Raw genomic sequence first — 144,179 nt, forward strand, 5'->3', positions numbered from 1 at the left:
AGATACCGACGTTTTATACCATGAACATGAGATCTCAATCAGGCACAGAGATCCTGGGATAGGATGCAGAGCTGTCCTGGTTCTGTGTCCATGATATACTGCCACCACATGTAAAACTGATGGCAGAGGTCCAGGGGAAAATGCCAAAATGGCTTAATTCTTTCCTGGGATGCTCCCAGAGTAGTGGAGAAGCTGCACCTCCATCACTAGACTCCCTCACTTGTGGAGTCCCACCAGAATCAATTATTTTCTTGTCCTATTCAATATCTACACGCAGCCACTAGATGAATAGATTAGATGACATGATCTCAAGTGCCAGCAATGTGCAGATGATACACAGCTCTACCTATTCTTCACCATATATGACCATGTCACCACCACCAAGATGGCTCAGTGCTTGTACGAGACTGGCTCGTGGATAAAGAGCAGTTGGTCAAAGCTGAACCTGAGAAAAACTGAAGTGATGCTGGTGGGGAGAGGAAACCATTTTGAAGTTTGCAGTCTTGGCGCAGTCTCTTTTTGGTTAAAGGCACACACCCGTAATTGGTCAATTCGGTCTGTAGTTTAAGAATGTTTCTGGATCCCTCACTAGTGTCAAACTCTCAAACAGCAGCATTTATGAGTAATGCTTTCTACTATCTCTGGCTGGCTAGGAGATTCCATCCCATCCTGGTGAATGATGACCTGACCTCAGTTATATATCCCTTCTTCAACTCCCATCAGAACCACAGTAATGCAATATACCTGGGCATAAAACCTTCTGCAGTTAGAAAAAATCTGGCTAGTATGGTACACAGCAGCACATCTCAGCAACTTTGGATACTGGAGCACATCAGCTCTGTCCTTCGGAAGGACTGATACCTGCCAGAGTTTTGGTTGGAGTTGGAGGGGAGGTGGGGATCTCAGATAAGCTTATTAGCATGCATGTAGGTTCTACTCTTGTTTTTCATATGTTTTCTCTGTAACATTTTCACCTTAAGAATAAATGTGCTTGCTTAGAAAGAGCTGTGTGGTAACTTATAACCGGGGGCAATTAATCTGGTCATAGCCTTCGGAAAGAAGCAAAGCATAGACACAGTCTGGCTTGGTGGGGAATTCAGGCAGAGAACTGTGCAGCCTGAGAATATCCCGGTCAGGAGGGAGAGAGATGTGTGTCTCAACCCATGAGAGGTGACAGCTGGGGAGCTGGAAGCCTGACAGTGGGTGCCCTCGGTGGACCACGGAGGTGAGGACTGCCAGTTATATCCACTTAGAATGCACTGTCCATGAAGCCTGCTTCACAGGGAGACATGCCATGGGAATAACAAATGTTGCTGAAATGAAACACATTGAAGTCATTAATGTCCTTGATAGCTGAGCTGTATTGCTTCCAGCAGGTTTATTAATTATTATTACATTTATTTATTTATTAAATAGTTCTTTACATTGATAGACACATTGCCAGTCACCAAGGGTTTAGTATCTAAATTAATCAAGACAAACGCAAGACAAAACAACATTTATAGCAGAGATTGTATGAGAGGATTATTAATGAGGAGAAAAAATCATTTGAAGAGGTGGGTTTTAAGTCAGTATTTGAAGGAGAATGCATAGATTTTGAGGCCAGAGGGACCATTATAACCCACACAGACCAAACTATAATAATGTGCTCACCAGACAGTCACAGAAATAGCTCAAAGACAGGATTTGAGAACAGGATTTGTGAACCCACAGCCTTCGGATGGTACTCAGGTTCAGTGTCTATCTGTTACCCTGAGGTTCCAGCTGAGTGTTGGATGAAGAGGATGCTCAGAAAATGAGGACAGGGAGACTTTCTCAGGCACAAGGGCAGCATGACAGGAGACAAGAAGCCAAAGGAAAGAGTAAGGCAAGAGGAAGACCTTAGAGAGCGGGAGGGCGAGTAAGGGGAATTAAGAGTGTGTAGGTGAGGGCACGATTATGTAGGTTGCTTTATGAGGAGTTTGATGTTGAAGTAGTAAGAGATAGGTAGCCAGTGCTGTGATTCAAAGAGGGCTGATGTGGGATCAGAACAGTAGAAAAAAAGAATAATTTTATCAACAAAGTATTTTGTAAAGATAGAAGGAGCTAGAGGGGAGAGGCAGTGAGGCCAATGAGGTCTATAACATAATTCCTCCACCATGAAGGAAGCCTTTCATCTGAGACACGTGTAGCAGAGTTTTTTATATTTCCTTTGTCTGGATGGGACAGGCTTGAACTTTTAATACTTTATTAGAGAGACAAAGTGTGTGAGGTAATATCTTTTGTTGGACCAACTGCTGTTGGCTAAAGAGACAAGCTTTCAAGCTACACAGAGCTCTTCTTCAGGTCTGGGAAAGGTTCTCAGAATGTCACAGTTAAATGCAAGGTGGAGCAGATTGTTAAGGATAAGGAGTTAACACAAGATGAAGTGGGTAATTAACACCTCTGCAATCATAGAATAAAGGAGACTAGTAGGTTACAGATTGTTGTAATGAGACATAAAACCACTGTCTCTATTGACTGAGCTATCCCTCCCCCCTCTCACAGCCTCGCCGCCCAGAGCATTGCGTTTGTCTCTATTGAGTTCATGATTTTCAGTGTTTAGCAAAGTTATGAATCTAAGCTCCAGGCTTGTCTTTTACAGGTGTTGTGCAGGTTTCCTTTGAGGACAAGGACTGAGAGGTCAGATATGGAGCAATCATTTCCTGAAAAGTGAAAAATTCCTCTTGTGGCCTTCAAACAAACCCCCGACCTCACCAAACTCAACATCAGAAACAAACTCCCTACAGACCATGACACACCAACGCAAAGCAGCAACAGATCCTGCTATGACAACACCCCCTACAACACACCTTTTAAGATTGAAGGGTCCTACACATGCCTATCACAACATGTGGTGTACCTCATCCAGTGCATCAAATGCCCTAACAACAATGAAGTGGATGAAACCAGACAATCACTACGCTTTCAAATGAATTCACACAGAAAAATGATAAAAGAAAAAAATGCCATATCACCTGTGGAAAACACTTTTCACAAAATGATCACTCCATATCTGACCCCTCAGTCCTCAAAGGAAACCTACACAGCACTGTCAAAAGATGAATCTGGGAGCTTAAATTCTTAACTTTGCTAGACACCAAAAATCATGGACTCAATACAGACACTAGTTTTATGTCTCATTACAACAATCTGTAACCCACTAACTCTCCTTCCTCTTATAACTGCAGAGGTGTTAATTGCCCACTTCATCTTGATTGGTCTTTTGCAACATGTGCTAACTCCTTATGCTTAACCAACAAAGAGTCTGGTGGCACCTTAAAGACTAACAGATTTATTTGGGCATAAGCTTTCGTGAGTAAAAACCTCACTTCTTCGGATGCATCCGAAGAAGTGAGGTTTTTACTCATGAAAGCTTATGCCCAAATAAATCTGTTAGTCTTTAAGGTGCCACCAGACTCTTTGTTGTTTTTGTAGATACAGACTAACACGGCTACCCCCTGATCCTTATGCTTAACAATCCCTTACACCTTGTGTTTATCTGTGATACGCTGATTACCTTTCCCAAACCTGAAGAAGAGCTCTGTGTAGCTTGAAAGCTTGTCTCTTTAACCAACAGAAGTTGATCCAATAAAAGCTATTACCTCACCCATCTTGTCTTTCTCATATCCTGGGACTACAATAACACTGCAAACAGTCATTTATTAGCAAGCCTAGTATCTCTATTTTTCAGCTGGTGATTTGATCTTACATTTGGACTCTTCAAGGATGATCAACCAATCATCTCAAGAGGAAAACATATGCACTCCCAATCTGTGCACATGTAACCCTTCTTCACCCTTCAGCACTGTGTAAACATGTGCGGCATCAACACCTGTCAAAGAGAATAAGTGAGAATAAGAGATCATTCCTAAGAGAATTGTTCCTGATACTTTATCTCTCAAGTACATTCTAGAATTAAGAAATGTGTAACATTTTTCCTAAAGTTGGTCTTGCAGTCCCTTGAGATCAGGGGTAGGCAAACTTTTTGGCCTGAGGGCCACATCGGGGTTGTAAAACTAAATGGAGGGCTGGGTAGAGAAGGCTGTGCCTCCCCAAACAGCCTGCCCTGCCCCCATCCACCCCTTCCCACTTCCTGTCCCCTGACTGCCCCCCTCAGAACCTCCAACCCATCCAACGCCCCCTTCTCCCTGTCCCCTGACTGCCCGGACCCCTATCCACACCCCGCCTCCTGACAGGCCCCCTGGGACTTCCACGCCTATCCAGCCCCCCCGTTCTCCATTCCATGACTGCCCCCCCCCCCCAGAACCTCTGCCCCATCCAACCATCCCCTGCTCCCTGTCCCCTGACTGCCTTCCTGGGATCCCCCGCTCCCTGCCCCCATACCATGCCGGAGCCAGCCATGCTGCCGCACTGCCCGGCAGGAGTGGCAGGTCAGAGCGCTCGTGGTGCAGTGAGCTGAAGCTGTGGGGGAGATGGGACTGCAGGGGTTAGCTTCCCCAACTGGGAGCTCAGGGGCCAGGCAGGACAGGTCCGCAGGGCGGATGTGGCTCGCGGGCCATAGTTTGCCCACCTCTGCTTTAGATGGCCATCTCAGATAGAAGGCCTCTAACCTTTTTATGGTATCAAAGGTGTGGAAGAGTAATAGAAGAGATTCCACAAAACCCAAAATAACTTACAGACCATTGAAGCCTCTAGTCACATAAAGTTGGAATCTGTGGGTGTTTCAAATAATGTTAGTGGTTCAATCAGGTTTGTGAGGTGACAAGACTATCTTAGCTGCCTTCTTATGCTTCGTGAGAGGCAGTGCTTAGACGTGAATTAAAGTTGAAATGCACAGAACAGATGTTTCAAATGTCCATTAAGCTCATTGATGCTTCACTGCTCTGCATTCCAAAGTGAGATAATTTGATCCCCAAACCTTTTGAAGGGTCTTCCACTCCCACTGTGAAGTATGTTCTTGAGAAGACACAGGCACAGTCAGGGAAAAACCCCAAAACATTCTACCCAAGATCTGTTGCCTTGAACTAGGATTCTTAATTTTGTTTTATTTTATAGTTTGCACCACATTTTAATAAAGACATTGTTTTGTGGAATACTTCCTCTCCCACCAGTGGTGCAAGTAGAATTAATTTCTTACTGGTACACTGCACCAGCTAAAGGAGGGGAGGGGCATGTGACACCCCCCCCCCCCGTATGTAACCCCTCATGTGACCCCTGTGACAATAGCCAGTTCACAGTCACACCTGCTTTGGGAATTGCTAGCAGAAGAGCTTCAAACCAGCTCTCTCTGACAGCAGAGAATATTTTTTTCAGATATGCTGGCAACCGAGTCCCACGCTGGCAGCTCCTCTGCCACGGCTGTACTACCCCCAGCCCTTCCACACAGCTGCGTCTCCTGAGTCCTGTCTGGGGAGTCTGTACAGCAGCCCCGTTGGAGGACAGGACTGGCGGCACGAGGCTGGGGATGGTATAGCTTCCAGTGTGGGGTTCTACTCCTTTTGCTGCTGCAGTTCCTGGGAGAGCCCTGGACCGCAGGGACAGCCCTGGACCACAGGGCTCTCCTGGGAACCTCAGTGGCAAAAGGAGCAGAATGTGGGACCGCCTAGCGGCCCCATGCTGGCAGCTCCTCCGGCGTGGCTGTACCGCCCCCAACCCCGTCCCCAGCCCTGTCCTCTGGCAGGGCTGCTGTACAGACCCCAGACAGGAGATGCAGGCACGCAACTGTGTGGAAGGGCTGGGAGTGTTACAGCTGCACTGGAGGAGCTGCCAGTGTGGGATCATCCAGCGGCCCCATGTTCTGCTCCTCTTGTGTCTTTCCGGTATGCTGTACCAGCTATAAATAGCTTACTGGTACGGCGTACCAGATCGGACCGCCCTACTTGTGCCACTGTCTCCCATTCACAACTGTGCAGACCACCTTCCTTCCCATTCTTGATAACATAGCGTCCCTGTGGCAACTACAGCAATTTCTTACATGAAAAGACAATGTTAGAAAATTATTAGATGTGTTTTTAGCCACTTTTAATAAGATACAAGTGCTCTTTGTGGTCTACTGGTAGGCCACAGATCACAATTTGAGAACTATGCCCTTTAATATATATCTTCTATCTGGCAATGCCATGATTCTTCTTAAGATAGCTGCTTGTTGTTTTGTCAGAGACTTCTTCCAAACACAACTTAAGGCTTATTGTACTGGGACACCTATCCAGGGCACTAGTCATATTTTCCTCTGAAGAAGAAAACAATCTTAACTGCCCAAGGAAAGAAATACTGAAAACCTGAGAGGGCTTGGAAGAGGTGATATTACTGGCATGGACAGTTATAAGAAAACTTTCTAAAATGTAAACAAATATACTGAGAGCTTTAAAGGAATTCAGTGTAAAGGTGGGAGGGAAATAAGAAAAATCTTTATTAACAACAATCTGATGATGCTGATCATCCAAGAATAGAACCAAGGCTAGTGTGTGCATGTTACTATTATGGCTCCCCAATAGGTGTGTATGCGCCATCTACTGGTGAGACAGTTTCTTTTGCCACATCCATTAATATCTGTGAACCTCATCCTGCAATTGGCTCTGGGAGCAAAGGGGACCTCTTTGCCTGCCTGGCTCTAGTTGCAGTATCATGACCTAACACTGAGCATTACTTCCAAAAGTGGTATACCATTTTATAGAAATTTCAAAAATATAATAGCCATATTTAGCCCTCAGATATGTTCCTTGGAAATGTGTATATCTAAATCATATTTATAGAAAAGACTAGTGAAAAACACTAGACTAGTGCAGAGGTCACTATTTCCTAAAAATGTTTTCAAAAATAGCAACTAAATTTAAATCTGAATTTCTGTAAGTGGAGTCACTTTGATCCTTTGTCCCTGCTTTCTAATAAGGGCCACACCTGGTCCATATCATGTCTTGTAAAATCAGGCCCTTTAAATTGCCACCAGAGCCCCACTGCTGGAGTCCTGGGGTAGCGGCAGCGAGGCTCTGGGGGCAATTTTAAAAGTCCAGGGTTCCCGCTGTTTCTACTGCCCCGGCCCTTTAAATAGCTACCGGAGCCCCACCACCACTATTCCAGGGCTCCAGTGGTTATTTAAAGGGCCGGGGTGGTAGAAGCAGGGGAGCCCAGACCCTTTAAATAGCCCCTAGAGCCCTGGGGTAGCAGGGGGCTCCAGGGGCTATTTAAAGGGCTGGGGCTCCAGCTGCCTCTGCCGCCCCGGTCCTTTAAATAACCACTGGAGCCCGCCACTTCCCCCAGGACTCCGGCGGTTCTGCGAGGGGGGGGAGGGAAGCGGAGGAGGGGCCGGGGGAGCCTTGGCCTCCCCAGCTGGGAGCTCAGGCGGGCCAGACAGGATGGTCCCGCGGGCCAGATGTGGCCTGCGGACCGGAGTTTGCCCACCTGCTGGCCCGTTTAGGAACAGTTCTACACCAGCTTCTAAATTTAGCAACCGGTTCTTGCGAACCGGCTCCAGCTCACCACTGTATATAGGTCAATAGAAGGACTCCTATTGATTTCCATGGGGTTTGGATCAGGCCAATAGTGTTTTTGATATCATAATTGATAGGGGATCTGTTGTGGAGAGAGAAGTTTGTTTTCTGCTGGCTGTTTAATTTGATTTAATTTTTTGTTGTTTGTTTTTGGAATTAATGGCAGGTGCCCCTTTTTACTTTTGTACAAATCTAAAGCCAATGAGTTAGAGATCAGTTTCTAACTAAACTTACAGTAAATATTGTTCATGTGCATAGTTTGGAGGGGGAAACACTTTTAAATGGTCTGACTGGACAAATAAAATGACTACCCATAAAAGGTTAAGAAATTAAAACCAATATTGGGAAACCGTTCCAACAATTCTATCTTGTAATAAAATTATTTATTTTTCTAAAGTAAAATCAAGGAGAAGCGAGCACACTGAAAAGAGACTCAATAGAGACTCAGCAGAACTTTTGAATAAGAAAGTTTGTCTTGCAACTACCTTCTTTGTTTTTAAGTGATTGAGTCTTCTATCCTAGATCGAAACCTATCCTAAAAACACTTGCAGAAGCTTTACAGAAAAAAATTTAACAGTGCAACAATGAGATTTCTATAACAGAAGTACCACAGTACCACCTTGTGGGGAAATAAAAATGTATTTATCTTTAATGCTGATTTTCTTCCCTGAACAGTTAGTTACAGAAAAGGGAGAAATAAATAAAAAATCCCAACTTAGGAAAAAAATATTTAGGCAGCAGGAACACATTAAAAGTATTATTTCTGCCAAAATCAAATGACTTTTTTTAAAAAAGCATGTTTTCATCAAAATCTTTGGTTGGTCTTCAGTAAAAGCTTTCAAAAAATAAAATATCTCCTTTTATATATGCTTGGATTCTTTTCTTAACTTCCATTCTTTGTACATTTATTTCACTTGGAATATGGAATAAAAAGAAATATTGATTAGGTAGTACAAATACATCACCACAACCAAAAATAGTTTTAAAATACTGAGGTCATGACATAAACCAACTAAGTCCAGGATTTTGAGACTGATTTTTCTTATTGTTCCTCTGGAATTGATGTAGAGATTGGAGCCAGTGGTATTTCTGAGCCCCTTTGAAGTAATATAAACATTTGTCTAGCCCCATTGGCAGAATGATAACTACATCGAATTCTGCCCATCCCTAATATAATACATTTATTCAGTGAAAGAGATTTGTATGGTTAACTGATATCTGATTGTCAAAAGGAACTGCTGTCCACTACCCAGAATTTAAGGGCTTTGTAGGGCATATTTTTTCTTAATTTGTTTTTTCTTAAATTATTGAGTGGGTTCAATGCTTCTAATCATGAGAGATAAATAGCACTGACTTATGTAAGTATAATTCATGCTGGGCAAATACCGTGCAGGCTTCTTCACAAAGCTTTATCAATGTACATGATTACTGACATAAAATACGTCTGCTTTTTCATTTCTGGGCATTTCTTTAGTGGGTACTGACCAGTGTATTAAAATGTGAAAAACTGCTGTGGATTTTTTTAATATGTGCAGAAAAGGCTTGATTCTGTTCCCATTCAAGCCAATGGGAAAACTCCCATTGATTTGTATGGTCAAGATCAAGCCCATTGGAAGTAGAATGAGACTAAAATCATTCTCACTTTTCACTGAACTACAGTTTGAACTCAGATATCTAGAGCTTAAAAACTGTATTAATAAGAGGTTGCTCCAACTCCCATTAAATTCTGTGGAAAGATTGCCAATGATTTTAGGATGACGCCCTAAATGTACTACCTATTATAGGCTTTATCCCTATCTTTGAAAACTGATAAAACAATATATAACGGAGAAATGGTCTGAAGTAAGTAGGATGACAATCAATAAGTACAAATGCAAAGTATTCCACTTAGTCCTTACTCTTGCCCCCTTCAAGTAGCCTTTTAAAAGTTATTGCCTCAGCACCTATCTTGCTAGGTTTATGTTAAAATGTAGGCCTCTGTGAAGACATTGGCTTAATACTTCTATCTTGCTGGGTTATTTGAAGACCCAGAATTCTGTAAGAGCTCTAATTTCAACACCTCGAGCTTGCTGGCCTGGTACCCCCAGAGCTAGATTGTTTTATGTCATGGGACTAGATAGTATGATGCCAAGGGGCAGTCCCTTGACATCACTGGCTCTGCACCTGAAGCTTGGTGGTCTGATGTCAAGAGGAAGTACTGTGTGATGTCATTGGCTTAACATCTCTGGCTTGCTAGTCCAATATCAATCTTCGTGCTCAATATGAGTTTACTGGTTCAAAAGCCACAACTTGCTGAGGTGATACCAACGGTCAGGCTCTGTCACCTCTATCATATTGGGTTATGTTGAAGAGCCAAAGTAATGTCAAAAGAACAACTGTTCCTGTGAAGAGTTTCTCCACTGATTGGTCAGGAAGCATTTGACTAGGTTTCAAGAACAATGGTTAAATTTCAGAGGGTGATTTTTCAGTTCCTGTAGTGTTGTGCTCTGTGATCCTATCTGCTACCACTGCCTTGGGAGCCAAAAATTCTAGAGCTTTGGTAGTGTCATGAATCTTATGCTTGGGAGCGGAGACCCAAGAATGAGAATCCCACAATATCATATTTTCAAACAAGTAGAATTGCGATGTAAGCATGATCATATTAGCTTTATTCTTAGTTAATGAGAGTAAGAAATATAATTGTTTTTGGGGTTCATTTCCTTTCAGATATTGTTCAGAAAGATATACCATATGAATAATGAATTCTCTGTTAGCAAAATAAAAATTATAGTAATTATCACAGCATGCTACAATATGTTTATTTTCACCACTTTTGTTTGGTAAAATATGTAGATCAAATATTAACTAGAAACGGCTCAAAGAGGCACTATTCAGTTAGGGGTAAAATTTAAGTTTAGGTTAAGGGTCAGTGTCCAGGTTCAAAATAGAATCAGGGTTAGGATTTGGATTCAAGTTTAGGTTTGACATCTACAAAATCTCACAAGCTATTCTTGTGAAATTTTAGCACAAAATTGAACACAAGAACAGTTGATTATGTAAGATTCCCACTATGTTGAATGGCAGAAATCTTGCAAGATTATCTGATCTCATGATTTGTTGGCTGCATCTAAATTGGAATCAGAAACACTCTTCTTTCAATTCCGGATCCCAACTGGAGCTAAAACCATTGGCATGGATTTGAATGCAGGGATCTGAATCACACCTGACTCCCCATAATCTGAAAGGACCTGGTTTCAAAGTTCCAGTTTTGGCTCAATCTAATATTCACAATCAACAAGAGAAAACAAAATTAGTCTTGTGGTCTTCCAGGACTGTTCACATTCTTAAAATTAGAACCTTATTATCATAGAATCATAGAAATGTAGGGCTGGAAGGGACCTCAAGAGGTCATCTAGTCTAGCCCCCGGTGCTGAGGCAGGAAGAAGCAAAGTTCGACTATCCCTGAAAAGTGTTTGTCTAACCCAGGGGTCGGCAACCTTTCAGAAGTTGTGTGCCGAGTTTTCATTTATTCACTCTAATTTAAGGTTTCATGCGCCAGTAATACATTTTACCATTTTTAGAAGGTCTCTTTCTATAAGTCTATAATATATAGCTAAACTATTGTTGTATGTAAAGTAAATAAGGTTTTTAAAATGTTTAAGAAGCTTCATTTAAAATTAAATTAAAATGCAGAGCCCTCCGGACTCGTGGGCAGGAGCTGGGCAGTGAGTGCCACTGAAAATCAGCTTGCGTGCTGCCTTTGGCATGCGTGCCATAGATTGCCTACCCCTGGCCTAACTTGTTCTTAAAAATCTCCAATAACACGGATTCCAGAACCTCCCTTGGAAGCCTATTTCAGTGCTTAACTATCCTTATAGTTAGAACGTTTTTCTTAATACATAACCTAAATCTCCACTCCTGCAGATTAAGTCCATTACTTCTTTTTCTACCTACAGCGGACATGGAGAACAATTGATCACCACACTCTTTATAACACCTCTTAACATATTTGAATACTGTTATCAGTCATCTTTTCTCAAGACTAAACATGTCCAGTTGCTTTAACCTTTCTTCATAGATCAGGTTTTCTAAACATGTTCTCATTTTTGTTGCTCTTCTCTGGACTCTCTTCACTGTGTCGACATTTTTCTTAATGTGTGATGCCCAGAACTGGAAACTGTATTCCAGCTGAGGCCTCACCTATGCCAAGTAGAGCAGAACAATTACCTTTCATGTCTTACATACGATGTTTCTGTTAATACTCTCCAGAATTATAGTAGCCTTATTCTCAACTTCATGATATTGTTGACTCATAATTGATTTATGATTCACTATAACCCCCAGATCTATTTCAGCAGTATTACAGCCTAGCCAGTTCTTCCCAATTTTGAAATTGTACATTTGATTTTTTCCTTCTGTCATGGAGTCACAGGCCCGATGCTCTGGAACTGCTCTGTATGAAGCCAGACAGGATTCTGGGCTAGCATGACTCCACTCAGGGCACAATGTCCAGAGCAAGAAGCCTTCTCGACTATGACCTTCCTGGGTCTGACCTTGGAGCATTCAGCACCCCTGTTCTCACCATGCACTTCTCACAGCAGGTCCACCTGATGGGACCCCTGGGGAAGCCAGAAGGGCCCTGGACCCCAACTTCACAGTCAGCAGTGACTCTCAGCCAGCGTGTAAAATAGAAGGTTTATTAGTCAACAGGAACACAGTGTAGAACAGAGATTGCTAGCACAGAAATTAGGAACTTTCAGTAAAGTTCATCTTGGGGGGACCCAGGGCCTGGGGCCTCGGGACTCTCCCCTCCGAGTCCCAAACAGGAGACTGACTTGCTTCCAGCGGCCTGACCTCGGAAATGCCCATTGCCCCTCCTCCAGTCTTTGTCTTGCTTCCTGGGTGTGTCACCTGGTCGCATCTCCCTCCTGGTTCTCAGGTTACGAAGGGATTCAGCCATCGCTTACGTGCAGGCAGCTGGAGCAGCCTCACCTGCCCCCGAGGGTCACAGCAAAAGTCACACACTCTTATTTCCACCACCTAGGCATTGATGTAATACACAGGGAAACTGAGGTACACACAATATTCATGCAAAACAGTAAGACTCACATAGGCTAACATACAACATAAAAAGGGGGGAAACCCACTTTATCACACCTTCCAAAGTGATGTACTTTGCACTTGTCTTTATTGAATTTCATCCAATTGATTTCAGACCAATTCTCCAATTTGTCAAGGTTGTTTTGAATTCTAATCGTGTCCTCCAAATTGCTCGCAACCTTTACCAGCTTTATAAAATTTGTGTATGACACAAACATACTCTCCACTCCATTATCCATGTCATTATTGAAAATATTGACTAGTACCGGACCCAGGACAGACCCCTAAGGGTCCTCACTTCCACTTTATAGTCATTTCATCTAGATCACATTTCCCTAATTTTCTTATGAGACAGTCATGTACGACTACATCAAAAGCACTGGTGTTGAAACCACAGGAGCTAGCGGGCCACGCTCCCCCACTTTTTAATAAACGAAACATAAACACAGAATTAATGTCCCCCACAGATTTTTTTTCCCCACCACAGAATAATAGATTCTGATGGGGAAGCACTGCAATTACAACTTTTGCCCACCAGGGACTGCTGTGGCACCAGAGGAGAGGGCAGCTTGCTTACCACCAGAGCAGCCAGCCGAGGAGAGGGAGGGGGCACTTTTGCCTTGTCCCCACTACCTCCCCCCCCACTTCTACAAAGGTTCCAGCACCCTTGATCAACAGCCTTACTAAAATCAAGATATATCACATCTACTGCTTTCCTGAATCTACTAGACTAGTAACCTTGTCAAAGAAGGTAATTAGGTTTGTTTGGCACAATTTGTTCTAGACAAATCCATGTTAGCTATTACTTATAACCCCATCATCCTCTAGGTGCTTACAAATTAATAATTTATTTCAGTATCTTTCCAGGTATCAAAGTTAGACAGACTGGTCTATAATTGTCTGGGTCCTCTGTTCCCTTCTCCAGTCCTCTGAGACCTCACCCATCCTCCATGAGGTCTCAAAGATAATCACTAATGGTTCACAGAGTGTTTCAGCTAGTTCCTTAAGAACCCTGAAATGGGACCTTAAACTGGTTTACCTAGGGTGACCATATTTTCCCAAAGGCAAAACAGGATACCCCCGGTTCCAAATGGAAAACAGCACACCCCGGACCAGCCTGCCCTCTCCCCTGCACACGGGGCCATCCCAAGCCCTCCCTGAGGTCCCCCAGCTTCTCCATGCGCAGGGCTGCCAAAGGTCACCCAAAGCCCCCCAGCGCTTGGGCCAGCCCGAGCCCTCCCTGCCTCCTGCCCAGGGCTGGCCTTACCATGAGGTGAACTGAGGCGGCTGCCTCAGGTGCCAGACTGTGGGGGGAGGCCACTAGGACCCAGAGTGTAGAAAATTGTGTCTGCTGGTGGTGCATATGTATTCTCTCTGCTCTAGATGCACAGAGATGGTGGAGTGCTGTGGTGGAGGAAGGAGGGCACGAGAGACATAATAGGCAGGCAGGAGAAAAGGTGAGAGGGAATAACGGAAAGCAGCAGGAGCTGCAGGGAGAGAGAGGAGGAGGAGCCTCTTATGTATCTCTCTAGCACCCCCAGGAGCCTGGACTGATTAACACCAGCTTCTCAGGGAGCTTCCTGTTTCCTGCTGCTTCCCTGAACTCACTTGAAGAGAACAGGCAGTCAACTGAAGTAGTAAGAGCTACTTAGGCCCTTAAGATGCTGATATTTCCCTCACTCAGGCCCTGCTACCAGCCTGCTTATTTGTCCCTTTAAATTGAGAGCCACTATAGCTGGCACAGAACAGCAGTCATGAGTGAAAGAAGAAAACGCCCCTCTGGGGCAGCATTCAGAAAAAGAAAGCAAGCAAAGGAAGCTTTTCTATCTAAGCAGGAAGGAGCTCTCCTGAGATACATAGACACAAATGTTCATCGTGAGCCTTCTGAAGGGTTAAAATACTTGTGCATTTTATATAACAACCTGGTATATGGATTGTGCCAGCTCTTTTCCAGACCCAAAGTCCAGAGTATGGTCAAGAGACCAGAGGCCCAGCAAACAGTGATCAGCTAAGCGAAAGCTGGAGTAAACAGAAAGCCTTGCTTGCTAAGATAGGCCCGGTCAGCAAATTGCCAGGTGTTGAAGCTAAGAACTAAATAACTGTGTCTTATTCAGAGTTACAGATTGAACAAAGAATCCCTGTTCCTATTGTGTTTGTTTCTTCTGTAGGGAAACATTCTTCCCACAGATCCAACCTTGAGTTTATGAAAAGTTGGCACATGTCAGTATAAGATATGGCATTCTTCTACCTCCCTTCCAAGGGACCAATGCCTGCCTTAAGACACACAGAAGACAATCTTTATTGCCATATACTTTCACTGTTTCTTTGCTATAACCCCTAGGAATGTACCTGTTGGACAATCAAAGAAGTTGCTCCATTCCTATGGATTCCAAATCATAATTCAACATATATATTTTATACTAATAAAATGTTATCAAAGTGTTAATTAAATGTTAACTTGCTAACTTGAGACCATGGGCGGAGACATTATGTAACCTGTTAACCATTGGCTATTGTGCTATCTTGTCCTGCTGCAAAACCTATCCTGGGGTGTGGAACTGCCTACCCCGTCACTTCCCCCGCCCATTGAAAATCTATATATTCTATTGTAATCAATTGATTAACAGTGTTTCTGAGCCTAATAAGCAAGGTGACACTCCGCCAGCGCTGTGTGTAATAAACTCCTATGCTTGACCTCTTCACGGTGTGGATTTATTTCCTTCACCTTCCATCCCCAGTGAGGATGTGAGTGGCGAAGAGATGCCTGATCTTCCAGTTAGTCAAAGTGCAGGTGACCTGGCAGACACTGCAGCATCCATATCTCCATCTCAAATGGATGTAACCATGCACATTCCTGAAGAAAAGTGTAGATCAGAGAAGAGTGTGGAGGAGGCACAAGAAACAGCTGCTGCTGAGTTTAGTTCCTTACGTCTAGATGATCCAGGACTGTGGACCCACTTGAGCAGTAGCCTGAGGGACTTCCTTGTACTGCTTGGGCCACTGCAAGTGAAATACTTCATGTTCCCCAAGGACAATGAAAATAGAAGTTTCCATCCAACACATTACTGGCGTGAAATCCCCAATGGTGACAAAGTGGAGAGGCCATGGCTTATGTACTCAAAAACCCAGAATGCGGCATACTGTTTTTGTTGCAAACTCTTCCAGTCTAATGTTCCAGCGACATTGCGTTCTACAGGAACAAAGGACCGGAAAAATCTGGCTAGAAATCTGGCATGCCTTGAGAAGGCTGCAAATCACTAGAGAGCATTTCATAGGTGGAAAGAGCTTGAGATGAAACTAAGGTTAAAGGCCACCATAGATGATTAACATCAAGAGAAGATTGCATTAGAGTCTTTTTACTGGCAAAATGTTCTGAAAAGGCTCATTGCCATTGTGAGAATGTTTGCTACCCAAAATCTAGCACTGCGTGGCACTTCAGATCATCTGTATGTGCCTGTGGCGGGGCCAGACTACCCCGCCTTAACCCGGAAGGAGTTAAGCCCCAGGGACTGGCAGCGGAAGTCCCGCCTCCCTGGGCAGACTGGGCATGCTCCAAGTGCTACAGGAGTATAAAGGGAGGGAGGCCAGCTCATTCTGGGTTGGAGCCTGTAGGAGAAGGACCTGCCGAGGGAGCTCCTGCAGCGGACCAGCCACAGCCACTGACTGCACCGGGAAGAGACGCCGTCCGTGGCCTGCCTTCACCCCGGCGATTGGAGGAGACCTAGGAGATGACTGAATCTGACGAGTACCAAGGACCCGATGACTCCTGGGAGACCCCAACAGAGAGCCTGGTAGGAAGGGACCCCGGGAGGGTGACAGAGTGGTACCTTCCCCCACCTCGGGAAACTCAGCGTGTTTCGGTCGGAACCCCCCGCTGAGTTGGTGGCAAACCACTACGCTTCTGTTAGGGCCCCGGGTCGGGGCCCCCCTATGGGGGCTGTCGCACCCCAATGATAAAGACTCTGGCTGCTAGGCCACGCTACCCTCCACCCAAGGGTTGCTTTATGGACTCTGGCCGATAGGCCCTACTGCTCTGTAGCCAAGGGCTGTGTTATAGACTCCGGCCGTCAGGCGTCTCCTTGAAGTAAAGGGGACGTCATAGACTCTGGCTGCTAGGCCACACTGCCCTGTACTGAAGGGCTATTTGACGGATGGTGACGGATAGTCCACGCCACGCGCAACCTTAGGGGCATGGACCGTCACACTGCCAAACAATGGAAACTTCCTTAAAATTGTGGAGCTGATGGTTGAGTTTGATGCTGTACTCCAGGAGCATCTAAGAAGAGTCACCACCCAAGAAATGTACACACACCACTACCTGGGAAAAACAATTCAAAATGAGATCATACAGTTACTGGCAACAAAAGTCAAACCGACGATTGTGGCAGATCTGAAGTCAGCAAGATATTACTCTGTTATTCTGGACTGCACACCTGACATCAGACATACGGCACAAATGACTTTAATGGTGTGTTTTGTAACAACAACAGAACCTAGTGAAAATATCCCTGCAATGGTGACTGTCAGAGAGCATTTTCTAGAACTTATTACATTGATGATACTACAGGAGCTGGTATGACAAATGTGCTTTTTAAAAAGCTGGAAGATACAGGAATTGCGATAGCTGACATGAGAGGTCAGGGCTACAATAATGGTGCCAACATGAGAGGAAAGAACAGAGGAGTGCAGACACGGATCTGAGAGTTAAACCCTCAAGCTTTTTTTGCCCCATGCATTCATTGAACTTGGTGGTCAGTGATGCAGCATCAGCTCCTAGTGAGGCTGCTGAATTTGTTAATGTAATTCAAAGCATCTATGTATTTTCCTCTGCATCAACTCATCAATGGCAAATTTTGAAGCAACATCTGGGAACATCCTCTCTGACACTGAAACCACTGAGTGCCACACGATGGGAAAGTCGAGTGGAGGCGATAAAGCCTATCAAACACCAAATTGGGAAGATAGATGATGCCATCATTGCCATTATGGAGGATAATGCTATGACAGGAACTGTTCGTGGGAGAACAGTGGCAGAGGGAAATGGAATCACCAGAAACATACATAACTTCAAATTTCTGTGTGGTTTAGTGTTGTGGCATGACATACTATTTGAAATAAATGTTGTAAGCAAGAGACTCCAAGGTGTTGACCTCGATATATGTGGAGCAATGGAACAACTGGACAAAGCAAAGTCATACCTACAGTCTTACCGGTCAAATGAGGCATTTCAAAACGTTCTGAAGAGCGCACAGAAGTTGGCAGAGGAACTTCACACTGAAGCTATTTTCCCACCCATTCAAGAATACAAGAATCACCAAAGAAGAAGACATTTTCATTATGAGGCACGGGATAACCCCATGAGAGACCCCAAACAACAATTCAAAGTTGAATTCTTTAACCAGGTGCTAGATTGTGCAATAGAGTCAGTTGAAGAATGTTTCATGCAGCTCAAGGAACAAAGCAGTATATTTGGGATGTTGTGTGATATTCCAAAACTCCTCAATATACCTGAAGAAGACCTACACCAGCAATGCAGTGCACTAGAGACAGTGTTGACACATGATGACATGTACAATATTGATGCAAGTGATTTCAGGTGATGAACTGAAAGCCCTTTCAAGATACATTTCAGCAGGATCAACTCCAAAGGCTGTTCTGGAATATATGTGCACAAATAAGATGACCACCCTCTTTCCAAATGCTTTTGTTGCTCTGCACATGCGTCTAACACTTCCTGTAACAGTTGCCAGTGGAGAATGCAGCTTCTCCAAGCTGAAGTTAATAAAAACATATCTATGCTCCACAATGACACAGGAGATGGCTTGCAACCATCTCAATAGAGCATGAGCTGGCCCAGACTGTGGACCCTCAGGAAGCAGTTCAAATCTTCACAACCAAGAAGGCACGGAAATCACACTATGATTATTCAAACAGATAAAAATGCCAGTGTTTACTATGCAGACAAGAAAAGTTACATTTGCTGTTCAGGCGTTTGAAAGTTAAGTGTTACTTAATTTTTGAACAAGGCATTTTAAGTTGTTAGTTCTTCTTTACTGGGGTAGGTAGCAGAGCAATACCATGAGAGGAGTAGAACAGGAAGGCAGAATTGAGACCTTTCAAAGTTTTGGCCCAAGCAAGGTGGCGTCATTTGAGCTCCCCGCCTCAGGTGCCAAAATGTTGTGGGCCGGCCCTACTCCCGCCCATGCAGGGACAGCCTGAGGTCTTTCTCCCCACTGGCACCCGGGGTTGGCCCAAGCTACCCTGCCGCCTGCCCGTGTGCTGGGCTGGTCCTCTGAGCCCCCCCGCCACTCCTGCCCATCTGCGATCCCCCCCGCGGTCCCCTTTCCCCCAGGTGCAGAGCTGGTCTGAAGCCCCCCCCCACTGCACAAACACCAGCAGGGCTGGTGGTCCGAGCCCAAGCCACCCCCCACCACATGCCCACACGTGGGGCTGCTTGAGCCCTCCTCTATAACCCTCCCTCCAGCATGGGGCTGGCATTGCCACTTCCCCACCACAACATTCTTCCTTGCCCCACTAGGGGTCCCACATGCAGGGGGGTTGGCAGTGAGGTGAAATGCTGCTTTCAGCCTGCTCCCCCCGACAGAGGGCCAGCGGAGCCCCTCTGCCCGGGGGAGCAGGGGCCCCCATCCCCGCGGGCTGCCCCAAGCACCAGGCAGGGTGCACGGGCAGGTGCTCTGAGGAAGTGGGGGCACGCTCTGCCCCAGCTACTCACCCATGCAAGGTGGAAGCTAAATTATTTCCCACATGGTGAGACTTCCTGAGAATGCTACAGACAGCCTATGAGTGATGACTGCTATGACTCTACAAGGACAGTTGATCAGGCCACATGATGCTAGACTCCATCTTGGGATGTCAGTATTTTTCCACAGATTGGTCTGAGAACCAAGCTTTGGAACAAAGGGTTCCCACCATATACAAAAGCTATGTAAGGGAGGGAGTGACATCATCTGTGGTTCTTCACTTCCCACACAAGAAGACTCCTGGAAACACCTGAGGAACAAAGACTGAACTGGGGAACTGCTGGACCCAGGCTGAAAGGATTTCTAGCCTGTGTATGAAACACCTGGGGAATCTAAGCTGTAAAGCAAGTGTAGCTTGCCCCTTAAGAATCTGCAGCCTACTTGTATCATCTTTTAGGGTGAGAATCTGCTAATTCATATCCAATCTATCTAGTATATTAAGCTTAGTTTGCATTTTTTGTTTATTTTCTGGCTAATATGCTTTGATCTGTTTGCTATCCCTTATAATCACTTAATCTATCTTTTGTAGTTAATAAACTTGTTTTTGTTTTAATCTAAACCAGTGAGCTTTGACTGAAGTGCTTGGGGGAAAATCTCAGCTTAGTTACCACAAGTGTGCATTGCTCTCTTCACATTGAGGGAGAGGCGGACCGGGTATTAAAGCCATATACTGGCCAGATTTGACCAGGGCAGGACGGTACTGCTCTGGGGTCCCAGGCTGGGAAGCTGGTGGTTAGAGAGCCTGTGTATAACTGAAGTTGGGTGTGTCCTTACCTGTATGAATGCTGGTCAAAGTGCAGGCTGGAGGGCTTTGCAACTTATCACAGCAGTACAGTGTGAGAGGGAGCCCAGGCTAGTGGGTCAGGGGGCTCAGTGGTACCCTAGTTCCAGGTGGCACCGCGGGAGAAACCCATCACAGTATGAACCTCTGAAAATCTCAATTTGCACATGCATGGTAGAAATGTTTTAGAATGGCTGAATTTGCCAAAGATTCCATTGGCATGGAGCCCCTGTCCAGGGCTTCAGGGACTAACCAGTACTTACCTTGAAGTAATCAGGGACCACTGTGCTGCCAGGCACTTGAACTGACAGCAGGAAGTCTGTCTCTCCAGCACTCTCAATGCTTCCACTGCTGGTACCCAGGCAGTGAGTAGTAGCAGGAAACAGCCTGACTAAAATGGAGAGGGGTGAGGAGCTAGGCCTGGGGGTGGGAACAAAGGACTGCGAGATAATGGGATAAAGAACCAAGGTGGGAAAACTGGGCCAAGGAGGGGAGGCTGGACCAAGGAGATGATGGAGGAGAGGGAGCCATTGGGGTAGGACACTCTGATTTAGAGCTGAGTGAGAGGCAATGCAGGAGCCAAGAAGGGGCAGGAGGAGAATAGAATTCCAATAAGGAGCCAAAGAGGTCTGGTGGGAGACTGGAATAAAGGAAAGCTGGAGAGGCCAGGAACCAAAGGGGCCAGACTTGAGGGAAACTGGATCAGAAGGGTCTGTAACCACTACTGTATACTCCACTCAGAACTTGGAATAGAACCCAGGATTCCTGAATGTCTATATTTCCTGCTGTAACCAAATATCTGTGTAATCCACTAACAAAATGTGTGCCCCATCTCCCTTTAGGAGACAATGACAATCTACTACTGCTTTCAGTTACTCTAAGGGTTCCAACCCTGCTGGTGAACCATGAGGGTGTCAATGGTTCCACATGATGGAATTTCTGTTTTTCTAGTTTCTTTTTTTTAAAACCTAAGAAATTTCATACAAAATGACATTAAGGGAGCAAAGTCAAGCACTCAAAAGTTAGGAAAATCCAGAATTAAGGTTGTGTGTGCTACCTTAATTAGGCCTTATTGTGCATATATCTTATGAGACAGTCCTTAATTACATGATCGCATACTACGTTTTTGCAGGATCTACTGGCTACTTGTGGATTTCCAAAGTGTGAGAACAACAAAATCATAGAACTGGCCCCAGGATGAAGGAGCTACTAATTTGGTGTGATGCTTCCTGGGGGTGCCCAAGGTTGTGAGGCACCTTGCTACCACCTGCCCTCAAAGTGTTTCCCTGGAGTGCCCAGACCCTGTTCTAATGGACATTCACAGTATTTACAGATACAATATTCCCAAAGGAACAATACACATCAGCTTACCAGTTTCACTTTAGAATCACCGCGCCACTTAACTCATGGCACTTATACTAGTTTTCTCTATAAACAAATCTAAGTGTATTTAACAAATAACAGAGCTCAAGTAATAGCAAGGAGGTAGAAGTATTGGAAACAATTGGTTACATCTAAAAAAAAATCATGATACGTCTTCTAGAGCCTAGACTTAAATAACAAGACTTTCTCTTGTCTCATAAAAGTTAACTCACCCACAGTCTTTCTCCCAGCCAGGACAGATGTGACCCTTTATTCATATGGCAATCACACGGGCAGCTTGTCCACCAGATGAAGGATACTGTGTGTCTCCTTGCATTCTCCTGCTACACCAGACTAATTCTTTAATCTTCATCAAAAACACCCGCCTTTTCTGTAGTTTGTGTAATCTCTTGCAAACTTCACAATTTTCATTAGTATGCAAATAGAGATACATTGCAAGATATACAATACACAATGACCAGCCAGGGAGATAAGTGTCTACTGCCCCTGCCTGACCAGAACTTATCACCTTCTGGTGACCTGTTAACTTACATACCATAAGAATATGGTTTTCAGTATAGATACATATTTTTTTAAATAATATCCTTGCATACATTTTGCACAGTGGTGTTGGAACAATGTTTATAGTAGGGGTGCGGTCGGTGTTCAATAAATATTTTAAATGTCCTTTTTCAGTGCTGTACAAGCAATATTTAGTCCCTGGCAAAAGCACTCCAAACTCATCATACTTTTGCCAGTCAACATTTTTTTAAAAAGAGTAACTTAAACATTATAATATCCTGTCTGATCTTCACTACAGTGACATTCTCTGATAATGATTATGATTTTGCTTTTGCAAACAGAGAACTCATTATTAGTGTGATACATTCTACATCAATTTCTTACTTTACAAACAACTATAATTGGAATTCATTCCTCTGTATTCTTGCTCTCATCAACAAAAATAAAGATAGCATGATCACAGAAGAAAAGCACAGCTAAAATATGAAAAGTAATAACTGTTACTTCCTTGATAAGTATCCTCAAAAGAGGCCTTTGGAACCTGACAATAAGTCTAGTCTGCAATTAATGTGACGAGTGCCTCAGTTTTTTTAGAATACCTGGTTTTATATTTTCTGGAAAGAAATCCATACTCTAAATCTTATATAAATGGATTACCTATCCTGGTTTACTAAATCACCTGGACAGAATTCATGGGGCACCACACGCAGAAAGACTCACTTCTCAGACTCAGTGTTATATATTAAAATAATGCAAATAGCTATGCCACAGTCTGCCAGAGATGTGAAGGGGATGTGTTTTTATAAATTTTGTTTTTGAAATGAAAGAAGGGGACTTAGGTGAGCAGCTTGACAGATGCTGGAATGGAGAATATTCTAACATAGACATTTAAATAAACAAGATATTGCAATTTATTGATAAGATCACTTTTGTCATGTGGCTGGGAGCTGTTAATCTAGGGACGCATTATTTAGATTCATAGATTCATAGTTTCTAGGACTGGAAGGGACCTCGAGAGGTCATCGAGTCCAGTCCCCTGCCCTCATGGCAGGACCAAATACTGTCTAGACCACCCCGGATAGACATTTATCTAACCTACTCTTAAATATCTCCAGATATGGAGATTCCACAACCTCCCTAGGCAATTTATTCCAGTGTTTAACCACCCTGACAGTTAGGAACTTTTTCCTAATGTCCAACCTAAACCTCCCTTGCTGCAGTTTAAGCCCATTGCTTCTTGTTCTGTCCTTAGAGGCTAAGATGAACAAGTTTTCTCCCTCCTCCTTTTAGATACCTGAAAACTGCTATCATGTCCCCTCTCAGTCTTCTCTTTTCAAAACTAAACAAACCCAATTCTTTCAGCCTTCCTTCATAGGTCATGTTCTCAAGACCTTTAATCATTCTTGTTGCTCTTCTCTGGACCCTCTCCAATTTCTCCACATTTTTCTTGAAATGCGGTGCCCAGAACTTGACACAATGCTCCAGTTGAGGCCTAACCAGCGCAGAGTAGAGCGGAAGAATGACTTCTCGTGTCTTGCTCACAACACACCTGTTAGTGCATCCCAGAATCATGTTTGCTTTTTTTGCAACAGCATCACACTGTTGACTCATATTTAGCTTGTGGTCCACTATAACCCCAGATCCCTTTTTGCCGTACTCCTTTGTAGACAGTCTCTTCCCATTCTGTATGTGTGAAACTGACTGTTCCTGCCTAAGTGGTGCACTTTGCATTTGTCTTTATTAAACTTCATCCTGTTTACCTCAGACCATTTCTCCAATTTGTCCAGATCACTTTGAATTACGACCCTATCTTCCAAAGCAGTTGCAATCCCTCCCAGTTTGGTATCATCTGCAAACTTAATAAGTGTACTTTCTATGCCAATATCTAAGTCGTTGATGAAGATATTGAACTGAGCCGGTCCCAAAATAGACCCCTGCAGAACGCCACTTGTTATACCTTTCCAGCAGGATTGGGAACCATTAATAACTACTCTCTGAGTACTGTTATCCAGCCAGTTATGCACCCACCTTATAGTAGCCCCATCTAAGTTGTATTTGCCTAGTTTATTGATAAAAATATCATGCGTATCAAATGCCTTACTAAAGTCTAGGTATACCACATCCACCGCTTCTCCCTTATCCACAAGACTTGTTATCCTATCAAAGAAAGCTATCAGATTGGTTTGACATGATTTGTTCTTTACAAATCCATGCTGGCTATTCCCTATCACCTTACCACCTTCCAATGGTTTGCAGATGATTTCCTTAATTACTTGCTCCATTATCTTCCCTAACACAGAAGTTAAACTAACTGGTCTGTAGTTTCCTGGGTTGTTTTTATTTCCCTTTTTATAGATGGGCACTATATTTGCCCTTTTCCAGTCTTCTGGAATCTCTCCTGTCTCCCATGATTTTCCAAATAGCTAGAGACTCAGATACCTCCTCTTTAGAGTGAATGTTGAAGAGTAATCTGTATCTGCCATTTTGTAATAACTTTGAAGAATGGAAAATATTGCCCATGTTTTTTCTATTTTGACTAAATTTCAAACTCTTCAAAATATTAAAAATCTTTATTTGTTATAAAATACAAGAGTTATTCCAATGCCATCTGTGCCAACTCAGAACAACTGGTGGATGGCACTGGGTCAAAAAAATGTGGAACCATACCGTTGGACAGTGCAAGAAAACAGCTCAAAATCTCTGGCCGGAATTTAAAAAGAGCTCAGAACCTGCTGTTGGGGCCAGATTCTCAAAAGAAGTCAACTTCCATTTAGGCACCAAAATAAGTGGCCAGATTTCCAAAAAGAACTCATCATGTTGGCTCTTTCGATAAGTGTCGCAATGAGAACTGCTAGGTGCTGAGCACTTGAAAGTTTGGTCTTCATTGACCTAATGGCATTGGAAATGGCACCGAGACTTGAAAGATTGGATGGGAAAATCAACAAACTGCCTCACACTGAAGGAAAAAAAACTGCTGTAGAAAATAATACATATTTTGTATATATTTCAAAGCACCGTGACACATTTAAAGGGATCTGACAGAAAGTACTTTTTTCTTTTCTTTGTGACTTTTCATGAGGAGAAGTCTTTTATTAATAATTATTATCCTATTAGCTGTGGTAGCACCCACTACTAGTTAGATGCTTTCCAAACATTCAAAAAGAATGGTCTCTCCCTGCTCCAAACTGTCTTTCTCTTCTCTTCCCCCCCCCCCCCCCCCCGACATCACACCATAAACTAAGGACAGACAGACAAGCAGGCAGAGAATAGGGGAAGGGGAACACGTGAAAGTGTCTAGCCCTTAACATGCCAGTCCAGAGTGCAGGGTGGGAATCTAAGTGTAGGGCCCCACACTTTGTGATGACACAAAGACAGGCAGCCAGTCACGGTCCTCCTTTGTTAGGGGGACTGACTGATTGATTCCCAATGTTTCTTATAAGTTATGGGCTTGGCTGTCAGGGTCTGAGAACAGACAATAGAAGGGAGATGCAGGAGGGCATCTCCACTCCAACCTCACTTTCTTCTACCCTAACAACAGTGAAAAAGGATATAAGAAGTGTTGCTAAAAAGGCAGAGGGCCTGATTTATTGCTGTATTATGCTAGTGTTATGCTGGTGTATGTCCATTGATTTTGCTGGCATTAATCTGGAGTAATGTAATGATGGATCAGGCCCAAAAGAAGAGTGCCTGCGGGAAGGCAAAGCTCCCTATCCCAGCACCAACTAGAGCTGGGCAACATTTTTTAGTCAAACCTTTTTTTCACTGAAAAATGTTGATTAGGATCAACTGAAACATTTCACTACTTTGTGCCGACTTCAATATAGCTTCAGTCTAAATAAAAATGAAAAGTGTCTGCTAAAATGAAACATTTTGATTTTTTTGTGTTAGATTCACAAGGGGATTTAGGTGCTATTCACAAATTTTGAAAAGGAGGTCCCCTTATATCAACAGCCAATGCACTCATTTGGGAAACCTAGCTTTGAATTCCTGTTCTGGAGCAGAAAGTTAAATCCAGGTTTTCCCATGCTAGGGAGTATCTTAACCATCTGTTTCCTTTAATGCTCCTGGTACTTCTTAGGCCAAGGAGTATGACAAGGACTCTAGCCGACTGGTTAGGGCACTTATGTAGAGAGATGCAGGTTGCCGATCCCTGATCTAGCCTGAAAAATTGAAACATTTCATTCTGACATTTCAGAATTTTTTTTTTTTCATTTTGATTGAAACTATTTGTCAAAATTGACATGCTTTAGTGCCCTAATCTGTGTGCTATTAGGTATAAAGGCAGCACCATCACCTCCTCCTCAATTTTGTGACTCTAGACCTTCATTTCCTTTACTTTTATTTAAAAAATATCTTTAAAATGCCTAAAGTGAAAAAGTAATTTTCATAATCATGGAATCCTGGAATACAAAGGGCCCTTCAAATGGTGTTAATGTGTCCATGAGACATATGTGCTAGGAAAGTGGCTAGCACTACGTCTGGGACAGGAAGAGCCAAGATTTGTTTTTCAGGAGTCTAGGAAGGGCAGAAGCATTGCTTCTGTGTGGCATCCTGTACTTAGGAGACACACACTTTCCCTGCTGCTATACATGAGGGATATGTAATTCCCATTATAATTAATGGGGTTGAGACTAAACATGTATAAAGATGCAGTCAGTGGCCTCTGACACATACCATCATCCCGCCACATTCAGTAACAGTCCACACCATGGGTTGTCAGCAGGATGGAAGTCTAAGCACTACTTGAAATAAAAGGATACATATACATCAGGGATCAGCAACCTTTGGCATGCGGCCCGTCAGGGAAATCTGCTGGTGGGCCAGGACGGTTTGTTTACCTGCAGCGTCTGCAGGCTTGGCTGATCACAGCTCCCACTGGCTGCAGTTTGCCGTTCCAGGCCAATGGGGGTTGCGGGAAGCAGCGCAGGCCGAGGGATGTGCTGGCCGCTGCTTCCCGCAGCTCCCATTGGCCTGGAACGGCGAACCGCAGCCAGTGGGAGCTGCGATCGGCAGTTCTTGGGGTGGGGGCAGCTCCGTGGTCCCCATGCCTAGGAGCCGGACCTGCTGGCCAGGGTGCAGCATGGAGCCAGGATAGGTAGGGACTAGCCTGCCTTAGCTCCACAGCCCCGCCGACCAGACTTTTAACGGCCTGGTCAGCAGTGCTGACCGGAGCCACCAGAGTTCTTTTTCAACTTGGTGTTCCAGTCGAAAACCGAACACCTGGTCACCCTAGCCTTCAGCCAAAACTTGATAGATTAGATGCATATTTTCACTTTTATTTGCTTGTAACTATTTCTAACATTATTGCCTATACTTGAGTTCACTTAGAAGCCTGTCTTCTTTTATTAATAAACTTGTTATTTTTTAATCTAAACCAATCCAGTGTTCTGTTTAAACCGACCTGTTTGGTAACTGCAATTAAAGTAGCAAACTGTTGAATATTAACTCTATACAAGAGCAACAAACCTTCAATATCTGACCTGTCCAGGAGAGGGCTGAACAGTGCAAAACACACATTTCAGGGAAAATCCAGGACTGGGAGTGTGTTGTGATAACTCTGTAAGTAGTAACCAAGACTGGTGGAAGCCAATGTGTGACTGCAGTGTTACTGACAGGCTACTGAGGTCAGAGCTGCTGGACCAGGATTGTAGCCAGACACTCAGGGTGTGACTTGCACGGCTAGTAGGTTCACTAGGCTGGTTGTGAAGCAAAGCATTGTGAGACACCCATAGTCACAGGGCAAGCAGTGATGCAACCCCTCACTGGCTGAACTGCACCCTGGAATGTGACACCCTCTCTCTGTGGGGTGGATGACTGAGGTAGTGTGCGGGGGTATGGGTATAGACTGTGTGTCAGGAGATGATACTATGTTATAATCGCTTTTCTGTCTGCTGGGGTGGGTGGGGTGGGACGGTTGCTGTGTGTGTTGCAGTCCCTCCCGAGGAAGGTTGGGATGCTACTTGTAAATCAGTCCCCGGGTGTATGTTGGCGGAGGGGTGTTACCACGTCTTCCCCCTGCCGTTGCTGTGCTCATTACACCCCTCCCCTCCCTTACAGCCTCTCCCCCCTCTCGGGGGAGGCGGGGTGCGCTCTGCGGAGTGTGTCCCAGCCGCCTAAGAGTCTGGTGGCACCTTAAAGACTAACAGATTTATTTGGGCATAAGCTTTCGTGAGTAAAAACCTCACTTCTTCGGATGCATAGAGTGAAAGCTACAGATGCAGGCGCATCCGAAGAAGTGAGGTTTTTACTCACGAAAGCTTATGCCCAAATAAATCTGTTAGTCTTTAAGGTGCCACCAGACTCTTTGTCGTTTTTGTAGATACAGACTAACACGGCTACCCCCTGATACTTCCCAGCCGCCTGTACGGCTCGGGGGGCGGCTCCCCCTGGCGGGCGGCCTCCGGCGGAGCGGGAAGGGAGGCGGGGCCGGAGCTGGGACGCCGCCGGCCGCGCGCGGGGGGAGGAGGAGCAGCCGCAGCCGCCAGGCCATGGCCCCGCTTCGGCGGCCTTAGCAGCAGCCGGAGACTTCCCCCCTCGCCCGCCCTCCCTCCGCCCGGGCAGCAGGAAGCGGCTCCTCTGTCCGTAGCGGCGGCTGGAGCTCGGGTCTGAGCGGCTCCTTCCCGTCTCGTCCTCTCTCCGCCGGGGCTGGCGGAGCCGGCGGGCCCCCGTCCCCGGGGCCGTCCCGTCTCCTCTGCTGGGGACGCGCAGCCCAGGCGAGGCCGCGGCCTAGGGCGGGCGGAGCGCGTGAGGCGCAGGATGCGGAGCGAGGCCCCCCCGGCCGGGGGCTGCGCGCGGCCCCAGTAGCCCGGGATCGCCGCGGATGCGGCCTCGCCCCGCGCGGCGGCCCAGGAGGCGCCTCCGCCAGGCCCTCGCTCCCCAGAGCCTGTGCAGCTGGGGGCCGCTGCGGCGGCCCGCCTGAGCCGCTCCTCTGCCCCGGCCCGCCTGGCCCTGCCCTCTCCTGCCGCGGTTGACAGTGAAGGGATGTCTGCTGCCACCTCCGCTGAAATGATCGAAACTCCCCCGGTCCTCAACTTCGAAGAAATTGACTACAAGGAGATTGAGGTGGAAGAGGTGAGCGAGCCCCGTGCGGAGCCGGGGATGTTCGGAGACTCCCCACCACCACTTTCCTGCACCCGGCCCATGGGGCGAGCCACTAGGTGTACAGCTCCCTAGAGCTTTAGGGCAGCGTTTACTCTTTCGGACCCCAAAGCACTTTACAAACTACATAAGTATTGCAGCCCTGGCACTGGTAGGCCGGGAGGGAGGAGAGTGGCAGACAGCTGCCACAAAGGTGCCTGGGTGGGAGGAAAGATTCTGCTCATAGAGACTGAGGCAAAACCCTAATCTTATGAGAGAGGCTGTGAGACCACTAACAGGCAAGTAGAGCTGGCCCTCTCTGCTCTATATAGTAAATTCTGTGCTATTCTCCCTCTGAGAAATGCCTAAATAGTGCAATAATGGGCACAGTAAACATGTATATATAGAGGAAGGGCTGTGAACCTGAGCTGCCAGGGAGCTTAGGTATTCCAAACCTGAGGAACAGATCAGCATTTGTAAAGTGAATTTTAGGTTAGTCTAAATTTAATCCAGACTTTGGTGGCAGTTGATAAATTTGAATTAATTTATCACAGGCAAATGGAGATTTTTTTTTAAACTATATTGTAATGCTTCCATTTAATGTGTATTTTTGTAGGTCTCTGTTTTCTCCTCCATCCATCCTATTTAATACACTTATAATACATCTATAAGTATGGTATCTAGTTGCTGATCATTATTAGCCAAATTTCTTACGCATACATTATCGTGTTTAGGCATAAAAGACCCTTTTTAAAATTTATTAAACTAATTTAAGTGATGCTACAATCCAGTGGCTGTTACATTAACATCAGTACTGCATTTGTGACCGATTCTACATCTTTGGTATTGATTATACATGAAGTAAATTCAATTGTCCATTTATGTTTTACTTTGTTTGAAGAAAAATGTTTCCCACTTGAGTATTACACTGAAAGGTTGGCTATAGAAGAATTGCCTTAAATTCTTTGCAGTTGGTATGTAATTGATTAAGAAGGAGTACCTAAGAGTATTTGTGGATAAGTTTGGTTTTTCTGTGGAGGCAGAGTGGATTTTCTCAAGAGCAATCTGTGTTTTCCAAAAAGGTTCAATGGAGATCAGGGCCTTGATGAGCAAGTTAACATATCTTGCAAGTTGTTGTTCCATACAGCTGTATCTCTCTGCTCTTGTGAAGTCCCTGTTTAAGACAAGGTGTTGTGTGCATGGGCAGACCCCCATTTAACTCAGTAGAATTTACACACGCAGAACGACTTGCAGACTCTAGACTTAACAAACATTGGCATCATTATTACAATCTTTGTGCTTTTAACTCCTTAGCAGATTAATTACTGCTGAAAGAACAAGATCTCTTCTTCTGAACACAGTAACTGTACAGAAGTGAACATAGCCTTGTATAGCACCTTTCATATATAAGATAACCAGTAGCTCAGAGCTTTACAGAGTCATTTGCTAAATACTGATAGTTAGCCTGTATCCTACTGAATTTTGGTCCACACACAGTCTTGGTGACTATAAATTGATTTATTGAGAAGGAATGTTTTCCAAGAACACTGTGTTCAAAAGGCATCATGGTATCTTTGACTTCCACCTTGAGAGTCACCAGAAATCTGTAGAAGGTACTTTGGCTTTAATCTCTCTTCAAAAGGATTTCCTTTTCTATAAACAAGATAAGAGGCTCTCAAACTAGAGGAGGGCCCCCTCTGGGGGGGATGGCCGTGGAATGTATTCGGGGGGGGGCATGAGACGCTTTAGGGCAGGGATTGGCAACCTTTGGCACGCGGCCTGCCAGGGTAAGCACCCTGGTGGGCCGGGCCAGTTTGTTTACCTGCCGCGTCCTCAGGTTCAGCCGATCACGGCTCCCACTGGCTGCGGTTCGCTGCTCCAGGCCAATGGAGGCCGCGGGAAGCGGCGTGGGCCGAGGGATGTGCTGGCCGCCACTTCCCACAGCCTAAAAGTCTAGCTAGCAAGTCCCTCCTCCCCCCCCAAAAAAACAAAACAAAAAACCCCAAAAGGCAAAAGAGAATAACAACATGCAAAGCACCTTATTTTTGTTTCTATTCTGTCTTAGTCAAGTAAAGAATAGAGGAAACTGTACGTTGTTTTTGAGTTTACAAATAAAACCCTACATAAATAAATTACAATGATTTGGACTTATATATGGGCATATTTATTTTTTTCCTAAAGTTAAGTATTTTAGGAAAAATTGTCAGAGTGGCCACTAGCAAGAGTTGGTGGCCACGCTCTGAGGCCACCAAAAAAATTATTGAGAGAACCCCCGGGACTAGATAGTCCTGCCTCAGTGCAGGGGACTGGACTAGATGACTTATTGAGGTCCCTTCCGGTTCTGTTTCTATAACTCTGTGAAATGTCGTGTGTCAGAATTACACATACCTCTTCCTTTTAAACATTTAATTCCATCATTTCCAAACAATGTTTCTGTATTAAGGAATTGGAAGTACTTTTGTATTTGAAGAAGACTCTGAAATTTGTATGTTTGCCTATGTTCAGTAATCAAACAATTAAGTGTCTTTTGAGATATTGCTTGTAGCTAGCCCTTACACCCATGGAAAAAGTTAAGGTTGTGGTAATTTTAGAGATCATAAACAGGTGCCCACTGATGACCCATAAAAGTGAGTATCACATAGCAAATATAATATGTTGTACTTAGCACTTTGAACAAGTAAAATACTGTACAAATGTTTAATCCTCACAACACCTGAGGACAGTAAGGATTGCCACCTCATTTTACAGATGGGGAAATTCAGGGCCACACAATGTCTAACTGGGAGGTAGAACTCTGAGGCTTGATATACAAATCTTGGGGTCCTCTTACAGATGTACCTCTGTATGCATGCTGACACCTGCACAGGCAGGATTTGGTGCACCAAAAATGTGTGCCTAGATTGAGGCCTCAGCAAGAATTAAACTGTAGGAGTCTTGAGTCCTAATTAGTTTACTATATCACACTGTCATCCTGAGACTTGCCTCTCAATCTGAGGAAAAAATGAAGATGATCCATTTGTTTTTAGACCAAGGGAAGGGGACTTTTGTCAAAGGGTAGGGAGAAATTTTTGTAACAGTTATTTTAGCATTTTGAGTTAAGTGTATGTGACCTACCAGCAGTTCTTGATAGGCCACTGGATACCACAGTTCTGAGAGTAGTAAAAATGCTTAGAGGATAAACTCGTATTACAGTGGAAGCAACAAAAACTGCTTTGCAATGGAACAGGTGAATTAGAAACAGAAATTGTCCACTATGATTAAATTCCAAGATGTATGAACCCCTTCCTTGTCACCCCTTTCTTTTTGTGCCTTCATTGATTTCACAATTGCTAGTGACTATATGCTGTAACTAACGACATAGCATTGTGCACTAGAAGAAAACTGTTAATACTTTACACCTAGAGAGCAAGAATTCTAAAATAATCACCCTTTACAAGGAATTAAAATGGTTGTTTTATTATAGTATGTGGACATCAGTTAGATGTCCCAAGATGAACATCAGCAAATCTAAACTGAAAAACGCAAAAGAATTCTTGTATAATCCCAGCTTTGCTCTTGTATTATCAAGGTTGTCTGGTCAGCAGATAGCACTGCCACGGGTTTATTAATAGATTTAAGTTCTGGAATAGTTACAGGCCCCAAGTCCTAGCTAATAAACATAAGATCTGTGCTTGTGCTTTCAGTTTGGTTTGGCCAAGTTTTACTGGATAACACATGAATATACCGTATTTTGTTCCTCTGCATGGCTATAATTTAGGAGGTGAGAGGCATACACAAGCCAAACATATATCCAACTTCCAGGTGGCATTTTGTTGTTTAAAGTCCTCAAGTTGGGGTAAGGTGGATACGTAATTATCATGGTGAATAAAAGTCAACCCAAAATTAATGTGCCATGAAAGAATATTCAAAGCAAGAATGAAAAACAACCTAAAAGTCAGGTTCAGCAGCAACCTTCCTTTCCTTTACCCCCGGGAAACTTCTGATTGCTTCTGTGATTGTCTTATTTTTAACTTAAGTACCAAATAGTCTGAAAAAGCATTAATAATTAGGGAACAAAGTTACAGACCTTACCCTAGATTTCAAGCAGCACGGAAAAGAGCTAATTTTTCTAAATGTTGTGTTCTGCTCATCTGTTTTATGATGCTAGCTAAATTAGAGATCTTATTTTAATATTTTAGGAGTTGCTTGGAAAATGTGGCTTTAAATTTGCTTGAAAAATTGTGGATAAATAAGCCTTTAAAGGAATATGTGATGCCTTATGCTACATTTTAGAAAAATCCAGACGGATTTATAAAACAGTATATAATTCTGAAAGTTTGGAAATGAACTGAAAATTTTTGTCTTGAAAGTAGTGATGATACCAGTGCAGATTCATTCAGTTGTTGAATGGAGGCCCATCTGATTAAATAATTAGTAATAAATGGTATCTCTCTATTTGGGAAGTTCAGTTAACAGATGCTTTGCAATACAGTGTGTGGGTTTTTATTTTTATTTAAACCTGATCTTAAGGGTACGTGTATAGGAAAAGGTAAACTTGACTTTTAATTATTTTATTTGTTAATAAAATAACTTCCCTTCCTTTTTTGATACTTTGTTTCTGGAGTATTGTCCTCATGGCTCTGTTCCATTCTTTTCCATAGTTAATTTGCTTCTGCCACCACACATCCACTGTAACTAAATAGAACCTGTCTGATTTGTGCACCTTTTGGTTGTTGTCTGTTGTTGGTTTGAATAGTGCAGAATGGACACAGCTCCCTTTTATGTTATATGAGCCTTGGCACCCAAATCCTACAATGCTGACCACTCCACTATGGAAAATCTAAACCCAGTACTGGGAGTGGTGTGTGTGTATATGTATATGTGTGTGTATGCAATATTACATATTTTTCTTCCTTAAAGTGACTTCCAAACAACTTTAAACCATACACTATTTGAAAGCTTCTGTTATCCTCAAGTACAGTAATCTGTGAGCTGCAGGGTGCTGGTGGCATCTCCACCAAGCATTACATGCAATTTGTTGTAGAAGTGCCAGTTCTCCAACACAGTACCAGATTGTTACTCTCCCTAGCCTTGTAGAATCCCTAGCAAAGTTGCTTTACTTTCCCATAGTACTACTGATGATCCCTGTCAGACCCTTTTGCCTGCACCTCCCCCATGCAATCTACTTGTAGTTGTCCGTGTTTCTGTGTCTGGTTCATGGCTATGCTTCCATAACTTCTTCTCCCCACTGGCTCAAAATATCCAATACTTCCTGTCTGCTCCAGGCAGGAGCGTGTCTTGTACCTCTCTGTGTGCGTGGAGCTGGCATGGTCTATTGGGCAGCTGCACACAACAAAGCTGATCTGCAAGGTCTGCTTGCCAAGTTGGGCAATCAGAAAAATTTCAAAGGTACGGAAGGTTTTAAAGAGTGTGGCTTCCGGTCTCTCTGACCCCTGGTCAGTGGAGTTTAAAATTGTGATCAGAGTGGTCTCTCTTGCAGGGAATGGGGCTTTGTGGGACAGTGACTAGAGGACTGTTAAAGTCAACACACATCATGCAGTGTCTTCACTCATATTGCATCGACTTAAGTAGGTCAACTATGGCATTTTGGTGGAGGGGCAGGGGTACTGTGTTGATGTAATGAGGCACTTATGCTGGCTAGAGACGAATTTGATGTAGACACAACCTAACTGTAGTGTAGCTGAAGCCTTAGTTTCAACAGTCCACTTGAACAATGGTAGTTAATAACTAGAGTATTTTGAGGGAATCCTCTTACAAAGAGGAACTGACAAGCTTTCTAAATATATATTTAAGAATAATTATTTAAGTTTTCACACCACTAAGAGGACATATTTGTAATGTGTACACCTATACATAATACACTTTTGGAAACAGCTGAATATGATTTTATCTGCTCACTGGGGTCTGAATTAAGGGTTCTTTGTCTTCTACAGCTGGGCAGGAAATGGTTTTCTAGTCCCATGAAATTTAGAATATTTTTCTTGTCCTGATTCAGGACAGGAAAAATAATCTCAAATTTTTGTGAACCAATAATCCAAAAACATTTCAGATCAGGTTAATTGAAACACTTCATTTTGATTTCACATTTTAAATTCTTTTTAGTATAAATTAACTAACATTTCCAATGGAAGTTATTTAGAAACAAAACTTTTCATTTAGAAAATGTCAAAACATCCTATTTTAACAATTTTGAAATTTTTTTCCAGTAAGTTTTAGAATCAGGATATTCATCAAAGCTGATCCTTTTTCCTGCCAACAATTTTGGTTTTGACAAATTGTCATTTTCTGATTATAAAAAAAATGGTCTGAAAATTCCTGACCAACTCTGTTTTCCTCGCAACCGTTGATGGCCTGGAGTCTTAACTGTGGTCCAAAGCCTTGATCCTGTAATCATAGGAATGGAAGAGAGCTCAAGAGGTCATCTAGTCCAGTCCCTTGCACTCATGGCAGGTCTAAGTATTATCTAGACCATCTCTGACGGGTGTTTCTCTAACCCACTCTTAAAAATCTCCAATGACAGAGATTCCACAACCTCCCTAGACCATTTATTCCAGTGCTTAACTACACTGACAGGAAATTTCTCCCACCCTACGTTTACATCACAGTGGCAGCTCCTGTCCCACAGGGCTGGGTTTGGCTCCCTACTCCGGGCATTGCGGCCTAATGCATGGAGTTACAGTGCCACTGAAGTTTGGCACATCCGTCCTGCCATAAATTGACACAGACGAGTGGAGGGCTATATCGCAACACCACTTAGTTTGCGGGGCATTTTACTCTAAGGACATTTCACAGACTTTATTCAGATTCATCGTTTCCATGATTACTGTGGCAAAATCATATCCCTATTCATGTTAGATAACAAGGGAACGTGATCTCGCAGTGCTGTGGCTAAAAGAACTAATGTAGTTCCTTGTGTAACCAGGAATATTGAGCAGGAGAATGGAGGTGATGTTAAGTTAGTATTGCTGAGACATTGCTGAGACAACTGCTGGAATATTGTAGCCACACTCTTTAAAAATATATTGAAAATTTGGAAAATCATTCAGAAAAGATACAAAAATTATGTGAGGTCTGGAAAACATGACTTATAACACATGGGAACTACTTTCTGTGTGCCCAGTTTGAGACAGTCAGATCCTGATTTTGAGGAGCGCGGTGTACTCCAGTTGAAGTCAATGATAACTGTAGGTGCTCAGCATCTCTGAAATATTAAGCTCTTGATGTTTTAAGTTGGGCAGCACAAAACAGTAGACACTTGAAATATTTGGTTTTTATTTCCGTGGCCTTGATTAAATTCAGACATTTCACCGGTTTAACTTAAAATCAGTTTTTAAACCCATTAAGTTAAACTGTTGGGAGTTTGTGTGTAGACACTTTGAGGGGAGGGATAGCTTAGTGGTTTGAGCTTTGGCCTGCTAAACCCAGGGTTGTGAGTTCAATCCTTGAGGGGGCTACTTAGGGATCTGGGGCAAAATCAGTACTTGGTCCTGCTAGTGAAGGCAGGGGGCTGGACTCAATGACCTTTCAAGGTCCCTTCCAGTTCTAGGAGATAGGACATCTCCATTTAATTATTTATTTATTTATGTAATCTGTTTTTTTTTTTTTTGTTTGTTTTTTTTTTTTAAACAAAGCTTCAACTGAAATAAACAACTATTGAACCAAAATCGTATTGGCATGGCTCCCACCTGAGGTGCCTTCTTGCAGCAGGCCACGCCACGATAGGCAAACCTGCCTCAGCTTCCTTCCTTTGGAGGCCCCAGTAACTCCATGACAGCTCCCTTGCATAATAATACACTTCCTTGGGCCAGTTTATTATAAAAATGTAGTGCAAAATAGTCCATAACAAGTCCGTAAATATAGTTCATTTATCACTGTCTGCGTATGTGCATGGCAGGTAGTCTTTAAAATCCAACACCTTCTAGTCCATCCACAAGTGCGTATCATTCTCCTGTGTCTTTCCACCACACCCAAGCTCTTTGATCCCGTCCTGTCCTTTTACCAGGACAGCCACCCCAGCCCTTCCAGCTTGAGTGCAACCCTTCTCTTCCCAGCAGGAACCCCCACAGCTTCCCTGCTGGGAGTTCATCCTCACTAAGGAAGCATCCCTAACTGCCCCAGACTCTCTCATTGTTCCCCTAGATGCAGCTCTCCAGTTTGGAGACTTGAGCAGGTAAGCGCCTGTGCTGTTCCCCTGTCTTTCCAGCCCTCAGTGTTGGCTTTTAGCCTTAGAAGTTGGCAAGCGATTCCCTTGTGCTGTTCTGCTACCTTCAGCCCTCTGGCTCCTCTTCTCCTGACTGACTCAGGCAGCTCTTAGCTGACCCATTTCCTCACTGGGCCTTCTGTCTCAGTCTGTATCCATTTATATGGCTCAGGTGCCTTTTCCTAAAACCCAATTAGCAGTCAGCCGACAATCACAATTGCACTGGCCTCTACCCTCTTAAAGGACCAGTGTCATCTTGCGAGGAAGCATCTATACACAAGCTTGCACCAGTTTAACTAATCTGATTTAAAAACATAGTTAGTTATGAGAATAATTTTTTGTGTGTGAAGTTCCCTATCTGTAAAATGTGGATAAAACCTCTCTCTCTCTGTTAGGGTGCTAGAAAGTTGAATTCAACAATGAACGTGGGGCGCTCAGTATTATGGTGATGAATGCAAGACAAGTGTTTATGAGGAAATAATAAATTCTGGGTTCAGTGCAGTGAATGATGAGAGGATAAAAGAAAATCCTGAACAAATGCCTTATTCTCTGAGCACTGTCCATCTTATGCACTGTATGTGCACAGGGTCCTGTGGGAAAAAAAAATGTGATTGGGGCCTTTGGGCATCACTGAAATAATAGTAATAACAATAAAGTGCACCCTTTTATAAAATTCAGGAGGTGTATACATAATTTACACCCATACAAACAACCTCACCTCTGTTGTAATAGAGACATTCCCTTACAAAAAAAAAAAATCCCCCTTCTTCCTACCCAACTGCCCTCTGAGAAATGCCTGCAAAATGAAATGGATCCTGCAGTGGGCATTGAAGGCCTGTAATGTTGGGCTCTGTCAGACCAACAAGAGGACCGACTTTCAGAGTTGAGTCCTCTGTCAACAATGCCTCGGCATCAGCCTTTAATGTTTAAATCTAGGGCCTGTTAGTTTGAGCACCTCAGATATTATGACAGAGGATAATGATCCGTTCCAATATATGGAAAACAAATTTTACCCCAATATATTTAAATTACTACTGAGTATAATGAGTTTAATCCTTAAAACAGATTACTATTCAAAAAAGGCTGGGTAAAACTTCATTAAAAAGACACTTAAAAAATAACTTATCTGAAACTTAAAACTTAATGTACATATAAAATGTACTGGGGTCTAAAATAACCCTTTGCTGATAAATTGGTACCTTAGTCTGGAATACAAACACTTCCTGGAATGAGTAAACTATCTAAATGCTAATAATCTCTTCAAAAAGAATTGCGTTTAGACTAAGCAGGGAAATATCTGTTTTAGGAATACTCCACAGAATGTTTAGATGTTAATTGCGTATTCACTAGACTCTTTGATGTGAGCAAGTAAGCCTTAGTATACAATTACTCTTTGAAAAGGAAACTCCATGGGAAAGTATGGATTTGTGTGTTCTTAAACCCCCACTCAGTCCTCAAGTTCATAATTAAGTTGATGTCTTGTGGGTTTTCTTTTGTAGACACTGCAGTTAATAAAGGATGAAGGGTTTGGGGTGCAGGAGGGTGCTCTGGGTCTAAGTCGGGGAGAGAGGACTCCCCCCCCCCCCCCAGTACTCTCTCCCCACAGCAGCACCTGGGCTGTGGGGGAGAGGCACCTCTCCCCTCCGTGGGAGCTCTGGGGCTGCAGGATAGGTGCCCTTCCCCCAGCCCCAGCAGGTCTGGGCTGGGGGAGGGCCGCTGTGACCGCCGCGCCTGGGTCGGGCTGCACCGTGCCTGGGGCCGGGCCACTCCAGGGTCGGGCTGTTCTGGCCGTGCCGCAGGCTGAGTTGGGGGCCAGGGGAGGGGCGCCCCTCCCATGGTCGGTTGGGGGCTAGGGAAGGGGTGCCCCTCCCCTGGCCACGGCAGGTCCCTGGGCGGGTTCCCTAAGCGCCTGTGCAGTGCTAAATAGGCTGCTTCACAGCCACGCAGGGAACTTAGGTTACAATAATCATAGGGGTCACTTGTAACTATATTGTGTACATTTTCAGACAATATTTTTTTTTCGAGTTGGTGTCCATCAAATGTGTAAATTAGCATTAAAGCAACAAAAAAGAGAAGTGGAAGAGGATAAAGAGAGGAGAAATCTTTTAAAAGGCCTTTTTCCAAGACATGCCCACCAAGTAAAATACTAGAGATGGTTAAGTCTTTGAACATGTCTTATTACTGCTGGTATATACTTATACCCAATGTATGCAGCATAGAAAGGCTGAGAAATCAGGAATTTCCAAAAGTTGTTTCCACTGAATCATTAAACTCTTTACATAGTAATTTGTGTATTTTATGTAACATTAATAGTAATAAGGCCTTGCATTTAATAAGGATATGAGAAATAGAAATTATTGCCTTTATGCAATGTAGTAGAAGTAACTTTTCTGTAGAAAACTTACTTTGAATTTAAAAATTTTTTGTAGTGTTTGATTTCTTTGCAACTTATAAATAAAAATGAATGTTAATTTCTTTTTTAAGGCAAATGGTGAGATCAGATTCTATTGTATGTAATTGTAATAACCCCAGTCATGCATAGCATTTGAAGCCTGGGCCTTCATCATTGCAGCACAGATTGCTACCACTTGAACTACAGGATTAACTGTGTTAGCTGGCATCAGCAGAAAACTGTGATCCAGGAGGCTGGGATAGACGGCTGGGCCAGGTGTTAAGTTTGAGTGGTGGTTGCCCAGCCCATTTTTTTGTCTCCCTGCACCCCACATCACATGTATGGGAGGAGCTGCTGCCCCATGTGGGAGAGATGGCCCTTCGTGTGCCATCCCCACACACACAGCTACGTTGGCACCTCCCATCCTCTCTTTTGGAGACAGCACAGGTTTGGCCATAAATCAGAGCATTCATGTTTGGTTATTATTTTGGCATGCTTCCGGGATTTTCCTGAGGAATGCGAGCAAGAAAAGGGAAATGGAACTTTTCAACAGTTTATATCTCCGCCAAACCTGAATAGAATTGGATGGGTCCAAGAAAAGACATTTCTATTCCTAGTGGGGGCCCCCCTGCTGAATTTCAAGGGCCTGCTCCAAAAAATGGAGATGTTCGAGCTTCTCCCAAAAAAAGACTCAAGAATCTCTCATAATGGGAAGTATTTTGAAATCTAAATGTAGGGATCTCTGTCTAACCTCCTTTAGTGAAGTCAAAGTGCAGGATTATATCATCTACCCACTCTTACGGAAATAATAGTAAAAGTTAAAATTCAGTATTATGGCTTCATTAGAGGGTTAATTGGAGGCAAACAACTGAAATGGAGAGAACTTGTTTTAGTTCACATTTTGCTCATGAAGGAGAGTGTTAAAGGAAATGACTGTATAAATTCTCATTAATCTGACAGTCTCAGTATTGAAAGTATGGGGGTGGGGGGAAGAGATACCTTGGTCGTATTTGACATGTATCCCTTACTCTGTCTTCTACTACACTTCAGCATAGTGTTAGAATACATGTAACTTTGCATTGGAAGGATGAAGAAAAGAATAAGGGGGAAGCAACTATTCTTCCTTTTTCCTAGGTTCTTTTTGTGTAGCTCTTGTGTGAAGTAAGTAACTTTACAAATTTGTATGCAATATAAATATTTCAGGAAAAAAATGTGAAAAACTTAATGTATGTAGTTTACTGTTTTTCCCTGTAGGTGATCTATGGGAGAACCCTTATGCACATGCCATTTATGACAATAGCCCTAGAATTTGTAGCTGTTCTTTATGACTGCATAAAATTAAAGTTCCGTTATAAACTTGGACTTCACTTCATATGTCTGATTTCTTTACACTAAATTTTTAATTTTTGATGCTGTGTAACGTGTTTAAATATTTGTGAAGTGCTACGGGCAAGCTGACATTGTTTCCTTAACTACAGTATTCCTTGCTATCTCGATCTAGGTTGTTGGAAGAGGAGCCTTTGGTGTGGTCTGCAAGGCAAAATGGCGAGGAAAAGATGTAGCCATTAAACAAATAGAAAGTGAATCTGAAAGAAAGGCCTTCATTGTGGAGGTACAGTAAGCTTGCTTGAAAAGAAGTTATGGGATTTAGTATGTTCTCCCTCCCCCCCCCCCCCCCCCCCCAAAGACGTTCTGGGTTTTTTTCTTTTCCCCCCCCCCCCCCCCCCCCCACTAGTAATGTGGTATGGCTTTTCTACTGACATACCCCGCCTCCAGCCACGCGTCCTCCACCAGAACTTGTAAGATGGTCCTCGGAGAATGGCCTGCGGCTGTCTTCCCCAGTTCCTGCAGTGAAGGAATTCTTCCCAGTCAGATCTGGGGTATTTAGAGCTTCTTTATGCCACTCCAGCCCTTTTAATCCGTGTAGAGAGACAAAGAGGGAGTGAGAATCTCATTCAGTGTCAGTTAACATTGGGGGAGGGGTCATGCTATGAAAAAATTTGGTTTATGTTTCCATTAATGTAGTAGTTTTTAATTAAAATTGTAAAAATCTAGAAAATACATGTAACCTATTTATTTGAGAACAAATCCCTTATTTTCTTCATTCCACCTCTCTTTTTCTTTTAAGATCTAGACATTTAGCCACACACATAATTCGTACTTTTCCTAAAGGAGAGACAACATTCTAGGATTGAATGTTGATACTACGTAACTTCAATGAACTTCATTATGCCATTGTTCTGTTTGTTTGCATTTAAAACACAGTAGAGGAAAATCTAGGATGCCCAGGACATATATGGAGTAAAATAAGAATAAATCCCTAACGTGTTACAGTTCCTTTAACCATACTATTTTGTGACTAAAAATGTATTTATAATACATCTCTCTGTTAAAAGAATATTTATACTTTGCTCATTCCCATGTTATGTGAGTGCAGAATAACATTCACATAAATCTAAACATGGTTGAATGGTAATTCGTCTTGGTTGGACTTTATGTGAGAGAGAATCTAAGAAAGAAAATCCTCAGAAATTATTTTGAATTGGTTTCAAGATATTACATTTTGAGTTCTTGCACTGTGTAGGTTCAGTTCTGTTCTAATATCACTTCAGACTATATATAAAGAATTTCTAGGAACATAGGGTCATGTGCCCTATCGATTGAATAGTGAAATTCAGAGGGTACTATTAAAAACTCCCTCAAAAGTCTGCGAAAGCCAAAACTTCCCACTTGGTTTGATTTTCTGCCAACTTGCAAAATAAAAAATGGTTCTTAATTTCTTCAGTGGGTGTATCCACATATGCCTACTATCAATTACTACAAGCAATTTTTTCTCATAACTGGATGGCATAAATGTTAACTTGTAGAATTTATTTTATAGTTCATTTTTGTGGACATTAGTTCTCTTTAACGCAAAAGGGATTATTTTTCCTATAAGATTTTCTGTAGTGATTCAGACCATTTGTCTCTGAAGTCATGTATCCTTGCTTCCAATTGTGGCCAATAAACAATGCTACAGAAGTATTGCAAAATCCTCAGAACGCCATATTTAGTTGTGCAATGCTGTACTTGGAAAGTGGATGATCTGCTTGTTCATCAGCTTACACTCTGGCCTTGAAGCATGTGACTTAATTATGTTCTTAACATGCATAATTAAAAATTTGATTCGAGTCATAACATTTTCTGACCCATTTTAATAGGTCTGCCTGGCTAATATAATCTGTTACGAGACAGGGGAGTGCTATTATCTCCATTTTACAGATGGGGACCTGAGGCACAGGAAAACTGTGATTTGTCTTTCCAAGGTCATGCACGAAGTCTGTAGCAGAGCCAGGGTCCCAGGTTCTAGGCTAGTGCCCTAAGCATTGGATTTTTAGAGGATGGTCCATTTTTAAAATTCAGGCACAGTATGTGAAATTAAATTAGGTTGTAAACTAACATAAATTTGTTAGATAATTAAATTAGGTTATAAACTAAGACATCAACTTTTTTACCCTATCTAACCATGCTATGTAAATAATTTTGTGTTCATTTAATTGTTAACTCTGTATATGAAACTAAATAGTAACTAGAAGTATTTCGTGGTTGAAAAAAAGTGGTGAACTTTTGTGTTGCAGCTTCGACAGTTGTCACGTGTGAACCATCCTAATATTGTCAAGTTATATGGAGCCTGTCTGAATCCAGTAAGTTGTAATCCTCCAGCTTTTGTCACCCCAATAACGCTCACTATAATCGAGCAATAATGCAAGAAATACATTCAGCCAATATACCCACCTTAGTATTGTGTCTCTAAAATGGTTGCTGGTTTTCTTATTAATGGGTTGATTTTTCTAAACATTAATTTTTTACTTGAAGCAAAGTGTAGCCTCCAAAAACCTATTCACACTTCATCTTGTCCATTTGCTCTCCCTATGCTGATTTTTTTTGATTGCAAAGAAATTAGTGTGGTATATATCAGGGCCGACCAGAGAATTCAGGGGGCCTGGGGCAAAGCGGGGGAGCTGCAGCGTTTGTACTCATCCAGTGATGGTCTGGATCTTCGGTGGCATTTCGGCAGCGGGGGGCACTTCAGTCGCTCCGCGTCTTCGACAGCACTGAATGGCCCCCCACTGCCGAAGTCCTGGAGCGACTGAAGGGGATCCCCCACCACTGAAATGCCGCCGAAGACCCGGACCGCTGCCGGGCGAGGGCTCGTGGGACATTTCAGCGGCGGGGGGCACTTCAGTCGCTCCACGTCTTCGGCAGCACTGAAGGGCCCCCAGCCGCCAAAGACCCGCACCACCACCAGGCCAGGGATTGCAGGGCCCAGGGCCTGGGGCAAATTGCCCCACTTCTCTCCCCCTCTTCCCCCACCACCCCCCCCGCGGGTGCCCTGGTGTGTATATGTGTGTATGTATATACACAACTTCGCTTGTGTGCAGTCCCCATATTGATTCCAAATCAGCACTACAAAAAATGATTTATTTACAAATGACACACACGATTGAAAATCAATTCCTTTACACTTACCTGCCAAGGTCAGGATTCTGTTTTTGCCCTGCAACAGCTGATAACTCTACAAATGCCTCAGGTGATGCAGCGAGTACTGTAGCAGGACAAATATGAAAGCTTGAACTCACAACATGGTAGGCTAATGTAGACATATATTATTAGTGGCCTGGGATATTAAATGGGTTAAAATAATAATTTATTCTGATTTAATAAAAATTGGCAATTTTAGTTAATCTCTTCTAATCCACTCTTATAGTAAATCCATTCTAACTGTAATCTGAAGCCTTAAGGGGGTATACAGTGATGCATTCTCCTCTTTGCTACCCTTTAATAGGATCTAAGCATCAATTTAATTCTGCATCTGATAGATCAATGTATCAATTATGGACACTTTGCCGTTCCTCTCAAAGAACTTTCCTTTCAAATTACAAAACCTATTATCTGCCCCTACACTGCACTTTAAAACATCCCTATTTTTTGTCCCCTCCCCCAAAGGTGTGTCTTGTTATGGAGTATGCTGAAGGAGGTTCTCTGTACAATGGTGAGTATCATTTAAACATGATGTCTCCCTGCAGTGTTAGTGTTAGGAGAACCTTTTCTTAAAAATATAAAATGGGCTTAATGTTTATTTTAAAGAGCATTTTACAACCAGAATAGTTTAAAAACACTTTTTAATCATGTAATTTTTGATAGCAAATAAATGGTTTAAATTTTGTGACTCCTTTCATTTTTCCCATTAAAAATCTCTGACTTTAAGTGACCACCTTCAACTTCTTGTCAATTTCTTGAGTGATCATTTAATACCGACCACACCAGATACAGCTGAAAATGAGTGACTTTATTTTATAACTAGCAATGAAGTGGCAGAATTTGTGTGTATAAATATTTGCTAATGAACTAAGTACCATTTTAAAAACTTTGGAAATCACTATTCAGGTAACTTCCATTAATAGTGATATATAAAGTTCAACAATATAAAAAGAGGTGTCAACAGCAACGCTAAAGAATGTATGTAAATAACTAGTTGAATGTCATAGAGCTTGTTACTGGTATGTTGTTAACTCCATTGTTTCTATGGTAATATGCAATAAAGTTCTTTTTAGTTTGTGCCTTTGTTTTGCAGTGCTGCATGGTGCTGAGCCTCTGCCTTATTATACTGCTGCACATGCAATGAGTTGGTGTTTACAGTGTTCCCAAGGAGTGGCATATCTCCACAGCATGAAACCAAAGGCTCTAATTCACAGGGACCTGAAACCGCCAAAGTAGGTTTCCAGTCAGAGTTAAACCTTTTTTTCTTAAAATTGCAACTTGGGATTTCTCTTTATCCTGTTACTTCCAGTGGATTTGGAGGAAAACTTTAATTGATAACTTTTATTTATTAGATATAAAGTAATTGCGCTGTGTGGGTTTTAAATTTGTTATAAAATCAAGACACGCTGATTGTTTTGTGTACCACGAATCGTGTTTTCAGTACTGCATGTTATGCAGACATAGAGCCTGTTCTTGCCCCATATCATGGAAGTGGGTTTTTAGTAGGGACTTGGTTACCTGAATGGGGAAATTAAAAAGGCGTTGAGGTCTACTTCAAGTGGCCTGCATTGTTTTGCAGGAGAACCTGCATTTCATGCTCCAGTGCCTTTTTCCTTCCCCAACGCTCATCCATAGGTAATCCTTCCATTTGAAGAAAAAGCAGCATTGGCTGGCCCTAATGGGAGTCCTGATCATTCCCCTTCTGGCAAGATAGCAGCCATGATGGCTGGCCTCCTGTCTGCAGAGCCTATATAAAATGTTTGTGAATCGGCATATAAATGGCTAATTTTGTCTCCATTAGGTGCTTAGTGGATTGAAATAATTATTCCAAAGAAACTTTCTATTTAAACGTATTTCAAATAGAGCTATAAAGATTAAAAATTAAAATTCTGCAGTTTATCATAATTAGCAAGTCACAGCCTACTGATTTACTATAGTAATTTTTAAGAATATATTTATACTTAGATGAACAAGTTTTGCCATGTTACTATACTGTACTGTGAAGCAAGGCCTCAAGTGAAAGTTGTTGGAATAAAATAGTAATGTTTTATTATTGTACCAAGACAACTGAATTCTATAAAAAAATGTTTTGGGATTTTCTTGACAGCTTGCTGTTGGTAGCTGGGGGGACAGTTCTAAAAATCTGTGACTTTGGTACAGCCTGTGATATTCAAACACACATGACCAACAATAAGGGAAGTGCTGCCTGGATGGCACCTGAAGTTTTTGAAGGTAACAAAATAATGTACAGTTTGACATGTATTCTTCTACTTAAGGACATTATTTTGAATTATTTGATATAAGAAATCAGTTGAGAGCATCATTTACATGCATCGTTTCTGTTAAATTGCATTATAAAATATAGAAATAAATTTTAAAGATTAAAAATAACTTCGGGGGGGGGAGTATTTAATTTACATTTAAAAACTAGGGACAAAGACTGTTGTACAAGTATCTTCAGGAAAGGAATTCACACAAATGGGGAAAAGCTTGATACTTGGGAGTTCACAAATGGCAAAACCAAATAGACTGTAACAGTAAATTATGCATCTTGTTTGGAGTTACCATCCTGGGATATTGTTGTTTCTGAGATTACAAAATAATCCCAAATTCTTATTGCACTGAAATATGTTGTCATTCCTTTCACCCCATATTCTGATTCACTGTGGTCTTCAGAATTCGCCACGTATATTGTCAAACAAGCATAGCCACCTCCATTTTTGATCCCTCCCTACTTTGTAACTCCACCTATCCCCATTTTTCTCTATATCTTCCTTCTCTTCCTTATCCCTTGAAGTTTAGTTCACCTCTTCTTCTCCTCTCACCCTATAAATAATTAATTTTAAAAAAATAATTTGTATTTAATATTTAAGTGGGGAGATGAATCAAAAGCGATTTGTTGGCATATGGTGGGGAAGCCCAGTGATGGTATACAATAAAATCACAAGGATTTGTGTAATTACTGTGTGGTTAAAAGGGGAATAGCTCGATCATTATGCACATCAGACCACATTCAGACCAGTGATTAACTGGTGCTGATTTTGCCCCCCGGTGAGTGAGTAAAAGTTTCATTAAAAGTTTAATTGTGAATGGCTAGAGCAGGTTTTTTGTGTATGTTTTGTTTTTTCCCTAGAGGTCTTAATAGTGAATTAAGTTTTCCAGAAAAGTATCAAATTGATAATACTGTAAAAAGAAAGTCTGGGTAGCCACCTGAAAAAAGCACAGACAACCACCTGCCTTTAAAGCTTCTCCACAACAGTATCCGTAGACTCTGGTCAGATGTTCTGGACTTCTGAGCATGAACATTTTAAAGTATGTCTATGCTACTGAGACTAATGTGGCATACTGACATCACCATAGCTATGCCAGCATAACCCTGAAGTGTAGGCATAACCTACACTGATGGAAAGGGGTGTTTCCATTGGCGCAGAAGCACCATCTGCGGGTACTTGGGTCAATGGAAGCAGTCCTCCATCAGCATATCTGTATCTGCACTTGGGGTTAGGTCAACAAAGCTACATTGGACCAGGATCAGTTTAACACCCCTGACCAATGTAGCTATGTCAACCTAAATTTTAAGTATAGATTAGGCCTCTAGTTAAATCACCATAGTCATTCAGTCCTTAATCTCTCTCCTAAAACTGGCAATTTTATGTCAGTTTCTGTGCTACAGGTATCAGTTTACCAGAATCTGCCCTGGGCATACCTCCTTGTTCACTTCAGATATTGGCCAAAACTTATTCTTAGCATTCATTTACCACTAGAAGTTAGTTTCTTTTCCTTTTTTTTTTTTTTTTAAAAAGTTGAAGATCTGATTTTAAAAAAGAAAAATAACCCCAAAGAAAATCCTGATTTTTAAATTGGATTAAGGGCTACATTTAAAAGCCTTGCTGTTACTAGGAATTCCAGTGCAAATGCTAAGTCATTCACTTCTTAGTGACTCTCCAGTCCATAAATTCAACTAAGTAGGAACATGTAAAATTTCAATTCTAAATTTCCTGCTTTTAGTACTGCAGCAAGCCTTTTATACAGCAATTTTTATATATTTTTGTTTCCCAAAATTTGTATTGGCACCATTGAAACACATTACACAAAATGATTGAATACCTTATGTCTGAAAATGGTGGAATGTAAAATTTCAAATTAACATATTGAAATACAAAGGTCATTCAACTTTATTAAACCAATGTTAAAATTTTTAATTTTTAACAATTTATATGCATTAATTACTACCTCAGATATCAACAATAAAATCAGAACAAAACGTAAGCCAATCTGCATCTAACTCAACAATATCTAAATTTTCTCATATCTGTTTGATAGGTCTTTGGAGAAAACTGAAGGTATTCTTATCAGAATGATAAGAGTAGAAAGAGGCTTTTATTTTGTAAATGGCAGTCTGTCAGAATTCCTTGTGAAATAATTACTTCAATGCTGCTGGGGTTTTATTGCAATATTAAATGTGTGTCCGGGCTCCTAGAGTTTTATATTCGTGCCTTTTTATTATTTGGAAGAATAAATGTCATTCTAAAGTAAATGTACATGTCTCCAGAAGTAAAATAGTTGTGCAAGCTGTAGTGCAGCATGTATGTCACTATCCTATGTCACATGGTGTCTTCTATACCGAATTTCTTTATATAGGAATTGTCTCTTTAAATTATTAGATTGTTTTTCCATATGTTTCCTGAGAAAACAGAACAGACTCTTTATTAGGTAGTTAATGTCATTCTTGTTTCAGATATTGACCAGAAAGGATAGATTCATAGTGCTGACTGTTATTTACGTACTTTATATCTTGAATTTGTTTATCATTCATGTCTATTTAAGACATTCATGGGTTTCTCTAATTAACAAAGTATTTATCCTTTTGTAGTCTCTCGTCTCCCTCTCTGAGCTTTATTATTATTCATTATTTTATATTACCCAACGTCTGCTGTATGCTTCATGAGACACCTAGAAAGCTCAATCCCAGCACCAAAGAACTTGAAACTAAACTTTAGGCACAACAGAATGAGTGAGGATAATAAACAGGGAGGCATTGGGGTGATGAAAACAGAGGTACAGTGATATGATCACATGGTTACTTAGTATAGGCAAGAGAACATCTTGCTGGTTCTTTTAAGGACATCTTGTTTTTAAATATAAAAATGATAGAAGATGGTGAATGATGACCAATTTACTGTGGCCATCATGGAAGAAGTGAATTTAGGAGAAAGATTTAAAGGAGGCACAGATATTATTTCATTGTCATTTTGACTGCTGAATTTGAGAGAGTGATGATCATAGTAAAATCACATTTGATATTTCAGAACAAGACTGTCCTAAGCATTATGTGTTTTATAAGTTTTATGAAGGAACTAGTTTGCAAAAAAGAGAGCTCTTAGTTAAACATATTGGCAATAATAGCAAAAGGGTTTTTAAAACCTTGACACAAATGTTTTCTATAAATGTTTTTTTCAGATTTACTCTGGGTAAATTAGAAGTTTTTAAAAAATTGGTGTCAAATGGACTTATGACGGCTGTTTTCTCTCTGTGAAAAACAAAAAGATATTCTACTCTGAAGGAAAACTGAACCATACATAGCTAGTTCTCTAAACTTGTAGGCACATATCATGTAGGAAAGACAAATTATATTGATGGTTTTTTTTTTTTTTTTTTTTCCAGGTAGCAATTACAGTGAAAAATGTGATGTATTCAGTTGGGGTATTATTCTTTGGGAAGTGATCACTCGTAGGAAACCTTTTGATGAGATTGGTGGTCCTGCTTTCCGCATAATGTGGGCAGTTCACAATGGTGAGTTGAATTTTTTTTTTCATTTTGGTGCATTTAAAGTTAAATTGTATATTTGACATGTAACACTATTAATTATTTCATCTTTGCAAAATTATTCATTATTCAATAGGTGGCAGTTTGATATCTCACTGTAGATTGTGTTGTCATTAATAATTAATACTTAAGCACTGTTGCTTCTGACCAAGTTCATTTTTGGTTCTCTTTCTTGTCTGTTAGACTGTGCTTACTGACAGTGCTACATGTAATTATGATGTATGAATTAGTAGGGAGAACAACCATCAATTTATTTTTGTTGTGATAGTGAAGTATTCCGTTCATCCTGAGTGAGCAGTAAGTGAGATACAGATCACCTGTCTCCAAAAAATAAAATGGCCAAAATTGAAGTTGAATGTAACGCTAGCTAAGATTTTCAAACCAGAACACCCAAAGTTTGTGTCCTAAGTGCTAAATAACTGGCTTGTTTTTTCAAAAATGCTTATTTGATTACGTTACTAGGAGATCTTGTTGCTCATCACTTCTGAAAAACCAGCCATTTATCTAGGAGACATTCCCTGTAGAGATCCACTAAGCTAACTCATTTTTCTCCTTAAAACTCTGCTTTTCTGTGAGACCTATAAAAAAACCTGACAACAGCTAGACTACTGTTGTACTGAAATCACTGGCTATCATGATGACCAGTATTGTCTCATTGTTTCCCTGTATCTTCCCAACTCTCTGTATCGATCTATTGTCTCTTGTTTTAGACGAAGTTCTTTGGGTCAGGGACTATCTGTTCTGTGTTTGGACATCACCTAGCACAATGGGATCCTGGTCCATGACTTGAGACTCCTAGGTGCAACGATAATATAAATATTAGTTTGAAGATGTAAAGCACTGTTGTTAAATTTTCCACCCTGTCTGCAGGGGAAGCTAGGTGAGGAAAACACTATCTAAAGTGCTGCTGTTTCTATTTTTTCTGTTTTCCTCTTGTCGTTTAAATATATTCATAAACTGACCAGACATATAGTGCATTCGGAGCATTATTGAAAGACGACTCTCTTTACTTATGCTTACCTAGATGTAATTTTCTAATGAGTATGTAATATAAACAAATAAGAAAAAAATAGAATAAATGATTGGTGACTTTTTTTTTTTTTTTTTTTTTTTATTATTATTAAATGGAGGTTGGTTTTCTCCAGACAATAGATAGTTACCATGCATCTTTAATGAGTTTGTTTAAATAGCAAAATAAGTTGTTTAAAAAATTCAGGCAATGACAGAATTTTCAAGAATAGTTTGATATATAAATTAAGATTTGTTTAACTTTAATTATAGGTACTCGGCCACCGCTGATCAAAAATTTACCTAAACCTATTGAGAGTTTAATGACTCGTTGTTGGTCTAAGGATCCTTCACAACGACCTTCCATGGAAGAAATTGTCAAAATAATGACACATTTGATGCGGGTATAGCTTTTTTTTTTAATCTGTAAATTATTTAAACGGGTTATGTTGTAGTATTGGCTTTTGAAGGTCTGCCTTCCATGAGCCCAGTGTTGTATCTGTTGTTCTAAGTTGTATCTCCAGTCCCTAAAGATTTTTCCTCAACGCTTATACCACACGACTTGCTGAAAAGACTCTTAAAAACTGTTACAGGCTGTAGGATCATGTGAGGTTTTTTGCAGATGTTCTGGTTTGACCTTACAAAGTTATAGTTACTCAAGTATTTTACTATTTTAGTTTCTCTGCCATTTTTATGAGCATTGAGATGTTGATAATGCTCTGTAGTTTCAGGACCTTCATTGGCTCCTTTAAGGCAGTGGTCTCCAAGCGTTTTTGATCGCGCACCCCTATCAGTAAAAAATTTTTGAACATGCACCCCCTGCCGTGCCGGCTCTACCATTTTTGCTGGGGGGGGAGGGGGAAAAAAAGACGCTCGGACTGCCAAAGCGCCCCTTCCCCCCCTCCCCCCCAAAAGCACTCTTCCTGCTGCACCCCACTTTTAGACCACTGCTTTAAGGAAAAAATAGGCACTTGCATGGTAACTTTGCAAACTTCAGGAACAGAATCTATCTAAGGGTGTATTACCTATCTTCATCAGTATCACTGCTAATTCAACTTAATTTCCTTCAGAAATCTGATCCTGAAGAATAACAGTATTTATTTGTTTTGCTAAATTTCAGAAATACAAATCAATCAAAATACATTAGCTAAACCAAACAAAATGTTCTTCATAGAGGTAGCACATGTATTATTCAGACATGTGCCAATCTGAATATCTTTACGCTGAATGCAAGTGAACAAAAATAATTGCAAATAAAAACTATTTTAAAATTTCTATTATTATCCCCAACAGATTTGTTTGTATTAGTCATATTGGTGATCAAGTTCACAGAAATTTAGCCATTTTTTAGGTAGTGAGCACTACCAGGTGTCTAAATAAGCTAAACAAAAAGAGTGTTCGAATGGCTTGTGCCATTAAGCCATAGAGGGTTTATTCTCAATATGTGGTTCCATTTTCCATCCGCTCTCTTCTTAACTGCTAACTTACTTTCCCTGACAAAACTCCCTAATATCCACTAGAACAGAATGTGTATCATCCCATCCTTATGCTGAATTAAACTGTACCTTGCCTGATTTACGCTATTGTAAGTGGCTTCCATTATGCTGCATTTTTCTTAAAATACATAACAAATCTGTCTGAAGGCACTTAATAAAAATAGGTTTGTTTGCTTTGTTTTTGGGAGGTGTGAGGAAGGAGTGTTACTGAAAAAGCAAGACTTGAGTTGTTGCAGATGGTTCTGCAGTTAAACAGCATAGCATTCTCAAATTCTTTTATTTTTCCCTCTGCATTTATTCAAAGAACTAGGATCTGTTGAGGTGTATGCTACCTCTATTGCTGCTTTATGTACTTTGAAAGCATTAATTATGTTAATACATAACAATTTACTCTCTACACAGTACTTTCCAGGAGCTGATGAACCTCTGCAGTATCCTTGTCAGTATTCAGATGAAGGCCAGAGCAACTCTGCCACTAGTACAGGTATGATTGTATAAATATAAGAATAAAACCCACACTTTTTAAACAGGATAAGCAGGGAAATGAAACAGATCCAGGAATGTATTATAAAGTGCAGCCTGAAACCCCTTCCTAAATGCCTGGTTCAATGCTGTGGTAAAAGGCCTCATAACAAATATTCAAGTCTTCCTTCCTTCAGCCTAATCCCTAGGGTTCAGCCAATCTCTGAATCCCTTTGCTCTCCTCCCACAATGGAGAATGAGGGTGGTAACATGAAGGAAAATTCAGTCTGCAAAGACTTAAGGTCTCCCTTTTTTCCTGCAGGTTATTAGGGTCCAATAGCCATCTCTCAGATCTTACTCATGTTTGCCCCTCTCAGCTGGTCCCTTTGAGCCTCTCTTCTGCACTGGACACACCCTCATCAAATTTTGATGAAATTACAGATTCCACTGATTAAACTTACAACTTTTCTTTACCTCCTATTAACCTAAAAAAGGGGCCCTCAGGGTGCCATGAGGAAGGTAAAAATACCCACCAGACATTCTACCAATCTTGTCTTGAGAGAAATTCTTTCCTGGTGCACAAAACTGGTGATCACTCAGACCCACAGCATTTTGCATGGGGGAAAAAAATGTAAATGCTCCCTTTCTGAAATTTTGCCCTGTTTTCCTCATTCCCTTGGGTTCTTGTAATTTAACAACTACAGTGGTCCATACCCGCCTTCTTCTCTCTACCCCAAACTCTAAATTTCTCTCTTGCACACAGAATATTTTGGACATAAGGTACTTTTGAATTCACCTGTACATTTTATTGCAAAATCCCATCAACTCTGTTATATACTTGATGGTCTTCTCTAGCCAGACTACATGAAACATGTTTAGCATACTTAAGAAAATAAAGTTTTAAATCTATTACTTGCAATTTGTAAATCAGTGTTATATTTATAGGATAAGCATACTTAAATTTTCATTATACAGTAAGTTTCATGATGGATTTTAGGAGAAAAACTACCAATCGTGTTCATAATCCGAGATTTTTGTTAATGATTTGAGATTAATAGCTAAAGCTTGACTTCAAGATCAGGGTAAACTTGCTGTTCAAGCAAGGAAAAATATTTTGTTATGAATTTTTTGCTTTTGAGCTGTATTCTTAAGAGGCTGGTTTTGTTTTTGTTTTTTAAACTGCAGTGCTGCAGTTTCCTTTATCAAATGTTTTAAAAATATACTTTAAAGTTATAAGGTTGGTATTGGGGAAATAAGAATGGGTAGCTAAAGAATTTCAGTTTGATTTAATGTTTTCAAAGAAGTGATTTAAATAGAAAAAATGTTTATTTTGGGGGGCGGGCTTTTAAATAGGCTCGTTCATGGACATGACTTCTACAAACACCAGCAACAAGAGTGATGCTAACATGGAACCAAGTGACTTTCAAGGAACTGCTACCAATGATACCATTAAACGCTTAGAATCAAAACTGGCACAGCAAATGAAAAATTCAGCGAAGCAGTCGGTAAGCAAGTGAAAAAAATCTTGTGCCTTAATGATGAAATTGCCATTAGATGGATAAAATCACTATATTAAAACCACACTGCTCTAAAATACAGGAGTTTTTTTCATAACAATAAGCTTTTCTATTCAATAAAGGGCGGTAAGTAAGTAACCCCAAGGATAATGTAGTACATCAGCATCTCTAAATCTATGGTCCACTCTGCACTTACTGATGGTCCATGGAGAACATATGATGCTGACTCCCCATTTACAGCTGCTTTTACAAAAAAATTCTTTAGTGGTGAGGCTTATCTGTAAAAGCAGATAGAAATAAGGAGCATGTCTAGGTGTCTCCATAGGACCCAGTGGTGCAAAGGGGAGGTAGAAAGGAATGTAAACAGTTGCCCCCTTCAGGGTTGTTGGCCACCACTGAGAGAAGAGCCAAGAGATTCCTCAAGAAGGTATACGAGTGCGGGCGGTGGGAGAGTAGAGTACAATGGCAGCCAGCCGGCTAGCTAGCATGACCATGGTAGCGGGGAAGGAGTAGAAGGAGCAGGAGCAAAGCAGCATGTGCAGGGGAGCAGAAAAAGAGAGAAGATGAGAAAGTCAAGGTGAAATTAAGAGCAAAAGGAGACTTCCTTCGGGGGGGGGAAGGGGAAGACAAAATACATCATATACATAGCTAAGCATGGAGGCACACTAGTGTCTGTCTTTTTTCCTTTCAGAACCAATGAGAGATTGGGATTTCTTAGTTTAGGGAGGAGAGGAATAAGGTAACATGAGAGGTATACCAAATCAGAAGTGATACTAAGAAGATAAATCAGAGAGCTCCTATTTATCTTTTCTCATAGTACACATTCAGTGAAAGCTTCAGTCAGCAAATTTAAAATTGATGAAAGGAAATGCTTTATAAACAATATGTAAGTGACATGTGGAACTCATTGCTACAAGAAGACATTGAGACCAAGGGATTGGTATGAATCAAAAAAAAAAAAGTAGACATGTATTTGAATAATGAAAATATATCCACAGTTTATATTACAATGGGAAAATAGAGCTAAAGTACAACCTCAGAGTTACAAACACCTCGGGAATGGAGGTTGTTTGTAACTCCTGAAATGTTCATAACTGAACAAAATGTTATAGTTGCTCTTTCAAAACTTTACAACTGAACATTGAGTTAATACAGCTTGGAAAATTTACTATGCAGAACAAAAATGCTGCTTTCCCTTTTTTTTAGTAGTTTACATTTAACACAGAACTGTATTTGCATTTTTGTGTCTGCTCCTGCCTGATTGTGCATTTCCTGTTCCAAATAAAGTATCTGGTCAACTGGTCAGTTCATAACTCTGCTGTTTTGTAACTTTGAGGTTCTACTGTAAATCTTCAATCAGAAGACTTTAGTGAGTGCGGAGTTAGGCCAATGCTGAGTGCTTTTCAAAATCACAACATATATGGTGCTGTCTGTGTATACTATAATTATTGGTTATACAATTTTTGTTTAAAAATACAATTTAATTAAAAATACCACATTATAAGTATTTACTAAAATATACTGGGAATATTTCTCTTATCACTGTTGTTAACTGCTGATTTCTGAATACAGGTGTAAGCTCAGAAGTCACTTGTTAAGTCTTCTGGAGAAACTTATTTTAAAATTAGGGCTGTCGATTAATCACAGTTAACTCACTCAAGTAACTCAAAAAATTAATCTTGATTTAAAAAAATCAATCATGATCAATTAGTTTTAATCGCACTGTTAAAAAATAGAATATTGAAATTTATTAAATAGTTTGGATGGTTTTCTGTATTTTCAAATATATTGTTTTCAGTTGCAATACAGAATATAAAGTGTACAGTGCTCACTTTATTTTTATTACAAATATTTGCACTGTAAAAATGATAAACGAAATTGAAATTGTATTTTTCAGTTTATCTCATACAAGTTCTGTAGTGCAGTCTATCGTGAAAGTGCAACTTACAAATGTAGACTTTTTTGTTACATAACTGCACTCAAAAACAAAACAATGTAAAACTTTAGACCCTGTAAGTCCACTCAGTCCTACTTCAGAGCCAATCGCTAAGGGCTGGTCCACACTAAGCCCCCAGTTCCAACTAAGATACGCAACTTCAGCTACGTGAATAACGTAGCTGAAGTCGAAGTATCTTAGTTCGAACTTAAAGGTACTTACCGCGGGTCCACACACGGCAGGCAGGCTCCCCCGTTGACTCCGCCTACTCCTCTTGTGGAGCAGGATTACCGGCATCGACGGCGAGCACTTCCGGGATCGATTTATCGCCTCTAGACAAGACGCGATAAATCGATCCCAGAAGATCAATTGCTTGCCGCTGAACCAGCAGGTAAGTATAGACGTACCCTAAGACAAACAAGTTTGTTTACATTTACGGGAGATAATGCTGCCTGCTTCTTATTAAAACAATGTCACCCAAAAGAGAGAACAGGCATTCGCATGGCACTTTTGTAACCTGGATTGCAAAGTATTTATGTGCCAGATATACTAAACAAAGGATGCTCCTTTGTGCTTCAGCCACCATTCCAGAGGACATGCTTCCATGCCAATTTAAAAAATGTGGTGTTTAAATTTTTGACTGAATTCCTTGGGAGAGAATTGCATGTCTCCTGCTCTGTTTTACCTACATTCTGCCATATATTTCATATTATAGCAATTCGTTGTTTGTTCGTTTTAAGAACACTTTCACTGCAAAAGGCAAAGAAGGTACCAATGTCAGATTTCTAAAGACAGCTACAGCACTCAACCCAAGGTTTAAGAATCTGAAGGGCCTTCCAAAATCTGAGAGGGATGAGATAGGGAGCACGCTTTCAGAAGTCTTAAAAGAGTAACACTCCGATGCGGAAACTACAGAGCCCGAACCACCAAAAAAAAAAAAAAAAATCAAACTTCTGCTGATGGCATCTGACTCAGATGATGAAAATGAACATGCATTGGTCTGCACTGCTTTGGGTCTTTATCGAGCAGAACCTATCATCAGCATGGACGCATGTCCTCTGGCATGGTGGTTGAAGCATAAAGGGACATAGGAATCTTTAGCACATCTAGCACATAAATATCTTGCTATGCCGGCTACAACAGTGCCATACGAACGCCTGTTCTCACTTTCAGTAAACAAGAAGTGGGCACCATTATCTCCTGCGAATCATAGAATAGAATCATAGAACTGGAAGGGACCTCGAGAGGTCATCTAGTCCAGTCCTCTGCACTCATGGCAGGACCAAGTATTATTCCTGACAGGTGTTTGTCTAACCTGCTCTTAAAAATCTCCAATGACGGAGACTCCACAACCTCCCTAGGCAATTTATTCCAATGCTTACCCACCCTGACAGGAAGTTTTTCCTAATGTCCAACCTAAACCTCCCTTGCTGCAATTTAAGCCCTTTGCTTCTTGTCCTATCCTCAGAGGTTAAGAAAAACAATTTTTCTTCCTCCTCTTTGTAACAACATACTTGAAAACTGTTGTCATGTCCCTTCTCAGTCTTCTCTTTTCCAGACTAAACAAACCCAATTTTTTCAGTCTTCCCTCACAGGTCTTGTTTTCTAGACCTTTAATCATTTCTGTCGCTTTTTTCTGGAGTCTCCAATTTGTCCACATCTTTCCTGAAATATGGCGCCCAGAACTGAACACAATACTGTAGTTGAGGCCTAATCAGCGCGGAGTAGAGCAGAAGAATTACTTCTCATGTCTTTCTTACAACACTCCTGCTAGTACATCCCAGAATGTTTGCTTTTTTTTTGCAACAGCGTTACACTGTTGACTCATTTAGCTTATGATCCGCTATGACCCCCAGATCTCTTTCCACAGTACTCCTTCCTAGGCAGTTAGTTGCACACATACAAAATGGGAAATGATTGTTCCTTCCTAAATGGAGTACTTTGCATTTATCCTTATTGAATTTCATCCTATTTACTTCAGACCATTTCTGCAGTTTATCCAGATCATTTTGAAATATAATCCTATTCTCCAAAGCACTTGCAACTCCTCCCAGCTGGCTATCGTCTGCAAACTTTAAGTCTGCTCTATGCCATTATCTAAATATTGAACAGAACCGGACCGAGAACTGATCCCTGCAGGACCCCCCTTGTTATACTGTTCCAGCATGACTCTGAACCACTGATAAATACTCTCTGGGAACAGTTTTCCAAACAGTTTTGCACCCACCTTATTGTAGCTCCATCTAGGTTACATTTCCCTAGTTTGTTTGAGACAATCATGCGAGACAGTATCAAAAGCTTTACTAAAGTCAAGATATACCACGTCTACCACTTCCCTTCTATCCACAAGGCTTGTTACCCTGTCAAAAAAAGCTATCAGGTTGACTTGACATGATTTGTTTTTGACAAATCCATGCTGACTGTTACTTATTACCTTATTATCTTCTAGATGTTTGCAAATTGCTTAATTATTTGCTCCATTATCTTTCTGGGTACAGAAGTTAAGCTGACTGGTTTGTAATTCCCTGGGTTGTCCTTATTTCCCTTTTTATAGATTGGCACTATATTTGCTCTTTTCCAGTCTTTTGGAATCTCTCCCATCTTCCATGACTTTTCAAAGATAATTGCTAATGGCTCAGATATCTCCCCAGTCAACTCTTTGAGTATTCTAGGAGGCATTTCATCAGGCCCTGGTGACTTGAAGACATCTAAACTTGTTTAAGTAATTTTTAATTTGCTCTTTTCCTATTTTAGCCTCTGATCTTACCTCATTTTCACTGACATTCACTATGTTAGACATCCAATCACCACCAACCTTCTTGGTGAAAACTGAAACAAAGAAGTCATTAAGCACCTCTGCCATTTCCACATTTCCTGTTATTTTCCCCCCTCATTGATTAACGGCCCTACCTTGTCCTTGGTCTTCCTCTTGTTTCTAATGTATTTGTAGAATGTTTTCTTGTTACCCTGTATGTTTCTAGCTAGTTTGATCTCGTTTTGTGCCTTGACCTTTCTAATTTTGTCATTTTATGTAAAGAAACTTGTTTGTCTGAGCGATTGACTGAAGAAGTAGTAGGACTGAGTGGACTTGTAGGCTCTAAAGTTTTACATGGTTTTATTTTTTAATGCAGTTATTTTTTGTACCTAATACTACATTTGTAATTTCAACTTTCATGATAGAGATTGCTCTACAGTACTAGGTGAATTGAAAAATACTATTTCTTTTATCATTTTTACAGTGCAAATATTTGTAATAAAAATAATATAAAGTGAGCACTGTACACTTTTTATTCTGTTTTATAATTGAAAATGTAGAAAACATCTAAAATATTTAAATTAAATGTATTCTATTGTTTAACAGCACGATTAAGATGATTTTTTTAATCACTTGCCAGCCCTATTGAAAATGTAACGCTGTTTTAACAGGGTGACCCTGGCCGTTTGAGTTTACCTCCATCTCGCGGGAGCAGCGTGGAAAGTTTATCAGATGTTCGTGGACGACCACAGTCAACTCTCCTTTCAGGAGAAGGCAAGAGGATGAGTGCTGACATGTCTGAAATAGAAGCAAGAATTACCGCTACCATAGGTAAAAATAAATAATAAAGTTAGGGGGCAGAGAAAGGTGAAAGGAGCTACTTTTAATAAGATGAGCCCTGTGAGATAACACTTAACTGGGCATGGATTCTTTATTATTAACTTGTCCATTATTTTTTAAGAATTTATATGAATAGGCTTGGCAGAATTTTTTTGTGTGTGTGTGTGTAATTTTGACAATTGTACATTTTTTTTTTTAAATTATTTTTTATTCTATTTTTAACTATATTTAGTTTTATAGTTGCAGGAATTTAAGGGCAGGTTGGAGTTAGGGCAGTGCTGAAAAGAGAATTGCAGGGGGCTCCCTGCATGGCCAAGGGGCCCAAGACTCTGTAGTACATGGTGCAGATGAGGCTGTGGTCCTGGCCAGGGGTCTCTGCTCCACTGGGACAGGGCTCTCAGGAAGAAGACAAAGCTGTCGGGGAGGCCACCCTGGTGCTGAATAGCTCTTGCTCAGCAATGGCCCCTGTGCTCCTGGCTGGTGGGTGGGTGAGCAAGGTCATGAGCGCCGAGCTGCAGAGGACTCCCAGCACGGCTGTGGAGCCAGTGACACCCAGCTTCTGCAGGCATAAGGTGCGGGGAAGACTACAGTCCTGGTGAGCCTGAGCAGAGACCCCTTGCACTCCCAGCTGGTGAAAGAACATGGCTGTGACAGTAGGGCTGCAAAGGGCTTCCTACACTGCTGAAGGGCCAGTGACACCCAATCCCTGCAGGCCCAAGGTGCAAGGAAAGTTGTGGTCCTAGCCAGGCAAAGCAGAGAGCGCCTCATCAGGACTGTGGGAAGGAGGGTTCCCTGAGGGAGGTTACCCCGCTGCCAAATGGTTCCTACCTAAGGACAGACATTCAGCAGCAAGGTAGCTTCCTCCCTGTCCGGGGGCTTGTCCTCTTCCTCCTCCTTGCAGTCCTGGCCGTGGGGGTCTCCACTCTACCCCACATGGACCACAGTCTGCAAGGATCCAGTGTCACTGGCACCACATCCTTACAGGGGAGCCCTCTGCAGTTCTACTGTCACGACCCCACTCGCTCCCTCCCATGACAGCAGGGCTGCAGCGACCTCTCTGTGCTGCTGTTGTGCCACTGAGGTCAATTCCTGCAGGCACAGTGTGTAGGAGAAGCTGTACTTGGTCCAACGGTTACACTAAAACTGAGGAAAATATCCATCAGTATCAGCTGTAATCGGCATTTACCGACCTGTATCCATTTAAATCATCCTGCCAAGTCTAGATATGAAGAGACCAGCTCCTTTCACCTTTGTGCACTCAGATCTGAGAGGAGTTTTTTTTTAAATGTGTGTAGTTTGAGATTACAGAAAAAATTACTTTTGATTGCCTTTAAAATGGCTAGATTAGATTTTCCTTGTATTACATAAATTGGTGATTCTTTGGTATGAGCCTTGTTTCGTTAATACAAGTTTCTCTTTGCTTCTGAGTGTTATTCTCCGTCCATTGTCATTTTTTTTTATTTGAATTCCATTCCATTCAAAACTACATTCAAACTATTTTAAAATGCAGGAGGTGGGTTTAAAAGCAGTATTATTTCCACCAATATATTGAAAAACAAGTTTTGACAGAAAATAGGTGCAAAGTGGTAATTTAGTTATGTTGTTGGAAAGATCAGATATAAATATAACCCTCCGATTTCTCCCCAGGGAAGCGGAACTTGGATTTCTTTGTAAAGAATTTTAGCTACACATATTTTGCCAGGTTGCAAAAGCTGCTCATTTATTTACATGGTGGATCATTGATGTAAGATGAAGTTTAGGATACTAGCCATATTAAATGCATAATTTTATGGTGAAAGCAGAGTGAGTGCGTATTTGTTTTCCCAATAAGCAAATTAACAAAACATTATATGTGGCAGGCAAAAACTGCTTTCTAGTCCCCATTTTCACTGTTTATTAACTTGTTTCATAATTTTAAATGATCCTTTTTATTGATCTACATCCTTAGATTTACAGAATCCAGACACAATAACTACCACTGTTAGTCAAACCTTATCTAGTTGAGCCAATATTTTTCCATCACTCTGAACATTTTGTAGTAAATCACTTTTTCACATATTGGAATATACTACGTGTTCTGACTCTCTTGTGCACTATGACTATTAAACTGTCTTTTTTTTTTTTTTTTTTCTCTCTCTCTCTGAGTTGAATAAGAGTTTTTTTTACTTTGGTAATGTCTAAAGGCCTATTGTGGGATGACATAGTCCCTGTCCTAATGAGTTTACAATCTCATTAGAACATTATAGTATCAATCCAGAATGGATTACTGTTTTGTTTTTGTTTTATTACTCTTTTATAACTAGTTGACTGCAATTACTTCTTGATAGCCATCGCCCCTATATTGTTCAGATATGTATTCATCAAGGGTCTAGCCACCACAAGGCAATTGTGTCCTTACCCAACAATAGTCTGTGGTGTTCTGATTTATTTTAATATTCTGGGCCTCATTCAAATCTCTCATTGGTACAGAACAAATGTAACTCAATTTGACCACCCAGTGAGAGTTTGGAATCAGCCCAATCTACCTTCCTTAACTAGATTCTTTTAAGTATTGCCAGTAATTATATCCAAGTACGTTGTTCTGAGATTTTGCTATAGCTGTTTGGTTTTTTTATTCCTTCTTCTAACTAAAGATGGGACAAGTATAAAGGAACAGAGTTCATTTCAGGCAGTGGCAAACTAGTAGAAATCAGGCTACGTTAATCTAAGCAGGTTTTTGTGACTTAAGTTGGAAACAGCAAAAGCAATGGTGGTTTCTTAGTCTCATTAACTGTTACAGAGAACAACATACTGTGATCTAAAGAAATTTTGTTGCTATGTGAGGATAAGGCTATTGTCAAGAATAAATAAATCAAAGTATTTTAAGAATTACCTAATCCTCTTGTTCCAGCTATTATTAGACTGGCCATAGAAACAATTCAGGCAGTGCACATTTATGTCAGTCACTGAGAGTTCTTTCAGGTAAACATGCCAGAGCAGTTTTCCTTTGGGAACTGCATTCACAAATCTATTTCAAATGAAATGTAATCTTTAAACTACAGACCTTTATTTTACCACCGCTTCCTCTTACCACATGTGGCAAAATGAACTTTTGTAAGTTCGTTTTATGGTGTTTGATGTGATTTAGAATAGATACAAATTCCACTTTAACAAATATGGGGGGGGGGGCTGGTTTTGTTTTCAATAGTTGCATGAATGGGATGCTTAATTCTGAAGTATTTACAAAACAGCAAGCATTTAATCAGAAGGCACCTCACCAGCGCTTGAAGCAATTCTTCAAATTTTGTAATATTAAAGTGAGCTTATCTTGGACATTGATTGGATTTCACTTTACAGGAGATGTCAATTAAAGAAAATGAAAGCATCCAACATGAAAATGTAAACTTATTTATAAACAATGTTAGCCTGAGACTAGAATAAAACTATGGAGGAAGTATTATATAACTTAAAACAATTAAGGAAATACATTTATTAGTAATATGCAGGTGATCTGGAATAAGTCAATATTTGTCTTCCATTCCGATGGTTGCACTTTTCCCTTCCTCATTGCCATGCTGCTTTGTCTGTTGAGTTTTGTGTTGCTAACGACAGCTAATTGTTGTATTGACAGCTAGTTCTGTTTTGCTTTTAACAATTTCTTTACTATTTTAAGCATGAATAGAAAGCTGTGCAGTTTATTCTGTGTGACATGTTTTGCATGTACTTTAGTTTAACAATATATGAGAATTGCAGTGTTATGTATGTAATAATTTGCTGTGTTACCATTGTAGCTGTTTGCATGTGTATTGTGTATGTGTATTTTCAGCCTATTCCAAGCCTAAACGGGGCCATCGTAAAACTGCTTCATTTGGCAACATTCTGGATGTCCCTGCAATCATCATACCAGGTATCACAGACCATGTGAGCGGGTCTATTGACTAAGATGCTGGAATAATGATCACATTATTTTAAAAAAAATAAAAAAAATAAAATACTTTTTGCTCCAGTTCAGATAGGGTGCAGATGGAGACCATCCAATAAGATTTTTCATGATGTCCTTGTTTAAAAAAAAAAAAAAAAAAAAGCTTGGTACTAAAGACTATCTCACATATGAAGCAAAATTGCAGAGAAATCCTGTATGTGCAGTATTTTATATATACATGTACACACATATGTATAGTCATTGGAGCAGGGATTTGAACTTGTCTCCCACATCCTAGGTGAGTGCCTTACCCACCACACTGTAGAGTCATTGTCACACTCTGGCCCAATAGCTATTCAGTGTCCTCATGAATGACCACACTGCACTTTTAAGCGGGGAGTGGGGGGTGTTTTTGGCTGGCTGACCAAATGAAAGGAACAGTGTTTTAAGGATGGGGGGGGATGAAAACTGCTACAAAAGGGTCAGCGTAGTCACTGACTCATCCCCTGGGAATGCAAGGTTTACAAGTGGTAGCTCTGTGCCTGAAGCCTCCCTTTTACATGGAGCAGGCTGAGGCAGGACCCACCCTCACTCCATTTTAGGTGGTTAAATTCCAGGTTTGGTCAAGACCTGCTGTGGTTATTACGCTAGCCGCCCCTTTTTTAGGGGAGTTGGGAAGGGATTTTTCCCTTCCCCTCCCCTCCCCCACAGTGGGTTCAGGAAGGGCTCTGTTCATGCATGGCATAAAGGGCGGTAGGCTGCATCTCCCAACTCATTAAGTGTAGGGTGGATGACCAGTGCAGGTACTCCATAGGAAAGGTATACAGTGACCAGATAAATGGCTTGGAAAAGAACTTAAGAGGCCTTTTGTTAAAGGAACGAACGGGGGTCAGTTGGAGACTCCCATTCTTGTAGCCCACCTTAATCCTCCTATGACAGGAGGTAGATGGTATGGTCCCGGCAATGGATTTGCTGGAGGGACCTGGATGGAAAAAGAGGGGGAGCTGGTAAAAGCCCCCTGGGTAATTACAGGATAAACATGGGGTTACCTGCACTGTACACTTTTATCTGCCGGGTAGTCCCAGACATCTGATGATAAAGTTGCGGCCTGATTAAACCTATGTCAAATATCTCCCGTCCTTTTTTCGATATAGCCAGACAATGACTGAATAGCCACTATGAATGACAATGACTAGTCATTGGGCCAGAGAGCAAGAATAACTCTAGTCCAGTGGTTAGGGCATTTACGTAGGATGTGGGAGATGCAAGTTCAAGACCCTGCTCCAACGACTGGTTTTTTTTCTTTATATTTCATGGAACAGCTTCAGCAAAATAGATTGAAACCCACATCAGGATATCCCATTTCCTGATGTTCAGGGCACCTCTCTTGCAATGTGGGAGATCCATGTTCAGATCCCTTCTCCACAGCAGGCAGAGGGGTAATTGAACCTGCTGAGGCCACCACCTCTGGCACTTTCGTGATACCAGCCCACAAATGTTATGGTAATGTTGAAACAAACCATTTAGTTTCAATATTACCGAACAGAACATTTCAAATTTTTGTTTCAGTTAAAACTATTTTTGACAAACTCAACACAAATTAGTTTCAAGTCACCCAAAACTGCATTTATCAGTAAATAAACTATTCACTGAAAATTTTTCCCAGCTCTAGTTCAGACTCAGTGTTGTCATCTATAAGCAGTATATTGGGTTGCAAACTGTTACAGTGCAGCCAGGTTTTCCTCTAAAGCCCTCAAGATGGCAGCCCCAACATGCTTTTATTGTTTTTACCCCCTCACTTTCCCTTTCCAGAAAGCCTTCCCTCTCATTTAACTTCACCTTTAAAAAAATATATCAATTTTGTTTCAGACTTCCCCAGTGTTGAGATATTTACTGAGATCGTTAATAATACACTGACATTTTGTATATACTACATATAATCATAACTTTTTATCCAAAGAGCTTTGCAAATTAGATATACAGATCTCTTCCACTGAAATACAGCCTTGTTCAGGGTAGATAACAGCAAAACTTTACTATGCTTTGGGACAAAGTGAAGACTACCCTATTTAAATAAAACTTTCAGAGGAATTTGATGTAGACCAAATGTATTTTGCCCAAACTAGAATAGGACTAACACTCCTGCTCTTCAAGTGTTATAGGATTTCAAATGACCACAAGTGGTTAAGAACTTCATTTTATATCTTATCCAAAAGATCACAGATGTGCTCCGTAAGGAACTGGGAGAGTACTGACTTAGTATAAGAGCTACCTAGTGAATCACCATTTCTTATATCTGTGTTTCCTTGGAGGCCTCTCATTCATGGACTGATCAGGCTGCTTAGTTTATTTAATGTAAATATGCAACAACTCAAAGTGGTATGTTTGCAAGATAAATAGCTTTGATATATATTTTCTAAACTCCCATCCTTTCTAAACACTTTTTGAAATACCCCGCATGAGTATAATGCTTATTCATTTGAGACCCTGACATTTAAAACGGATAAAACTTGAGTTTGCCATTAGTGTGCAAAGCTTAAAAAAACCAACAACAAAAAAGAGTCAAATGGATTTACGAGACTCATTTCCAGTTTGGTAGCTAATCTTCCAGGGTTGTTATAGGTATGTATCCATATGAACATACAAAAGTACACCTTTCTTATTTTTAGTTCCAGCAGATATAGCATAGACACTGCAAACCAGCATGTTAAAAAAGAAAAAAAAGCCTGGCCCACCAAAGTATCAATAGCCAGGTGTTTTAAAGTATGTATTGAACAACAATACAAAATATAACCAAGATAAGTAGGCAACCAGTTTTAAAAAGCTAGTCAGTCAGGACGTATCTGATAAATCCTGTTTATATTACAATATTCTTGCAGTGGCAACTCCATTTATTAGACTGTTTATGCATATACCTTATGTGCTTTGGGCTGTATGTTACATCAACTAAAAATGCTGGACTACCAAAGTGAGGCTTATTGTATTTATAGTACTGTGGTCCTTAGTTTAAAATCTTGATTATCACCACTCTATTAGTAGCACTGTTTTCATACTATATTCCATATTCCAAATATAGGAGTGTCACAAATAACTGCAATAAAGCTGATTTTACCTAGACTCTGTAGTTTTAAATTTTTAATAGTGGCTGCGCTACATAGTGCCATGTAAAGCATAATGTCTCAAACAACAAAGTCCCTGCCCCAAAGAAGTTAGTCAAGTCCCAAGTCAATTCAATACGTAACTGCAGCACAGAATAAATACAGAGCTTTGCTGATCTGTATAGCATTGATGTTGTGTATATCACAGGTGAGACTTGGGGATGGAGATTTAAGGGAGTTAGTTGATATTTTGCAGAATATCTATAGAAAAACTGTAGAAAGGCATAGAGGCTTTAGAGGCTGCTATGCCAATTTCCATCATTTTGTCAATCAGCTGATAGCATTGTTATGTAGTCATCAATAGTACCCCCATGTTTTTTCCGTTTAAATAGCTTTAAACTTTTGGTACACCCAAAAAACAGATGTTCACAACTAAAATTACACCACTCACTGCTAAATGTGATTTGGAGATAAATTACACAGTCAACAATTAATACAAACGTAGAATATGCTTTTATAAACTTGCATTCCTTTTATTAGAATGTCCAGCTTTTTCCCCGTTCAGTACCTCTCATTTACAAATGACTTGGCTTTAACAGTTTTTCAGGTGAGGTATAACCTTCAACAAAATCTTTTGCATAGATTAGTTTTAAAAGAAATAGTTAAAACCAAAATATTAGATACCTCATTAATATTACATCAGGGCTTTTATAATAGCATGGGTAGTATTTTCTTTTCAGCTACCTTAAAAAATGTTCATGACTATTCCCTTTTTAAAGAAGGAAATGTAAACATTCAAGCCTCGATGAATTAGATTGACATGGAAAACTTCGTGTTGGAAGCATAATTTTCTGCAGTGGGATGCATCTTAGGAGGTACACAGGACGGGGGGGGGGGAAATCCATTTCTGTGGATATGATAAGGTCCTTGAGACAGAACATGCCTTCTAAAAGCATGCAGCAAAGGAATCCTACTACCACAGATCTATGGTTTGTAGGAGAGGAACTCCTCTTCTTTGTACTTAGAAGGCATGCCAGCAAAGGTGCCCCGAGGAACACCTGAATTAAAATAATTTTATATTACTGGTGTCAGGGGTGTGTGTCGGAATATTTTCAGGAGAAAGTGCCTTGCCATTGGATCTTCAAGCTCCACAAAAATCAGGTTTTTACTCCAAGTGAAGTGAGGAGTTCCTCTTTATGTAAAAGTTAACCAAGTTTTGTGGCGTGGTTTCCTTTGTAGTGTAGATTAATTAATATTGGCCTTATGCAAAATATATAATCGCATTACCATTTAAACAAACCCCAAACCCTATGCGTTAAAAAGGCTGTCAACGATCTGCTAACATAACCTATTGCATACAGGAAAAAACTACCTTAAAAACATTAAGGTTGCATCAGAAGTTAGGAAATGCTAGATATAAGGTTGCCTGTGCAACCTTATTTCTGCCCTCTTGTCTATATGAACTATGATAACGGGAAGTCTGTAGCAGATCCAGGAATAGAATCCAGCCTTTCCTGGATTCCAGATTCATACCTTTAAAATTCAAAAGAACACACCATTTTTTCTCTTGTAACCCTCTTCTTCATTCACTGACTATGCTGCACTGAATCAGGAAAAATAGTGTGTGTTTGTGTAATTAAAAACCAAGCTAAAGGAGAATGAAAAGGGAGAGAGCTTGGAGAAAGAAGAGAATCTTGGCAGGGGACAAAACATGAGGGAGATTCCGTGGAGGACAGAAGGAGGTGGGTGAGAGAGCTTTGGGAAGGTTAGAGAGGGAGAGTGTGTGGGCGTAGGGAGGATTTCCCTGTGCAAGACAGTGGGGGAGAGGAGGCAGCACGTATGTGTGAGTTGTTGCTGGAGCAGAGAGAGAACCAGGGGAAGCTGCAGATATTAATTAGGGGCAATTGAGTTGCGTGTGTGTGGACTTTTGGGGTATGTCTGCACTGCAACTTGGAGATGGGATTCCCGGTGAAGATAGACAGATTTGAGCTAGCATTCTAAAAACTGCAGCATGGACGTCGCAGCATTGGCGGTGGCTTGGGCTAGCCACCCAAGCTCAGATCCAAGGGTTCAGGCAGGTTTGGACTTGCACGGCTAGCCCAAGACACTGCCAATACCACAACATCCACACTGCTATTTTCGAGCTAGTTCAAGTCTACACAGGGAATCACACCTCCCAGCTATAGTGTGGACATATCCTTAGAGGCAGACTGTATAATTTTTTTTTTTTTTAAGAGCGTAGGATGTGTTTTGTGGATTTTGATGCGCAGGGAAAGTGTGAGAGAATTTTTTGGGCAGAGAGGCAGGAGAAAGGTAGAAATTTCTTCGTTCCATCAACTTTTTTGTGTTTTCACTTTTTACCCTTACAGTTTATACTTTCAGTTTAATGGCAATATTGACATATATATGAAAGTACATCATACTCATTCCAGTAACCTTAACTCTGACTCACAACATCTATGTAGACTCTCTTGACACATGCGTAACTGCACAAAAATTTAGAAATGGCCCTTGCCCCAAATATCTTATTAAACTTTTTATGTTACCTCAACTACCATACCATAAATGGTATATATTGCTCCATTGGTTTAGTTACATGTTCGTATTGGCATCCCATCCTTCATTAATAAAAAAAAAAAAAAAAACCTTTTTTTCTAGTTCATGAGCAAACACACTCCAAAGAACATTTTATTTCCTCACTTGGTGATCCAGGCACCTGAAGTTTCTTTTTCATTACAGCTGCCTTTTTCAAACCAAATGAGTAATTGGTTGACAGTTGAATTGTAATCTTAAAATCCAGTAAATTGTTGAAATCCTGCATCACTTTCTGCCTTTAGGTATTGTACATAACTGATGTGTATTGACTTTTTGTCAATTTTCATCTCTGTAAAGAGAAAATTTTAAACCAGTTATTTTAAAAACTAGAGTAAGAGCAAGTTCAAAACAACTTCAAAAAATGTACAAAGACTAGAACTAATTATTTAAAGTCAAGGAAATGAATTCCATCTTCATATTCCTAAATTGACATTAATCTTGATTCTGGAGCAACAAGTATTTGTTGATTTGCTGTCTTTGTTTCTGCTTTGTCTGAACGTTTTGCCAGATGTCTGTAGTAGTTATGCTAATTAAAATGACATTGCGTAATAGAGCTTGCTTTTGCCTCATGCTACTAACTTGGAGATCTCTCATTTAAAGGCATTCTCATTCACTATAACACAATCAGTTGGTCTCTTCCTGCCCTCAAAAAGTGTTCATTTTTACTTCCACCCCACCCTGATTATTTTAACTTTTTGGCAACCATGATCTAATGTTTCAGAAACACATGTGCTGGGTTCTTTAAATTCACAGATGTTGCTAATCTGAAATGAGAATTCCAGATATTTTTTGCAAGCTTATTTCAGGCGGGCTAATTTTAGAATGGTGCTGTTGAATGAAATGTGCACATAATTGTTGTATCAGTCATGAGTGGATCATCTATATCTTGAGTTCCAAGATGAGTTGCAGCTACTATCAACAGCGTAATTCTTCCATTTCTGAATAATCCTGTTTTTAATGGCCAAGTAGTTATATTAAATGGAAGAGATTAATAATTCTCACCTGGTGCCTTACGGGATCTCTGGTCGCTTTACAAACATTCATTAAGCCTCACCACATCACTTTTACATTGGTAAGTATTTATTTCCCCAAATTACTGATGTAGAAAACTAAGTTACTGAGAGGTTATAACTCGTTTATGGTCAGACAGCAAATCCGTGTCAGAGATGAGAATATAACCCCAGTTTCAGACAGCCTTGTCCCGTTCTCTAACCTATAAACTGTTCTCTCCCTTAGGTACTTTTAGAATTTCTTGAATTTAAATGTCAGGTGACAAACTGGAGATGATGGTACTGAGAATTTTTCACTTTCTGGTAGTGTGTTTCTAGAACAGACAGGACTGCTGCACAGAAATACTGGTTAAAGGACTTCATAATTTGTGATATCTTAAACTGTGTCAATGAGATTAGATAGCCATTCTCACGTTTTTGTTTTAATTGATGTGGAAATTAAAACTTCTATCTAGAAAGGCTGCTAAGTCATATTGAAATGACCCAGCATAAATATCTAAAAGTTTAAAAAATGAGCCGCATGTTACAAAACATTGATCGAGTTCTGACTGTTGAATTCTATGGGAGTATGAGGCTGTAACTGTTATAGTACATGTCCTAAATGCTACCTACTGGTAGAAAAGTTACATAATGCAGGTTGAAGACCAAAAATTTTGAGCATTGTCAGCTGTTACTCATGATGTTTTGGTGTTTCCTTTTGGGCAACTGACCTGTCATCTCAGGAGACACTATAAACAATATTAATAAAAATCAAAGTACCAAGGGAAATTGTAAAATGCAATGGATTATGTAACATAAGACTTAGTTTCATTAACATTTCCTTGATGGATTAGCAGTGTTAAAATTTAAACTATTTTCTGTAGCTCTCAGTGATGGATAATTGCTAATGGGTGGAAAGAGAAGAGGAAAGATTACAGCATTGTGTTCAGTAGATTGATAGCAAGATGTGACATAGCTAGAGAACAACTTCCTGCCCTGATTTTCAGAATAGGAAATATTTTTGCTCATTAAAGATGACTAAGAATTTTATTTTGACTTAAAGTGGAATAAGTTTTCTTATAGCTTCTTAATATACGTGAGAGGAACATAACACAGACAGAATGCTTTGCTGTGTGCTACTTCAAAGAACAACAGGTTAGAGCTGGCAGCATCTTGCTCTAGAAATGCCCATAACGTAACTCACTTGAAATAGATGTCGTCATCAGCCCCAGTCCCAAGTGCTAAGCCTGTTCAAACACATGTGACAGAAGATGGTGGAGTAGAGTGCAGAAGCTATTCATATGGTAGGAGTGGTTATTGTATTAGGATATACTTTCTCTTGACAGGCCAGCATTTTTTGAGTTAAAATTCTGCAGCTGTCTCTCTCTCTCCCTCTCTCACTTTCTCTCTGTGGATTTGTACAAATTCCAAGCTCCTGCTGCAACAGTCGCACCCTTCTTATTTTGTTTCTGAGCGGATTTTAGTGTTTTGTTTTGTCTTTTTTTCCAAGCAGGAAACGGACAACAGAGGCGGAGATCCATTCAAGACCTTAGTATTGCTGGAACAGAATCCAATCAGGTAAAATCTTTCAGCCTATGGCTTCTTTATTTGTCTTTCATGAACATTTAGATGAAATCAACTGTAAACTTGTACTGTGTAGAGCTAGTCTTTAAAACTTCATCTATGTGATTAGGGATCATTTAATTTACAAAACATAGAATCTGTTGTTTTACCATCTAAAATAAAATCTGTGAAAGGGCAGCTTATGAAAGATGTCTAGGTGACAAGTTTCTTGATTACAACTTGCCTAAGCAGCACATGTAATATTTATTCAAAAATATATTTTGTTTGTGCATGCTGCATAATTTTGTATGTACTGGTAATGAACCTCAACATAGTATTATCGCTCGAATGTAAATAGTTAGTTATAATGTCTCTCTCTACTTTTTGGAATAAAATGTAATATTGAAATACTATAACAAGGTCTTGTTACTAAGACTTTATTACTTTTACAAGATATTTACTAGTAACTATTGCTTTTTGTATCATGATGTCTAGATACCATGGTAACAAGCACAGTGATACACTCTGAAGTATGAAATATTAAAAGTAAACAGATGTCTCAAATGACCAAAGTACAGTTAGTAGTGCTTTAGCCTTGTTTGTTTTGTGTTGTTCATTTAATTGCTAATTTGTCGGTCAGTAATTCACAGTGGGTTTTTAATCATTAGTGTGAATTAGCAAGGTTCTACTGTAATTTTCAGATCCCTGCTGTAGTTTGAACATGGAAAAATAGGAGCTCAGTGTGTTAATCAGGTTAATCAGGTTTCCATATTAAACAGCCTACTGTAGTAATCCAAAATAGGTGGTAATTTTAGGGGTGTATACTCATCAAAGAGATTAACATTTGATCTCTTTTCAGTTTCATGCAGTGTTGTAGCAACAGAAACCTTGTCCTTCCTCCAAAATCTCATTTGTCTGGTTTATTTGGGAATATGTGCATATATCAGAAGAAAGCATCAGAATCAATTTTAAAATTTCAAAACACTTTTATTACATACCAAACATAATGCTTTTTAAATGAAAGCATTCTACAAATATGAGCACAGTAATAAATCATTCTACATTTACTTAGTCAAGCAGTGTAATTAGAGAAAAGACTTGAAAGAAAATTGAAACAATTTTGGTTATTATTCTGTAACATGTTTAACTATTTTATGATTATGGTTTCAATGCACTTCTATCATACCTATATGCCACTATTTTATGCAATCTTAAAATATTTTTATGTAAGTTCTTTTATTTGTAACTTTCAGTTCCTTCTATTAGCTTTAAAAATTATTAATGTTTGCAGATACCAGATTACAATACTAGTAGGCTAGACATGTAGCGTTTGTATTGGATCTTTTTAACTTTTATGTATCCTGCCTTTGAAAGCTGCTGTGTGCGACTTTCTTAGAGATTTCAGCTGTGTTCCTGCCAAATAATTGCTCCTTCGACCAGGAATAATAGCAATTTTCCTTTTCTTCCCTCCTACCTGTGCCAGCCTAAGGGTTAGAAATCTGTATATCTTTTGTTTTACATTTCTGCTAGGTCTGTCAGTCTGAAATTCTATTCGTATTCAATTTATATTTTGAAATTCAATTTATATTTTGCATTTTGAAGTGCCCTATTATAACTATGAATCATAGTGTAGCGTACAAGATAAGCAGAATAGAGTAATACCTCAAAAGTTATAAGTACACTGTGGATAATGTTTTTTGTGTTCTTCTTTTTGAGGTCTGTGAATGGGAAGCAATGGAAAAGTCTAAAACTAAGACTCTAGAACTTGTAATACCAAGCCAGAACTTTTCAATCACACAACACATTACTGTAGAAAGCAAGCAAGTTTGTCTCCTAGATATGCCCACTGCAGTCTTCACAAGTGGATCTTTGTCCGCTAGCTGGAAGAAAGTGGTGGTGTGCCTTCATCCGCTCTGTTACAGCAGGTTGGGAGAAGCGGAAAAGTGTACAGAGATGGACAAGAAGGGCAAGAAGTATTTGGTGTCATATCAGGAGAAGGTCACTGCATTGTCCTTCCTGCTGACCGGAAGAGTTTGTGGGAGGGCAGTGGTATTTATTGCCCATGAAGCCCTAGAGGGCTTGGGGCACCCATATTTCATAGAATGGGGAGCCAACCCCTTCCTTTTCCTAGACCCCCTTTAAGCTTGCTGAGGAGGGGGGTTTGGGCTCCTACATCTGGAAAATTGGGGAGCCAAGCCCCACCTTCCCCTCCTCCTTCCTGCACTGTACAGTTCGTTGCCAGGTACTCCAGTATTTTAAGTGAATGAAGTTGTGGCCTAATAAACCACATTCATGGCCTCCTGTCTTTCTTCAGGTGTGAATGGACAGAAGGACCTGAGACTGCTCCTAAACTTCAAGGCCTATATTTATGGATTTCCATAACTCTGACCTGAGCTCCTGCTATCCTTGAATTTTTTAATTTAAAACTTGAAAATAATGATTAGCAGCAGTATAAACAACCTACTAGGTAAAGGAGAAAAAATCAGTTTATACAGAGGTTAGAAATCCACACAGCTCTGATCAGTTCACTTATGTTCTCCACATTTCAAATTATATATAAATATATTATCCTTCCCCCACCGCTTTCATTGCAAACATCCTTCTTCTCTACATCTCTGTAGTCTCTCCTTAAACCCACTTCTTTCACCTAGCCTTCATCAATGATCAGTTATGGCACTATTTGCTTACATTCCCACGCCCTTTAAACCCTTGTACTCCACACACTGCATTGGTTGCCAGTGAAGTGACAGGTGATTTTTAGAATGTTGGTTACAATCTATAAAGCCTTAAATGGTCTAGGCCTGCTAAATTGGAGATTGCTTCTCCCTCTCTGCTCTGTCATGCTCTCTATTTCACTATCAATTCCGAGGAAAAAATTGGCAGGAGTTTGCAGTAAGTTATTCTCCATACCTAATTGCCTGCTCTAGCATTCGTTCTTATTAGATACTCACTGGAGCCAAACATAGAAAACTTTAATAGGAGATGCAACTTTTTCTTCAGGCTGAGTGAATGTAAATGCTGGAACCAGCACCTCGTCTGTTGTTCCCAAAATAGGGCATACGACAGTCTTGTCCTGGAGGACAAATATCAGTCTTTTCTTAATGATGGGAAGATATTATATTGTTCTGTTTTGAATGTAGTTTAAATACCATAGTGATTACTCCCTTTATAAATGTATTTGTATTGTCCAATTTAGATTTGTAAGCTTCTCAAGGCAAAGAGCTCTCTAACCCACATATTTTTATTAAGAATGGTGCACAACTGTGGTGCTATAATAAATAATCCAATTGGGACAAGCAGGATGAAAATGAAAGTACATATAATCCAGGCTAAGTTTAGTTTGTATACCATTTTTTTGAAAAACTATTTTTAAATTTTAGTTTACTGTGTCTTCATATACATTTGTACAGTGCCTAGCACAATGGAGCCTCAATCCTGGTGGGTGCCTCTGAGCACAACTGCAGTATAAATATTAAATCATGCATAGTCTTCATCTTCATTGTCCTATAGTTCCTTCACAATTCCTCATTTTACCATTCTGATAACTGAAGACCATGCACCATCTGGCCCATTTGTAGTTGTGTTTGGAAAAAACTAATGTACAAGAGGGAGATCTGTTGTTGTTTTTTTCTCTCAGACTGATCACAGCCATCAGAGATTTAGTGTCTGTATTTTGCTGATTTTGTCAAAGGAGGTCACTTCTCCTTCTTCCCCTTGCAACAACAAAATACAAATTCTGATGTTCTAGACTTGATAGTCCTCCAGCTGCAAACAGTGGAAATCACTATTATATTTTATTGTATTGCTGCTGTGATTAGAAATGTTGTCCAGCACCAATTTCTGGTATTGAATGGCATTATCAACGTGGTCAGTCTAATGCTCTGCAAATAATGATTTGCTGTTTGGTGGACTATTGCATCCAGGGCATGAACAACTGAATACATTAAGCCAGGGGCTTTCAACCTTTTCCAGTTTGTGACACCCCATGTTACAATAAAAAAAAATTGGGACATCCATTCCCATAAAGAAAGGGTGGGTAGATCCTCTGGACTTCTTGACAACCCATGTACTGAGTCACATTTTGTTCTAATTTTCTCCAGCACAGAATCCTTTGAGTGCTTGCTTGCATCTATTCCATTCTAGGTGTGTGCGCGCCCACGTGCACAGTTGTCGGAGATTTTTCCCTTAGCTGTAGCCGTTGGGCTGGCTGTGGCACCCCCTTGAGTGGTACTGCCAGCCCTACGCCCTCTCAGTTCCTTCTTACTGCTTGTGGTGGTTGGTCAGAGCGCCTCTTTCCCTTGCTTCACAAGTGGTCAGCGTTTTTTTCCTACTCGAACCTCTGGTTCCAGCTGTAAATAGTTGGTTTATAGTAGATTCGTTAGTAAGTAGCTGTTAAGTACTGTCAGGGTCCCGGCGGGGACTTTGCTTCAGGCCGGGGCATGCCCTGTTTCTGGGTTTTAAGCCATGCTCTGACTGCAACAGGCCTTCTATGCCTGTAAGTGAGACCCGCATAGGGGAGTCCAACGTTCAAGAGAATGTTGCATCTGTAAGAACTTTCTTCCCAGGATACAGAAATAATAAGACATTCGCTTGAGGACCTCCTCATGGAGGCCGCTTTTCGCCCAGCCTCGGAGCCGGCCTGGACGCAACATCCAGCACTTCGGCCTCCGTATGTAGCAGGCCCCTGGCACCGGGCTCTTCACAGCACCGATCCACTTCACCGGTGCCCAGGAAGAAGACTGAGAAGAGGGACCCACACCGAGCAAGTCGGATCAAGGGGCATTGGGCAAAGGACCCTGCTTGGGCTATCCTCCCACGCTGGAGCCGCAAGGGGGCACCCACCCACCTACCTCCCCATACCCCCCCCGAGGGGACCTTCTGCCCCCTAAGGGATCCACCACCAACTCCTGGGAGTGGTTGGAGACCCAGGCTGATGGCATAGTCCATGCCCTCCCAGTGCCCAGAGAGCAACGGACTCTCCTGTCGCAGCCAGCACCACGTGTGGTGATGGACCCAGCAAAGGATCCCTATGAGGGCAAGCCAGCCGTGAAGGCCTCCCAGAAGATACATGAGCGCTGCCCGTGTCCGGAGCCAAGGCAGAGCCCTTTTTCGCCACGTCCTTGATCTCCGCATCAGCACAGGTCATCAGGTCGCCATTACAGGTCACCGGCACCGTGCTCCCGATCTCCACCCTCATTCCGAACCTCACCCAGAGGGAGGCGCCGGTCGCCTTAGTCGGCACCGGTAGTCTTTGCACCGACGGTCACCAGCACCAAGACCTCAAGGATGCTCCCCAACACGGCGTCACTCCCCATACTCCCAGCACCAGTCTAACAATTCGAGGCAGCAGTCACCCATAGCAACAGTTAGCTGCCAGACTCAAGTGTTGTTGGCCTTGCCCTGGTCACCGGACGAAGATTTCTCTGGCACGGAGAGGGAGTTCAGCCTCTTGCTGAGACAGCACCATCACAACTGGGCTCCGGGGGTTGCATCCGCCGCAGCGATGCCAGCTTGGCAGCAGGGCCAGTAGCCAGCGCAATAGCCTTATTGGAACACCTGGGGCATGCCGGTTATGCTGATGACCCGTCTCCAGTCCTTGGTCGCTGTGGTGGAGGAACAGGTGCCCACCCAGAGACCTCCTTCCCCTGCGGGGGATGATCCCCCGGACCCTCCCCCAGTGGTTCATTCATCGTCGTCCTCTCCAGACGAGGCGGTGGCATTGCCCTCCCATGCTAGCCCACCGGAGAACTTTAAGGAGTACCAAGCCTTGCTCCAACGGGTGGCCACTAACTTAGGCCTTGAGGCAGAAGAGATGGCAGAGCAATCAGACCCATTGTTCAATGTACTCTCGGTGTCCACCCCCGCATGTGTCACACTCCCGGTGCACGAAGGGGTCCTGAACATTGCCAAAGCAAATTAGCAAATGCTGTCTTCCATCCCACTCATTTCCAAGAGGGCCGAGGAAAAGTATTTTGTTCCTGCCAAGGCATTTGAATAATTACATACCCACCCACCCCCGGGGTCGTTGGTCATGTCAGTGGTCAACGAAAAGGACAAGCAGGGGCCTGCTAGTTTCACCCCCAAGAAATAAGGAGGCCAAGAGACTGGATCTTTTTGGAAGAAACATTTATTTCACGGCCAGTCTCCAGTTCCGGGTAGCGAACCACCAGGCTCTTTGGGGGCATTATAATTTTAACCTGTGGGACTCCATGCCCCAGGAGGCGGCCCAAGAGTTAGGGGCTCTTGTGGAGGAAAGTACCGCAGCAGCTCGGTGCTCCCTCCAGATGGTCTGGGATGCGGCCAACTCAGCAGCCAGGGTGGTCGCCTCGGCGGTGGTTATGAGGCGCAACTCCTGGCTTAAGACATAGAAAATCTTCTTCTGTTCGATGGAGTCGGGCTGTTTTCCGATTAGACGGACACGAGGTTGCATGGTCTGAAGGACACTCAGGCCATCCTCTGCTCCCTAGGAATGCATACGCCTGAGTCTGCGATGAAGCCATTCCGGCCGCCGCCCTTCCTCCTTCCATTCACCTGTGCAGCCTGGCCCAGCGAAATACCACGGAGGCCTGAAGCAGGCGTTTTGAGGGAGAACTCAAGAGCAACACTCCAATTACCTCCCCGAATCTGCCCCATCTTTTCCTCAACCATCACCATCTCCATCCCTACTGTTCGACCTGGTTGAGACTCACCTCGGACGGTTGGGTACTAAAAATTGTGTCACTGAGCTACACCCTTCAGTTTTTGTGCCCCTCCCCCCCCCTTTCTTCACCATCCTTCAGGAACCCTTCTCACGAACAGCTCCTCGTTCAGGAGCTAAACAGCCTCCTGCAACTGAGGGCAGTGGAGGAGGCCCTCAAGAAATGAGGGGGGAAGGTTTCTGCTCCCGCTATTTCCTGATCCCGAAGGCAAAAGGGGGCCTACATCCCATTCTGGACCTGACATGACTCAAGAAGTTGAAGTTTTACGTGATATCCCTGGCCTCCATCATTCCTTCCCTGGATCCAAGAGACTGGTACGTTGCTCTCAACTTGAAAGATGCTTCTTTCCATATCTCTCTCTTTCAAGGGCACAGACTGTTCCTCCATTTTATGGTGAGCCAGTGCCATTTCCAGTTCACGGAGCTCCCTTGGCCTCTCCTCGGCCCCACAGGTCTTTACAAAATGCATGGCCCCAGTAGCCACTTACCTGAGGCATCGGGGAGTCCAGGTCTACCCTTATCTCCACGATTGGCTCATCAAGGGCAGATCACAGTATCAAGTGCAGAGCAGTCTCGTTCTGCTGTGGTCCACATGCCGCAACCTGGGCCTGTTAGTGAACGAAAAGAAATTGACTCTCGTACCAGTGCAACGGATAGAGTTTATCGGGGAGGGCCAGGGCATTCTTTCCGGAGACCTGGTTCCAAACCATGTTAGACGTAATCTCCCACGTGAGGGACCACCCACTCACCACCACCCGCACTTGCCGAAGGTTGCTAAGCCACATGGATGCTTGTACTTACATGGTCCGTCATGCCCAACTCCACCTCCAGCTGCTGCAGGTGTGGTTGGCATCGGTCTATATTCCCAACAGGCACAACCTGGACCTGGTTGTCAAGGTACATCTGGGCATCACTGGCGTGGTGGATGGACCCCACATCAGTGTTGCAGGGAGTCCCCTTGGCGGCCCTGTCCCCGTCGCTAACTCTGGTGTCGGACACCAGGCTGAGGAGCCCACCTGGGCAAGCTCAGCACACAGGGCAGTGGTCAGGGGTCTATTGCACCCTCCACATAAATGTCAGGAAGTTCAGGGCAGTTCGCTTGGCCTGCCAGGCTTTTCGGTCCCAAAGTGGTTCAAGTCGTGACTGACAACACTACCACAATGTTTTATATCAACAAGCAGGGTGGAGCCAGGTCCTCAGCCCTCAGACTATGGGACTTCTGTGTGCAGCATGCCATTCATCTTGTAGCAGCGCACCTCCCCGGAACCAAGAACGTATTGGCAGATTGCCTCAGCAGAACCTTCTCATCTCACCACCAGTGGTCTCTCCACCCGGATGTGGTCAACCAGATCTTCCAAAAGTCCTCAGGTGGACTTGTTCATGACTCACAAGAACAGGAAGTGCTACCGGTTCTGCTATTTCAGGGGGTCAACTGGGTCCCTGTCAGACACCTTTCTACTTCCTTGCTCAGGGACTCTGATGTACGCTTTCCCGTCGGTACCATTGCTTCACAAAGTCCCTCATGAAAATCAAGCAGGACAAGGACAAAGTTATCCTGATAGCCCCAGCTTGGCTTCACCAGCACTGGTTTGGCACGCTCGTGGATCTGTCAGTGACAACACCGATGCCACTGCCCCTGTCAGGAGAGCGCTAGTCTTCTACATTGAGAGGACAAAGCCATTTCGCAAGTCAACGCAATTGTTCATCAGGGTGGCGGATGGGATGAAAGGTCTGGGGGTATCCACCCAGAAAATTTCATCTTGGATCACAGCCTGCATCCAATTCTGCTTTGATCAGGCAAAAGTGCTTCCACCAGCGATCATGACCACCCACTCAGCTAGAGCACAAGCCTCATCGGCAGCCTTCCTGGCCCAGGTGTCAATTTCTGATATCTGCAGGGACGCCACATAGTCATCCGTACATATGTTCAAAAGTTAAGCATGTAGTGAGAGGTGAACTACTTCCAGCTGTGTGCACTTGTTTAATTTCTTATTGTGGAAACACTGGAAATGAACTGGGTTCCTTAGTTTTCTCATAAGCTGAAGCTGACATGTTCTAGTGCAGGGGTCGGCAACCTATGGCACGCAAGCTGATTTACTGTGGCATGCTGCTGCCGGCCTGGGGTCCCTGCCACCGGCCCTGCTCAGCCTGCTGCCAGCCTGGATGGATGGAACCCCGGGCCGGCAGCCAGGACCCAGCTGGCAGGAGCTGGCAGACGGAACCCCAGACGGAACTCAGCCCGCTGCTGGCCTGGGGTCCCAGCTGCCGGTCCGCTCAGCCCGCTGCCAGTCTGGGGTTCCATCTGCCAGCCCCTGTAAATGTAAAATGTATTACTGGCACGTGAAACCTTAAATTACCGCAAATAAATGAAGACTTGGCACACCACTTCTGAAAGGTTGCCGAGCCCTGTTCTAGTGAATGCAGCTTCTGACTCTAGTGTGATAATTGTTATGTAGAATCATAACAGGATGCTCAAAATGCAACCTCCTGAGTACATTGTATAAGGCAGAGCCCAGCCGCCCAGGGAGGTGGGGCTCAGGCCTCAGCCCTAGGTGGTGGGGCTCAGGTTACAGGCCCCCGGCCCACAGATGAAGTCTTGGGCTTTGTTGTCCCCATTTCTTTCCCCATCCCTCCCCCCCTGGGGTGGTAAGGTTCGGGTAGGCTCAGGCTTCAGTCTCCCCTCCTGTGGTTGTGTAGTAATTTTTGTTGTCAGAAGGGGGTCGCGATGCAATGAAGTTTGAGACCTGCTGTTATAATTCAAAGATAAATTTTAGATGAGGGTGAAATGATTCCTATATAATTTCTATATATGCTCGTAAAGTTGATCAAGCATTTTGAGAGCTTTCAGAATAAAAAGAACTGTAGAAATGAACGCTCTTGTTTCTTTATATCAGTTAGCCAGCTCCAAAACGGCTAGTAAAACAAACTCTTGAACCAGTCTTCCCTTGTTTTGGTTTTGTCACTGTCACAGACTATAATAAGAGTCTTATTTAAAAATCTTGTTTTATTTGTGCAGGAGAGCAGAAACAGCAGTAGGTCATCTAGTCCTAGTGTGAGAATGATCACTACCCCAGGACCAGCCTCTGAAAAGCCAGCTCGTAGTCTTCCATGGACACCTGATGAATCTACAGGTGATGTTTGGTTTGGTTTTTGTTTTTTTGTTCTTGTCTTAACATTCTGAAAGGTTTATTTTATAATATATTTTGATTAAGATCAATGTGTGTGTAAACTTTACAAAGAAATTGAATAATAGAGCAATTGATTGGTTTTAGTTTTCTGACTCATTTAAACCATTACTGCATTTGCTCACTGGTTGTACAAATTCTTTAAGTAGACTCAGTGAAATTACATAAACTCTTAACTATAGTTCATTAAAAGCAAAATATATAATTTTCCTATGATGCTACTATAAATAGAATATTCTACTTAACAATTTTGAACATGAATTTTGATGCTGCATTTTTTAAAACACAAGGCAACATTTTATTTGTATGTGTACATTATAAATACACATGTCTAGATTTCAGTGAGCCACCTTTTTGGATAAAGTACTACTCAGGATAAGTAAGGGTGGCAGTTTCAGGCCCATATCTCTGGAGAGGTGTGGGGGGAGGAAGAAGGCATGTACACACATGCTTTTGCAAGGTGTTTTACAAAAGTTAGCATGAACTTTTATTTCAGAAGTGTGTAAAATATTTGTTTACCAGAGTATCACTCTTTTTTGTTACATTACAGTCACTCAGCCATGTTTTATAATAGTGGAATCTAGTTAAAGAATTCTTATACTCTTAGTCCAGTGCTTACAAACCATTATAAAAGGATCAGAACTTCAACACGCTAACACCGTCGGTTCTCTGTGACATCCTAAGATCACAAGTGGGCAGGCTTTCTGACATATTTGTCTCAGAAATGATATGTAGCACTGGGAGCCCAGAGTCTCGGTTCCTTTCCAAGGACAGTCTTTAGTTCATGGTTTGTGTAAATCTAAGTAGGAAAAAAAAATACAAGATATCAGAAAAACTGTTTCAAAAAGTTCTCGTTTTAAGGCAAGGTTGGTTACAGCATGACCTTGGGTAGCCCTCTCTTTTGGTTCTCAGTGTCTACATGCGAGTCATTATCTTTAGTTCTCATTTTGCTGTTTGTTAAGGAGGAGAAAGGCAGTTTCTCCTTTCTCGCCCTCCCATTTCGTTTACCTTTTTGAAGCTGTTTTTGGAGATATGGTAGGTAACCTTTGGGAAGCAACACCTTTTCATTTTCGCCGCTGCCGCCACCCCACTACTTTATGGCAGATGCTTTTGGGGTATGGCTGAGCAGCCCACTTCTTTCCCACCTATCCTCTACCGTTTGCTCTCCTGATAGCAGTCCCACAGTGCTGGAACCCAGTAGTTTCTCCACTTAATCCTACTGCTGTATCTTAAGATTTAGCAATAGGCTTGTGTCCCTCAGATCTTGGGCTTCTAAAGATACAAAGCATGTGAGATTCCAGAAGCATGCTATGTAGTTCGGAGGGAAAGTTCTGGGAAGGCCCATGGTGTTACTGTTTTGGAAGAGAGCAACAGCAGCGAGGCCCAGCAGAGATGTTATAGGGTTCCCCCATTACTCATCTGCTATCCCTAAGAGTATTGAAGAGAAAGGTGTCCTTGGGCGGTTTAATTTCATGTCTGAGTAAAGTCAGTCATGTCATGACTGAACAAAGTTTGTGTTCATTTTGTTTTTCAGAGCTGTTTTGCCCAGCCTTAATTTAAATTCAGTTAATGGGTAGTAGGGTGACCAGATAGCAAGTGTGAAAAATCAGAACAGAGGGTGGGGGGTAATAGACACCTATATTAAAAAAAAAAGCCCCAAATCTCTGGACCGTCCCTATAAAATTGGGACATCTGGTCACCCTAATGGGTAGGCTAACTGGCTGATCCCTCATAAACAAGAATGGCATAGCAAATAACTTTATAAACAGGCAGCCAGAATGCAAACTCTGCAAAAAACTTATATTCAACTAAAATGGCCTCTAGAAATTTATAAAGGTGTAATATTTAATCTTTTTTTCCTTTCAGTACAATAGATCATACTCTAATAATGTTGTCATTCTCAACTAACTTTACAAAACACAAACCAAAAAAAACTGATATTTCCATATATCATTCTGCATATTGATGTTTAGTTTTGTTTAAATAATAATCCTTTTTTGCTAAGGAAGTATAGTGTCTTATGGATGTCCTACATGGAAATGTACAATTAACTCAATTGAAAATATATTATAGCTGTGGTATTGTTGTTACAGATACCAATGGGTCAGATAACTCCATCCCAATGGCATATCTTACACTAGATCACCAGTTGCAGGTAATAATTGTATATCTTATGAGCAATTGAATTTTTAATTCAGTCTAAACTAGTCTAAAAGTATTTTCATCTTTTTTTTTCCCTGAGTGACATAAATATGGGCTAAAAAAAATTGTTTTTCGTATTCGTTGATGTTTGTTTGTGTACTGCCTAACTTTTGAACAAGGCTAAAAAAAATTATTCTGTAACCTGAGATTGGTTGACTCAGATTTAATCAAGCTATTAAAAACAAGCCCTGGGAAATATGATCCTTAAAACAAATTGAAATCTTAGTTTAAAAGTATGAATAAGAAATTTGCTCGAGGTCATAGAATAAAATTGCTACGGTCTCATCCAAACTTTATTTGTTCTATGGATGATCAAATAGTGCTTTGATCATCATCCTTTGTAACAAAGAATGTGGTAGAGCAATAAATGTAGATGTTAGGTCTGATTCAGCTTTGGCAACAGTGCACTAAGATTTTTCCAGGGCATGGTTTAACACTTATTTTTAAAAGCTTACTAGTTTCTGAAAGCTGGTATAAATATATTGCAGACACATTCTAACACACTATTATTGAGATATCAGTTGATTAGATTTTAACATGTCTGATTTATTTTCAGCCTCTAGCACCATGCCCAAACTCCAAAGAATCTATGGCTGTATTTGAACAGCACTGTAAAATGGCACAAGAATATATGAAAGTTCAGACTGAAATTGCATTGCTGTTGCAGAGAAAGTAAGTAAAATGCTTGTAACGAGGAAAAAATAGATTTAGAAATATTGAGATGAGACAAGTGAAGTGTATCTTTGTGTACTGGAGTACTATATCGCTGTTTCAGTGACTTTCATTTTTATGGCTTTATTAGAAAGAAGGATTTGAGTGACAGAGAATAGCAGTTAAGAATATTTTTTCAACGAATATTTATTAGTGTCTGAAGTAGGAGTGCTGCTTTAAACAGATTTTTCTTTTTAAGGTCCCAATCCTGCATCGAAGTCTGTAAGATTACTCCATGTGCTTAACCTTAAGCATATGTACTTACGTGCAGGATCGGGGACTAAGGGCTGGTCTCCACTACGGGGAGATCGAGGCTGCTGCAATTGATGCAGCAAGGATTGATTTAGCAGGTCTAGTGAAGACCCGCTAAATCGATGGCAGAGCGCTGTCCGGTCGACCCCGGTACTCCAGCTCTCCGAAAAGAGTAAGGGAAGTCAACTGGGGAGCATCTCCCGTTGACTCAGCGCTGTGAAGACACAGGGGTAAGTCGACTTAAGCTTTGTCGACTCCAGCTACGTTATTCACGTAGCTGGAGTAGCATAACTTAGGTTGACTTAACCCCAGCCATTCGTCTGAATAAATTGTGGCAAGACATTAGGCCCCAGTTATGCAATGAGCTCTGAGCAATCAGACTCCTTCACCCTAGTGATTTAGAGTGACAATATATACGATGCAGGTCCCATTGTATGAACTTTATTATAGGTTTGGAGCCTTTACTTAGTGAGATTTTAAAAGAATTTTACAGATTAGAATAATGTATAGAAAAGCTCTGGGTTTGCATTCAGTATTGAGTTAATGTACTGAGAAGTATAGAGAATAATGTAAAAACCAGTTTGGTTGTTGTGAACTCTTAGGCCTTTCTGTTGTACTAAATATTACACCTGAGACATGATCTTCATAAACTCAGTGACAAATGAAATAAAAAGTTGAATTTGGTTAAAAATAAAAATATACTGTAGTGACTACTCGCAAAAACAAGCAGGTGTCAGTCTCAATGGGTAGTGATCAACGGCTCGATGTTTAGTTGGCAGCCAGTATCACGCGGAGTGCCCCAGGGGTCGGTCCTGCGGCTGATTTTGTTCAACATCTTTATTAATGATCTGGATGATAGGAATGATTGCACTCTCAGCAAGTTCGCAATTGACACTAAGCTGGGGGGAGAGGTAGATACACCGGAGGGTAGGGATAGGGTCCAGAGTGACCTAGACAAACTGGAGGATTGGGCCAAAAGAAATCTGATGAGGTTCAACAAGGACAAGTGCAGAGTCCTGCACTTAGGAAGGAAGAATCCCAGGCGCCGCTACAGGCTGGGGACCAACTGGCTAAGGAGCAGTTCTGCAGAAAAGGACCTGGGGATTACAGTGGACGAGAAGCTGGATATAAGTCAGCAGTGTGCCCTTGCTGCCAAGAAGGCCAACGGCATATTGGGCTGCATTAGTAGGAGCATTGCCAGCAGATCGAGGGAAGTGATTATTCCCCTCTATTTGGAATTGGTGAGGCCACACCTGGAGTATTGCATCCAGTTTTGGTCCCCCCACTACAGAAGGGATGTGGACAAATTGGAGATAGTCCAGCGGAGGGCAACAAAAATTATTAGGGGGCTTGGGCACACGACTTATGAGTAGAGGCTGAGGGAACTGGGCTTATTTAGTTTGCAGAAGAGAAGAATGAGGGGGAATTTGATAACAGCGTTCAACTATCTGAAGTGGGGTTCCAAAGAGGATGGATCTAGACTGTTCTCAATGGTAGCAGATGACAGAACAAGGAGTAATGGTCTCAAGTTGCAGTGGGGGAGGTCTAGGTTAGATATTAGGAAACACTATTTCATTAGGAGGGTTGTGAAGCACTGGAATGTGTTACCTAGGGAGGGGATAGAATCTCCATGCTTAGAGATTTTTAAGGTCAGGCTTGACAAAGCCGTGGCTGGGATGATTTAGTTGGGGATTGGTCCTGCTTTGAGCAGGGTGTTGGACTAGATGACCTCCTGAGGTCTCTTCCAACCCTGATATTCTATGATTCTATGATTTTTATTCTCCATAACATTTTAATGTTAACATTTTTTTATCTTTAGACAGGAGCTAATAGCAGAACTGGACCAGGATGAGAAAGACCAGCAAAACACATCCCGTCTGGTACAAGAACATAAAAAGCTTTTAGACGAAAACAAAAGTCTTTCGACTTACTACCAGCAATGCAAAAAACAGTTAGAGGTCATCAGAAATCAGCAACAGAAACGACAAGGCACATCATGATTCACTGGGACCTTTCAAATCAAAAATATGCACAGAAAAGACTTTTGTATTATCCCTTATTATGACAGCTCATGGGTGTTAGCTTCTTGATGTGTTCAGAATGCCTATATTTGTCTGCTGCACTTAGAACGTCATTTATTTTCCTTTTCTTATGGTGAACATTCAGTTCACCAGGTTTATTGAATGAGGTGGGAGAACAGTGACTTGAATTAATCACCAGCACTCAGCTTACACAAATACAGTGAACTGTGGCTGTACACGTGCTCGGTGTGTGAAGGCTAGCCTAACAAAAGCATTAAAATGGCTGCTAAATTGTAAGATCTTGTTTTAATTTCTGATGTTACCTCAATAAGAGCAAAACAAAAACTTCTGTTTTAGAATGGTTTTGTTCTTGTCTCATCTCAAACAAATTTACAGTGACAGTCATTTTCTCATGCACCATGCTGCAGAGCTGATGTTGATTGACCAGAGTAATTCATGATGCATTAGTGATACCTTTTCCCTTAGATTTAGTGCATTTTTCCACATGCAAAATGGTAGTCAGACTGATGCCAACATCACTGGTTCAGTGGTTGATAGCCCTGCATTTTGACTAATATAATTCTTGTAATCTTGCATTCATAAAATATTTGAAGCAAAAGGCTGTATTTTCTTTACTTTTTTCGGGTGAGGAGTGGGATGGCATGCAGTTTCACCTAATCATATTGGACAAAAAATTATGATGGTGATTGAGCAAAGTGGGTCTCTTGTATAAAAGGGGAAAAAAATCAAAATGTGTGGAAGCATCTGTTAACCTTTAAAGCTTTTGTGCCTGTAGCATCTTTGGAAGCCAATTCAGAAAGCAAATGAATATAAAGTTCTATATAATCATTCCCTTCATATTAGTTATTGGGATCTTTTTGAACCCTGATTGAAATGCTGAAAGGAAAACATCCGTATTCACCATACATGTAAATAAGTTTGTTTTGGATAAAGAGCTGAGGACTTGAGTGATTTTTATTTATTTTTAAATACAAAAACATGTTATGAAGTAGGGAATGCAGATGGACAAAGCTGGTCAGAAAACGAGAGAAATGGCTTAGTCTGCTTTGTGAATCCTAGTTATTTCAGTCGTTTGAGAAGTGTTCAAAGCAAGCCTGCCACAGAATGCCTACTGCCTTTGTGACTGAAGAGTTGCATTTAACAAACTCAAACAAAACATGGAATGGTCAATATCTGTATTTGCCATGATTATGTGGGCAGAAATCACCGAAAATGGATTGTTTGGATTATAAACTAACTTTCAATTGAGTCACTTTTTAATAGAATCCTAAACTATTTTTAAGTTTCTCAGACTCGGGTTTTAATAACATTAATCTTTTGCAAAGAGAAAATATAAAATGAAAACTTAGACTCTTGTGTCATCAAAATACCAGCGAGATGATCAAAAGTTTATTGTGATGATTTAGTTGTTGGGCTTCATTTCAGATAAATAAATTAGTGCAAGAGTTCATTGGTAGTGCTTGGTAAAATACTTAGTGGTAAAAACCTCACTACTTTTCTCTTCTCCTCTTCTTCCTATCTGATAAATGTTGATATTATTGTGAATGTATAAGAATATCAAAGATGAAGGATAGCTTACTGAGCAGTGTCATTCTAACTTTAAAATAAACCTATTATTGGCAAGCCTTTCGGGAGTTAAAACCCTTCCCTCACTTTATTTAAATAAAGGAAGGGTTATCATTCCCGAAACCTTAGCAGATAATTTGATTAGTTAGCTGAAACTGATATTGGGATCAACTTAAGGGCACACATATTTATAGCAAAATGTAATTGGCAGAGAAAATAACTGTAGTATTAGGAATAGCACAAGTGATCCAAAGCATTGCTGTTTGCATACATCTGTCCATCTACCAAAATGGACACAGTCAGTGTTCAGCAGCTTCTTAGCATGTGTTTAAGCATGAAGTAGAGTAGAATGAATACTAATGCTTGACTTCACATGCATGGTTAATAATTGCAAAATCATTTCCCAGGACAGTTATTGAGGTTCTTCTGTGTCATAATGAAACACGTTTACATAAATTAATATTAACACTTCATATGCAAAGTCACTTTATGGCAAAGTTTGAATAATGGAAATGAAAGCAATGCTAACTTCATTTAGTGGTACATAATACAAAAGTCTAAGTTAGAACTGTTGCTTATAACCTTTTAAGTTTACATTGAAAAGGGTCTCAGATTGTAAAATAAGTAATGTACACTGTGGAATTCAGCTCCATTCACTACTTAGATTGTGTTGCCATTCTAACGATATTTTCCAGGGGGAATATAGAGTTCATGTCCTTTTGCCTTTCAATCTTCCCTTCCCTAATTCCACCAAAAATTTGAACTATTAGCCCCCACTTTCTCAATGAAGTCTTCTGTGTGGGCAAAATCCTTGTACATCTCCCCCAGCAAACCTAGAGGATAGCAATGGCTATTTGAGCCAAGGAGAATTAACAATTTATCATCTTGTGACTTCAGAATTTTCAAAAGGCTTTTGTTTTTAAGTTGTTTACAAATGTGCTTTTATTTTTTCTGTTAAGCTATTTTGGGGTGTTCAGGACATATTTTTCATGTCATCTTTTACTCAGTTAAAGCTATCCCTCTAGTCATGGATGTGTAACATCTAGTTTTGTCTGGGCGCTGCCTCCTCATTCTCAAAACGGTAACAGGTTCTGCTTTTTGTCAAAGTATGTGTTGTGTAAGACATTGTGTAATGAAAGTATGCTTCTTTATACTGTGCAGTTTTACCAAAAAATGCTTTTTTAGGCTTTATTTTTGTTTTTTGATGAAAAGTTGAAGATTGTAATTCAGAACTTGTACATAAAATGGTGAATGATTTCATATGATGTGGGAATGAGCAGTGTGGCTTTCTGCTACAGGGGTGTTTTACATTACCAGGAATCAAATTAATAAAAGCTGAAAGACTTTAACAGACTTGTAATGCCCCACCACTTGCCACGGCATCTTTGATCTGTGAGGGAATCCCACGGCTCGTGGGACACAGCCATCGGTACCACCAGGAGAACACTTCTGTTCTTTGCTGTTTTCCTTGATGCATGCGGAGGGACAGCTATGGACAAACAGGTCCCACCACAGCTGCATGTCAACACTGAATCCACCTCGGACAACCCTATCTGGAGATATTTGCCTGGTTCTGTTCCTAACACACACACACGTGTCTTTGTGAGAGAGGCTTCACTGGAATACAGAGGCACTCGCAATCAATCCATTGAGCATCCTGTCTCCCTGGATAACAGTAACTTTATCCCAGTTCTGTCCCATTGTCCCCGGACTGCCTGTTCTACCAAGGGGTTCCCAGATGCCATGCTCAAACATACTTTATTTATTTATTTATTTATTTATTTATTAACAGTAGGAGCAGTGTGGGAAGAGCATTCCCAACCCTTGTGAATAGGAGTTCCCCACGCTAGTGGTTGGGGAGAAAAATCCTCCTAAACCAGGTCTCACATACGTGTGTGATGCTGTTTAAAACAGATTAACTTTTTTAAGGACTTAAATATATTCCAGAATTGATTGTTGTGAAGTAAATTGTGTGTAGTCAACTTTAATACTTTCACTGGTTCAGGTGCATGGGATTTTTTTAAATAAGTTCCAGTCTTGTTGCTTATGCTCTTTATTTAATTACTAAATCCTGATGTAATAGAGTTATATCAAAAAAAAGGTGCTGCAGTTGTTTGCACCTATCAGAGTGTCAGTTTATTATTTCTGAGCACTTTTAACGCCTTCTTTAATCTGGCAGATTGAGGAATTAGGTCAGTTTAGTGTGCAACAATTCCTCCCATCTGCTCCACACAGTTGAAATGTGACATCTTTCCCTGCCTCCTGTACTGTACATGGCTGACTGTTTTAATCAGTGTGACACAGCAGAATTGAATGTAGATTAAATTAATACAAACCTGTTACAAGGTGTAAAACTGTGAATAAGAATTTGACGTGATTTCAGTAAGGCAGTATTGTTACTAAAGTCATTATTTATGCTTTATAATTACATTCCTGGATCTCAAAAGTATTTTCAAAATTAGTTAACGGAGCCTCAGAAGGGTTTTGGTCCAATTTACATATGGGTAAATAGAGGCATGAAAATGTTAAATGACCAACATTATACATGGTCAGTGGCAGAGCTAGGAATGAAAGCAGGAAGATCTGAGTCTGTCTCCTGGTTTGTAAGACTGGACTGTTCTCCCTGTGTCTAGTTTCAGTACAATCGGAGGAAATCAAGTTGGGTGGGATTGTTCTTCTAGATGCACTCATGTGAAGCAGAAGGGTCAGCTACCTCCTGAGCACCAGCTTCCCCATCTGTGCCTACAATGGGCTCTGCATGGGTCTAAAGACCTGCAGTAGGATAGGACTGATGGGCTGCTTGGTTATGCCATCACCATAGAGGTTGAACTTGAGAATGTAATCTCTTTTCTTCAGAAATGCATACACCCCAGGGTGGCTGCCAGGACAGGAGGCAATTATGACAGTCATCGTCTGCCTCCTGCTTACACTAGTTCACAGATGGGGGACATACCCTGAGCCTCATAGAGCATAAATCCATTAGCACAGGAGTGCCCAGCTGGTGTGAAGTCAAAGTTCTTCATATTCCTTGAGTGCTTGCTCAGGTCGATTCCATTCTAGGTGTGTGCATGCCCATGTGCGGTCGTCTGAGTTTTTTTGCCTTTGTGGTACCCGTAGGGTCGGCAGTGGTGTCCACTTGAGTGCCACGCTCATACGTGGGTATATCAGGCACCGCCGACCCTACGCCCTCTCAGTTCCTTCTTACCATCCATGAGGGTTAGTCGGAGTACCTTTCCTTGCATTGTAAGGGCTAGCAGTTTTTCATCTACTGACTTCAAGCCTTAGGGCCTTGTAAATCCTTTATTTATAGTAATTTACTCCTGGGGAAATTCTGTGCCAAAAATCCAAAATTCTGCATATTTTATTTGTCAAAATGCCGGTTATGGCGATGTCCCCTTCACAAAGCTCATCGGGCAACAGCTGGTGTCACAGACTGCACCAGGCTCAGTGCATGAGGCATGCTCGGAGATCGAGGCAGAGGGAACTGCACCCACCCCTAAGCCTTCCTCCCCTGTGGGGTAACATGCCCTGGAGCCTCCCTCAGTGATGCAGTCATAATCTTCGTCCCTAGATGAGGCGGTTGCGGGACCCTGGAGGGCCAGCCTGCTGGATGATTTCTAAGAATGCCAGGCCCTGCTGTGTTGGGTGGCTCAGAACTTGGGCCTGAAGGTGGAGGAAATGGCTGAGCAGTTGGACACCTTGTTTAATGTCCTGTTAATCTACCCCAACCCATGTCGCACAACCAGTGCATGATGGTGTTCTTAAGATTGACAAGGCCCTTTGGCAAACTCCTTCCTCCATTCTTCCCACCTCAAAAAGGGCTGAAAAGAAATACTGCCAAAGGGTTTGAATACATCTACACCCACCCTTCCCCAGGCTCATTGGTGGGCTCTGCGGCCAATGACAGAGACAAACGGGGGCATACTAGCTCAACCCAGAGACGCCAAACGGTTGGACCTGTTTGGAAGGAAAATTTATTTGACGGCCAGTTTGCAATTCCATTGTCAAACCATCAGATCCTCTTGGGCTGTTACGATTTTAACTTATGGGCTCCCTCCATAAGTTCAAGGAGTCCCTCCCACAGGGTTTGCCCCAAGAATGTGAAACCCTGGTGGAGGAGGGCAATGCGGCTGCAAGGTGCTCCCTCCAGATGGCATGGTATGTGGCAGACTCAGCAGCCAGGGTGGTTGTATTTGCAATGGTAATGAGGCGCTCCTGGCTTCAGACCATCGGACTCTCCCAAGAAATGCAGACCTCCATCCAGGACGGTGTCTTTTCGGACCAGACAGATGCTAGGCTGCATGGGCTAAAGGACACAAGGACCACCCTTCGCTTGCTGGGAATGCATACACCGCAGCCTGGGAGAAAGCGGTTCCAGCCACTCCTGCCTCCTAGGCCTTGGTAGTCTCATCCAGGGTCTGCAAGGAGAAGGGTCAGAGATGTTAGTTTCAGCCACCATCATCCTTCCTCCTCCCACTTACCCATGCAGCCCAGCCTGGCAAAACACACCAGGGGCCAGAAGCATTAATTTTGAGGATGCAGTCGAGAGCAATGCCCCAATCACCTTCCAGGATCCACCCCACTCTTTCCTCAACCATCTTCGTCCCTTCCGTTTGCCCTGATCTCAAGTCACCTTGGACCGTTGGGTGCTGGACATAGCATCTCAGGGTTACACCTAGAATGGAATGGACAGGAGCAACACATCTCTAAGACCAACAGCTATGAAAGGTAGGTAACAGTTTTTCCCCCGCTGCTCCCACCTACACATGGGGGGAAGGGGAGACGGGAATATAACAGCTGCATGCAGATTGCTCTCTCCTGGATATTGAGTGCAGGGAGTTAGAGTGCTTTACATCTGCTTGCACACCGTATTGGCCACAATCTAGCTGCTAACAGAAATAGTGAAAAATTCCATGGTACTACATGAGACTGAGATAAATGTGACAAGGGGGTGTGCCCATTGTAGCTCCTCACTGGTTCCATCCTCCCCCAGTAGGACACTAAAGCATATTCCTTGCATACAAGGGTTTCTTTGGGTGGAGTGGAGCATGCTGTAGAGTCACTACTTTCATGTGGTTCTCCCAGTTCTTCCTCTTGCACTGCTGTCATGTCTACAAAAGTTTTGCTGATGCAAGTTACATTGACATACAGCCACCACGGTATATCACTTGTGCATGTGCATACTTGGCTCCTTGTGTCAGTGCTGCACATACTCACCAGAAGTGCTTGTGTTGATGAATAGTGCGTGCACCATTGGTAGGTATCCTAGCATACAACCTGCCACCGTTCATTGTGCTATCTCTTAGGTAGTTTTGGCAATGCATGGTGGGACAGAAATGACTTGGACAAGGGTTGTTACCTGGGGTTTTATTATACACATGGTCAGTGTTCCTTTTTAATTTTTTATGTCCATGTGTGGAATTAATTTTGTGTACCAATATGGAAGTGATGTGGGGGGAGGGCCGTGGGGTTTGGAGTATGGGAGGGGGCTCAGGGCTGGGGCAGAGGGTTGGGGGGTGAGGAGAATGAGGGCTCGGGTGGGGCCAGGATGAGGAGACTGTGGTGTGGGAGGAGGTTCAGAGCTAGGGCAGAGGGTTGGGGAGTCGGGGGATAAGGGCTTGGGTGGGGCAGGGGATGATGGGTTTAGGATGAAGGAGGGGGCTGAGGCAGAGGGTTGAGTGAACAAGGTGAGGGCTCCGGCTAGAGGTGAAGGCTCTGGGGTGGGGCTGACGATGAGGGGTTTGGGATGCAGGCTGCCCTGGGGCTGCGGCGGGGAGAGAGTACAAACAGTAGTAAAAAATCTACTTTCGTCAGTAAGATATAGGGAGCACAAATGTGGAAGGAAGATGCCATTTTTCCATAGTCACTTTTCTGTGTACAAATGCACTGACAGTGGAGTGCAACAGCTGAAAGTTAATAAACAGACCTATTTGGTAAAGTCACATCAACCACAACCCCAGCTCTAAACTGGAGAAGGGTTTGGGGAAGTTTGGAGCTGTATCTAATTTTATGGTTTGGGTCCTCAAACTATGCTGCAAGATATGACTGATTAGAGCTTTTTGAAAACTAAGGATGATGTCATGAAACATATGAAAGACCTCAATCCTATTTACTATATACCTTTCCTGAAGCTCAGGAAGTGTAACCCGTAGCACTGGCTATAAACTTAAAGCAGGGTTTGGTTCTGAAAAGTGAATTGATAAAAGTGGCGCTGGTGGGGGTTCTATGTTTGTCTCTCAATGATGCTACGTTGAATATACTTGCTTTACAGATGTGGGGAGATATCTTTAACCGAGAGCCCTGCAAACTTCACATGGGATCAGAGAGTCTGGGATCAGAGCAATGAAGGTGCTTCAGACCAAGTTGAGCCCTCAATCTCAGCGGTATAACTCCCATTGTATTGAGATTGCATTTTCAGCGATACCTGTGCAACTCCTTTGCCTTATGTGGCTTTGTCAGATGTAACTGCTTGGAATGTAATAAGCCATTCTGTTGATGCACAAGGAGTAGTCGAAGAGAGCTCACTCTCTATAAGCTGTGTTGACTCTGCAATGTTAACTTAGCAATAGCAGTAAAACAAAAACAAAAAGTTTTCCTCAAACTCAGCAGCTTTGACTCTGAATACATACAAGGAACAGATCTGTTGGGCAAGGTGCCCTTTTTACATAGTCACTTTCTAGAGTAGAACTGTACTTGTAAGTGACCTTAGTCTAGTTTGAATTTTTTCCTAGAGTGGTGAAAGACCACTTGTATCCAAGAAGGCTAGGATTGTGAATCTGATACAAAAGAAATAATGTCTGAGAGCTCTAAACTTTCTTTCCTCTGCCTGAAACACAATCGCATAGCAAGAAAAAGACAGTTAACTGGTAAGAATAGCCTTTCTAGCCAAATATAAATAGCTGAGGGTCTATATCCTTTTAAACTCCATTTACAACAGTATTGGGGGGATTTCTTGTAAAAAGATTCTCTCATAGACTGACTAAAAAATAATAATAAAAGGGAACGGCAAAAGAAATCCTAGAGACTCAGAAGTTTAACCTTCATTAATTGATTTATTTGGGGCAGCTTTTGTAATAATAGTTTTGATCTCATGTGACCAAATTTAATGTGAAACTTCAAGACCTTTATAACATCCTCAGTAGGGATAGTATCAGAGTCTGTATACAAGATATGTTAGATTTTAAAAGTGACTTTGTATGCTACAAGTTCTAAGGCAGTAGTGCATTTCCTGTCTTCCCCTGACCAAATTATTATTTGTTACATTGTCATGATCTCTGCTAATTAGAGCTGGTTGGGAAAATGGAGTATCAGTTTCACAGGGAATGTAAAAATCCTTGTCATTCAGGAATCATAGAAATGTAGGATTGGATGAGACCTCAGTAGATCATCTAGTCCAGTCTCCTGCACTCAACACAGAACCACGTAATAATAACTAGACAAGAAGTGGGCAAACTATGTCCCATGGGCCACATCCGGCGCGCGGGACCGTCCTGCCCGACCCCTGAGTTCCCGGCCAGGGAGGCTAGCTGGTGTTGTCCTCCCTCCCCCACAGCCTCAGCTCACTGCACCACCAGCGCTCTGGCCCGCTGCTCCTGCTGGGCAGCAGGGTGGCGTGGCTGGCTCTGGCATGGTAAGGGAGTGGGGGCTCCTGGGGGACTGTCAGGGGACGGGGGCAGTTGGATGGGGTAGAGGTTCTGGGAGGGGTCAGGGAACGGGGGGCTGGATAGGCATGGGAGTCCAGGGGGGGTTGTCAGGGGGCGAGGGTGTGGATAGAGGTTGGGGCAGTCAGAGGACAGGGAGCAGGGGGGTTGGATGGGTCAGGGGTTCTGGGGGGGACAGGGAGCAGGGGATGGTTGGATAGGCGTGGGAGTTCCGGGGGGCCTGTCAGGGGATAGGGGTGTGGATAGGGGTTGGGGCAGTCAGGTTACAGGGAGAGGGGGTTGGATTGGGGCTGGGGTCCTGGGAGGGGGTGGTCAGGGGACAAGGAGCAGAGGGGGTTGGATGAGTTTGAGATTCTGAAGGGGGCAGTTGGGACAGGAAGTGGGAGGGAGCAGATGGGGGCAGGGCAGGCTGTTTAGGATGGCACAGCCTTCCCTACCCGGCCCTCCATATAGTTTTGCAACCCTGATTTGGCCCTCGGGCTAAAAAGTTTGCCCACCCCTGAACTAGACCATTCCTGACAGGTGTTTGTCTAACCCAGGGATGGCCAACCTGTGGCTCCAGAGCCACATACAGCTCTTCAGAAGTTTAATATGCGGCTCCTTGTATAGACACCGACTCCGGGGCTGGAGCTACAGCCGCCAACTTTCCAATGTGCCGGGGAGTGCTCACTGCTCAACCCCTGGCTCTGCCACAGGCTCTGCCCCCACTCCATGCTTTCCCGCCCCTCCCCTGAGCCTGCCATGCCCTCACTCCCCACCCCACCCCACGCCTCCTGCATGTCATGAAACAGGTGATCAGGAGGTGTGGGGAGGGAGCGGGAGGCGCTGATCGTCAGGGCTGCCAGTGGGCGGGAGGCACTGGGAGCTGGTGGGGAGCTGATTGCGGGGGGGTTACATATTACTGTGGCTCTTTGGCAATGTACATTGGTAAATTCTGGCTCCTTCTCAGGCTCAGGTTGGTCACCCCTGGTCTAACCTGTTCTTTAAAATCTCCAATGAGAGAGATTCCACAACCTTCCTAGGCAATTTGTTTGGAATGGAACAAAACATTGAGATTTGAAAATTTCCTGTCAAACAAAAAATTCTGACTGTTTTAGAAGGAAAAATGTGGAAGTTTTCAATTAAAAAATGAATGGCAATTCTAGTCAATTTGGCATTTTGATCCAGATGCCCAAGAATGACCATTTTGAGTTTCAGTGAGCAGAGAAGGGAGGAAGACCCCAAACTGCACCAAATCAAAGCACAAATACACCGTAGTATGTAGTGGAGGTGGTGAGGAGGGGATGTGAAGGAGGTGGTGGTGGTGGTTGGGGGCAGCAGCACCATCTCCTAAGCCCGGGGCAGCCGTGGCACTCCACTGTCTGGGAGAATTTCTCTGTGATTGCAAGGAAGTCAGATTTGGTTTCCTTGCAATCACTGCAAGGGAGTGAAGGGGTGTTTCGTCTAAGGGTTTTTAGGGACTGTTGTTGAGGGGAGATTCCATCCTTGGATCTGCAGAGTGAAGAACTAGTTAGCCTGCATTAACCCATTGCACCAGCAAACCTTATTATGCTCAAATTCTCTCAAGAGAAGTATTTGCCAGAGTCACTTTAAAAGACCATGCACAGGAAAGGGGATGTGTTAAGCAACTTGATTAGATAATTTTGTAAAACTTCATCAGCTTTCAATACTGATTTTCAGGGCAATAAAGTGTGAGAATTACCTACCAAACCCAATTACATGGCTGAGTCCTGCCTGGTGCTGAGACTCTTCTGCTGGGTACTGAAACTTTTCAATGGACACTCAGAGCCTTAAAGGATCAGGTCCATACTTACAAAAAGCTGAGAGATTTAGCCTTGGCTTAATGTCCTTCTAACTCTGGAATGAACAAACACTTGTAAATTAAAGCTAAAATATGGAAAATCTCTAGGAAAGAAGTTTACAGGCCTGGATTTAAGCCAACATAATATCATCTCTGCATGGGGAAAATATTTGTGGGATCAGCACAATGGACAAAGCCATTCTCAAATAACGTTGTTACCAACTATACTGTTTGTCCTGTTGTCCAGTCTTATTGTGTTAAGCCTGGAGGGGAAGTGGGGAGAAGCAGCTGCCTCCAAATACAAGTCAAAAATTGAATGTAACACTAAACGTTGCTGAGGTTATTTGTATGAAAGCATAGAGATACAGAATGACCAAATGAGTCATTTATAGACTGTCTTCACTTATTAACTTGGCATAAATACAAATCCCTTAAGAGTAAGATGATGAACACTAATCACTTTGAGCTCTCGTGACCCTCTATGATCCTGTCTGGTATTTACTTAGGCTACTTTTCCCAATGGTATCTGAATAGACCTAATCATTGCTGTGTGAGTTATGATACTGCATGGCAAAATATTGAGTAATAGTGTCCCTTTTCTTGTTCTTTTACTCAGTCCAGTCACAAAACGTTAAAGTTCTCAACATGTGACAGTTTAAGAACAGGCTGTGGTTCTGTGATTCAGGCCTGGCTGTGGCTTGGAGATTCTTCATAGCAAGGATAGTGGTGGATGGAAGGAACTTCAGATGTTGCATCACCAGAAATGTGCAGTCTTAGCAGTGGGATGGATCGGAGCTATAAGAGAGAGAAATGGGGTTTCCTTTAGTGGGTATAGTATGATTTGAGACCCTGGTGTTCTATTCCCATTTCTGCCACAGTGATCTTGGGCTAGTCACTAAAACACTCCATGTGTCAGCTTACCCCACTGGCAAAATAAGAGTAATACTTGTTTGAGCGGGGTGGGCTGTGTTTGCAATGCATAGAATAATCTGACAGATCAGAGAAGCAGTAGTATTCCCACTAGCTTCTAACATACAGGACAAAATTATAGATTCAGCAGGTCTGATTAGCCTTCACATTAAGAACATAAGAAAGGCCGTACCGGGTCAGACCAAAGGTCCATCTAGCCCAGTATCCTGTCTACCGACAGTGGCCAATGCCTGGTGCCCCAGAGGGAGTGAACCTAACAGGCAATGATCAAGTGATCTCTCTCCTGCCATCCATCTCCATCCTCTGACAGACAGAGGCTAGGGATACCATTCCTTACCCATCCTGGCTAATAGCCATTAATGGATTTAACCACCATGAATTTATCCAGTTCTCTTTTAAACTCTGTTATAGTCCTAGCCTTCACAACCTTCTCAGGTAAGGAGTTCCACAAGTTGACTGTGCGCTGCGTGAAGAAGAACTTCCTTTTATTTGTTTTTAAATGTTAATAAAAACATGCAGTTAATACTTTTAAGGAAATTCTCTATTTATCCACATAACTGGTATAATACATAGAGCAGCCAATGCAGAATCTTCATTCAACCAGCATGTCTGACACCAGTGCAAGAGGGACCACGTATACAAGAGAGAGACTAGTTCAGTCACCATGCAGATGGAGTCTTTTGGCCTGGCCCTTCACAAAACCAACAAGGTTGTCAGTGGTTTTGTGATGTGACTATCTAACAACTAGACTAAAAACTCCAGTTCATTCCACACAGGCCACCAAGTAGAAAAATGAATGGTATTAGTCACTACCCAACTGGTAGTAAATAAACTAGTGACCTAGACATGAAAGGCTCCATATCCATATTGTTTTCACTAATTATATGCTGGACAAGGACAGATTTAATTCCAAGGACAGGAATATTAACCTCAATTCACCCTCTTAATCAAGTGTAGAGATACAGGAGGCATAAGCAAGGGAACCATGACATGGATCATCAACATTGTCATCTGCTTTTACAGGCAGCAGCATCTTGTGAAAATGTCACTGCAATCACCAGAAGCCAAGAGTTTCCATGGCAATGTGTGGAACATGGACAAAAAGAAAACAGAACCCTAAGCTACATTTGCAAAGGTAATTTGGTGCCTAAAGATGCTGATAGGCTCCTAGTGGGGTTTTCAAAAGCACCTAAGTGCCTGTGCAGTGTTTATAGATTACCAGAGGGGATGAGAATGTGTTGCAGGGGGAGTATAATAAACAGAGGGACTTCCTGGCCAGGGAGCTCTCTAGTAACTGCTTAAGGCATGGCTTTTTGTGTTTATGTTGACACACTACAGTGCCTAATGGGAGTTAGGCCTTTGGTGCTTTTGAAAATCCCATTAGCTGCCTATGTGCATCTTTAGATGCCTAAATACTTTTAAAAATCTGGCCCACTATGTGCTACTACGATTCAGCCATCAAATGTTGCAGTCAAACTTTTTACTGGTTCAGCAGCTCCAAAGAAATAATCTGGAGAGGTTAGACATAGTGAAGCAAAAGTAACGCTCATGGTGTTTTGTTTTAAAAAAATGCTGATTTGTGTTTCATCTTCTAATAAGGTTACCTAGCCCCATCCACCAGAATGCAATTTCTTACCACCCAGCAACCAGTTCTGCCACTGTAACAAGTCTCAAAAATGAAAGATCATTTTGCAGTTCTTAACCAGTTTTAAACATCTTAAAATAAAAGACTTGAATTCAGTGATTAAAGCTTTCCTCCTATGCATACTAGATTGCAGAGATACATCTTTAGGTACATTGTTTAATAATGATTCCACAGCATGTTCCTGTAATAACATGCAGCCATACAGGGGGAGACCTCAAATGTATAATGCATTAATAGCTCTCTAGGAGCCCCTTATTTCAATCAGAACCTTATTTTTAATTTTTAAAATGCTTTTACAGAATTTTTAACAAGCAGCCCTGTTGCTTTTTTTTTTTTTTAAACTACCCAATCTATAAAGCTTTTTAGGCCTTCCCAAAATATTGAGTCTTGAGTTATTTTATTTCATTGCCATTATTTCAGAGAGACTTTGTGGAACAAGTCTTATGACTGGAATATTGGCATAGAGGGGCATAACTTGTTCAGGAGGGACAGGTTGGATGAAAAGGGAGGAGGTGTTGCATTATGTGTCAAGAATATATATACTTGTATCGAGGTCCAGAAGGAGACCAGTAGAAAGTCTCTGAGTAAAGATATAAGGGGTAAAAATTGGGGTGATATCATGGTAGGGGTCTACTGTAAACCACCAAATCATGGATAGAAGGTGGATGAGGCATTTCTAGAACAAATAATAGAAATATCCAAAACACAAGACCTGGTAGTAATGTGGGACTTTAACTATCAAGACATCTGCTGGAAAAGTAATACAGCAAAACTCAAAAATTTCAATAACGTATTGTAGATGACTTCTTGTTTCAGAAAATGGAGGAAGTAACTAAGAGGAAAGGCATTTGGATTTGATTCTGACCAACAGGGTAGCAAATCTGAAGGTGGAAGTCAATTAGGGTGAAAGTGAGCATGAAATGATAGATTTCATGATTCTAAGAAAAGGAAGGACAATGGACTTCAAAAACACAGACTCATAGATTTTAAGGCCAGAAGGGATCATCTAGTCTCACCTCCTGCACATCGCAGGCTACAGAACCTCATCCACCCACTCCTGAAATAGACCCCTAGCCACTGACTGAGTTACTGAAGTCCTCAAATCATGATTTACAGACTTCAAGTTACAGAGGATCCATCATTTACACTAGTTTAAACCTGCAAGTGACCCATGCCACATGCTGCAGAAGAAGGCAAAAATCAAACAAAACCCAGGGTCTCTGCCAATCCAACCCAGGGGAAAACTTCTTTTCTGACCCCAAATATGACAATCAGTTAGTCCTTGAGCATGTGGGCAAGACCCACCAGCCAGACACCTGGGAAAAAATTCTCTCTAGTAAATCACAACTCTCCCCGTCTCAAATTCAGAGAACTGGTAGGTAAGGGCCCATGAGAAGAAAATCTAACGGAAAAAAGAGTGTAGGAGACCTTGCCGTTTCTCCGGGAGACAATATTAAAGGCATAACTGCGAACAATCCCAATGTGAAGGGAAGATAGGAAGAATAGTAAGAGGCCAATTAAGCTCCATCAGGACCTCTTTAGTGGTCTGAAAATCAAAAGCAGATCCTACAAATAGTGGAAACATGGATGAATTGCTAAGAAGAAGTACAAAAGAACAGCACAAGTATGTAAGAAGAAAATCAGAGAGGCAAAGGCACAAAATGAATTATACCTAGCAAGGGACTTAAAATGCAATAAGAAGAAGTTCTTTAAATACTTTAGGAGCAAGAGAAAGATGAAGAACAATGTACATCCTCTGCTTATGGGGGAAGGATAGCTAATAACTGATGACAACAAGAAGGCTGAGTTGTTTACTGCCTCTTTTGCTTCAGTCTTCACTAAAAGGTTAAGAGTGACCAGATACTCAACACAATTAGTATTAACAACAAAGGGGAAGGAATGCAAGCCAAAATAGGGGAAAATCCAAATATTCTTTAACCATTAAGTTAGATGTATTCAACAGGACCTAATTAATTTCATCCTAGGGTACTTAAGGAAGTAGCTGAAGCAATCTCACAACCATTATCTTTAAGAACTTGTGGAGGATGGGTTATGTCCCAGAGGACTGGAGAAAGGCAAACATAGTACCTAATCTTTAAAAGGGGGAACAATGAGGACATGGAGAATTATACACTGGTCAAACTAACTTCAATACCTTGAAAGATACTGGAACAAATTATTAAACAATCAATTTGTAAGCACCTAGAGGATAATAGGGCTATATTAGTCAGCATGGATTTGTATACAACAAATCATGCCAAACCAACCTAATTTCCTTCTTTGGCAGGGTTACTGTCCTAGTGGCTGGCAGGGAAGCAGTAGATGTAATCTAGCTTGATTTTTAATAGGGTTTTTGACACAGTCACATGTGACATTCTCATTAACAAATTAGGAAAATATGATCTAGATGAAATTACTACAAGGTGGGTGCACAAATGATTGAAAGACCATACCCAATGGCTTGCTCAGGGAGAGTGTATCAAGTAGGGCCCTACAGGGGGTCAGTGAGGGATGCTGTATTATTCAATATTTTCATTAATGATGTGGATAATGGAGTGGAGAGTATGTTTATAAAATGATGACACCAAGCTGGGAAGGATTGCAAGCACTTAGGGGGAATAGGATAAGAATCCAAAATGACCTTGACAAATTGGAGAATTGGTCTGAATTCAACAAGGTGAAATTCAATAAAAATAAGTTCCAAGTACTTCACTTAGGAAGGAAAAATCAAATGCACAAACACAAAATGGGGACTAACTGGATAGGTGGTAGTACTTCTGAAAAGGATTTGAGGGTTATAGAGGATCACAAATTGAATATATGAGTCAACAATGTGAGGCAATTGCAAACAAGGTTAATACCATTCTGGGTGTATTAACAAGAGTGTTGGACGTGAGATATGTGAGTCCCGCTCTATTTGGGACTGCTGAAGCCTCGTCTGGAGTATTGTGTCCATTTCTGGATGCCGCACTTTAGGAAAGATGTGGAGAAATTGGAAAGAGTCCAAAGGTAGCTCAAGCCTGGCCTGACATGAGCAATTGACATATGGAAGGAGGCCTCATTTTTTGGAAGAGAGAATTAGGGAAGGAAATGAATCATCAGTTTGAAAACAGAACATTTGTGCTAAATAAGATAAGTAAATAGGTCAGTAGGCTAAGAAAACAGAATGCCTAAGCTAACTAAGATAAGCGAGAGAACATGCAGGGAAATATTTACTATGAATTAGACATAGAAAGTTAGAAATGTAGAGATGTGGTGTATGCTGCACTGGGATTGGTTCCTGCAAAATAGCCAATCCAATCTAAAAATGTGTGATGCAAATGCAATTAGATTTGTAATGTGTATAAAGGGAAAAGGTTTCTGTGTAACTTTGTAACTGTGATGTACCCTGCATCCATTCCCCACACTGAGCGTAGCACTGCTATATGCCAAATAAAGATACCTGAATGACGAAGGCTGGAGTCAAACTGAGTTCGTGGGAAGCTGAATGGAAAGAGGTCTTGAAGGGAGTTCCAACACCAAAAGAGAGTGACAAAAATAACTAAAGTTTAGAAAATCTGACCTCTGGGGAAAGATTAAAAGAACTGGGCATGTCTTCTCTTAAGAAAAGTAGACTGAAGGGTGGCCTGATAACAGTTTTCAAATATGTTAAAGGCTGTTATAAATAGGAGGGCGGTCAATTGTTCTACATGTCCAATGAAGGTAGGACCAGGAATAATGGACTTGATCTTCAGCAAGGGAGATTTAGCTTACGTATTAGGGAAAACTTTCTAAACTCAGAAATAGGCTTCAAAGGATGATGGTGGAATCCCCATCATTGGTGGTTTTTAAGAACAGATTGGACAAATACCAGTCAGGGATGGTCAACGTTTACTTGGACCTGCCACAACTCAGGGGACTGGACTTGATGACTTTTCAAGGTCCCTTCCAGCCACCTATTTCTGTGATTCTATTATTGTTTTTATAATTCTGAGCAAGACCAAGCTGACTTACCAGTTCCCTCATTCTGTAACAAACCTGAGACCCATGTCTTACGCTAAGGTTGTTGGTTAGCATACACGTATACAGTTCTGGTATTAAAATGTTACAAAGAGAAGGCCCTCTCCTACCACCTAGTTCTGTGTGTGCCTAAAGTTCGTCCCCTCACTTATTACTACCCTGCGTCTGCAGGATAGTAATAATACTATAGTACATATTTCATAATTGGTTGATTTAAACTAGTTTAGGTTTTTATTTGTCTATTTTGCATACTCTAGTTGAAGAAGATGGTAAAAACCTTTTTGACTATAATGGAGGCAATGTGGTCCCCTGGATAGGAATCAGACTAATTCTGCTCCCATTATCCCTTTTGTTTGTACCAGTGTAGTCCCACTGACTTCACCAATGATTTACACTAGTGTAAGTGAGAGGAAGGTGCACTGCATGGCTGGAACCTTCTCTGTCAAACATAGCTGTAGAGGTAATCTCCTTGACCAGCTACTGAATTTGTTGACTTGTATAATGAATTTTTCTTCTTTTCAGTACAGTTTGAAAAGAAGTAAATGTAAATATTTTGTTTGAATACAGTAGGTATTTTATTTAAAAAAACAGTAAAATACGGTGTGTGACAGATATGACAATATCCTGCACAAACCTTGTTTAATTAAGTTAGTGTTTTAGGAGTTGACTGTATAAAAATGCAGAAGTTTATATATATATTGAAGGATTGTTTGTATTTCCAGGGGGAGGAAACTAAGGAACTAAGAACAGTAGGCGGTGATTAGGCAAATTCACTCAGGTTGTAACATCTCCAGAGACCACCACCAGAGAGAGGCTCACATATACCAGTTCAAACTGGATTCTCCGGGGACCAACAGACAAGGATGGATTTTTGGTTAAATAGCTTGAGTTTAAATTTACTCAGGGCTTCTTTTTGATCCAGCAAACGGACAGGACCTCTGGTTAGGCTGACCAGACGGCAAGTATGAAAAATCAGGACAGGGGGTGCGGGGTAATAGGTGCCTATATAAGACAAAGCCCCAAATATTGGGACTGTCCCTATAAAATTGGGACATTTGGTCACCCTACCTCTGGTCAAAGTGGGGTCCCAATCCTTAGGTAAGGGTTGGAAGGTCTTTGACCTGCTGAGGCCCTATAAGACTTGGGGTTTAGTTCTCGGCAAAAGCAATTATGAACTGGTGACCACAGGAAAAGCCCTGAGTGGGGTTTGAAGGACTAATCTCCAACTAGAGCTCTCATTGGAGTAGGCAGGTGATCTCTGGTAAGCTTAGGTTCTTTTATTGATTTTGATGTGTTTTCTCTGTAATGCTTTCACCTTAAGAATAAAAGAGTTGTTTAGCTGTGTGGTAACTTACAACTCTTGGCAATTGCACTGTCTACCATCTCTGAGGAGAGAAGTGAAGCAGGTCTGCTTAGGCAATCTGACTTTTGCTGGGGGAGGTCACAGTACAGTCAGTCAGTGAAATGGTCAGCCTGGAAATACCCCAGTTAGAAGGGAGAGACACGCATAGCTCCAGCTAAGAGAGGTGATGGCTCAGAAGCCAGAAGCCAAGAGTGGGTGCCCTTGCTGGACCACAGAGGGGGAATATAGGTACAGTTGCCCTGAACTTTGAGACTGTAAATTAAAAATTACCAGGCCAATAGAGCTTCTTTACAGCTATATTGCAGGGGTGGCCAAACTTACTGACCCTCCAAGCCACATACAACAACCTTCAGAAGTTTGAGAGCCAGGGCACACCTGCTGGGGCCCAGGCCTTGGGGCTTCAGCCCCACTCCTGCTGAAGCCTCGAGCCACAGCAGGTGGTGCCCTGCAGGGCTGAAGCCCCGAGACCCTTCCCTCTCTACTGGACAGAAGCGTCTACCCCACCACCCCACGGCAAGGCAAAGATCTTGAGCTCCTCCACCCCAGTCTGGTAGGTGGGGAATGGGGGTGAAGCTCTGTGAGCCGCACTTTAATGGTAAAAGAGCCACATGTGACTCACAAGCCACAGTTTGGCCATCCTTGCTATATGGAGTCCTGATCCATGACTATGGCTCTAGGTGTAATGATAATACAAATAAGTAATAATAATAATTTACACCAGGTAAGGATCTGGCCCACCATCTACTTTAAAATTGTATTCACTTTACATATCATATATACTATCAGAAAACATGAACTGCAACTTTGAAAAAGAGAAGATGCATTTCATAACAAACTTTTTCATGCAAATGTAAATTTGAAGTGCAGCTGCAGGGCAACAACATAGTTAATTTTACTCCTGCATAAATGCTTTCGGCAGTAATGGTTTTCAGTGTTATTTTGGATATCCTCATCCACCAATGTTTCATCCTTTTAGTCTTCCAACATCAGCATATTTTGTATTGAGCTCTACGAAAAAATATTTTAACTAGCTATTATCTTTAAACTCAGCATTCTAAACATGGCTTTCTTGCAGCTCCAACGGACTGTAAATTGTTTAGTAAGCATGAAGCTTGCAACTTAGCCAACAATTATCATCTATCATATATAAAGCTTGTTGTGGTTTCCTGAAAGGACTGAAACTTGACCTTTTTCTATGTGAATGACTAGTGATTGCAGTGTCAAGACTGTGATGTGTCTCATCACTAATCACAAGCCAGATTAGTTTGGAATCTTGTTCAACAGAAATTGCTAAATTATAGAGGGTTTTATAGTGGAAAGAAAATGCAACCACTGCTGTGCTCCTCTCGATGGTGTCCTTTAATACAGTGGAATACAGAAGCTTGAACCTTGCTATAGTGAAACTTGATTCATAGCAAAGTAGAAACAATATCCAAATGCCATCATAATGAAGTGGTTCTGTGAATGTGAAACGCTTCACTACAAAAGAGTCCCCCTGAATTTTGAATGGAAAAACAGATTGTGGAACTGTTTCTATTGACTTTAGTGTTATAAGTTAATAGAAGAAATGTTCTAATTAATTGCAAGTGTTATTGCTGTTCAAAATATGTCCAGAAGGAGACACTGTACTGTAGTTTGTAGGCAGGGGGTGCCATGAATCCTGTATAGATGTTCAACGTTTTTCTGAGGCACAAAGGATGTCTATTCTATAAACCTTTCTTTTCTTTTCTTTTCTTGGTAGCTCTTTTGTGGATTTAGTGTAGATCTGGACTCCATCAAGTAAATGAGGATTTGCACATCCCAGTTATCTCAACCAATTATATTGGAAAAGCTGATATGGTCCTTGTTATCCCGAGAAAAAGGTTGAGCTCTTAAAGTCACATTTCTCCTCCCTGTTACTATGTATGGCTCTGCTTCTCCAATCTGTTCCACTCAGGCAGACCCTTATGCCCATGAGGTTCCATTGAAGTCAGTGGAACTCTACCCAGGTGCAAGGAGTTAACTATGTGGATCAGATTGCAGGATTAGGATTTACAAAAAGAAAAGGATTAGAGTGTTGGGTACTCCCTCAGCCATCCAGAGGAGGCTTCCTGGATGATCCAAGAGCCTGTGAGAGTCTGGTAATACTTTGAATAGAAAGAAGAAATGTATAACAAGATCCAGTGGCTGGAAGTTGAAGCTAGACAAATTTAGACTAGAAATAAGGCACAAATTCTTAACAGGGAGAGTAATTAACCATTGGAACAATTTACCAAGGGTTGTGGTGGATTCTTTATCATTGGAAGCTTTTAAATCAAAATATACTCTAGTTCAAACAAGAATTAGTTCAGGGAAATACTATGGCCTGTTGATGAGGGAGGTCAGACTAAATGATTGAAATGGTCTCTTCTGGCTTTCTAATCTATTAATCTAAATCTAGAAAGGAACCAGTAAGTGCTTTTATGATGAGTAATTTTTTCTCTGTATTTGTGTATTTATTTTTATAAAGTGTGCAGTGTTTATAGTTCTACTCTTGTATTAACTGGGCACTCTGTACCTCAAAGCAGCATCCTATAGCACCACTATATTCACCACTGTCATATAATTCGGATATATTTCATTTAAAGCATGCCATGTAAGATATCATAGAAAAGGTCATGATCTGCTGAAACCCATTGTTCTGTCAAAATATGTATATCGTTAATGTGTATGAAGTTATGAGATTTTGCTCTATGGTTGTTACTGAAATATGTTGTAAGTTTGCTAGTGACAACGAAGGAGGTGATCCACGCTCAGGAGAGCGTTAAACAACCATTAATCAACAGGGGGGTTGTAAACAAGGGATTTACAATACTGTAAAAGGCTACACAAGCATCACACAGTGGGGGCTTGCTCAATTCTGTGACCAGTCTGGGCTAGTGTTTTCTAGGCACATGGACTGAGGATATAAAATAGGTGACAGTGGCATCATGTTTTGGCCTTTCTCCTCCCCCACCCACGCTGGAAGAAACAAGAACGTTGAGAAGATAAAGACTTCAACTGAGGAGACTGGTCCCAGGCTTAGAAGGGGAAGCCTGTGTATTAAGAACTGTAACATCCAGTGGGGTGATAAAAACTGCTTGATCTAAATACTGCCTAATATACTAAGGTTTAAGATTAACCTGTGCACTTACCTTTTATTTTCTTTGGTAACTATCTCTGACCTTTTGGGCCTACCACTTATAATCACTTAAAATCTATCTTTCTGTAGTTAATAAACCTGTTTTATGTTTTATGTAAAACAGTGTGTTGTGGTTAAAGTGCCTGGGAAATCTCAGCTCAGTTTACAAAGGCTTGTTTGTGTCCTCTCTACATTGAGGAAGGGGCAGACTGGGTAATGAATTTACATCGGTCAGGTTTCCGAGATGCAGGGCTGGGAAGCTGGGGGGAATTGGCTGATGCCTTTCTCTGTGTGATTCTTGAGTGGCTCAGGGAGCATTCATGCAGTCTAGCTGGCTGTGGGGCTCCACATGCTATTGTGTTGAGTGATAACAGTGTTTGGAGGGGTTTGCTGCTTATCACTAGTAAAGCATTGTGAGAGGCAGCCCAGGCTGGAGAGTTAAGGGGCACAGCACTACTTCAGTCCCAGGTTGCCCCTGGGTATCCCATGGCATCCCCTGCTGGTGGTCTTCCTACTTAGCTTGTAATTTAATTAAACTTTGTTTGGGCTCGAGCTGTGGGACCCTGCAAGGATGCAAGTATGATTGTAGCTTGGGTAGGCATATCCATACTATCTTTAATTTAGCTAGATGGATAACAGTAGCAGATAGCAACCAGAGTTCAAGCCCTCCAAGTACTCTAGGTATGTACTCTGGTTGCTAGCCCATGCTGAAGCCTGTGCCACATCGACACTGCTATTGTTACCAGTGCTAGCTAAATTAAGCACGGGTATGCCTACCCATGCAACAATTACACCTTCATTTCCAATGTAGATGTACTCTTAGGTACTTTTGAAAAATTTACCCTACTTTAAAATCTCTCAAAACTGATCAGGATGGCATAAGAGTTATGAAGCTTAGTGAACATTTTGATAAACATGGTCAATGTTTTGAGTCTGTAATAAAACCCCTGGTTGGATTTTACCTGGCTTTGGAGTTCCTTGTAAGTATTTCTCCCATCATTCTTTTACCAGTAGATACAAAGAAAAAAAGGATCAGTTTCTTTATTGGGAAGCTTACTTTCTGGGACGCTTCTGAACTCTGCAGGAGTTCAGAATAAGATCTTGGATACAGTAAGGGAGAGTGGTTGCTATGTCCGTCTAATCATAAAAGGAAACCTAAGTGAGAGCTTGAAAAAGAGCTGTCTGCTTTATTTCAATGAATCTGTATTAAAGCAGGTGGGAAACTTTAAACCTATAATCCATTTTTATAAAGATTGTTTAAACAACAAGAATGCCTGGAAGCATCTTAACTCTAGACCACTGGAAATCATTTTCTAAAGCCTCTTGTTCAAGGAGAGTCATTTAATTCTTTGAAATGTAGGCCATTTTCAAGTCATTTAGTACAACAAATGGGACCAGCTCAATCTGTTCTTCACATTTTAGTAATTTAAAAGGACATAACTGAATTTTATTTTAATGGTAATTGCAAGTTCATGCAGAAAATATAAATGCACATTTCACAATTAGCTTGCAGCATAAACCCTGGCTTCTATTAATGTATTCCAATTTGTAATTCTTTGCACAGTATGAGATTTGAAAGCTGTGATTAAAATTAATTAGGTTAAGTAAAGTTTATCCCCCCTGAGCACTGCTATTTGAAGAAAGAAATGGTAAAACACTAGCTACATCTGGCACTGCAGGAAGTTAAAGCTTCACAAGGAGCAGCAGCATTGCTTTTTCATAGAAATTGCATGCTGCTTATTTGGCACACCTAAAGAGCCCTTCCAGGAGCTAATTGAACTATTAAGCTACTCTTTGCCACATGTCAAAGCTTCGAAGGTAATAGCTACACCATTCATCTATAGCTATGGGTATCGGACAAATTAATCAATGTTTGTAACACAGCAGGTCACAAAACTTTATGTACTTGATCATTTCTATCTGTCTTAGGGTTTAATGCTGCTGCCCATCACCATGGTATCTGAGCTTTTTCCAGGTAAAATCAATAGCAAAGTCCCTACTAGGCTTGATGGAGTCTCCGGCATTTCTCCCCTCTTGGGGTAAAAACTCTGGGGTATTTTTGCTTATTAGTTTGTTTGGTTGTCGGTTTTGGCTGGTTGATTTGTTTGTATTACAGGAGGGGTAGAGAGTTTATTTCTTCATGTGATGGAAGCATTTAGGCAGATGGGGTGATGTGAACGTTATCCTTGCTATGGTGGAAAAGCTTTTTTCAAAGGTTTTGCAGTGTTTCCTAAAGATAGTCAGAGTCTGGATTTACCTCATTTGCTCTGGAAATTCAGTCCGTTGATTGGGAATGCTTTATGCCTAGCCTTTGTGATCTGCATTGTCTCAAAGGTTCATAGATTGAAATCTGGTCATTGATGTAGCTGAGCCTTGAACCAGTAACTGCTTTGAAGATTAGGACCAAGGTCTTACTGGCATCTGAAACTGACTGGAAGCCAGTGGAAGGACTTGAACATAGACCTGACCTGCACTAGACTGTGGAGGCCTAAGCCATAGAAAATGCAGGCAGCCACATTCTGTGCCCATTGGAGCCTGTGCATCGTCTTCACGTTCAGCTTCAGACACACTGAATTACAGTAAGCCAGCCCAGAGGGGATGAATGCATGGAACACTGTAGTCAGGTCCTCATCTGGGGGTAAGGTTTCCTACAGAGCGGGAGGAGAAAAAAGACACTTTTAGATACCGAAGTTCCTGGCTGTCCAAGCTTAGAGAGGAGTCAAACAGGACTCTAAGGTTTCATACCCCTTTGGTGAATGGGAGCTGTTTGCCATCAGTGGAAGGTGCGAACAGTATCTCAGCTAGATCTTGAAAGTGTTTTCCCTTTTCACCCAGCATCACCTCTATCTTGCCTAGATTCAGCCTGAGCCAGCTACTCTTCACCCAAGAGCCAGGGGCAGCAGGTTTGTAGAAATTTTGGTGGTGCCCAGAATGCCCAGAGCCCCCCCCCCCCAAACTCCACTCCCACCTGCCTAAGGCTCTGGAAGGGAGTTTGGATCAGGGGAGGAGGTCTGGGGTGCAGGCCCTGGGCTGGTGCAGGGGATTGGGGTGCAGGAGGAGTGCAGGGTGCAGGATATGGGAGGGAGTTTGGGTGCAGAAGGGGTGAAAAGTTGGGCTCTGGGAGGGAGTTTGGGTCGGGGAGAGGGTCTGGGGTGCAGGCTGTGGGATGGAGTTTGGGTACTCGGTGCAGGCCCTGGGCTGGGGCAGGGCGTGGGGGTGCAGGAGGGGGTGAGGGGTGCAGGCTCTGGGACAGAGTTTGGGTGCAGGCTCTGGGCTGGGGCNGGTGAGGGGTGCAGGCTCTGGGACAGAGTTTGGGTGCAGGCTCTGGGTCAGAGTTTTGGTGCTGGGTGCAGGCTCTGGGCTGGAGAGGGGGTGGGGGTACAAGAGGGGGTGAGGGGTGCAGGCTCTGGGACAGAGTTTGGGTGCAGGCTCTGGGTTGGGGGTGGGGGTGCAGGCTCTGGGAGATGGCGGGGGGTGCCGCGCTTTCCTGGGGCTCGTAGGCAGGGCTGGCCGGGGACCTCTGCGTGCTGCTAGCTGCAGGCACTGCCCTTGCAGCTTCCTATTGGCCACAGGGGCGCTTGGGGTGGGAGCAGCGCACGTAGACACAGAGACCGCTCCTCCACCCCACCCAGCAGCCGCAGGGAGGGGCCGGCAGCCTTGTGGAGCAAGCAGGCAGAAAGCCGCACAGCTCCTCTGCGCTGCCGATGTGGGTGGGGACCAGGGGGCAGAAGGTGGGGCCGAGGGAGAGACCTGGCCTCCAACATTGCTGGAGCCGGGCCCTTGGCCAGGAATATTCCTGGTGCCCAGGCACCATGGGTCCATAGAACTCACCACCCATTCCAAGAGCTGACTTCCTGTAGCCATTCTGATATCTTTCTAATGGTGGTGGTGGCATCAGTGGCAAATGAGCTATAGGGTTGGGTGTCATCTGCATATTGTTGACAGCTGAGCCCATGGCATCTCACTTCTACTCCCAGTGGTTTCATTGACGAGAGGGGCAAGGATAGTATGGATCCCTGAGGGACCCCGAAGACGACAACCTTCAGAGAGGAGGAACAGTTACCCATCACCACTCTGCGTTCTATTGGAGGGGAATGATTGGAGTCACTGTAGTGCTGAGCCATCTACTTCTGCTATGTCATGCAGATGGGTTAGCAGCAGTACCTTGTGGGCACTGTGCCAAAGGCTGCAGAGAAGTGCAATATGAGCCTGGAGATCTGCCTGTGTCCATAGCAAGGAAGAGGTTGTCATTTAGGGTAACTAGGGATGTCTCAATGCTGTGCCTTGCTGGATCTTGGTGGTTATTACTTTCCCTATTATTTTATCCAGGAATAGGGGATTGGCGATGGGATGGCAGGAGAGGTCTTCAGGGCACGATGTTGGCTCTTTGAGGATTGGGTGGACTATTGCTTTTTCAAGGCTTTTGGTAGGTGTGTGTCTCTAAAAGAGGCATTAACAATTTCCACAAGGCAGTTTTTTCTTTGCTAACTTTTACCAGCCAGGAAGGGTACAGAGCGGTTTCACATGTTGTTATGCTGACATTTTTCAGGGTGCTTGAGCTTTGGCCAGTGTGATGGGGCCAAACTCAGCCAGGGAGCCCAGCCTGAAGGGGAGAAGGAGAACTACAATTTCCATGAGACAGCAACTCAGGCAGGCACAGATTAATATCAAATTGGCCCAAAATTAAAAATTTTGATTTAGTGCCACAAACCAAAATATTTCAATTTGAGTCAACCTGACCCAAATCAAAATATTTCGTTTTTGATTTTTCCATTGGGAGAATCTAAAATTTCTGAAAAACTGAAATTTTCCTACTTAAAATAAGCATTTTGCTCTTGTCAGCAAAGTACGCTGACAGCTTTTCTGAGCAGCGGCTGCTCAGATCCAATGGATGGGCTGTGCAGTCTGGGTTGATTAGCCAGTTATTTATGCAGAATAGTTCTTTTGTTTGTGATTCTGCTGCCTTGATTGCTGTGTAGTAGTAAAATGTATTAAGTGATTTTGTGATCTCACTTGCTGGTACACAGATTATGAATAATAAAAAGAAACCCACTACCATAATTAACATTAATTGGACCCTTGCTGACACTCTAAGGGAGTGTACTGATATGGCATCTAAAATACACTCATTCTTTGGAGAGGCTGTATGGTCTAGGTGGTGAAGCACTGGATTAGGCCTCAGAAGACTTGGGTTTTATTCCTGGCTTTGCCATTGGCTTGCTGGTTGACAAAAGACAAGTTATTTTACTACTCTCTGCCTCAGTTTCCCCACCTGTAAAATGGAGATGAAATACTGACCTCCTTCCTAAAGCACTTCAAGAGCTACTGATGATAAGTGCTATATAGGAGCTAGGTATTATTATTGTTTTACTGGTGTTCCATCCACGTAGGTGGTGAGGCACATTGTAGGGAAGCTTACACATCGCTGCATCTCTGGTATTGCCTGGGTATCTGGTTAAGAGACAAAGAGGGTTCTTGACTATCTTTCTTGCTCAGAATGGTTGTGACATTCCCCTGGTGTTATCTGGACCAGTGATCTGCTAGGTCACTCCAGTCCTCGACTTTGGGAGCCAGCCTTACCCTGCTCTGCTGTGAGAACCCCCACTCCCGGGATGTTCCCGCACAGCCTCTAGCATGTAAGCTGCTCCCAGCTACATGAGTGAGCACTTTTGGCCAGCCATGCTTGGATTGTGCAACTGAATGACACTAGCCAATATCTCTGGTCCCAGACACAACCCTAGGAACCTCCATCTTGTAGTGTCCAGTTATGCCCGCTGAACGCTGCAAGCTTATATGAGTTTGTCAATTTAACAAAGAAATTGATATGTTATCCCAAGGGAAGTTTCTGACACACTTCAAACCAAATGCACTGCTTCAGGTAGAATAAACAAACAAATTTATTAACTGCAAAAGATAGATTTTAAGTGAAAGCACTACAAGTCAGATTTGGTCAAATGAAATAAAAGCAAAACGTGTTCTAAGCTGATCTTAACACTTCCAGTGCCTTTACAAACTTAGATGCTTCTCACCACAGGCTGGCATGTTGCCCTTTAGCCAGGCTCTCCCCCTTGATCAGCACTTCAGTCACTTGGTGGTGGTGTGTGCAGATGTGGTTGCCCCATCTCAAAAAAGATATATTGGAATTGGAAAAGGTTCAGAAAAGGGCAACAAAAATTATTAGGGGTATAGCATGGCTTCCGTATGAGGAGAGATTAATAAGACTGGGACTTTTCAGTTTGGAAAAGAGGCATCTAAGGGAGGATATGATGGAGGTCTATAAAATCATGAGTGGTATAGAGAAAGTAAATAAGGAAGTGTTATTTACTCCTTCTCATAACACAAGAACTAGGGGTCACCAAATGAAATGAATAGGCAGCAGGTTTAAAACAAGCAAAAGGAAGTATTTCTTCAGACAAGACACAGTCAACTGGTGGAACTCTTTGTCAGAATATGTTGTGAAGGCCAATACTATAAAGGGGTTCAAAAGGGAGCTAGATAGCTTCATGGAAGATAGGTCCATCAGTGGCTATTAGACAGAATGGGCAGGAATGGTGTCCCTAGCCTCTGTTTTCCAGAAGCTGGGATTGGGTTACAGGGCATGGATCACTTGATGATAACCTATCTGTTCATTCACTTTGGGGCACCTGTCATTGGCCACTGTCAGAGGACAGGATGCTGGGCTTGATGGACCTTTGGTCTGACCCAGTACGGCCTTTCTTATGTTCTCTGTGGTACCAGGGCTGGAGCAGGGTTGAGGATCTCACTCAAACAGTGGGAGGAAAGGAATGCAACGTACAAGCGGAATAATCACAGTGATGAAAGGCACGTGTCTTATTAGTTACAATGCTGTTCATTGATTGTTTTTTAAATAACACAATAAATTCACCTCCTTTCGACTCCAACCTGTCAAAAACACTAGCCTGTTTCTGGAAGGCAATCATTATCCTGGGAGAAAAGTGCTTAATTGTGCACTGGAAACGAGCAGGACTAGTTCATGCAGTTGCTTGGAAAGCAGACTTTTGCCAGGGCTGGTAAAAAGTCATAACAAACTTGCAAAAGCTGCTTCACATGTCATGATAAACAATTCCTCTCCCTCGTTAGTGTCTACACCCTTCAGATGCTTAAACCACAAGAAACCACAAACCACAAGAAATATGCAAACTGAATAAACATCTGCCGCTCCCCACTCAAAATCGAATTTACAGAAGATTCTGCTAATGGACACATATTTGCTCTGCAAATGTAGAGTTCACTTCACCAGTATCCATGCCATCATTAGGCTAAAATGAACACTTTTAAGTTTAAATGAATGCATCATTAGTTAAGAAGAACAAACTTTTTTTGAATGTCAAAAGTAAAAATGCAAGAGGATGTGGATGTTTTTACATCTCAGGTAGGTGGGATTTACTAGATTAAAATATACCACATAACAATGGGCTCCCTTGTTTTTTAGAGCAAGATATCTCTAAGTCCTTTCCAATGTTATTGGTTGAATGCTTATAATACAACAATTCAGTAGGGAAATGGAGCAGCCGTTGTACTTGAAAACACATGATGTAATGTCTTGGACGTTAGAACTTGTTTTTGTGGGTGTGGGCAGGCCACTGGGGTTGAGACCCTACTTTTTCTGAAAGTTAAAGAATGGAGGCAGGTGTTACCAAAAACTGGAGCAGAGGATCAAGAATCAGGACTGATAGTCTAATCCCATCTCTGACTTGTTGTGCATAAGTTTTGGTCACGTTGAGTTTGAGATGATGACAAGACACTCACAAAGAGATGTGAGAAAGAGAGGCCATAGTCATCAGGATAAAGATGTTAGTCAAAGCAGTGCTTGTAAATAATGGGGGAAGAGGACAAGGGGGAGGAGCTATATGACACCAAATCTTAGCAATTTTTTTCAGAGAAGAAATCTGCAAGATTCTGAACAGAGATGGAGGAGGGGGGAAGAATTTGGTACAGGGAAAATGGGGCAAAAAGGCAATTGGAGTTTCAGGTGAAGGATTCAATCAGGAAGGAGAAATAGAGATGTTTCGCTAATAAAATGATAGAATTGAAGGAAAAGAGAGTGAGTTTGTAGTGGAGAAACTCAACATGGTCCTGAGATTTACACCAGAGATGCTCAGCAGCATGAGAACAGGAGCAGAGAATATGGGTATTAAGGGCAAGCTACAGCTCAAGATTGGACCTTGTGATGAGGGAAAGTGGCAAAGGAGTCAAGAGTGGCAGAGAGAGTGTACTGGAGGAAAACAATAACTAAGTCAAGAGAGGTGCCATCTGGGTATCAAAGTGTTTCTTTTGCCTGAATAACCTCTCCTTAGGTCACCCTACCAGCAACAGATCTTCTGGGATAATTCTAAAACCCTTTCATCAGAGATGGACTTAACTGTCTCTGGTTATCTGCTGCCACCTCCCTAGCCCAGAATGCTAAAAATTCAGATAAAATGGTACCAGGATCTGAACTACCCTAGCTTTGCTTTTGCAAACCCAAAGCCACTCCCAGACTTTGCCATCTCAAACCCCAGTTATTTTCTTAACTAAAACAAGGAGTTGATTCCAGAAATCCCAAACCTGAGGAACCCCATCCTTTAGAAATGTACCTTGATCCCATCTTCCTCATACCTCTCCATCCCTTCCTCTTCTAGACACAAATCTAGATTTCTTTTGAATTCAGTTAAATTCTCTGATTCAGTCCCCTTTAAAATGAGTAACTCCCTGGTACAAGACAAAATTCTAGTGAAAAAAAATCCACTGGAAGGTAAACTCTGGACAAAAAGACATACAGCAAGTGATATACAGACCTCCCTGCCCTAAGGAAATCACTACAGTGTGTTTATAATTAAGACTGCGAGTCTGTCATGGAAGTCACAGATTCCATGACTTTCTGGAACCTCCGTGACTTCCACAGCTGCAGCAGCGAGTGCGGCTGGCCCCAGGGGCTGTTGAATCAGCAGCACTCCCAGGGGTGGCCCTGGAGCAGCGGTCCCAAAGCAGCAACAGCAGCCCTCCCACCCCCACCCCAAAAGCAGCAGCAGGGCCCCAGGGCCCCAGGAGCAGCTAAGATCTAGTCATGGGTTTTTATAGTAAAAGTCATGGACAGGTCACGAGCTGTGAATTTTTGTTTATTGCCCATGAACTGTCCATGACTTTTACTAAAAATACCCATGACTAAATCTGAGCCTTACTTATAATCTTATACAAGGTCTCGCTCCATCCTAAACATCCTGACCACAGGATGGCAGTATTATCATGGCCTTATATTTATCACCAAGATAACAAAATCAAAATATCGATCCACAAGATACTTGCTGTGTCAAGTACAATCATTTGGAGACAGTGTGAGTTATTCAGAGCTTTCTTTGTACACTCTACTTCTTTTTTTTCTAGCTAGTATTTTACTTGGTAACTTGTCTGCATGTTTTGAAGCATAATAAACACGTATACAGTGTTGTTGTAGCCGTGTTGGTCCCAGGATATTAGAGAAACAAGGTGGGTGGGGTGGTAATAACCTGGTTACAGAGTTGAACTGAAGCCAGGAAATGTGACTCCTCCTGTTATACATACTGTTTTTCGCTTTTCTGGGCCACTCACCTCAGCATAATCACAAGTAAGCTACTCCCATTAATACCAATAAATTCTGTGTAGACAATAGACCCCAAATTCTCATCCTTTTCCCTTTGTTCTTTGGTCCTACAAGTCAGATGTGAAAGGAATTACAGAAGCATGGCGGCTAAGCCCTGCTAAAGTAAGCCTTTTAATACTAGGTTACATTATTCACACCCACTTTTCTCACTCCTGCTGTGAAGAAAAATATACTAAACTGTGGTTAAAAGCAGAAAAGTCTTTTTGCAAAACTAGCATGCCATCCCATACTCACTGTCCTTTGGTTATTACAACCCCTAGCAAACGGGCCGAGTTTTCAACTCAGTGGAGAATGGCTCTGGCTACATCTGTCTTCACTCTAGAACTGGGTAGCAGCTCTGCCTGCTGCTAACTAGGCACCCAGTCCTGCCACTGTTACATTGAGAAGTATTTTCCTCCAGGAGTAGTGCCATTGAAAGCAATTCAGTGTGAGGGCTGGAAATGGAATTGAGCCCTTGGTATGCAGCATGTATGCAATGAACCCAGAACAGCTCCTTGCTCACTGCAGCTGCATCACAGCTGTTCCTTGGTGCTCCCCACTCCCTACTCGCTTCAGCTGCATGGGCGAGACACTCCCCACCACACCCTTCAGCTGTCTCTCTCACCATTAGGAGGGACCTATTCCACCCCTCAGATGCCTCATGCTACTAGGAAGAGATCATCACCCACTCAATTTCTCTAGCCTTCCACTACTTCTCACCACGAAGGGGGGACATCCACACCTGACTCATCTTGTTTCACTGGCAGGACAAGGGTGACTAGAAATCCTGATATTAGGGCTTTTTCTTAAATAGGCAACTATCCCACCCTTCCCCTGCCAATAAAGTGTCCTGATTTTTCACGCCTGCTATCTGATCACCGTAGGGCACTCTCACCGTCTCACTGACCCGTCTCCCTCCTGTCAAGGGAAATAACTTGTAAATGAACAGGAAAAAACTCCATCCCCTGCAGGCTTTCAACCCCGTCCTTCATACCTGCCTTGACAGCCAGTGTGCTCACCTTCAGCACCAAACAGCCAGCTCAGTCTCTGTATGGGGAGGTATCATGATTCCAGCAGCTGCAGAGTTGCCAACAGCATATACTGTAAGGCTAGTTATCTTTTGTTCCCTCCAAGTCCTACCACAGCAAACTCAACATGGTATCTGAAAAAACTCAAGTGATGTTGTTCCCGTCTCTTGTGTCTTCACCAAACATAAAAATTCTGACATCATCTCAATTTAACAGCCAGTGTGATTGTTCATTTGAGGAAAAAATAATCCAGTTTGCTCTTCTGTGCTGTAATTGTACTGGCTCTATTGTGCTAACAGTAATCAACAATTGTTATGCCAGAAAACAAACCAGAGTGCTGTTTAAAATATTCTAAGTTTGAAATTTCATCACAATTTCAAATTTTGAAAATTCACCAACTAAAAGGGGAACTTTTGATGAATTGTTCACAATCCCCCCTCCCCAGTTGTTGTGCAACCCTAAAATTTATAAATTGATACCAAGAAAAAAAAAGTAAAACTGTATCAGGTGAGCTAGAACTGATCAAAAAAGGTAGAAACGTTTTGTAGCTTTCCACATGGGTGAGCAGATCAAGGTAAACACAATGGGAAGCCCAGTCCTTACCTCAACCTGCTAACATGTTGTGTAAATACTACACCTGTCTTGTCTTCTTTAGGATTTACCTCATGTTTGTTCTCATGTCTTAACTAACACAAGATAAGAATGTACCTTTTGTCCTTAAAAAGAAGAACAGGAGTACTTGTGGCACCTTAGAGACTAACAAATTTATTAGTCTCTAAGGTGCCACAAGTACTCCTGTTCTTCTTTTTGCGGATACAGACTAACACGGCTGTTACTCTGAAACCTTTTGTCCTTAGTAACTTTTGGAAATAGGATTTAGGCTCCTAAGACATTTAAATTTGACTGTAGGTCATTAGTTGTGTAATTGAAAATTCTAAATCAGAAATCCTTTCTGAATGTATCAAATGCTAGAGCACTAATAAAAACCTTAACACACAGACATTGAGAATAACAAAGATAAACACTTCTTGTGCTGCATCTAGTGGAATTACACTTAATTTAACATTTTTTGTAGGTTTTATTGTTTATATTTCCGTCACTGATGGCGTAGGCACAGGGGATCTTCTCATCACTTTACCCTGTGCATAGTCAGTTGATGTCGACTAGAAAGGTATCCATTTTAAATTTTGATTTTTAATAAAGGAATGAAAACCAGGGCTCTTTTTCTTGCAGTTCTGGGATCTTCCTTCTGTTTTAGGGACTTGAACACATGCCTAACTTTAGGTTTGTGAGTAGTCCCTTTGAAATCAAAGGAGCAACTCATAGGCTTAAAGCTAGACCCATGCTTAAGTGGCTTCCTGAACTGGGGCCTAAAAGCTGATCTCCAAGGAAGGGCTAGATTATGGCTATAGCCAATGCAGGAGGGAAGGTTGGAGGGCCATGCTGCAAAAGGAGCTCCCAGGAGGATATCTGAGTGGTTCCCAAGGCGCATAGACTGCAAGGGCAACTCCACCACTCTCTATTCATAGCCAGCTCTGCTTTCTGGTGAATGGGAAGGAATGGCAGGAGTTCTTGAATTATGGGTGCTGGGGGTGCGGCAGCATCCACTGGTTAGAAGTGGTTTCCATCATATACAGGGTTTACAGTTCTGTCCAGTGGCTTTCAGCACCCTCATTATAAAATCATTACAATATCACTGAGGAATAGGCCAGGTTCCCACCATCACCCTGCTCCTTTTGGGAGGGCTAGCACTGATGGTATGCTCTTTATCTCCTTGTGCACTTTCCCAGCCCCCTGAGCTAACTGCAGTCTGACCCACATAATTGCACTGTCCTCGATATTCACCTTTCAGATTCTTTTTCAGCTTCTTCTCCCTTTCTGCAGCCCTCCCCTGAAGTTTTCTGATAGGAACATAAGAAGAGATCAACAGGAGCTCAGGACTGGGGGGCAGATATTTTTACCTAAATTTTATCTGCAGCTAGGGCTCCCTGGTTTTGGCTAAGTTAGCTAACCCTGCCTCACTTTCCCACTCAATGAAAACAATTACAGGGGTGTTTTAAGAATAAATTAAGCTAAAGTTTATACAGCATTCTGCAGATGAAAAACACTGTATAAATGCTAATTACTAGTAGGACTCAGTGCTTACGCCAAACTCCAGAGTAGTCTCCCTCTCAATATCAAAGCTGGTGTCAAACTGGGACAGCCTTTATCATCAACTATCATCAGGGCTGGCCCTAGATCAAATGGCGCCCCTGGTGAGGAGCGTCTTTGGCACCTTCCATCCATTTGTTAAACTTTTGAAAACCTTTTTTTTAATTGCATTTGTGGCCCATTTCACGACTTTGATGCATGATTTGCATGCACGATTTAACCTTATCATATAAGGCGATAAATGTGCACGCTGGGATCTGTAAATCTGTATTTATGCATGCCATATACCCATGAGGACATGGATGACAACATTCTAGGCGGTTCAAGGAAAATGTGGTTCTCAGAAATTTTGGAAGGTTCCACGAGATTCTACAAAGGTGCAGAACATTCTAGGAGGTTAGTGAAACACAAATCCACATATGGAATATCTAAAACATATTCCTTCAAACATTCTATTTTCCCTTTTGTTGTTAACAACAAAAACAGCACCCCAAGCCTGGTGCACCTCAAGCCCAGCACCTCAGGCAGTCGCCTGGGCCACCTGCCCCTAAAACTGGCCCTGACTGCCATAACATGTAGATCTCTACATATACAGTATCCTTCTGGAAATTGTTACCATTAGATCTAAGTTCTTTACCACACTAATCACCAACCCTACAAATTCACCTGGGGCTGACCAAAACTTTTCTTGATGCATCCCACTTTGGGTGTTGTGACCTGGCCCCTGGCGCACGGGCTCACGTCGCAGTGCTGCTCAAGTTTGGCCCTGCCCCCCGAGAGTGGGGTGGCCAGACCAGATTTGAGTGAGTGGAGTTGCGACCCTATGTGCCAGAGGCCAGGTTGCAATACCTGCAGTAGAGAGCCAACCTCTGGAAGTCCCCAGGGACAGGAGCTGCAGGAGTCTCAAGACCTCCAATGGCACCCTTTCATTGGTCACAACCCACAGTTTTGGAAATACTGTCCTAGGCCTTGTCTACACTACGAGAGTAGTTCGAATTTACTTGCATCGAATTTTTGGAATCGATATTGCAAAGTCGAACGTCTGTGTCCACACTAAGGACAGTAATTCGACTTTGTGAGTCCACACTAACGGTGAAAGCGTCGACATTCGAAGCAGTGCACTGTGGTCAGCTATCCCACAGTTCCCGCAGTCCCCTCTGCCCATTGGAATTCTGGGTGTAGCCGGCAATGCCTTCTGGGTAACAAAATGTGTCGAGGGTGCTTTTGGGTAACTGTCGTCATCCGTCCATCACTCCCGCCCTCCCTCCCTGAAAGCGCCGGCGGGAAATCAGTTCGCGCACTTTTCCAGTCATTGACAGCGCGGATGCCACAGCACTGCGAGCATGGAGCACGCTGCGACCATCGCTGCAGTTGTGGCCGCTCTCAACGCCTCGCAGCTTATCATACACCTTTCCCTGAGGCAGATGCAGAAAAGTCAGGCGAGGAGGCTACGGCACCGCGGTGATGTCCTGAAGTCTGAGAGTAGCACAGACCTCTCAGAAAGCAGGGGACCCAGCGCCGAGGACATCACGATGGCAATGGGTCATGTTGATGCCGTGGAACGGCGATTCTGGGCACGGGAAACAAGCACTGAGTGGTGGGACCGCATAGTGCTGCAGGTCTGGGATGAATCCCAGTGGCTGCGAAACTTTCGCATGCGGAAGGGAACTTTCCTGGAACTTTGTGAGTTGCTGTCCCCTGCCCTGAAGCGCAATGACACCCGGTTGCGAGCTGCACTGAGTGTACAGAAGCGAGTGGCCATAGCCCTCTGGAAGCTTGCAACGCCAGACAGCTACCGGTCAGTCGCGAACCAGTTCGGGGTGGGCAAATCTACCGTGGGGGTTGTTGTGATGCAAGTAGCCAAGGCAATCGTTGATGTACTGCTGCCAAAGGTAGTGACCCTGGGAAACGTGGAGGCGATCATAGATGGCTTCGCAGCGATGGGATTCCCAAACTGCGGTGGGGCCATAGATGGAACTCACATCCCTATTCTGGCACCGGACCACCAAGCCACCCAGTACATTAACCGAAAGGGCTATTTTTCCATGGTGCTGCAAGCACTGGTGGACCACAGGGGACGTTTTACCAACATCTACGTGGGATGGCCGGGCAAGGTTCATGACGCTCGTGTTTTCAGGAACTCTGGTCTGTTTAGACGGCTGCAACAAGGTATTTACTTCCCGGACCACAAAATAACTGTTGGGGATGTGGAGATGCCTATAGTCATCCTCGGGGACCCAGCCTACCCGCTAATGCCCTGGCTCATGAAGCCCTATACTGGCGCCCTGGACACTGAAAAAGAACTCTTCAACTACCGGCTGAGCAGGTGCAGAATGGTGGTGGAGTGTGCTTTTGGCCGTCTCAAGGGGAGATGGAGAAGCTTACTGACTCGCTGTGATCTCAGCGAAACCAATATCCCCATTGTTATAGCAGCTTGCTGTGTGCTCCACAATCTCTGTGAGAGCAAGGGGGAGACCTTTATGGCGGGGTGGGAGGTTGATGAAAATAGCCTGGCTGCTGATTACGCTCAGCCAGACAGCCGGGCGATTAGAAGAGACCTGCGGGAAGCGCTGTGCATCCGGGAGGCTTTGAAAGCAAAGTTCCTGAGTGAGCAGGGTAACCTGTGACTTTTAAGTTTGTGTACAGAGAAGCTGAACCTGCCCCCGTTTCTTTACCCAGTTAATGTTGACTATCCTACCCAGTTACATACCCCCTTCACCCCCTTCCAACACACGTTTCGAAATAAAAATAGTTCTACTTTGTTAATGCACACCGTTTTTTTTAATACTGTTTTCGCGGGAATTTTTTAAAACTGGGACGCAGACTGTGGTGCGGAGCGGGTGTAGTGTAGTGACGCGAATGAAGCTTCTAAACTCAAGGATTGACGGGCTCCGCTGCGGTGGGATGGTTGTTTCAACGGAGCCTGTCACCCCTCCTGATCGGGACTGTGTGTATGGGGGGGCTATGTGACTTTGTGGCAGGGGGAGGACGATTACAGATCCCCTGCTGCATGGCTCTGTGATCCTGCATAAGGACTGCCGCTTAAGATCTGTAACTGCCCTCCCCCGCCACAAAGTCACAGAGCAACCCACCCCCCACCACATAACATGAAAACAACCTCCCAGACTAACCAGGGTAACTAGTCACTGCATCACTGCACTGTGTATGTGCCCTGCTGCTGTGCCTGCCCCCGCCTATGTACCCTGCCAAAGGTGACTGTCCTGTCCAATTACCAACCCCCTTTCCCCTCCTCCTCCAAAAGAACATGATTGAAACAGTAGTTAACATGAACGTATTTTTTATTATCAACTACACATGGAACTGGGAGGTGAAACTTGGACGGGGGCTTGTGTCAGGCGGGAAGGAAAGAACTTTTCAAGTTTTGGGGAATGAGAGCCTTCTGCTACTAGAGCTCTCTGCAGGGGTGGAGTGAGAGTTAGCAGGGACTCTGCCGCCTCTCCTTCTTTGCACTTTGGGTGAGGTGGGTATGGGACTTGGTGGCGGGGGAGGGCGGTTAGAGATGGACTGCAGCGGGGCTCTGTCCTCCTGCCTCCGTTCCTGCAGAACATCCACAAGGCGCCGGAGCGTGTCTGTTTGCTCCCTCAGTAGTCCAAGCAGCGTTTGAGTCGCCTGCTGGTCTTCCTGCCGCCACCTCTCCTCCCGATCCATGTTTGCTTGCTGCATTTGGGTCAATTTCTCCCGCCACTGGGTCTGCTGTGCTGCCTGGGCTTGGGAACAGGCCATAAGTTCAGAGAACATGTCCTCCCGTGTCCTCTTCTTCCTATGCCTAATCTTCGCTAGCCTCTGGGAGTGTGATGCCAGGCTAGGTTGTGAGACAGTCGCAGATGTGGCTGTGGGAATGGGAAAAAGGGAGTGAATTCCTCAGAAAGATAAATGTAGTTGTGAACCAAGAACATAGTCTTTCTCTGTGAACAAGACCATGCACAGCACCTATCACATGCGCACTCAGCACAAGGTCGAATTCTCGGCCTTCGCATTCAGTGCCTGGGGTCTTCCACAGCACATTTGAGAAGCGGGGCAGCACAACGGAATTTCTGTTGCAGGCAGACATGGTAAGCCGTAGACTTGTGGCAGTTTAAAACTTTTATATTACCACTGGCCTCATTTCACATTTAAAGCAATGTCAGTACCTGCTGCCAGCAATCCGGCAAGCGGGAACTCTGCCCCTGTCCCACCCCCTCGCGGCTGTCCCCAGGAACGATCCCTTTCGGCAGCCCCTCTCCCGCCTCCACCGCGTGGCTGCAAACCAGCGGTTACAGTTCTGTAAAGGAACGAGCAAGCAGTCCCAACACTAACATTCCCCTACCTAATTCAAAGCAGGTCACCATGGGCGACATCACCCTGATGAGGATCTCTGACAGCGAGAGAGAGAGAATGCTCCGGGAAAGCCTCCAAAGACCAGGGCCGTATGCCGCCCTGCTGTGCAGAGCAATGATTCCCGAGTACTTGATAGTCTCGTGGCGCGGCAACGTGTCGTACTTCGGAGGACCCAATAAGGCCGCTCTCCCCAGGAACCTCATGCAACGGCTTTCCAATTACCTCCAGGAGAGCTTCATCGAGATGTCCCGGGAGGATTACTGCTCTATCCCTGCACATATAGACCGCATTTTACTCTAGCTGCAGTAGCAGGGACTAAACAGTAGAGCGGCTTGGGCAGGACAATCACGGAAAACCGGACATTGCTAGATTTTTTTTCAAAACTTGCACTGCCCATGACTGAACCGTTAAGTGCCTAGGGCAAACTAATCATGAACAACCCATTCTTTTAATTGTTAATATTCCTGTTCTGTTAAAAATAAATGTTTAGATGTTTACAACACTTACTGGATGATCCTTCACCAGATTCTGTGTCCGGGGTAACGGCTGGGGAGGGTTGGTAGGGGATCTCTGTAAGGGTGATGAAGAGATCCTGGCTGTCGGGGAAATCAGCGTTGTGAGCGCTGCCGACTGCCTCGTCCTCCTTATCTCCTTCCTCATCTTCCCCGTCCGCTAACATGTCCGAGGAACCGGCCGTGGACAATATCCCATCCTCAGAGTCCACGGTCAGTGGTGGGGTAGTGGTGGCGGCCGCACCGAGGATGGAATGCAGTGCCTCATAGAAACGGGATGTCTGGGGATGGGATCCGGAGCGTCCGTTTGCCTCTTTGGTCTTCTGGTAGCCTTGTCTCAGCTCCTTGATTTTCACGCGGCACTGCGTTACATCCCGGCTGTATCCTCTCTCTGACATGTCTTTAGAGATCTTCTCATAGATCTTTGCATTCCGTTTCTTGGAGCGCAGCTCAGAAAGCACGGACTCATCGCCCCACACAGCGATGAGATCCAATACTTCCCGATCAGTCCATGCTGGGGCCCTCTTTCTATTCACAGACTGCACGGCCATCACTGCTGGAGAGCTCTGCATCGTTGCCAGTGCTGCTGTGATCGCCACGATGTCCAGACAGGAAATGAGATTCAAACTGGCCAGACAGGAAAAGGAATTCAAATTCAAATTTTCCCGGGGCTTTTCCTGTGTGGCTGGTCAGAGCATCCGAGCTCGTACTGCTGTCCAGAGCGTCAACAGAGTGGTGCACTGTGGGATAGCTCCCGGAGCTATTAGCGTCGATTTCCATCCACACCTAGCCTAATTCGACATGGCCATGTCGAATTTAGCACTACTCCCCTCGTCGGGGAGGAGTACAGAAGTCGAATTAAAGAGACCTCTATGTCGAACTAAATAGCATCGCAGTGTGGACGGGTGCAGGGTTAATTCGATGTAATGGCGCTAACTTCGACATAAACGCCTAGTGTAGACCAGGCCCTAGACAAGATCTTTTAGAAAAACGTCCAATCTTAATGGAAAAATTGGCAGCAATGGAGAATCCACCACAGCCCTTGGTAAATGGCTCCAATGGTTCATTACTCTCACTGTTAGAAATGTACACCTTAATTCCAGTCTGAATTCGTGAAGTTTCAACTTCCAGCCTTCGGCTTGTGCTATACTTTTTCTCTGCTAGATTGAAGAACCCATCATTAAATATTTGTTCTCCATGTAGATACCTAGGGACTGGGATCAAATCACCCTTTAACCTTCTCTTTGTTAACCAAATAGTCTTGAGTCTATCACTATAAGGCATGTTTTCTAATCATTCTCATGGCTCTTTTCTGAATCCTTTTCCATTTATCAGCATCCTTCTTGAATCGTCAATATGAGAACAATATTCCAGCAGCAGCCACACCAGTGCCAAATCCTGAGGTAAAATAACCTCTCTACTCCTACTTGAGATCCCCCTGTTTATGCATCCGAGGATCTATTGGACACAGCGTCACTCTGGAAACTCATGTTCAGCTGATTATCCTCCTCACCTCCACCCCGCAAAATTGCTTGCAGAGTCACTGCTTCCCAGGATAAAGTCCCCCATTGTGTAAATAGAGCCTACATTTTTTCTTCCTAGATTTATACATTTACCCAGTTTACCAGATCACCCTGTATTAGTAACCTGTCCTCTTTGTTATTTACCACCACCCCCAATATAGATGTAGTGCAATAGCTCCTAGTTTCTTCACTGCTCGCCAGATGCTCTGATATCTTTTGTGATGTGCATAGTGTGATAGATCAAGTTCAAAGTGCAGACAGTGTCATTTCCCATAAGACTATTCTCCTTGATGAGTCACTTGGGGACACACTTCTTCAGGTATAGTTGTTATTGTGCAGAAAGAACATTGCACATTAAACTCTGACATGAACAACTCCCAGACTTTGTGGGCAATTAATCTTAAGGGATAGGCTTAGAATGGGTTGCCCACAGTTTGACCGATGCCTATCAACCTGCCAAGGCCCAAATGCAGAACACAATGTGTGACAAAGGCACATAATATATTTAAAGTAAAAAGAGCATTGTGATTTGATAATGTGTATATATAAAGATAATATATTAAATTCATTGCTATCAACCAAGCATGCACTGTAAAAAGCCCTACAATAACAATTCAGAGTAGAAGGAGGAAAATAAATGGTGAGGAAACAAAATGTCATTTTCACATTTCCAAAAGCCTGTTATCAATAGAAGTGAGTAAAAGACTGGCTTTAAGTTGTGATGAAAAACACCTTGTTGGTGATCTTTAAGTGCCAGGTGTACAAAGCTTGTAAAAATATACATCATGTGATCAAAGTGTTTTAGGCATGCAGCAGGAGCCAGGAATCTGAGTGAGGCATGGCTCTATTGTTCACATCTTGTTCATCCCTGTCCTTTGTCCTGAAAAAATGAGGATACCACTGTATGCTTACCCAGTGAGGGTCTGGTGCTCTAATTCCTATTGTGGTAGCTCACATCCATAAAATTATAAACAAGAAGAAACTGAATTACAACTACATCACAGACCTCACTTTAGCTTTTCAGAGGAAGGATGGACTTATGATTAAGGTACTTGGGAGGGGTTTAAGAGATCAGTAATAATTTCCCAATTCTGCCACAGATTTCTGGTATGGCCTTGGGCGAATCACTTAATGTCTCAGCACTTAATAAATCCATCTTTTTCCCCACCCTTTGTGTTTTTCTGTTATACACTCTTTGAGGCAGGGACTATCTCTTTCAGTATGTATGTACAGCACTTAGCACAATGGGGCTTGATCTCGGTTGGGGCCTCAAGCTACAACACAGAAATCATCTGAGTGGGCAAGTCCTAAGGTCTGATCATGCAATGTGATCCACACAAGCAGGCTCTGAGCCATATGGAGGCAGAGCTCATTTCAGGATAGGACCTTAGTCAGTTTTTCCTTTGTGGAAAAGATCCTTGCAGCTATCAATGGAAGAGCAGAAAAACCCTGTATTTGCATTTATTTCTTTATTGTTAAATGAGAATATACTCCATAGTGCTCTACCAGAAATGAGATTGTTGTTCTAATTAGTCAACTGAAAAAAACTTTAAGTTGACACTGTTCTATAAAAGCTGGAACTAATTTTCCATGTATAAGCCCAATTTGCAGTCCCCTTCCTAACTTTTCCAAAAGAAATCAACCCTTTTAATATTTCACATGCTCCATCTCATCCAAGAGTGTTTTTTTCCCCTTGGAAGTTTGAAAAAACCAGGAAAGTTAAGGTCATGGCATTTATTGACAGGTTCATAGATTTTTTTTTTTTTTTGTAAGGCTAGAAGAGGACTGTTATGATTATCCAGTCTGACCTCCTAAATAACACAGACCACAAAGGTCATAGATCATAGAATATCAGGGTTGGAAGGGACCTCAGGAGGTCATCTAGTCCAACCCCCCGCTCAAAGCAGGACCAATCCCCAGACAAATTTTTACCCCAGTTCTTGCCTCAAGCCCATATCTTCTGATTGAGTTAGAGCAGGGGTTCTCAGACTGGGGGTTGTAACCCTCAGGGGGACACAAGGTGTTTACATGGGGATCATGAGCTGTCAGCTCTGTGGGGCTGACAGCCCTGATCTCCATTACATTACCCCCCCCCCCATTTTTAATTTATAAGGCAGGTCACACTCAGAGGCTTGCTGTGTGAAAGGGGTCACAAATACAAAAAGTTTGAACACCAATGAGGTAGAGCTTCTTTTTAGAAAGATGTCCAATCTGGGTTATTTAGTTGTTTCTGTGCCAGGGCCCCAGCAAGAGGTTGTGGGGTACATGTCATCCACTGTATCAAGCCGTGTCCCATCTGTATAAAATATACCACTTCCAGTGTGAATAAGCATGCAAGCTTCAAATTCCCTTTCCACAGGCATCAGTGTGCATAAATCTCCATTCCCTGACTGTTCACAAAAAGTGAATCCAAAAAGGGGTGTGTGAGTGCAGTCAGATCAAACTTATTTTAAACGGAAGCTAATATTTCTGAAAGATTTCTGTGCAGTATTTGCTGAACTCTGATTCGGCTTTCTCTCCAATTCCCATGTGAAATCTTACATCCCAGTCTACAAGCTATAATTCAACTCCAAATGCTGCATCTGTTCAAAATTGTTTGCAGTTCATTTGCTCGTAGGAATAAGATATCAGTGTAGTGTAAAAATCCATTATGCTGTTACCAACCCCAGTTTATATATAGTGCGCAAAACTGTGAAATCATTGATTTATTACAGTTGCCTGGTTAGAGTTATTTATCAGACAACAAGATCACCTTGCTATGTGGAAACTGTTTGGAGCAGTCTGCTGTTTTAAGCACGCTTGAGGTGTGCCCACAAGAATGTTTATTCTCATGTATCTCATGTGGTCAGGGTGGTGGTGCTGGAGTTTTATATTGTTAAGCTATTTCTTTTACCTTATTAAATGAATGTAGTTTCAAATGGAGTGCTAGGTTTTCGTTTGCGGTGCTGCTTTTCCTGCTACTGTTGTTGTGGTTTACCGTCCACCTTGGGGTGTTCAAAGCTGCTTTTCAAAATTCACTGAGCTTGATTTGTTTGCAGTTTTGTACACTAATAATCTTGGAGAGTTTGGTTTAGACAGGAATTTTTCTAAGGAGAATCACCACGTATGCAGGAAACACAGGAGTATTGTAATTTCAACCACCCACATTACAACTCCAGTCTTGCAATGAACTCTCCGTGGGTGCAGGGATACGCCCATACAGAGTTCATTATAATATTGGGGCCTAATATAATAACCAGATCATCTTAAAGGGTTGTATTTCGAGTTTGGTTATCTTCTTAATTATACAATTTATGGGTAGTTCTCAAGATGTCTCTGTATCATTCTTTGGTTACTTTTTCATATCTGGCAGTGGTTACAGCAACACACTAGGAGATAGGAAAAGTTAATTTTACTCTTGGCTCAGACAGTAAACTATGGTGTGACCTTGGGCAAGTTAATCTCTCAGTGCTCACTTTCCCCACTTGTAAAAGGGGGATAATGAGATTTACTATGCAGTATCTACACTACCAGTAATATTTATAAAGTATTTTGAGTTAGTCTGATGAAAGTTGTTGTACAGACTTAGTTGTTTGAGGCCTACTTATCTGAGAGAGAACTTCTGTCCCCATCTCATGTGACAGCAGTTGCGATTACACTGGTACTTCACTGGTTTAAGCAAGGAAGGGTTGCAGACAGAATAGTCTCAGTGAAAGGCCCTTGATTCTGGATCTCCTGATCTGACAAAGCCTGAGGCCTGGTCCACACTACAAATTTAGGTTGATGAAGCAACTTTAAGTTGACCTAATAATGTATGTATCTCCACTACCAGGTCTCTTCCACCAATCTAACTCTCCTGTAATGTCAACTTAATTACTCCACCTCCGTGAGAGGTGTAGCGCTTAATTCAATGTTGATGGGTTGACAGAGAGGCAGTGTAGACACAGCGTTGTGTAAGTCAACTGAAATGACTCCAGGAGGTGTCCCGCAATGCTCTGCTGTGACCACTCTGGAGATCATTTTCAATTCTGCTGCACAAAGCAGCCAGGTACACAGGAAACAGCCACTAGCCCCGTTAAAGCCCTGGGAAGTTTTGAATTCCCATTTCCTGTTTGATCAGCATGGAGAGCTCACCAGTCCAGCTGATCATGGAGACTCAACACGTCAAATGCACTCCCACCTGGAGTACACAGGAGGTGGTGGGTCTTATTAGTCTGTGGAGAGAAGAGTCTGTGCAGGCACAGCTCCGATCCAGCTGTAGGAACTTAGACATCTATGCAAAGATCGTGTGGGGAATGGGGGAGAAGGGGTACAGCAGGGACATGCAGCAGTGCCGTGTGAAAATAAAAACTTCAGCAGGTGTACAAGAAGACAAGGGAGGTGAACAGTCATTCTGGTTCTGCCCCACAGACATGCTGCTTTTACAATGAGCAGCATGCGATTCTCGGCGGTGACCCTACCACTACCCCCAAACACAGCGTGGACACCTCCCAGGAGTCTGAGTCCCAGGCCATCTCAGGCAACAACATGGAGGATGTTTTGGAAGAGGAGGAGAATGGTAGACAGGCGAGCCGTGGATCCATTTCCCCCGATAGCCAGGAGCTGTTTTTAACCCCAGAGCCTAGCCGGTTGCAGGACAGCATGGTGGCCAAGCGTGATGCTGGGGAAGGCACTTTTGATGAGTATACATTTCCAATCAAACTGCAGGAGTTACATGCTCTTATATTTTATGTTTAATCTGAATAAAAAGAAAGGCGCAGTGGATATCTGCTTCCCAGTGGCCGCTCCAGCTACGCAGAGGGTGCTCCCCAGAAAAGACTGTTTATGTGTGCAGGGATGGCCCAGGAATCCTCCATGGAGATCTTTCGGAAATGTTCATGGAGGTACTCTGCAATCCTTTGCAGAAGGCTTCTGTGGAGGGCTTCCTTATTTCATTCGCCACAGTAGGACAATTTACCATGCCACTCCAGTATTAACTCTGCTGGCATCATTGTGGCACACAGCATAACAGCAAAAGGACCAGGTCTGTACCCAGACACTTGCAGCAGCTGTTCCCTTGCCACTTCTGTTACCCTCAGGAGACGATATCACATAGGGTCACCTAGGGGAAATGGGGGGAAGTTTTCATTACAAGTGCTGTCACTGCAAACAATGGAGCATGTGATCCACCCTCCACAGTGAATCCCAGGTCCCTCAACCACACTTTCCCTTACATGCCATTGTTTTGGTTGGCAGGGATTGGCGTCTACTACCAGCAGCATTAAGGGAAGGGGGGGCTTCCTATGTTCTCCCCCTTCCCACTGGAGCCACCAGGGAAATAGTCAGCAATTTGGGAGGCTTAATACTGGTCCCTGGTCTCAAAACAGCAGCCATGTTGCTAGAGGGAGGGGGCATTGTCCAACTGCCCACCTGTGCTCCCGCCATGGGTTTGCCATAAGTTGCAGCACAAGGCCTGTCATAAATGCCTCGGGGCCATACTCACCGTGGCTGGAACAGCAAACTGGTTCGTTGAATAGCTAGGGATTCTGATTATGTTCTGGCTTGCACTTCCGTGTAATAAGAGGAATGTTTTGTTTAAAATAGCAACCTTGCCCTAGAACCAGAGTATGCGCTGACTGTGGTTGGCTTGTGCTTTGCATGCCTTACAGCAGAAAGCATGGCCTTCGGCGCATCATCCACACCAGGAGAGAGGCTTTTGCAGATTAGAAGGCGGAAAAAGAGGACGAAGTATGACATGTTCAGTGAGATAATGAATGCCTCTGGGACAGCTGAGATGGAGTTCAGAGCCTGAAGAATTTCACTCTCGGAGAAACTCAACATGGATATGGAGAGCTGGAGAGCATGCCAGGAGCAGAGCATGCCACGCAGGAGGAGATGCAGTGGATTATGAAGGACCAATCAGACATGTTGAGGCATCTTGTTGATCTTCAAGAAAAGCAGCTTGAGACTAGACTCCCTCTGCAGCCCCTGAAGAACAGCCTGCGAGCATAGCCCTGTTCCCAATCCTTTTCCCCCAAGCATTCTACGATGTGTGTGTGGGGGGGAGTTTAGTATTCCTTCCACTCAACACCGGGGGAAGGTACCAAGAACAAAAGGCACCCATTCCAAGACCTTTGGAAGACAAGACTATGGTGCTTTCAAAAACAAAGTGCCTTGTTTTCTCCTCTCCCAATTTCATCAGTCCATTTGACCAAAGTTAACTTATTATCCTGTTCTTTCAATTTCTTTGTGTTTGTACAATAAAAGTAAACAGAGAAAGAAAGGCTCTTTATTTATTCCCGTCATGAGGGTTGCAGAGGAGTGGGTACAGGGAAACTGATGCAATGGAGGGGATGGTATGGGAAGGCACAACACAGATAACCAGTTCACATTACTGTGACTCATTACTGAACAGGTTTTCAAAGCCTCCCGGAGATGCAGAGCACTTTGCTGGGCTCTTCTCATTGCTCTTATATCTGGCTGCTCAAAATTAGCTGCCAACCTCCATGCCCTATCCCTGCAGAAACTTCTCTCCCTTTGCTTCACAGATATTTTAGAGCACACAGCAGGCAGCAATAACAGTGGGGATATTGCTTTTGCTGCGGTCTAACCTAGTGAGCAAACTGCGCCTGCAACCTGTTAAACATCCAAAGGAACATTCTATCACCATTCTGCACTTGCTCAGCCTATTGTCGAACCACTTCTTACTCCTGTCCAGGTGGTCAGTGTACAGTTTTGTGAGCCATGGGAGGAGGGCGTAGGTTGGGTCTCCCTGGATCACGATTGGCATTTCAACATCACCAATGGTTCTTTTGCGGTCTGGAAAGAAAGTCCCTGCTTGCACCTTTCTGAACAGACCTGTGTTCCTAAAGATCCATGCATCATGCACCTTTCCTGACCATCCCACGCTGATGTCGGTGAAATGCCCCCTGTGATCCACCAGCTCTAGCAACACCATTGAAAATTATCCCTTACAGCTTACGTACTCTTTGGCAAGGTGGACTGATGCCAAGATAGGGGCATGCATGCTATCTATAGCCTCACCACAGTTAGGGAAACCCATCCACATGTCCTGCACATTGCTCAGAGTCACTACCCTTCTTAGCAGAAGTTTATTAATGGCCCTGCACAGTTGGATCAGAATAGCTCCCACACTGGATTTAACAACTCTGAATTGATTCCCCACTGACCAATAGCAGTCTGGCATTGCAAATTTCCACAGAGCGATTGCCACTCACTTCTTCACTGTCAGAGCAGGTCTCATTTTAGTGTTGCTGCACTTCCTGGATGGGGAAAGCTCAGAACAAAGTTCCTGGAAAGTGGCCTTCTGCATTTGAAAGTTTTGCAGCCACTGCTCATCATCCCATAGCCACATAATGATGTGAACCCACCAGTCAGTGCTTCTTTCCCAGGAGCAGAATCAGCTCTTCACTGTGTTCAGCTGCTGCACAACTGCCAACAGTATCCAGGAATCATTTCGTTCTATGGCTTGCAGCAGAGCTGCTTGCATGACATTGCAATGTTCCGTGTGGCGGCTTCTGTCTCAGTTCTGGAAATACTGCAGGGTAAGGCGCAAGGTGTTTGTAATGCTCACAACAAGAGTGCATAGATGAGTGGGGTCCATGTTTCTCAGGCTATGGCGTTTGCACGGTTAAGCCAGGCTTTCGGAAAAAAGGCGTGAAAAAACATGGGTTGTTTGCCATTGATAGTAGGGGACAGAGGGAGGGAGGGCTGGAGGAAAATGCATCATGGAAGGCCAAAGCCATGCTCCTATTCCCCCTGTGGCAATGTTTTGGTCCCCTGAGGTGCTTGCAAGACCTTCAAAAAAAAACCTGTAGCTAATTGCACTGTGGAATAGCTACCCACAGTGCACTGCTCTGCACATCGATTTAAGCACTGCTAATGAGGACGCACTCCACCAACACAATGAGCAGGGTGTGGACACATATGACTGAGTTAATTACTGCAAAGGCTGGATGTTGACTTACATTAAGCCAACTTACCTTTGTATTGTAGACACCATGGGCATGAAGGCACATAGAGATAGAACTGAGGGTGTTAAATACTAATAATCTTAATGGATTGATTAACTGAAGAGCTAAAGCTAACTTTTCTCCATTGGTCGATTTTTGTGTTGTAACATCTGTATATATTTCATTGTACATTTGCTTAGAGTTTTGATAGGTGCACTTTAAACATCTCACTAAATACAGAAGCACAAAATATTACTTCTCTTTCTACCTTATCTGCAACTACTTATCATTCTCCTCCACTGTTCCTACAATGGAACTTTACTCTTCTAGAGCACTTTTCATATGACAAACTCAAAGAGACTGATCAACATTAATCAGCTGATATTCACAATGCTCCTGCAAAGTAGATGATTATTACTGTATTATTTATTATCATTATTCTTATCTTACAGGAGGCTAAACTGAAGTGCAGGGGGCCTGATTCTTCATTGCTCTGCATCTTGTGCGATCATCCATACCTGTGCAAAGTGGGTGTTACGATACTACCAAATCAGGATTCTCCACTCTTTCACATGGGTTGTAGCATTATATCCACTTGTACCAAGTATAATTTACTACACAAGGTGCCAGATAAGGGTGAAATACTAAGATGATTATTGATGCCACAGTTTTTGGTTGCACAATTTAAGCTATTTTGGGCCTGTTTTTCAGAAGTGCTAACTATTTACAACTCCAGTGAATCAATGGGAGCAGCTCTAAACATATAACAAGATCCAATGGTTAGAATCTGAAGGTAGACATTTTCTGACAAGAAAGAAGGCACAATTTTTTTAAACATTGAGGGTAATTAACCATGTGGATGGGGATTCTCCGTGACTTGCCTAAGCAGGCAATGGTGGAGTTGGAAATAGAACTCAGCAGTCCTGATTCCCAGTTTCCTATTTCCTTTCTTATGTGCTTGGATCTATCTCTACTCTGTCAAGCTTTGCAAGCATCTCTAGTTGAGGGACATATTTATCCTTCCTCTAACTGTGAGTGGCTGAATGTTTTTAATTCTGTGCTTGCTTAGTGTCCTTTCCTAATTCATGCCCAAGATACAGATTCATAGATTTTAAGGCCAGAAGGGACATTATGATAATCTAGCCTGACCAGCTGCATAAAACAGGCCAGAGAACTTCAGCCACTAGCTTCTGCACCTAGCCTGTATCTTCTGTTTCAGCTAAACAATATCTTTTAAAAACATATCCAGTCTTGATTTAAAGACTGCAAGTTGTGGAGAATCTCCACCTCTAGGTAAGTTGTTCCAATGGTTAAAAATTTGCACTTTTATTTCTTGTCTGAAAATGTCTAGCTTCAGTTTCCAACCATTGGGCCTTGTTATATCTTTTTCTATCAGAAATTTACTCCTCATTTAGGCACTTGTAGACCTGGTAGATCAAGTCACCTCTTAATTTCCATGTGGAAAAACTAAATCAATAGAGTTTCTTTAGTCTCTCACTATAAGACAGGTTTTCCAGACCCCAAATCATTCTGGGAGCATTTTCTGAATCCTTTGCAAGTTTTCAATAGCCTTTTTAAAGACAGGATACCAGAAAAGGACACAGTATTTCAGCAATGGTCTCTCTAATGCTGTACCCAGAAATAATACTACCTACCTATTCCTAGATGATATTCCCCTGCTTATATATTCAAGGATCACAGACTCTGTTTAAGCTGCAGCATCACACTAGGATCTCATTTTCATTTGGTTCTCCACCATAATCGCTAAGTCCTTATCAGAGTCACTGCTTGCCAGGATATGGTCCTCCATCTTATACATGTGACCTACATGAGTCCATCTTACCAAGTGATCCAGATCAACATATGTAACTGACCTGTCCCCATCATTCCTCGTCACTTCAACAATTTTTGTGTCATCTGCAAATTTTACCAGCAATGATTTTATATTTTCTTTAAGATCATTGCTGAAGATATTGAATAGCGTTGGGCCAAGAACAGATCCCTGAGGGACACACTAGAAACACCCCTACTGGATGACAGTTGCCCGTGTACAATTGCCATTGGAGATCTATCACTTAACAAGTTTTTAATTCATTTAATATTACTACATTGATTTTGTACAGTGCTAAATTTTTTCAGAATGGGCTGCAGAACTAACTCCAAAGCCTTACCAATCTCTCTATATATAATGTCAGCACAGTTACCTTTATCAATCAAACTTGTAATCTCATAAAAAAAATCAACTTTCTATGATATAAGAAATCCACTAACTTGTGCATAATTTTACTAAGAAGATCAGTGAATTGAAGGTGCTGGTATTGTTGGGGAAAACAACCAAGGAGGGGAAAAAATCTATTAGATATAGAGGGAACATATCTGTACTTGTAAAATAAAAAGAGAGATATATTAAAGGCCAGAACTGAACATTACTCTAATTTGATTGCTTCTGGTAAGCATTAACTAACCATACATTTCTGGATTGTTTGCAGCCTTCTTAATCCTGCCCTCTCCGGGCATTCAACGCCTGGTATTTCTAGTGAACCTTATAATCATGCTTTACAATATTTTCGTGGTAAGATTTGGTGGTATTAGAGCTCAGCTTCCAATCTCTGATGCATGTGATTATATTACCTTCTCCTCCAGTGACTGTGAAAAACCTCTGTAAACGTGCACTACTGATGTCTGAGGAAGTCATGTCTGTTATTGTTTCAATGTACAGCACGTTGCCACTTCATTGCTTTGATCCTTGGCCTTATGTGGCTTTTTAAAGCTTTGAGGGAGGAGGGTTACTAGGCTTGTAAATGTTTCTGTTACATCAGATTATTTTCTTTCCCATGTACAATCTGCTTGGATGACTCAGACTTTCACATATTATTAGATCAGCTACTTCTCAGAAAGACCTAGAACCAATCTGAGCGTCTCTGGATAAGTTTGAATCTGTTTTATTATTGCTTTACAATACCCAAGATTGCTCTTTCATTGCATTTTAGTGCATAAATGCAACTGCTGGTGGCTATTGAGAGCAAAGGGTCTGCTCTCCCAATTCTTTATTACTCTGTGAGTGTTCCCCTCAATGCAATTGTAGGACTAATGCATTCTGACTCTCACTCTTCCCAGCCCTCTCTTTCCCCACTGTATTTCTGTGGTTGACCACACTGATCCTTCCATGAGGACTGCACCTTGATGGGGCAGAAAGGCTTGTGTGTTCCAGTGACCCTGGGGTTTGTGCCGGCAGGAGTTTTAACTCCTGATAGGGTCACCCAAGCCAGACACATAAAAGGGTAGAACCAAATGAATAGCACTCCACTGAGTGACAGCCGAACAACCTACCCTCATAAAAAGCTACAGAAACACAGCAAGGCAGCCTTTCTGGCAAACAGCATGTTAGACAGAGATGGCAGAGCCTTGTTCATGCCCCATGCAATGTCTGATGCCATGGAAAGGATTCAGATTCAGACCACAATGATCTGAGCTGGCTGCCATTAAGAAGCTGGATTGGTGTTTCTTACAGTAGATCTTTCAGCAGGTTTTCATAGTGTAGCACATAGAAAGCCTTTGCACTACTTTTAACTGTGGGTCAGGCAGTCTGATATTGCCTCTTTTTTGTTTTGTTTAGGACAATATCTGTCAGTGGGGGGAGGGGAACATTCATTTTAATTATCCACTATTTTTCTAGGGTTTCTTCTAGAATAATTCAGGGCACCCGTCTTTAACATTAACATAGTAAGAAATAGGGGAGGGATTTTCACACTGCCAGAAGGGCCTAATTCCTTTAATTGCAGGCAAACCCTTACAACCTGGTTATCTCTTCTGTGCTTTCTCTCCTGATGTTTACATACTTGTTTGAGTGCATCTCTTAGTAGCAGTAGCGCCTTATTAGGACATTGTGTCATTTAGAATGTGCTAACAAACAGGTGGAGTTCTCGCTTTCTTAAATAACAACCACAAGGTCTTCAGGTTAGGGACCATGCAACGAGTGCCTCTGACATCGTGGGCCCTACCAGAAATAAACAACAAAGACACATAACCCCCCAACCTAAGCTTCCCCCCAAATTTGGTTATTCACGGAGTTTTCCTTACAGGACCTTCTGCCTCATAGGGGCACTTTAACAAGGGATATAAGAACAGTTGAATCTAATAGGACCCACTTGCCAGCTTGAGTCAGCAGAAGTAACTATGCAACACCTAACATTAAGGTGACTCTGTAGAAGAACACTGAATTCTTATACAGGGGCCTAGAACACCTTCCCTCACCCCTCCAATCACAGTGCTAAGTATGAATGCAGAATCGATGTAATATATCAGGGCCTAATCACACAGGAATAAATGCAATGAAAAAAGAAATGATTTGGGAGGTCTTGAACTACCATTCCTAGTCCCAGAGTGTTTGGGGTTGTTCATTATGTAATCACTAGCCTGCAAGGATAAACATAAAATGTTACAGATATTCAGTGGATCAATCATCACAAGGTTATCTAGTCCAGCTGGTCTTGTAAGTGTGGCAAAGTGGGAACTATTCCCACTCACATGGTGTAGGGGCTGATCTAATAGACTCTAATATAAATCATATAAGAATACTGATGAGCTCAAGATCTAATAGAATATGTATTTTTCCTTTGTTTCCTCTACTTCCTTACCTTAGTGTGTTTCTTCTCCCCCCCCCCCCCCATTTGTATTTAACCTGGTATTTTTAGGGCTAGTTTTAAACTTGGGGGCCTCTTATAGTACAGCCCAGTCCATTGCCAACATGCCACAAGTAGACTCAGCTGATGAAGATTAGTTTTAGCTGTGTTGTGTTACTATTCCTTTAAGCAATGTAGCCTTTTAACCAGGGCACGGTGAGCTGGCAGATTGTGGGAGAGGTCAGGAAGTTTTTATCAGTTAGAGAAATGAGTCAGTGCAGGATGTGAGCCTAAACCTGCTCTGTTCATTGAAAAGCACTTTCTTAGTTTTGTTTCTTGACAAACCAACAGACTTTTCAGAGGCAGGTAGCTGTGGTAGTCGCAATGTGCATTTATGTATCTAGCATGCAGTTAGATACAACTGTCTGGAAATGCATGAGATATTTCAACTGGTATCTTTCCAGATACAACTGACAGACGAGAAGCACAAGCTAGCAGTAATTAGTATAATAAGCAACAGGCACAGCATGCCAAAGTTAGAGCAGGAGCAGTTCCTAAAGTCCATACTATGAAATGGGCTCTCCATGGGCATTGAGCCGTTCCTGTTATTGTTTCACCTCTGGTTTTTCCCTAACCTTGCATCTTCAGTCCCTGTAATTTGTGTGAGCTGGAATCCAAAGGCATACCAAGGATGTTCTGATTCAGGATGTCAGCTACATGTAGTGCAGTCCTGAGAGCTGTCCTTCTCACTCTTTCATGCTTTCACTGCAGTTGACAACTACGTTCCATTTGGAAAAGAAACTCTTTTGCATCCACTTTAAAGCCTTTCCTGCTAACTTGGTAAAAGACTTCTCCTTTCCGTCCATCCAATATGTGCCATGGTAATGTGAGGAGATAATAACAGCACCTTCAGTATGGCTTTATTTTCATAAGATACAGATGCAGGAGGCTTTCTGAAAGGAGGCCCTGTCCCCTGAACAGCTTTCGTGACTCTGGGTATCTGGCAATGGGTGAAGAGTGTAAAGCAATATTACATCATTTTTAAAAACGTTATTATGTACTTGTGATCAACTAGTCAAAATGCTAATAATATCAAATCTGAAACTCCTAGTGAGACATCTGTAACAAGAACTAAATGCAGTGTGGATCAAAGAAATTATTTTCAGGGATATACCTTATTCAGATGTGCACATACTGGGCTCACTCTCTATTAGTCTAGATCCTTTTTATAGCTCCCATCACCATGGTATAATTCTGCACACATGGCAACGATTCTTTTGCAATTTCTCTGTGAATCCCAAATTGTGGTATTTTCCAGAAACTTGCTTACAACCACGGTTTCTTGCAAATGTGCTTCAGTTTAAAGTGTCAGTTAAGATAACTGTCAAAACCTGAGTTTTCACTCGAAGTTCCTGCTGAAGTCAGTAAGGACCGAGTAAAGAGTGTGCAATTTGATTCCCTACATGTATATACCTGCCTCCTTAAAAATAAATAAATTTAATAAAAATGCAAGGCAGTCATTCAAAACTCTTTGCTCCCAGTGCAATGCACAGGGGAGACATCCACTTAGGCACTTTACAATTATTTATTTTATTGTAGTAGCAGTTAATGGCCCCTAACAGGATCAGGGTCCTATTTTGCGAGGTACTATACAAACATAGGATACAAGTGGCCTCTGCCCAGTAGAGTTTAAAATCTAATTTAAAATAAAACCCAAGAAGTGAGTGTAACAAACAACAGGAGGAAAAGAAGGATGAGGATGATGAAAATAAAACTGTGGTTATGTTGGGTAGTTATTTCACAATGTGATTGGTTCCAAATAATCTAAAATGTGTGTTTTTTTTAAAAATAATAATTAAATTTGGCTGTCTCCTGCTGCTGCACAACATGGGCATCGTTGTTAGGCTAATTTCTTGAAGCCAATACAGTGAAGAAAGTCTGAGAATTTGTGGGAGTAGCTACCAAATGAACATTCAAGGATGGAGTCATTGACTTAGCCACAGGCATGAAAAGAGGAAACAAGAACAGGTAAGAAGTTTGAATTTGATGCAGTGCAAAATAGGAACCTGTGGAAGGTCTGATGGGGGGTAATATGTTCAGTTGCATTAATCCTCGTCAGTAATACTTGCCAACAAAGTGCCACTATGTCAACCAGTATGTTGTATAATGATACTATGTGGAAGGAGATCGCTCCTATTCCGGTAGAGTATCTTGATATCTTCTTCGATGGCTCTAGTTTATGGGCACAGATTATCAACCACTACTGTTTGACAAGTGTTGGTAGTTAGTGCGCATGCCTCAGCAAATAATTTCTCCTGTTCCAGTTCATTACCAACAATCATGGAAAAGGCTGGGTGAGGAGATTTTATACCTGGGTTGTTCTTTTTCATGCCGATCAACCCCCTGTGAGTGGCAATAAAATGTTCAAACCACACCAGTGAGTATGCTTGTGTACCACGTTTTACAAAAAAAATGGCTTGGAAATGTTTTTGAAATGTTATTGGTACTGTTTCTCATATCCAGATACCTGTAAAGCCAAACTGTCCTAAGTCACAATCATCTATTTTACTTGCACTCATTTCTAGCTCTGGTCACAAAATATTGAATGTTAAAACTCCCCCAGATTCAGGACAGAATATTGCCTGAGTCTGGGACCAGTGTAATTTTGGGGTGAAGTTTTCACGGGGGGGAGGAGGAAACAGTCTGACAGAATATTTTGTTATATCAGGAAAGCTGTTTAGATGTAGTTCATGTGGAGATGAATAAGACAAGAGTGTAAGTGAGGCAGTATATCAAATGGATATCTATGTATCTTAGTTACTTATGGCATCCATTACCATAGTGTATAAGCACCTCATAATCATTAATGCATTCCACACCCCTGCAAGGTAGGGAAGTGCTAGCATACCCATTTTACAGATGGGAAACTGAGGCACAGAGCAACAATGCTGCAATCAGAGGTGTGGCTGCAGCTTGTGTAGGCTTCAATTAGCGACTGCAGCTAAATATAACAATAAAGATGCAGCAATACAGACTCCAGCATAGACTAGTAACACAAGTACATACCCAGGGTTCCAGGCAGGCTTGGACAGGCCAGGCCAGGGTCTGTGCC

At 42.4% G+C, this 144,179-nt stretch overlaps 1 protein-coding gene and 1 long non-coding RNA gene across 6 annotated transcripts; one reads left to right on the plus strand and one right to left on the minus strand.

Moving 5' to 3' along the window:
* The first annotated feature begins 28,420 nt into the window (after positions 1-28,420).
* MAP3K7 (mitogen-activated protein kinase kinase kinase 7) lies at positions 28,421-91,235 on the plus strand. 5 transcript variants are annotated; one of them, XM_034766023.1, is made up of 17 exons: positions 28,421-29,045; positions 41,145-41,255; positions 43,261-43,326; positions 44,630-44,675; positions 45,258-45,396; positions 46,272-46,396; positions 49,829-49,957; positions 51,272-51,402; positions 52,897-52,978; positions 54,310-54,461; positions 59,836-59,995; positions 63,810-63,890; positions 72,098-72,165; positions 81,864-81,978; positions 84,126-84,187; positions 84,791-84,906; positions 87,017-91,235. In XM_034766023.1, exons 1-17 carry the CDS (start codon positions 28,956-28,958, stop codon positions 87,195-87,197), a joined length of 1,854 nt encoding a protein of 617 aa, XP_034621914.1. In that variant the 5' UTR covers positions 28,421-28,955; the 3' UTR covers positions 87,198-91,235. The 5 variants fall into 5 exon arrangements, with proteins under 5 accessions (XP_034621914.1, XP_034621915.1, XP_034621916.1 ...); XM_034766024.1 differs by having other exon boundaries at positions 72,101-72,165; XM_034766025.1 differs by lacking the exon at positions 63,810-63,890.
* A 19,519-nt stretch (positions 91,236-110,754) lies between these two features.
* Positions 110,755-120,133, minus strand: LOC117875101. The gene is made up of 3 exons (XR_004645185.1): positions 119,982-120,133; positions 114,642-114,794; positions 110,755-111,991 (listed from the first exon to the last, which is right to left on the minus strand). It is a non-coding gene; the product is annotated as an uncharacterized LOC117875101 (long non-coding RNA).
* Positions 120,134-144,179: the final 24,046 nt, after the last annotated feature.

Source organism: Trachemys scripta, chromosome 3, assembly GCF_013100865.1.
Source record: "Trachemys scripta elegans isolate TJP31775 chromosome 3, CAS_Tse_1.0, whole genome shotgun sequence".
Lineage (NCBI taxonomy): Eukaryota > Metazoa > Chordata > Testudines > Emydidae > Trachemys > Trachemys scripta.

Excerpts from the sequence above, each read along its gene's own strand:
- MAP3K7 (XM_034766023.1), top strand. The coding sequence starts at position 28,956 with ATGTCTGCTGCCACCTCCGCTGAAATGATCGAAACTCCCCCGGTCCTC. Across the intron at positions 52,979-54,309 it reads CAACTCTGCCACTAGTACAG|GCTCGTTCATGGACATGACT; the intron begins GTATGATTGTAT and ends GCTTTTAAATAG. Across the intron at positions 59,996-63,809 it reads AAGAATTACCGCTACCATAG|CCTATTCCAAGCCTAAACGG; the intron begins GTAAAAATAAAT and ends GTGTATTTTCAG.